This window comes from Aotus nancymaae, unplaced genomic scaffold (assembly GCF_030222135.1).
Source record: "Aotus nancymaae isolate 86718 unplaced genomic scaffold, 86718_ANA_hifiasm-v0.15.2.pri h1tg000029l, whole genome shotgun sequence".
NCBI lineage: Eukaryota > Metazoa > Chordata > Mammalia > Primates > Aotidae > Aotus > Aotus nancymaae.
Genome location: NW_026988442.1, coordinates 9841026 through 9972603, shown reverse-complemented (window position 1 = coordinate 9972603; position 131578 = coordinate 9841026). Strand labels below are relative to the sequence as shown.

At 43.1% G+C, this 131578-nt stretch overlaps 2 protein-coding genes and 1 pseudogene across 7 annotated transcripts; 1 reads left to right on the top strand and 2 right to left on the bottom strand.

The window, feature by feature from the left end:
• Positions 1-30990: 30990 nt before the first annotated feature.
• On the bottom strand, positions 30991-46945 carry LOC105719296 (signal-regulatory protein beta-1-like). 4 transcript variants are annotated; one of them, XM_064382290.1, is made up of 7 exons: positions 46708-46945; positions 45928-46281; positions 38617-38934; positions 37674-38012; positions 36618-36798; positions 32953-33067; positions 30991-32196 (listed from the first exon to the last, which is right to left on the bottom strand). In XM_064382290.1, exons 1-7 carry the CDS (start codon positions 46781-46783, stop codon positions 32149-32151), a joined length of 1431 nt encoding a protein of 476 aa, XP_064238360.1. In that variant the 5' UTR covers positions 46784-46945; the 3' UTR covers positions 30991-32148. The 4 variants fall into 4 exon arrangements, with proteins under 4 accessions (XP_064238360.1, XP_064238361.1, XP_064238363.1 ...); XM_064382291.1 differs by having other exon boundaries at positions 30991-32329; positions 46708-46944; XM_064382293.1 differs by lacking the exon at positions 36618-36798 and having other exon boundaries at positions 46708-46941.
• A 13128-nt stretch (positions 46946-60073) lies between these two features.
• On the top strand, positions 60074-60657 carry LOC105719295 (small ribosomal subunit protein eS7-like; annotated as a pseudogene).
• A 17329-nt stretch (positions 60658-77986) lies between these two features.
• Positions 77987-123139, bottom strand: LOC105719297 (signal-regulatory protein beta-1-like). 3 transcript variants are annotated; one of them, XR_010344516.1, is made up of 9 exons: positions 122580-123139; positions 100700-100824; positions 98271-98594; positions 97153-97473; positions 92002-92316; positions 87684-88010; positions 86524-86633; positions 85507-85911; positions 77987-78257 (listed from the first exon to the last, which is right to left on the bottom strand). XR_010344516.1 is itself a non-coding variant. In XM_021665814.2 (8 exons), the coding sequence occupies exons 2-7, from the start codon at positions 100761-100763 to the stop codon at positions 86527-86529; spliced, it is 1458 nt and encodes a 485-aa protein (XP_021521489.2). In that variant the 5' UTR covers positions 100764-100824; positions 122580-123139; the 3' UTR covers positions 84904-85911; positions 86524-86526. The 3 variants fall into 3 exon arrangements, 2 of the variants coding, with proteins under 2 accessions (XP_021521489.2, XP_012310719.2); XM_021665814.2 differs by lacking the exon at positions 77987-78257 and having other exon boundaries at positions 84904-85911; XM_012455296.2 differs by lacking the exons at positions 77987-78257; positions 92002-92316 and having other exon boundaries at positions 84904-85911.
• Between the last annotated feature and the right edge of the window lie 8439 nt (positions 123140-131578).

Genomic DNA, 131578 nt, shown 5'->3' with positions numbered 1-131578 from the left:
TTCAGGGATAGAAGGAAGAGTGGGTCAGATTCTTGGACTTAGGTGGTGTGTGCCGGGCAGTGGGCAAGCTGTCCACATGCCTATGCCCTGCTGCCTGCTAAGCATCTACAGAGCTTGCTCATCACTCACCTCCCATCAGCTCTTTTTTTTCTGTGTCCTCATCTTAGTGTATGAAACCCCCATTCTCCCAGTTAGTTAAGCTAGAAAACCTTGGTGTCACGTTTGATTTTGATAACTCCCCCCATCCCTCCATATCCTTTCATTTAAATACATTTTTGTCTGTTGGACTGCTATAACAGAATGCCATAGACTGGGTGGCTTATAAGCAACAGAAATTTATGTCTCACATATCTGAAGCCTGGCAAGTCTAAGATCCAGAAGCTGCAGATTTGGTGTTTGGTGAGGGCCCAGTTCCGGTTCATAGACAGCTTCTCACTGTGTTCTCACATGGTGGATGGGGCACGAGTGCTCTTTGGGGCCTGTTTTATAAGGACACTAATCCCATTCATGACTCCACCCTGATGACCGAATCACCTCCCAATAGCCTTCCTCCTAATGCCCACACATGAATTTGGAGGGGACAAAAACCTTCCGTGCATAGCAATCTTAAATCATCCTGCATCTCTCTCTCCACTATCGTCTCTGGCTTGGATAGGCTACCAATTTGCCCCCCTTACTATTTTTTTTTTTTTTTTTTTTTTTGGAGACGGAGTTTCGTTCTTGTTACCCAGGCTGGAGTGCAATGGCGCGATCTCGGCTCACCGCAACCTCCGCCTCCTGGGTTCAGGCAATTCTCCTGCCTCAGCCTCCTCAGTAGCTGGGATTACAGGCACGCGCCACCGTGCCCAGCTAAATTTTTTGTATTTTTAGTAGAGACGGGGTTTCACCATGTTGACCAGGATGGTCTCGATCTCTTGACCTCGTGATCCACCCGCCTCGGCCTCCCAAAGTGCTGGGATTACAGGCGTGAGCCACCGCACCCGGCTGCACCCCTTACTCTTTCTCTATTTCAGTCTTTTCCTTACACTGTAGCCAGAGTGTACTTTTAGAAATTTAGAGAAATATGACTATGCTTCTCTCTGGTAGTGGCTTCCCACTGTTCTGAGGGAAAATAAAAGATTTTTCTCTTGTTCCTGACTGATTCAGCCTCAGCTGCCAGCCCTTTCACTCCCAAGATGCTGCTCTTTTTTCCCTGAACTGCAGATAAACACTCCCTTCTCCTCCTTGTAGATAAACTGAGAGTGCCCTTAGTACCTTGTAAGAATTCGTAATCAGATGTTTATGTTGGTTGTCTGCCTTACTTGCTAGAGCACAGACCTCAATGATAACAGAGGTTGGCTCAGCTCTGTTTCCCATTGAGAATGCTCAACAGGTATTTTGCACCCAAGAGGGAATGGGCAGTGGGTTCATGGTAAGTGTTCCCCGTGACCCCAGGTGTTTGGCCTCTGATCTAGCTCTCCCCAGAAGCATTAGTGCCACAGGATCCCTGCCTCTTCTGGGATGCCACAGTTGCCCTTTCTTTTTTCCCCTTTTTGGGGCTCCCCCATCCCTGGAAACCCTGGGAGCCTGACACTGATTAATTAAGCTGCTGTAGTAGCCTCACTGCTACCTCATTCTTGATCCCCATTTGGTCAGGACTGGCTCCTACCCTTAATGCTGGATGCTCCCTTGGATAGATGTTGCTGGGGGACAAAGAGGTGATATCCAGCCCTGTGAGATGAGAGTTGCCTCCTCCCTGGGTCCTCTAATCCCTTCTCTTTTCCTGAAGACCTCTTTTGCAAACACTTGATCAAGCCCCTCTTCCCCCACTCCCACATCCAAGATGGAGCCTCTCAGTGTATTCCAGGAAATTCCTAGGGAAGTAAGAGTGATGTGCCCCTCTCTTGCCTCCAGATGAACCTAGGCACCATGTATCCCTGTGGGCCCTCCTTGGAATTACTTCTTTCCTAACCTTAGCCTGCTCCCAGACCAGGCTGTGGCCACCACCTTGTCCTGCCTCCTTGAACCTCCCCTCAATTTACAGTTAGGCTGTCTTCCTACAGAATGGAGGATGGAGACTCTATCACCAACAGCACCTTGTGGCCTAGGAGGAGGGTTACAAAAGGAAGGGTGGGCAACAAGTGTCATCAGAGGGCATAAGGGAGTCCATCCTCCAGGGCCTTCACTTTCCCATCTGAGGCTCCCAGGGCCCATCTTAGACAATGGTTCCCATTGCACTGTGCCTTGCCAGCACAGATACCTAAGGCAGGAGCCCTGGTGAGCACACCTGCATCTCACACTGCTGGGCTGGGCCTTATCTAGGAAAAAGGAGGCAGCTCCAACCATTTAACTACTTTGTATTACCTTGTTAGCTCTCAACATAGTCCTATGAGACGGGTATTATTATTTTTATGTTGCCGAGAAAATCAAGGCTCAGAGATTTTAGGAACTTTCCAGGGTCACAAAATAGTGAGAATGAAACTCATGTTTGTCAAACACCATGCTCCTCCTTGCTGCCTTCTGAATCAACAAAGGGCAGGAGATCCAGACACCCGGGATGCCCAGAGCCTGGAGACTTAGTAGAACACCACCACATCAGGGCACAGAAGGATGTGTCTATACTGGGAGTAAGTGGAATGCAGATGTGTTCCTACTGGGAGAATTTCAAGGCTGTTCTGCTCAGCACCAGGAAGGATCTGGGTTCAATCAGGAAATAAAGAAAACACTAAAAAAATCTCCTGGCAAGAAACCATTAAGGTAATTCAAGGAAACATAGACTCCTTGGCTTGGCAGGAGTTTCAGATGTTACCTAGTCCTCCTATGACCTTGTACCTTAAAATTCTAGTACCTGAAATCCTGTTTGTAAATAGATGAGACCTTAAAAGAAAGTGCAGCACGTCACATATGCGATCTTTCTAGGGAGTTGCATTGGATGTACTTGATTCCTAATAGATATCTAGTTTTTGATAAATACCTATACAATTTTGGATTTTTGTGTGTGTGCATGCACTTGTGTGTGAGAGAGAAGGAGAGTGAGAGTGTGTGAGTCAGCAAGAGAAGGAGAAAGAAAGTGGGCTTTGCTTTCATAATTTAAACTTTTATAAATCTGACAAAGAACGTTTTATGGAAAGATGAAGAAGTCCCCTTAGGCCATGGAGGCCTTGCTATTGGTTATGTCTGAGAACTATTCAGGTGAACAGAGCCCTAAGATGTCATTTTTGCAGTGATCTTCTGCCATCCATCTTGTTCCACCTGGCAGGTGAGGATAGTGTCCCCTTTATGGTCACTGTTTTTCACCAGGATGGAGCTCTGCAGGCTGTACAGTCCGTCTTTGCCCTTGGTGGGGGTCAGGGTCTCATTTCTCTGGGAGACACTTCCATCCTTCAGCCAGGTCAGTTCCATGTCCTGGGGATGGAACTTCTCTGCCTGGCAGGTGACATTCATCTTGTTATTTGGGGCAGGGTGTTGAAAAATGGACACCTTGGGTGGAACTGAGATAGCACAGAACACATGCTCAGACTTCATGAAACAATCAGACCCATCTGCTTATTGCTTTGTGGCCATGTACTTAGCACCTATCTAGCATGTGGCTGTCCCTAGCACACAGTAGATATTCAGTAGCTGGAATGACCTGTTATTATTTAAGCCTATTCCCCAGAGTAAATTTGGGAAGAACTATGCTCCAAAGACATGTGAAAGCCTGGCACATGCGGTGTTACCTACCTATTATGGTCTCAGACAAATCAGCCTTCTCACGAAGAGGGTAATGCAAACTTCGGTGGTACACACTGCATGTAATATGAGAGTTTAGGTCGTCTAGAGCTAGGACTACCTCCGTGGTACTGACAATTTTGTAGGCATTGCTGTTCTTTAACCGAATCACATGGGTCTGGAGGGATGAGAGTTTCTTCTCATTTTTGAACCACTTCAGGGTGATATTTTTGGGATAGAAGCCATAGGATATGCAGCTAAAATTCAGTCTGTCCGAGCAAGGCCCTTTCCAAGGGGCCTATTACCACAGGGAGAGAGGGTGGAGCTACAAGAAGGAAGATGAATAAATAATTAGTGTTTGTAAGCCATACAGTATTCTATGTGCTTTATATAATTTTAATTCTGACAACTCCGTGATTAGGTATGATAATGTCCATTTTATAGATAAGGAAATTGAAACTGGTAGAGATAAAATACAAAATACTAGCAAGTTGCAGAGCCTGGACTGGGACACAGGTTTCTCTGATCACACAGCCTGTGATCTTGACTCAGGAGCCATATTCCTGTATCTTTCTCACTCTGGGTATTGATTACTCCTACTTACCCATTTTCACTTAATAAGGGTTAGACAAGGAATAGAAGGAAATGTTCTTAGCCTGATGCCTATCTACCAAAAATCCTGTAACAAAATATTTTTAGTGCAACTTCACAAGAATGTCCTTTAGAGTCAGCAACAACAGGATACCTACTTTCATTGTATCTATTCAGTGATGTACTGGAGATTATGGCCTAAGTGATAAACAAAAGTCATGAGTAAATAATAATTGAGAAGAAAAAATATAATGTAAACTTACAGAGAAAACTTAAGTGAATCTGCTCACTAAAAAACTGATGGATTGGAAAACCCACGTATGCATGGGAATTTGGGGATCAGTGAAAAAAGTGAGCTAGTCAACTAGATAGAGACAACTGTATTTTTATGAATAAACATTTAAAAATTATTATATTTGACTGAACACAGAAATAAATTCCAAACAGACCATTCTTAAATCTAAAATTTAATGAAACTATAAGAAGAAAAAATAAGGGAATATCTATATGTCTTTGAGGTGGGAAAGGACTTTAAGGCAAGATCCTAAAACCGCAACTCATTGAGATTTGTAAAGTTGACTTTAAGGATTTCTAAAGGTAACTACAATGAGGATCAAATTATATATGATGAGAAACATAAACAAAATGTAAAAGCAAGCAGTAAATAGGAGAGGAAAGAAAATAATACATACAAGATAACATAAATGAAACAAAAAGCAAGCATAAAATATGGAGGATCAACAAAACAAAAATGGTTTCTTCAAAAATATATAATCCTCTGGTGAAAATGAAAAGAGAGGAAATAAAATAATAAGAGAGAGAAAGAGAGAGGTACAATCACAGGTGTGCAAAAGGGACATTACTATAAATCTTGCAGACATTAAATGATAAAAATTGGATATGCTGAATAGCTTCTGCCAATATAAAACATAAAGTTTAGAAAAAGTAAAAAACTATCTGGAAAAATGTAACTTATCAAAAGTGAATAAGAAGAAATAAGAAACCTGAGCACTATGAAAATTATTAAAGAAACTGAATCGGTAATTTAAAAAATGTTCTTATAACAAAAATTCTAGATCTAAATGACTTCACTGGAAAGAGCTGCCAAACATTTATGTAATAAATAAATTTTATCTTATGTAATCTTTTCTAAAAAATAAAAAAAGAGCATACATTTCCCAACTCATTTTTTTGAAGCTGGCATAACTTCGACAACAAAATTCCAACAAGGATAATATAAAGAAAAAACATCATAGATTATTATCTTACTTCTTTTTTTTTTTTTTTTTAAATTTTTTTTATTGCATTTTAGGTTTTGGGGGATTATTATCTTACTTCTGAATAAATGTTCAAAAATTCCAGACAACCTTTAGCAAATTGAATAATATACTATCACCAGAATGGTTTCATTTCAGGAATAAAAAGTGGAATTAATATTAGAAAATCAGCCTGGGCAACATGGCAAAACCACATCTCTACAAAAAATTCAAAAATTAGCCAGGTGTGGTGGCATGGGCCTGTAGTTCAGCTATTGGGGAGACTGAGGTGAGAGGATCACTTGATCTCCGGAGGTCAAGGCTGCAGTGAGCTGAGATTGTACTGCTGCACTCAGGCCTGGGTGAAAAAGCAAGACACCATCTCAAAAAATAAAAAATAAAAAAGAATATAAAATAATGTGAAAGGCAAAACCATGAAGCTTAACTATAAGTTATGTAAGGGTATGTCTTCAGTATTTAAGGGGTTAAGGATAGATTTCTTAAGCACTGAAAGCTATAACCATGAAGGAAAAGGTTAAAATTTTGACCACATTAAAACTAAAACCTTTGTAATTGTTTTATTAAATTATTGTAGTGGATGCTTTTATTACTGGGCTTCAATCATTTTTATTTTTCTAATATAGAGATTTAAGGCTATAAATTCCAAGTACAGCAGTAACTACATGCCTCAAATTTAATGTACAGTTTATTATTTAGTTCAAAGTATTTTCTAGTATCTGTTGTAATTTCTTTTTTGATAAATAGGTTATTTAGATTATTTCCAAAATTCATAACATATGAGGATTTTCTAATTATCTTTTTGTAAATATTTATAGTTTAATTCCATTATGATCAGAAAACATACTGATATAAATTTCAATACCTCAAAATTTGTTGAGACTTGCTTCTTGACAGAGAACATGATTAATTTTAGTTAACGTTTCATATAGGCTTGAAAAGGATATGTGTTTTTCAGCTGTTGGGTGCAGTGCTCTATATATGCCAATTACATCAACTTTGTTAATCACATTGATCAAACCTTTTGTATCCTTGCTGACATTTTGTCTGCTTGTCCTCCTAGTTACTGAGAGGGGTGCTGTGGTAGGTGGCCTTTAAGATGATCTCCACCTCCTGGCATTCATACCACTATGTAATCCCCTCCCCTGGATTTAGTGACTCACTTCTAGTAAAAAAGTAAAAGTAACAGGATGTCACTTCTGAAATGAGCTTATAAAGAGACATGACTTGTATCTTCTTCTTCCCCTCTCTCCTGCTTCTGGAGGAGAAGCAGCTGCCATGTTGTGAGCTGTCCTATGGAGAAGCCCATGTAGAAGATAGCTGACGTCTTCAGCCAGTTGCCAGCAAGGATCCGAGGCCTGCCAATAGCCGTGGGAGTGAGCTCAAAGTGGATTCTTCTCCAGTTGAGACTTTGGATTATTGCATTCTTGGCAGACACCTTGACTGCAGCCTTGTAAGAGACCTTAAACCAAGGTTTACTCAGCCTAAGCCTTGTCTAGAATTCTAACCCACAGACACTGCGAGACAGTAAGTGTTTGTTGTTTGAAATCACTAAGTTTTAGGTAATTTGTTATGCAGCATCAATGACTAATACAGGTTTATTAAGAAGCTGGTAGCATAACTATGAATTTCTCTATATTTTTATTTGTGTCATTTTGCACATTTTGAGGCTTTGTTAGTAAATGGATGCACATTAGGATTGTTATAACTTCCTGATGAGTTAAATCTCTCATTCTTATGAAATGTTGCATTTTAAATTTGTATAATAATTTTTGCCTCAACGTCTATGTTTTCTGGTGTCAACATAACAACCTGAGCTTTCTTTTGCATGTTGTACCTTTTCTGTTTATTTTCTTGTCAATGATTCTGTATTACTATATTATACTGTTTTCTGAAAGTATTTGAAGTGTGCATAAATTATGTTTTATTTTGTCTAGTCTGACGATCTTTATATTTTAATGAAAGCACGTTTCCACTTGCATTTACTAGAAGTACAAAGATATTTAGGCTTAACATTATTTTGCTTGTATTTGATTTCTATTTACACTGGCCGTTCTTTATCCCTCTTTCTCTCCTGTCTTGCCCTCTGCTGAAGTTTTTAAATTACTCAAATTCTTAATTTTTTTTTATTTCAATAGGTTTTGAGGGAACAGGTGGTGTTTGGTTACATGAATAAGTTCTTTAGTGATGATTTCTGAGATATGAGTATACCCATCACCTGAGCAGTTACACTGTACCCAATGTGTGCAGTCTTTTATCCCCCGCCACCCCCCATCCTTTGCCCCAAGTTCCCAAGGTCCAATGTATCATTCTTGTGCCTTTGCATCCTCATAGCTAAGCTCCCACAAAAGCTCACTCTCACATAAGTGAGAACATATGATGTCTGGTTTTCCATTCTCGAGTTATTTCACTTAGAATAATAGTCTCCAATTCCATCCAGGTTGCTGAGAATGCCATTATTTCATTCCTTTTTGTGACTGAGTAGTATATATACACACACACACACACACACACACACACACACCCATAAAAGCCTGATCTCTTGCTTCTCTGTCCACTTATTCGTTTTGTAATTTTCCTTTGTGAGATTATTAGAACCTACCTATGATCACCGGAGCTTATTTAACAGCAGATATCCCACAGGTGGAGAAAGGCAAGGGAATGTCTCTGCATGAGGGAACATAAAGGTAGGCAGACAATTATTTCTTATAAAGTTAGCTGGAGAGAACCTCTTCATTTCTCCTTTTCCTGTACTGTTTCTGTTTCAAGGGCAGAAAAAGCTCTGCCATCCACTTGGCTCCTTCTGCACTTTTGGGACTAAGGAATCATGTGGTCCTTTTCCCATGGGTTTACATTTTACCAAAAGCTAAGTTCCCTTACTTACCTATATGCCACATTTCAGGGTAGGCACCTTAATTTTGATATTGTTTACAATTTCCTCCTAAACCGTGGGGAAGAAAGTCCAATAGGAGATCTTCATTCTGGGAACCCCAAGATAATCTTTTCACTTTAACTCATTTGCATTTAGGTCCCAGCAGCTATTGTGTTCATGAGAGGCAAATATCTCAAGAATATCAATTTAGAAGGATAGAAGCCCTTACTTAGATTTTTTTTTTTTTTTTTTTTTTTTTTTTTTTTTGCTTATAGTTAGGCTATAAATGGCCCCACATGTCCAAAGATGAAAGATCACATTCTTGAGATCTGTGAATGTCACAAGGCAAAGTTTTTGCAGATGTGATTAAAGATCTGGAGATGGTGAGGTTGTTCTGGATTATCAGGGTGGGCCCTAAGTGCAATCACATATATTTTTATGAGAGACATTTCACACACAGAGATGAGAAGGAAATGTAAATATGGAACACAAAGAGATTTAAAGATGCTGGCCTTGAATATTTAAGCAATGCTGCTGGCCAGGGGTGCTGGCAGCAACCAGAAGCCAAAAGAGAAAGGGAATGTGCTTTCTCCTAGAACCTCCAGAAGGAGCAGTTCTGCTGATACTTCGATTTGAGTCAAGAGATACTGATTTCAGACTTCTGGCCTCTAGAACTGTGAGATAATAAATTTGGTTTTTAAACAACTTTATTTAGACGTAATTCACATACCATACAATTCACACATTTAAAATGTATAATTCAATATTTGCAGATATTTATTTGTAGATATGTGCAACCATCACCACAATCATTTTGAACATTTTCACCATCTCAAAAAAAACACTCCATCCCATTCATCTAATAACCTCCATTTTCCCCATCTTTCCTCCATCCCCCAAATCATAAGAAATGTTCTGTCTCTAATTTACTTTCTATCTCTATAGATTTGCCTATTCTGGGTATGTCATATAAATGGAATTATTTAAAAAGGCAATTTTTAAAAATTATACTTTAAGTTTTGGGTTACATGTGCAGAACATGCAAGTTTGTTACATAGTTATACATATTTTATGATGGCTTGGTGCACCCATCAACCCATCATCTACATTAGGTATTTCTCCTAATGCTGTCCCTCCCTTAGCCCCCCATCTCTTGACAGGCCCCAGTATTGATGTTTCCCTCCCTGTGCCCATATATTCTCATTTTTCAACTCCCACTTATTAGTGAGAACATGCGGTGTTTGGTTTTCTGTTCCTGTGTTAGTTTGCTGAGAATGATGGTTTCCAGCTTCATCCATGTCCCTGCACAGGACATAAACTCATTCTTTTTTATGGTCATATGGTATTCCATGGTGTAATATGTGCCACATTTTCTTTATTCAGTCTATCATTGATGGGCATTTGGGTTGGTTCCAAGTCTTTGCTATTGTGAATTGTGTTGCAATAAACAACATGTGTGCATGTGTCTTTATCGTAGAATGATTTATAATCCTTTGGGTATATACCCAGTAATGGGATTGCTAGGTCAAATGGTATTTCTGGTTCTAGATCCTTGAGGAATTGCCACACCATCTTCCACAATTATTGAACTAATTTACACTCCCATGAACAGTGTAAAAGCATTTCTATTTCTCCACATCCTCTCCAGCATCTGTTGTTTCCAGACTTTTTAATGATTGCCATTCTAACTGGCATGAGATGGTATCTCATTGTGATTTTGATTTGCATTTCTCTAATGACCAGTGATGATGAGCTTTTTTTCATATGTTTGTTGACTGCATAAATGTCTTCTTTTGAGAAGTGTCTGTTCATATCTTTTGCCCACTTTTTGATTGGGTGGCGTTTTTTTCTTGCAAATTTAAGTTCCTTGTAGATTCTGGATATTGGACCTTTGTCAGATGCATAGATTGCAAAAATTTTCTCCCATTTTGTAGGTTGCCTGCTCACTCTGATGCTAGTTTCTTTTGCTGTGCAGAAGCTCTTTAGTTTGATTAAGTCCCATTGGTCAATTTTGGCTCTTGTTGCAATTACTTTTAGTGTTTTAGTCATAAAGTCTTTGCCCATGCCTATGTCCTGAGTGGTACTGCCTAGGTTTTCTTCTGTGTTTGTTATAATTTAAGATTTTGTGTTTAAATCTTTAATTCATATTGAGTTAATTTTTGTATACAGTGTACAGAAGGTGTCCAGTTTCAGTTTCCTGCATATGGCTAACCAGTTTTCCCAACACCATTTATTAAATAGGGAATACTTTCCCCATTGCTTGTTTTCGTCAGGTTTGACAAAGATCAGACGGTTGTAGATGTGTGGTGTTATTTCTGAGGCCTCTTTTCTGTTCCATTGGTCACTATATTTGTTTAGGTACCAGTACCATGCTGTTTTGGTTACTGTAGCCCTCTAGTATAGTTTGAAGTCAGGTAGCATGATGCCTCCAGCTTTGTTCTTTTTGCTTAGGATTGTCTTGGCTATACGGGCTGTTTTTTGGTTCCATATTTAAAGTCGTTTTTCTAATTCTGTGAAAAAAGTTAATGGTAGCTTGATGGGAATAGCATTGAATCTGTAAATCACTTTGGGCAGTATGGCCATTTTCACAATATTCATTCTTCCTATCCATGAGCATGGAATGGTTTTCTATTTGTTTGTGTCTTCTATTATTTCCTTGAGTAGTGGTTTCTAGTTCTCCTTGAAGAGGTCCTTCACATCCCTTGTATGTTGTATTCCTAGGTATTTTATTCTCATTGTAGCAATTGTGAATGGGATTCACTCATGATTTGGCTCTCTGATTGTCTATTATTGGTGTATAGGAATGCTTGTGATTTTTGCACATTGATTTTGTATCCCAAGACTTTGCTGAAGTTGCTTATCAGCTGAAGGAGTTTTTGGGCTGAGATGATGGGGTTTTCTAAATACACAATCATGTCATCTACAAATAGAGACAATTTAACTTCCTCTCTTCCTATTTGAATACCCTTTATTGCCTTCTCTTGCCTGATTGCCCTGGCCAGAACTTCCAGTACTATTTTGAATAGAAGTGGTGAGAAAGTGCATCCTTGTCTTATTCTGGTTTTCAAAGGTAATGCTTCCAGCTTTTGCCCATTCAGTATGATATTGGCTGTGGGTTTGTCAAAAATAGCTCTTACTATTTTGAGATACAGTCCACTAATACCTAGTTTATTGAGTGTTTTTAGCATGAAAGAGTATTGAATTGTATCAAAGGCCTTTTCTGCATCCATTGAGATAATCATGTTGTTTTTGTCATTGGTTCCGTTTATGTGATGGATTACACTTATTGATTTGCATATGTTGAACCCATAACCCAAGGATGAAGCCGACTTGATCATGGTGGATAAACATTTTAATGTGCTGCTGCATTCATTCCTTTTCATTATTTTTTCTCTCATCTTGTCTTCATGCTTTATTTCATTAAGTTGATCTTCAGTCTCTAATACCCCTTCTTCCATTGGAGTGGTTTGGCTACTGATACTTGTGTATGTTTCACAAAGTTCTCTGCTGTGTTTTTCAGCTCTTATCAGGTCATTTATGTTCTTCTCCAAACTGGTTATTCCAGTTAGCAGTTCCTATAACCTTTTATCAAGGTTCTTAGCTTTCTTGAATTGGGTTAGAAAATGATCCTTTAGCTCAGAAGAGTTTGTTATTACCCACCTTCTGAAGCCTGCTTCTGTCAATTAGTTAAACTCATTCTGTCCAGTTTTGTTCCCTTGCTGGTGAGGAGTTGTGATTCTTTGGAGGAGAAGAGGCATTCTGGTTTTGGAATTTTCAGCCTTTTTGTGCTGATTTTTCCTCATCTTTGTGGATTTATCTACCTTTGGTCTTTGATGTTGGTGACCTTTGGATGGGATTTTTGTGTGGTCATCCTTTTTATTGATGTTGATGCTGTTGCTTTCCATTTCTTAGTTTTCATTCTAACAGGCCCCTCTTCTGCAGGTCTGCTGGGGTTTTCTGGAGGTCCACTCCAGACCTGATTTGCCTGGGTATCACCAGCAGAGGCTGCAGAACAGCAAAGATTGCTGCCTGCTTCTTCCTCTGGAAGCTTTGTCCCAGAGGGGCATCTGCCAGATGCCAGCCAGAGCTTTCCTGTCTGAAGTGTCTGTCAGCCCCTCCTGGGAGTTGTTTTCCTGTCAGTAGGTACAGAGGTCAGTGACCCACTTGAGGAGGCCGTATGTCCCTCAGCGGAGCTCAGCTACTGTGCTGGGAGAGCTGCTGCTCTCTTCAGAGCCTGCAGGCAAGAAGGTTTAAGTTTGCTAAAGCTGTACCCACAGCTGCCCCAGTGCTCTGTCACAGTGAGATGGGAGTTTTATCCATAAGTCCTTGACTGGGGCTGCCTTTCTTTCAGAGATGCCCTGCCCAGAGAGGAGGTATTTAGGAGAACAAGTGATCTTTTGTGATGATATTCTTTAATTTAGCATATGCTTTCAAGGTTTATCCATGTTGTTGCATATATTAGCATGTCATTCCTCTTTGTAGCTTAATAATATTCCACTGTATGTATATATCATATATTGCTTTTATATTTATCAGTTAATAGATGTTCGAATTGTTTCCACCTTTCAGATAGTGTAAATGCTGTTATAAACGTTTGTGCACAAATTTTTATGTGAATATATGTTTCCATTTCTCTTGAGTAAATACCTAGGAGTGGAATTGCTGTGTCGTATGATAACTTATGTTTGACTATTTGAGGAACTGCCTGTTTTCCAAAGTGGTTTTACCATTTTGCATTCCCACCTGGAGTGTATGAGGTCTACAATTCCTCTACATTCTTATAAACATTTGTTATGATCTGATTTTCGATTCTAGCTATTTTTATGGGTGCAAAGTGGTATCTCATTATAGTTTTGATTTGCATTTCCCTGATGATTAATCATGCTGAGCATCCTTTGATGTGTTCGTTGGCAATTTGTATATCTGCTTTGGAGAAATTCTTTATATAGTCTAAATTCAAGGCCCTTATCAGATACATAATTTGCAAATGTTTTTCCCATTCTATGGGTTATCTTTTCACTTTCTCGATAGTGTCCTTTGAAGCATAAAAGGTTTTAATTTTTATGAAGTCCAATATATCTATTTTTTCTTTGTTTCTTGTGCTTTTGATATTATACTTAAGAAGCCAATGCCAGATCTGATGTCATTAAGATTTATCCCCGTGTTTTAATGCAAGAGCTTTATAGGTATTTTTAGGCATTTGAACCATTTTTAGTTAATTTTTGCATATGGTGTGAAGAAAGGGTTCAACTTCATTGTTTTTTGTGTGTGGCTATTCAGTTGTTTTGGCATCATTTGTTGAAAAGATGCTTCTTTCCTCATTGTCACATTTGTTTAAAATCAGTTGACCACAGTTACATGGGTTTGTCTCTGTCTCTTCCATTGGTTTGTAGGTCTATCCTGTGTCAGCACCACATTATCTTGATTGCTGTGGGTGTGTAGTAAGCTTTTATTTTTATTTTATTTATTTATTTTTAGAGATGGGATTTCACCATGTTGGCCAGAATGGCCTCAAACTCCTGACCTCAAGCAATCTTTCCATCTCAGCCTCCCAAAGTACTGGGATTTCAGGCGCGAGCCATCATGCCCAGCCTGTATTAAGTTTTGAAAGAGAAAAGTGTGTTATCCTAGTTTATTTTTCAGGATTGTTTTGGCTATTCTGGGTCATTTGTATTTCCACATGAATGTTAAGATCAGCTTGTTAATTTCTACAAAAAAGTAGATTGGGATTCTGATAAGGATTGTGTCAAATCTGTAAACCAGTTTGGGGGAATAGTGCCATCTTAACAATGTTAAATCTTCCAGTCCACAAAAACGGAAAATTTTTCCATTTAGTTAGATCTTCTCTCATTTCTTTCAACATTTTTTGATAGTTTTCAAAGTTTAAATTTGCACTTATTTTGTTAAAATTGATTTTTGTTTTTAGTGTTTATTCCAAGTGTGTGGAAATGTAATAGTTTTTTTTATATTAACCTGTATTTTCAAGCTTGCTGAATTTGCTCAGTAGTTTGAATAGTTTTCTAGTGGATTCCTTAGGATTTTATATATACCAGAACATGCCATTTGTGACTAGATACAGTTTTACTTCATCCTTTCCAATTTGGATTTTTTTTATTGCTTAATTGTCCTGACTGAAAATTTTAGTACCATGTTGAATAGAAGTGGTGACAGCAGACATCTATCTTTGTCTTATTCTTGATCTAATGGGGACACCATCTAGCCATCCTCATTAATTATGATGTTGGCTGTGGATTTTGCTAAATATGGCATTAGCTGTGGTTTTTGCATCCATGTCCTTTAACAGGTTGATAAAGTTCCCTACTATTCCTATATTTTTGAGTACTTTTTTAAATAAAAGAATTTTAGATTTTATCAAATTCTTTTTCTTTTTTTCTTTGAGACTGACTGGTGACTCTGTCACCCAGGCTAGAGTGTAATGGTGCAATCTCAGCTCACTACAACCTCTGCCTCCTGGGTTCAAGCAATTCTCCTGCCTCAGCCTCCTGAGTAGTTGGGATTACAGGCACGTGCCACCATGTCTGGCTAATTTTTTGTCTTTTTAGTAAAGATGGAGTTTCACCATGTTGACCAGACTGTTCTCAAACTCTTGACCTCAGGTGACCCACCCGCCTCGGCCTCCCAAAGTGCTAGGATTACATGCGTGAGCCACCATGACCAGCTACCAAATTCTTTTTGGTATTATGTGGTTTTCTTTTTTATTTTATTGATATTGTGTTGTATTAAATTAATTGACATTCAGATGCTAAACCAACCTTGAATTCATGGAATAAATCCCACTTGGTCAACGTGAATAATGCTTTTTATATGTTGCTGGTTTCAGTATGCTAGTATTTTCTTAAGGGATTTTTGTGTCCATATACATAAGATATATTTGGTCTGTGTTATTTTTCTTGTGATGCCTTTGGTTTTGATATCAGGGTAATTTTTTTTATTACTAACTTAATCTATTTAGTTGTTTTAGATGTCTTGAAATGCTGTATTATTTTTGGATCAGTTTTGGTAATTTTTGTGTCTTTTAGGAATTTGTCTTTTTCATCTAAGTTACCTAGCTTATAGGCACACTTTTAAAATAGTATTCTTTTATATTCCTTTTTATTTCTATAAGGTTAATAGTAATGTTTCTTCTTTCATTTCTGATTCTAGTAATTTGAGTTTTCTTTTTCAATCTTCAGTCCAGCTGAATAAACAAACTTGGGAAGTTTTCAGCTATTCTTTCTTTGAATATTTTTTCTTCTGTTTTCTCTTTCTCCTCTCTTTCTGCTACCCCTGTTACATGTATGTGGTATGCTTAATGATGATCTACATTTCTCTGAGGTTCTGTTCATTTTTTAAATGTGATTTTCATTTTATTTTTCTCTGTTCTTCAGATTGTGTAATTTATATTATTCTATTTTTAAATTTGCTAAATCTGCTTCTTCAAAATCTACTGTTAATCTCTCTATAGGACAATTTTTCTTTCAATTGTTATACTTATGAATGAAAAAATTTCCATTTTGTTCTTTTAAATCATTTATATCTCTTTATTGATATGCTCTATTTGATGCAACATTATCATCTTACTTTCATGTACTTATTTAATCGTGGTTAGTTTAATTATGTTCCTTTGAACATATTTGTGATGGTTACATCAAAGGCATTGCCTGTTAAGTTTGACATCTGGTGTTCATAACAAGTAGTTTCTGATACCTTTTTGTTTTGGTTTGTTTTTGGTATATGTATCATACTTTTCTGTTCTATTGCACGTCTCACTTTTTTTTGAAACTGGACATTTTAGATAATATATTGTAGAAACTCTGGATATTGGTCTCCCTCACAACCACCAAGGCTTGTTATTGTCATCTTCTTGTTCAGTTGTTGAGTGACTGGGTGGATTATTTTGGTGCAGTTGATTCCTCTTCTTTGCCATGGGATATAACCTTGGACAGGGAAAAGGGGTGGTTTGGTTCAAATAACAGACTTTTACTTTTTTCCCCCAGTTTTAGTAGTTTAAAAATTATTTTTCATTTATGATATGCCCTTACTACTCTTTCCAGATAGTCTAAATGTTTTTTTAATAATTTTCACCAGTTTCCATGGAGTGGACACTTGGAACTCCTTGTACTGTTATGTCACCCATAATGGTCTATTTCTGTTGTTTTAAACAAGCAAATTTGTGTCAGTTACACAAACTATGAGAAACTAATACATAGCTCAGTATTTAAAAAAATTATGTATATATTTTTATTTATTTAGAAATGGCATAAATTTGGTACATTTCTGACTCAGAACATTTGAATGTTAATAAAGATATCGAACTCCTTCGCAGTATTCTCCCAGTATTCTCTCTCTAAACAGCTGTCATGCATTCCTACACCTCCACTGTAACTAGAGACTTCTTATTAAGAAAGAGGTCAAACCATAAACCCAAAGAATTCTGAGAAGAGTCTCTCTGGGTTCCAGTATCCATAACCTGGAAGACAAGCCCATTAACCTCTCAGAGGCTCAATCTCCTCATCTGATAAGGTAGGGTGTGGACCATGTGGTGGATGAACATACTTTGATTTCTACCTGCTTAGTATTTGTTCCATTGGGTTGATTGCTATCTCCTATAGCACCTCCTCTTCCTAGCAACAATGAATAAAATGTTGAGAACATGGAATAGGAAAGGCTAACAGGGCTAGTTCTCTAGAACTCATTCGTGAAGGTTGGTAGGAAATAAGAAGCTCTCTTTCCACCTTAGTTGCTAAGATGGGGAATGAATATCAACACTTTCTGCATTTATCTTCCCTACCATATAGTGAAGGTCTATATGCAGCAGGAAAGAACAAAGCCATGAAGAGTTGAGAGAATTTCAGTGAGTGACAGTCTTGGTAACACTAAGCCCTAATTCAATTCTTTAATTTCTGGTTCCTAAAGTTCTGCCTTGAATACTGTGAGGAATCCAGAATCCTCTGTAGCTACAGAATCAGTCAACTCATATTTTTGGTTTAAATTAATTCATTTGATCTTATCTCTTGTGAGTAAATGTTCTGCACTAATATAGAGCATACTGGACTGGGCCCAGACAAACCTTACCTCTCTATTCCCTACTATGTAGATTTCCAACTCCTGAATCTCCCTGAGCTAGTTTCCTCATCCGTACAGTGAGTACAAGCATCCAGCAATTCAAATGCTGCTGTGTAGATAGTATAGATAAAGTGTTTGGAATATAGTAGATGCCCAATAAATGTTAGCCTTATTGTATCACCAATTTAATAATTTCTCAGGCTGGACATTGTTCAAAGTTCTTAGGGCACCACAAGAAGCAAAACACCAAGAAAAAGGCTTTGGATGCAGAAAACATTGATTTGTACTTGCAATTCAACACATTGTGTAATGTGTGACCTTTATCATTCTGGTAGCTCTTAAGACATTGTTGACTTAAGGAAATTGGCTTAGCAAGGAGATGTTTTCTTTCACATTATTGGAAGTCCAAAGGTGAGATTAGAAAGAGGAGCAGTACGGTTGTGCATATTGTCAACGCACACTTGTTACATATCTGCACTCATGTAGACTTTTTCTTGTCTTGATTCCACTCATGGTCATAAGATGTCTGCCTAAATCACCTGGAGAAACACAATTGCTTGTTTTCAGCCAACAAGGGGAATAATTACTTTAGATACCCAGATTTCTCTGCAAGCCTGTCTTTTTCTCTTATAGACCCAAACTTGCCAAGTTCACCCCATATTTGAGTAAACCTCTAGCAGGGGACATGGAATTATCCTAGCTGGCTTAGGTTAGTCATTGAGGGTGGATTAAATATTGAGAAATCAACCAAAATAGCTTTCATCACTCAACCCTTTTTTTTCTTCCTGTAAAATATCTAACTCATAGCTTGCTGAGAGAATTAAAAAGATCAAATGTGTGTTGTACCTTCGATAATATTTGGCACATAGAAATTATTGAATGAAAAGTAGACATAACTGCTGAGATGATTTCATACACCAGGGGGCATGGGGTATAGGAGACATACTCACCAGTAACAAACACCTGAGTGCCCTGACCTGATTGGTACTCCTTGATAGGTTTCCCTTTTACGAACTTCACGCAGTAATAGGTGCCAGCATCTGCAAGAGAGATTTCATGGATGCGGATGGAAAAGTCTGTGTTGCCAGGCCTGGTGGTGTCTCCAATCTCGTTTACTCTGGGAAAGTGACCTTGTTTGACATTGTAGATTAGTTTCCGGTCTGGCCCTGTTCCCTTGAACCACAAGACAGGTACATCTGGTAAGGTATCTGGTATGCTGCAACTCAAGGCGATTGACTCCCCAGTTAATGCAGTCTGTGATATCTCAGCTTGTTGCACGTGAAACACACGTGTAGCTCCTGGAAATTGAAAATCATTTCTCATTTCCCCTGCTGTGGCTTAGGCATGAGTACAGGTCATGGTTGGGGCTCATTCATTAATTCTTTTAGTGGCATGTACAAATGCCCATTCACTGAGTAAAGAGAGGCCTTTGCACATGGAGGCAGCTTCTCCCCAGAGTGCTGAAGGAGGGGAGTCAGTCCAGAAGACCAGATGTATTCCTTCTCAGTTCCATTTCTCAGCCCTCAACCATGGTAAGAGGACAGGGAGGGAGAAGGTGGGAATTATCCATGGGTAATGCCCATGGAGAAAGACTAGTCCCCCTATCCGACTAATTGCCTGGAGTCACTTGATACATTTGGAACTGGGTTCCAGTCCTGTCCTCCCACCCTACATCTGAGTTTGGGATTGGCCTTCCTCTCTCCTCTGAAGGGTGATCACCCTGTGATTTTGTGGAGAAATTCATGCTGAGGGATGTGGAGAAGTAGAAATTAAGAGATAAAACAATTAAAGAATGAGGTGGTCATGGCAACAGCATATGGTTCCACTGCTTATCTCTTCAAGAGGAGAGAGAGAAGGGAGAGTTTCTTCTCCTCAACAAAAAGAGATTAGAACTTCAAGGACGCTCTACAATTTTGGAGAGCCTCACTGACCCCCCTTTACTCTCCTACACAGTCATCATCCCTACCCTACAATGTGTCAGGTCCTGGTAATAATCTCTCCTATTAAACTTGGTCGTCAAAACCAGACTACCTAAAGAGCAGGTTAGAGAGAAAGGGAACTCCTGGCTGGCAAGGCCAGAAGGTAGTGGTAGGAAGGCAGCTTGCACTGACATTATGTAACTTAAGGGAAACCTGTAGATTTTCCATAGCCATTTGGGCACTATGGAATGTGTCTGGATTCAAGGGAAACATTACTGGGAAGGTCAGTTCTCCAGGAAGAACAGGAGGGACACCTAATATCACTGTATTTCATGAAGTTAATTCAGAGGGTGGTGAGGAGAAGGAAATACTGGTTATCCTGGGAATAAAAATACTGGGAATAAAGGAGCAGTGGGGCCGGGCATGGAAGGCTCAGGGCAGAACTGGGAAAGCTCAAGTGTCAGGGAATGACTCAACTCTCCTGGGAAGGCTTTCTGCACTTGATCTTAGCCAAAAGGCCGAGAAGTGATGGGAAGACTTTCTGCAAACAAGGATTTGGAGAGAGTGTTACATAAGATCCCTCCTTCTGGTCTCAGAATTCCCCAACAGCAGTGCCAGGCCATGGTAGGAGATCACATCCACTCACTGATTCGTGTGGGGAATGGGAATGTGATCTCAGACTGTACTGTGGTGACCACTTAGGTACTTGCTATCGGGCCCCAATCACATTCCAGTTGGTAATGGGAGGGTGAGCGGGATCATGGAGGCATGTAGAGATTCTGCCTGCCTGAGGAGCCCTTTGTTTTGGCCCAGGAGATACTGGGCACTCGAGGGCAAACATCACCTATGTTGAGATTCTGTCAGAAGCTAAGATGTGGCTGTAAGCATCTGTGACTGGAAGTTTAGGGTCATGAAATAAGTCATGATACACACAATGTTTATGCCTGGGCCCAGGTTTCTTCCTAAAAACTTAGAAGTCAGTCGTCAGCCTTCTAGGGCCCAGTTTTCTTACCATTTGGACCATACAGTGCATATGGGTAGTTGCATCATGCATACCCAGTATCTTTTTATTTGTGTCTCCTATGTCATTGGGTTCTGGTGGGGTTGGCATCAGAGAAGGATGTGGCTTGTCAACATTGCTTGATTGAATATTTGGCACAGGTTTTAAAGTTTCATCTTCACAAACCCAGGGAATAAAGTGCATCAGATTGTGCTCACCGTTCACATACACGATGGTGCCTGGGCCAGAGAAAAATTCCATGTCAGGGTGTCCTATCCTTAACTTCACACGGTAGTAGGTGCCAACATCCTCTGGCAACACGTCACTGTTGTGAATGGAATAGTCAGTTTGATCGACTGTTGTGTTTTCCACTGGAGTTACTCTGGGAAGTGGCTTCCATTGAAACTATAGATTAATTGTTGTTCTGGCCCAGTGTTCTTGAACCACAAGATAGGCCCTGATGGGGACAGAGCAGACATGCTGCAGGCCAGAGTTAGGACAGCTCCAGGGTTGACTGACACTAAAGTCTGAGGTTGGTTCACCTGGAACTCTTCATCTGAAGTTCCTGGAAAGAAACTTGGAATCATCTCTCATGTTCTCTGTCTGGCTCAAGATGCTCTGAGGGTCTGGTTGTAGGTTAAGGTGGGATCTCAATATGATAGCTTAATTTCAGCATCATGTGATGGCACCAGTCATATAAAAATTACAGTGCTGGGTGCCATGTGAGATGAAGGGAAACGGACCAGTGTACAAATAGGAGAATGGTACTTTCCTTCTGTATCAGGATATGAGGATGGCCTGCAATATATGAGGCACTATATAAACATATTTTAAATGAATATATGAATATATTTTTATTAAGTGAGAAAATGCAAAATAGAATTTGGGTCATATTTTTTTTAATTGTCTCAGTATCAGGGATACAGCCCCAAGCGAAAGACAGTGTGTTGATAACCAACATACTAAGTTCAGAGAGTGACTTGCATATGGAGGCAGGCAGCTCCCTCCTATACCAGGCCTTCTATGTGTGAAAGGTCACTCATTCACCTCTCTAGAGTAAACACTGAGGCCTGCATGCTCAATGAAGTGGCTATTTTCCATAAAAGGTGACAATTGCTTTTTGGAGTGTAGGCATATCTTAGCTATTACAATGATTTATTTATCAATGCTTAATCTTATCCAACAAAACCTTATTCCTTAGTACTTAATTGCTCTTGTCATGTGTCCATGGGTATCACACAAACTGCACTGACATTGAGTTCATGGCAGAGACACAAACTGTCTACAAGATAAGTTCTCCAAAATTGCAGTGTTATTCATGATAGCCAAAATAGAGAAACAACAGAAGTGTCCATCAATGTACAAATTAATAAAACTGTGATTACACACACACACACACACACACACACACACACATACACACACACACACAGGAATACTACTTAGCTTTTAAAAAGCAGAAAATTCTGCCATTTATGACACCACGAATATTATAGTGTGAAATAAGCCAGGCACAGAAAGACAAACACTGCAAATTATATGTGGAATCCAAAAAAGTCTACCTCAAAGAAGTGAGGAATAGAATGTGGTTACCAGGGTCTGGGGTGGTGGGGAGTTGGACAAGGAAATGGGAGATGCTGGTCAAAGCCTATAGCGTTGTAGTTAGACACGAGGGATAGGTTCTGGTGATCTATTGCACAGAATGGTGACTATAGTCAATGTACACTTCAAAATTGCTAAAAGAGTAGATTTTAAATGTTCTTACCACAAACAGGGGATAAGTATATGAGACGATAGATATATTCATTAGCCTGATTAAAAAACAAGTGAAAAGTATGTGAGGTGATGGATATATTAATTAGCCTGATCATTTCACTGTATATACTTGTATAAGGACATCACACTATACCACATAAATATATACAATTACTATTTGTCAATTAAAACTAAAATAAAATGTGAAAAAACCACCAAGTTGTATACCTTATAAACAAATAAGTTCTACAAAACAATGGAGGACTTTACTTTGAATGGTTTTGCAATCTTACTCAATGTATTCATTTTCTATCACTGAATAAAAAATGACCACAAACTTGGTGGCTGAAAACAACACATATTAATTATTTCACAGTTTCCGTCAATCAGTACTTCAGGTATAGCTTAGCTGGGTTCTCTGCTTCAGGGTCTCACCAAGCTCCACTCAAGGTGCCAGCTACACTGTGTTCTTATCTGGGGGGTTGACTGGAGAAGTGTTTATTCTAAGTTCACTCAGGTTGTTGGCAGAATTCGGGTCTTTGTGGTTGTACGACTACGACTCTCAACTTCTAGGGGCTTCCCTCAGTTCCTTGCCATGTGGGCCTTCTCACAGGCAGTATGCAACATGGCTCCTTGCTTCTTTAAGTTCAGAAGCAAGAAAAACTCTAGCGTGATGGATCTTATACAACCTAACTCACTCAAGGTGATGACAGTGCATCACTTTAGCCATATTCTATCAGATAGAAGCATGTCACACACAACTGAGTTACGTAAGGGTGGGACAGTTGGGAGTCATCTTACAGTCTGTGTACCATACCCAATAAGTACAGTTAAAAATTCAAGTAATTTTGACTAGCTTTAAGTGTCTTAAGTTAGCTTTTACCTAAGCAGTTTTATTTAGTCATCCTTAACTCTGCACTGAATAAAAAGAACAAGTTTTATACATACCCTCCCTATGTATAAAGTGCAGACAGAGATAAATGCAGTACATAAACCAACATAGAATATATCTAGGTTATTAAATTTCATGTAGAGGCTATCATGAGTTCAATTGTATGTCTCTAAAATATATGTTGAAGTCATAACCCCAAGTAGCTCAGAATGTGACCTTATTTGAAAATAGAGTTGCTACAGACAAAATCAAGTTAAAATGAGGTCATTGAGGTGGGTGCTAATCCAATATGATGTTTGTTTTTATAAGGAGTGGAAATTTGAATACAGAGACAGACATACACAGGGATAAGATGATGTGAGGATACAGGGAGGATGCCACCTGCCATCCAACAAATGTTTGAGGTGACCACTGCCAGAAGCTTGGAGAGAGACGTGGAACAGACTCAGCCTCATGGTCCTCAGAAGGAATCAACCCTGCCCACACCTTGATTTTGAATGTCTAGTCTCCAGACCTGTGAAAAAATTAACTTCTGTCATTTGAACCACCCACTTTGCAGTACTTTTTTAGAGTAGCCACAGGAATCTATACAGAGGAAACAGAGAAATAAGAAATTGAGTTTCACAGAAAGTGTAAAAACTGCCAGGGGCCAGGCGCAGTGGCTCATGCCTATAATCCCAGCACTTCGGGAGGCTAAGGCAGGTGGAATTCTTGAGCTTAGGGGTTTGAGACTAGCCTGGGCAGCATAGTGAAACTCATCTCTACAACAAAGACAAAAATTAGCCAGGCATGGTGGCGTGTGCCTGTAGTCCCAGGTGCTTGGGAGACAGAGGCAAGAGAATAACTTGAGCCCAGGAGGAGGAGGTTACAGTGAGCCAAGATTGCGCCACTGTATTCCAGCCTGGGTGACAGAGTGAGACCCTATCTCGAAAAAATATATAAATAAAAATAAAATAAAATAAATGACAGATCCTTTGATTCCAGAGGCTGGAGGGTGAGAGCCGTGATGGGCGCTGTGCCCAGCCCTGTGACAATAGGTGTGAGCCCTTTACCTGAACAAAGAGATGTGCAACAGACATGGCCACTGGGAGATTTTTTCAGAATTGGGGGACATCCCATGTAGTCTTCTGAATTCTGCCTGCTCTGAGATAAGATGGAGAAAATTCTCCCAAAAGAAATTCTATGGGAACTGGTGAGGGAGAGTTACACTAAACAGGTAGGGAGGAGACCTGACTATACACACACCTGAATTACTGCTGCAACTCACCTCTCCCACTCACCCGCCAGTTTGAGCAGCAGGGACAGCAGTAAGGAAGGCAGAGGTGAGTGGAGTGGAGGCGGGGATGGGCATTGTGGTGAAACCTGGAACTTGCTCTGACTGAATCTGTCCTGGAGAGGCCCTGGACTCAGTGCTCTGAGCAGAGAGGACAGTTCTTGCCTCTGTGATGTCAGAGGAAGGGGCTTGTGATGAGAGGAAGGGCCAGGGGACTGGGACACTTTTTCCTTTGTGATTATAAAACTGAACAGACAAGGTTGCTTCAAGCTAAGAAGTTACTGCTGGAAATGTTTAGCATTGCTGGGGCTGGGAGGCTTGACACCCACAGGCTTGTACTCCTTCCTGAGTTTCATCCCATCTCACAGATTCTCGCCAACTTAATGAACTTTGCCTGTCTAGGAGCCTTAGACACACACATAGGCTGGACCAAGCCCACAACCTCATGACAGGCAGATGTGGGTCTTGCTCCTGCATGAGCTCAACGTCTGGGCCTCTCTGAGCTGCACAGCTTAACAAAGAGGCAAGATGTCTATAGCCTCACCCTCTTGATGATGAGAGTCGGACTTTACAATGGATGCCCTTTCTTCCATTCCAGAGTTGTTAGAGGTAAAGAAAAAAAAGCCCTGGTGCAATATCGGCTGTCTGTGCTGAGCTTTTCTGTGGGGCCCTCCATACAATACTAGGAACTGCTTCCTTTTTCCTTTCTGCAGAGGAATCAGGTGTGGCTGAAGAAAATATTTGAGTTGTCAGGTGGTGATGATTTGTGCTTTAGAGGATGGAGCGGGCCTGCAGGGAAGGCAGAGCTGTGGGAACACTCTCCAGGAGGGAGAGTAACATGCCTACAGACACCTGGGAAGGTGAGGGCTACTTCTCCTGCTTGGACTGGACCTGGGACCAGCTCTCGGGGATGGGATTGGAGGGGTAAAAGAAATGCTCCCAGAAAGAGGGAGGAAGCAGCATGTTGGCATCATTCTTTCTCAGCTCTGGAATGAGTTCTCCCTAAGCACAAAGGTTATGTTCAGAGACTCTCAGCCCACACTCAGCTGGTGACCCTTTAATGTCCAAGCGTCTATAGGCAGGCACTGGCTGCCATGGTTATTTCTCCATTGCCTCCTCATGACTTGTGCCTTCTCCACAGGGACCGCTTAGACGTCAGGGCCAGGAGAGGTGTTAGACCCTCTAGGAAAAGAAAGCAGAACCAGGCTGGCACATTCTCTCTGAGATGTCGAGACTCCCCGTCTCCTTGTGATGTCATCATCCTATGCCATTGTTCTGAAATGATGAATTCCACAAAGGAATTCCCATCCATAGCCCTGCTTGGAACTAGGCAGGAACATTCCTCCAGCCTCCATCATTCTCCCCTTCCCCTACTTTAGGGAATCTTTTCACTTTTCATTAGACTCTAAGTTCCTTGGAGGGTCTTGTACTCATGGGTCGATGCCCAAGAGTGCCAGCTTTGACACCAGATATAATCTAGGTTAAAATCCTGAATCCACCTCCTAGGAACTGAGTAATCTTGGGCTCATGATGCAGACCTGTATATCCTGCAATCATCTTGAGATCTTCATTTGTATACTTTTTAAATTTTCTTCTTTGAAATGGAGTTTTGCTCTTGTTGCCTGGGCTGGAGTGCAATGGCATGACCTCAGCTCACTGCAACCTCTGCCTCTGGATTCAAGCGATTCTCCTGCCTTAGCCTCCTGAGTAGCTGGGACTACAGGTGCCCACCACCACGCCAAGTTAATTTTTGCATTTTTAGTAGAGACAGGGTTTCACCATGTTGATCAGGCTGGTCTCGAACTCCTGACCTCAGGTGATCCACCCACCTCCCAAAGTGTTGGGATTACAGGTGTGAGCCACTGTGCCTGGCCCATTAGTATACCTTAAATATTCAAGTTTGAATTCCAGATCTGCACTCATAAACCTTATCTTCTCCCACAGCATGACTGTTTGTTATTTGGTACCATCATCTTCGCGTTTGTCAAACCAGGAAGGGACTCATGTTTTTTACCAGTTGTTACCGAGTAAAAGGGGCTAGCTGCCCAATGTGCTAGAAGCCAATAGTGTGACACCAGGCATTTGAGAAAAGAAAAGCTTTTTTATTGCAAGTTGACTAACAGCAAGACAGGAGTCCAGCTCAAACCTAGCTGGATTCAAGGGGGCAGTTTTATTAGAAAAAGTTTAGGGGGTGGATTCTGGGATTAGTATATGATCGGTGGGAGGAAAGAGGAGGCTTAGAAAGTCCTTGGGCATTTACAGTTATCTCTCCATGCCTCTTCATGGCTCCCATGTGCAAAACTCTGGGACGTTCTTATGAAATGTGTGGTAGAAATTCAGGCTGTGACCTTGTGACCTCAGCAAGCTGATTCTGAACAAAGTCCAGTTGGCCATATTGGTTCCAACGATTTTAGTCAGTTTTGTCATCTTACAAATGGAAGAAGTTTCTGCATTTTAGCAAGTTGTTTTTTTCTTACCTGCTATCCTGTAAACTCAAGAATTTCTGTTAGTAACTGGTTTCTCTAACTATTTGGGGGCATAGTTTCACACTCATATCTTGCCCTAGCAGCCCCTATTGGATTTACCTCCTAAATCCTTTCTGAATTAATCTCTTTCTTCTTCTCTATCATCATCTCTTGCCTGAATTAAAACAATTGCCTTCTTACTAGGCTACCCTCATTTTTATTTGCCCCCTGTAGTCTCTTTTTCCTTCTTCAGCCAGACTGGTCTTTTTACAACATTGATTTAATTATGTCCCTCTCCTGAATAAATATTTTTGTGGATTCTCATTAATCTGGAAGTAATATAAACAAGGCCTTCTTCCATGAGTGACTTGCTCCCTTAGAGACAAAGAGATCGCCACCTTTCCGATATGTAGCACAGCCTCGCTGTCCCGGGTTGGACTCCCTGGGAGACAGACTCTGGGGTGAAGATGAACAAACAGGTTATTTTTCAGGGAGTACTTTTAGGATCAACACTTGTAGAAGGGAGGAGAGGGAAGCAGGATTGGGTAGAAGAAGAAGTTGGGCTGCAATGAAGTCCCAGTGAAGACCTCAGCTGACCTTGCATGGAGCCTGGTACTAGGATGTTTCTCCAGAGTTGCTCTAAGTTAGGATAAGAGAGCTGGGCCTTTATACCATCAGGTTGATGAGTCCAATGAGATGTGGTCTGTTTCCAGACATGACCTAGGCAAGGGCACTCCCTTCAGCTGAGACAATCCCAAATAGGGCTGATGCTGAGGACCATCTTCGCAACCAAGTGCCTCTCAGCATCCATTACCCTCCTCCTGGGAACAACTTGTTCCTGTAAAGCCTTGGGCTCAGGATATTATTCACTCACTCATAGTCAGATCCTGAAAGCTAGCATAACCCAAAGTTCTCTGATCCCACAGTTTTAGATTTACAGAAAAATTGAGAAGACAATACAGAGAGGCTGGATATATTTGTGCACTGATTCCCCTATCATTGGCATCTTACATTAGTATAATACATTAGTATAATCAATGAACCAATATTGATACATTACGATTAACCAAAGTTCATCGTTTATTTAGATCTTTACTTTTTACCTAATGTCCTTTTTCTGTTCCAGCATCCCGTCCCAGCATACCTGTTACATTTTCTTGTCATATCCCCTCAGGCCTCTCTTGACTGTGACAGGTTTTTAGACTTTTCTTGATTTTGATGACCTTGACAGTTTTGAGGAGTACTGGGCCCAAAATTGCGGGATGCCTCTTCATTGAAATTTGATGTTTCTCTCATGATTAGATTGGGGTTGTGAGTTTTTGGGGGAAGGTAGCAGAGGAAAAGTGTCATTTTCATCACATCATATTAAAGGTATATATCAGTGACATGATTTATGATTATTGATGTTGATTTATAATTGTTGATGAACTCTTGATCACCTGGCCGAAACAGTATTTGTCAGGTTTTTCCACTGTAAAGTTATTTTTTCTCCTTTTTTCCCTGCTGCACTCTTTGAAAAGAAGTCACTCTGCACAGCCCACACTTCAGGAGTGGAAGTTACGTTCCATCTCCTTTAGGGTGGAGTGTATAAATAAATTATCTGGGACTCTTCTGCACTGGAGAATCTTCTCTTCTCTCCCATTAATTTATTCAATCATTTATTTATATCAGTATGGACTCAGATATTTATTTTATACTTTGGATTATAACTCATTACTACTTTACTTATTTTTTTGCTGAAATTGTTCCAGCTTTAGCCTTTGGGAGCTCTTTCAGTTGGCTCCTGAACCCCTTTGATGTACTCCTGTCACTGTGGGTTTTGGTTTTGGGGCTGACTTTTTTTTTTCTTTTTAGCATTTTCTTACTTTCTAGAGGATGTTGAATTTTTGATGGAATGTTTTAAACAGAAAGAAGGGAGAGTAGTTTTTAAAGAAAGAGCTGGAGAATATAGCACACAAGCCAAGGGATCAAATGAAGAAAAGTTTTCTTTTGAAATCTAACACCTAGTAGAAACCAATGGCCTCAATGATGTATTCACTCATTTAAAAACATTGACAGCCTATCATATGGCAAACACAGTTTTGGCAACTGAGGATACAGATAATCTCCCCCAACCCCCTGATAGAACTGACATTCTATTTGAGTAAGACAGACAAATACAGGCAGTTCTCACTTTGGTGCTGACATGCATGCATTTAACTTACCATAGTTTCGTTAAGTAATATCAGTCCCACAACACAAGTCTCAAAATTTAGGTGCCATAGTAAATTTACTGTAATTTGCATAGAGTACAAACTTCTGGGCTAGCTCTTCGGTCCACAAATCACCATGGAAATAACAAAAGCTCATCATCATCAGTAACCAGTTATGTTGCTTCTTTCAAAGTCTGTTGGTGATTGGTTCCTATGAATCTCCTACTCAAACAGCAAAGCCTTAGTTGGGTTGCCTTCTTGTCTCCCAGTGACATGAGCCCACGTGACATTTTACAGTAATGAATAATTGAAAGAGGAATTTGGCAACCAAGATGAAGGTGCCATGAAGAAATGAGAAGTGAAAATGCCACCCGAGAAGTTCAAATTAAATGTGAGTGGAATTCTAGAAGTACAAATAGTTGACCATGGCAATGTAGACCCTGATACAGGAACTTCAGAGAGGCAGCCAGAGGGATGTAGTAAAGGCAAACTGCCACAAATGGGAGAGGGGTGGTAATAAAAGGGCTGAAGATGTCCCGAAGGTTGAAACACCAGCAAAAAACTTCACATGAGAGGATCTTCTGGAGTGATTTCATAACATTGAAAGTGCAAGAGATGAGATGTTGGAAGCTAGTTCAAACTTAGAAAGATGGCAAAACACCAAAGTATAATAGAAATGGTGCTTGATGGCTGGGCGCAGTGGCTCACGCCTGTAATTCCAGCACTTTGGGAGGCTGAGGCAGGCAGATCACTTGAGGGTGGGAATTCGAGACCAGCCTGACCAACATGGTGAAACCTCGTCGCTGCTAAAAATACAAAATTAGCTGTGCGTGGTGGTGCATACCTGTAATCCCAGCTACTCGGGAGGCTGAGGCAGGAGAATCACTTGAACCTGGGAGGTGGAGTTTGCAGTGAGACAAGATTGTGACATTGCACTCCATCCTGGGCAACAAGAGCAAAACTCTATCTCAAAAAAAAAAAAAAAGAAAGAAAAAAGAAAAAGAAATGATGCTTGCTTCATGTATTGGCCCATTCTCACACTGCTATAAAGAACTACCTGAGGCCGGGCGCGGTGGCTCAAGCCTGTAATCCCAGCACTTTGGGAGGCCGAGGCGGGTGGATCACGAGGTCAAGAGATCGAGACCATCCTGGTCAACATGGTGAAACCCCGTCTCTACTAATACAAAAAATTAGCTGGGCACGGTGGCGCGTGCCTGTAATCCCAGCTACTCAGGAGGCTGAGGCAGGAGAATTGCCTGAACCCAGGAGGCGGAGATTGCGGTGAGCCGAAATCGCGCCATTGCGCTCCAGCCTGGGTATCAAGAGCGAAACTCCGTCTCAAAAAAAAAAAAAAAAAAAAAAAAAAAAAGAACTACCTGAGACTGCATAATTTATGAAGAAAAGAGGTTTAATTGACTCACAGTTCCACAGGCTTAACAGGAAGCATGACTGGGAGGCCTCAGGAAACTTACAATCATGATGGAAGGAGAAAAGGAAACAGGAACTTTTTTCACATGGTGGTAGGAGAGAGAGAGAAAGAGAGAGAGAGAGAGAGAGAGAGAGAGAGAGAGAGAGAACGAAGGGGGAAATGCCACACACTTTCAAAAATCCAGATCTCATGAGAACTTACTGAGATCTCACAAGAACTCACTATCACAAGAACAGCAAGGGGGAAGTCCACCCCCATGACTCAATCACCTCCTACCAGGCCCCTTCCCCCAACATGTACAGATTACAATTCGAGATGAGATTTGGTTGGGGACACAGAGCCGAACCATATCATTCCATGTCAGAAATATACAGGAAGAAGGCAAGCACTCTTTCAACTACCTTGATGCATTCTTACTAAGAAACAACACTTGAACTCTCAATGTTTCTAGTAGTTTGAATTACAGTGCACAAATAAATATTTATTTCATTATATTTTCATTGTCCTCTACATTTGTAACTGAGAGTGTAAGATTTTCTAATATTTTGACAAAAAAAGTTAAAGGTCACAGAATGATCATTTTTTTTTATTGAATATGGAGATTGCTTTCTTGGGTTTCAGGTTGCACAGTCGTTTTTGCAATACTGCACTGCCATGAAAAGCGAGGGCTGCCTGTATTCAGTTAATACTTATGGAAATAAGGGCTAAAGAAAAATTAACTAGGATAAGAGAAATTAGAATGCTGGGATAGAGAAAAGAAATAATATTTTATACAGGGTAGTTTACAGAAGGTGCCTTTAATAAAGTGACATTGAGCAGAGACTTGAAGGAGGGAGAGAGGGAGCCGTGCAGCTGTGTTGGGGAAGAAGCAAAGAAGTGATATGATTTGACTTTTCCAAAGAATCGCTTGGCTGAAAAATGAAAGCCAGAGGAGTGGTCCCAAAAGAGATGATGCTGGCTGAGACAGGGAGGGGTGGTGGAAGTGAGAAGTGGCAGATTATGGATGTAACTCAGGGGGTCCTGCAGCAGGCTTGGACTGGCCCCTGAAAACCAATTGTTGAATTACAGGAATTCTGCAATCTGGTTAACTGTTGGTAGCTTGAAACTGGCCATGTTGGGAGTTATTACACTACAGAGATTGGCAAGCATGACAAATAGCTTTTGATTTTTCCCTTTCAGAAAGTCCACTGTTAAACATTTACCATCTCACATAAGTGGATATAAACATTTTGGAGGCAGAATTGAATACGGGGTGTAAAGGGAAGTCAAGGAGGACTCCAGGATGTTAGGCTGTGGCAGCATTTCTACCACGAGCAGCAGGGCTTGGAAGGCTGCAGGATGCTTGGAGAACTAGTGTCCCCATCACAGAGACAGAAGGGAGAGCTTCTTTCTTTCTGCATGTGAGGGGTAGGACACTTGGACAAAGAGCAAGGAGAATCATTTTTTCTTAAAATTGTTACAGGGGTTCATGTGTATTCAGGAGGCAATAGAGAACCTCAACAAGGCTGGGGAGTTGGGGTAGGCAGTAATCCAGAAGACAACATAACTCTTGAGAGGCTGGAGAGAGTCTGTGGTGTAAAGTCAGTCCCAAGGCGATGGATGGGAGGAGTCCTGATGTGTTCAGATTTGGCGTGTTTCTCACATTCTAGGGAGGTGCCATGAGTGAGTGCCCCGGGCCCAATCCCATGTCCCCTGCTCAGGACCAAGAATGAAGATCCTGCTCTGGAGCATCAAGGTCTTGTGAAGGAGCAACAGGAGTCTGTGGGCAGGCAGATGTCCTGGGAAGGGAGGCATTTGGAGCTCAGTCTGGGGAATCTTCTCACCAGCTCCTTCTCTCAGGCTGAGCCTCTCAAGAAAGGAAGGAGGCAGTAGAGACTGAGGGTCTCACATGGCAGGGAAGGAGTGAAGGAACTGTGGGCAAACACATCCACATGTAGTCATCTGCCCATCATTCAAGAAATGTTTCCTAAGAGCCTGATATGTCCCTGGTGCCAGTCTCCTCTTGGGATGCCTGTTTCTCAGGCAGGTCTGAGATAGGACTCTGCCAGCTCAGCCGTCCTCCCAAGTCCTGATGCCCCTTCCTCCCTCCATTCCACTCAGGCACACAGAGGGTCAGAGTAGTAACAGCCCTCAGAGCAGCCCATCTGGGGATTCTCAACATTACTCTACAGTGGGGATTCCTTTGACCCCATGGAGTCCCAGCAGTGGCCTGCAGGGGACCACCCACTCAGTTGTCCCTCATTTAGCCCCCTCTGTCCACCTCTTCCATGGGACTCCTAGGGCACTGGGGACACCATTGAACTTCCTTGAAGTATCCCACCTCCTGTAACACCCTAGAGGCATCCCACCTCCTGCACACTTCCTGGGGGTTGAGAGTCTCAGGGTTCCCTGAGACTCCTGAATATCCCGAGGGAGCCCTGTCACCTTCTGTAAGCTCCACTGACCCTGAAGCTGCATGGCATGTGAGCTGGGCCCTCCTGCTGGCCTTGCCCATCTGGGGCAGCCTTGGTCAGTTCTCCCTCTCCCACACTTACAGTCAGGCCTTCTGTTTCCAGCAGATGTAGATGGCAAAGACACCAACCACCAGTAGTACCTTGGGGGCCAGGAGGAGAGCTACAAGGAGCAGAGCAGTAGGAGCCAGTGCCGGGCCTGGAAATCAGGGAAGAAGAGGAGCCATGAGAGGGGCCACCAGGGGCCTCCACTTACCCCATCTGAGGCTGCCTGTGCCCATCAATGCTCCAAAACTTTTGAGCTTGCATCCTGCTCTGGCTTCCCTGACTCCAGCCAAAAGCAAAGGCTAGGGAAAGTGGCTCCTCGTTCTCACTCATCCTGTCCCAGGCTGCCAGCTTATCCTCCTGGAGGGAAAAGGTCGGGAGAGCGTGTACTCAGGTATTCATATATGTGACAACTGGGTTCCTCACTTGATCCACACAAGCCTGTGGGGCAGGGATTATTATTCCATTCTGATGGGGAAACTGAGGCCAGAGAGTTTAGGGAGCATCAGGCGATTAGTAAGATCCAAACCTAGGGAAGCCCATGACTATGTCAAGAGGGGTGACTCCTGAGTCCAAGACAAGTCCAAACCCCCCGGGTCATAGGAATGAGTAGGAAAGGGTAGGCAGGTGGTGTGAGAATGGATTCAGAGTGAGAGAGTTGCATGCTGCCCTTCTTAGCCCCAGGGGTAGGGGCTTGACCCCATATTCTTATGATCTCAGGGAGCCCTCCAGGTATAAGACCTAATGGAACTTACTGGCTGGAAAATACCTTGGTGAGTCAGAGAATGGGCCTCATGCTCAGAAAGGCCTCAGACATCATCTATCCCACCTCAACCCCAGTGCAGATGTCATCTGAAATCTTTCTGTTGGATGCAGGGAGTCAGATCTACAGAAGCACATGTTTAGACTCTGCATTTTTTAAATAAGGGGTTTGGGATATTAAAAGTAACAAAAGTATTAATTTTTTAAAATAAATAAAATAGTGCTGGTGGGTCCTTAAGGAAGGAATGGAGACCTCAGCATCTGTGGCTACTGGTGTGTGGGAGGCCAGCAGTTCTCAGCTGGGTGGCTCTCTGGGGCTTTCTCTCCCTTAAGGACAGCTGCACTGCCCAAGCTTACTCCTTCTAGGGGGCGGCCCACATGAAAGACTGACAGCATTGGGAGTATGAAAGGCCAGCCCCTCCCCTTAATTTAAAACAACTCTACAGAACCCTACAGCCCTTGGCCTCTCTGCAGGAGCAGCAGGTCTTTGTCCTGCCTGCACTGTGGCTCAGCACCTCCCTCCTCCTACAGTCCTGCCTCCTCATTTGCTGAGGCCTGTTGACCCTGATGGCATTCTAGGATGCTTCCTGCATTCCTGTATCCATCCCCAGTTGGCCTCCCAGAGAAACTGACCTTGAAAAGTGGTCTGGAAAGCAAACTCTAAAATATGAGTTTGGAATCTGATTCCTCATCAGCTGGCAATGAGGACCTCAGGGGTGGTGGTGAGTGGAGCTGGACAAGCCCTGACTTGCTGTTGTGGTGCAATTGATAAAACTTTCACCGGCAGTAAACTGGGATAGCGTAACCACAGGAAGAAACTTCCTTGGCATCAGGCTTTTGAAAACAGATTGGGAAATGGTAGTCATAAGAACTAAGGTTTTAGCTGTTGCTGGGCATCAACCCTTGGGAGAAAGACAATGAGAAGCTAAGAGTGATTGATCATGAGTTAAGGTTCCGTGAGAAGCTAAGAGTGATTGATGATGAGTTAAGGTTCAGTGTGGAAGCCAGAGGACTTCTTGGCAGCACTGTAGATTCGTATTTCTTGGAGCCACAAGGCAGAAAGAATAGAGGACTGGTTCCTAGGCATCACAGAAGAGTAGCAGAATCACAGAGGAGAATGAATCTGAGTTTCAATGGCTGCTATGCTGGGATACAACCCTGATGGGGAAGCTGTGGGACCCTGAGATATGCGAGAAGACATTTAGGTCAAAGCACTCAAAGACTGTCAGTTGACTTTGGAATTGCTGGGGACAATTGCAGTAGCATAGCTACTTGTCTCTATAAATATCCTCCCCAAACCAAAAGAAGGAACAAAAGAGGTAAAGGAAATTCTATACAATCCAGGCTCTAAATGCTACTTGAAGAGAGAATGTCAAACTGCAAAATGACTATGAGTCGAAAGGGAACACTCACCTAACCCTAGTGCACAGTCTGTCACTAGCCTCCCACGCCACTGATGCAACACATCACAGAAGACAACCTACAAGCATTTCCAGACTTAGCACGTGAGCCAGGATGCTATGTCAGGCACACTGAAAGCACCCAAAAATGGCAGCCCTGGTCTGAGCCCCAGTGAGTGGATGGAAGTCTAAAAAGCAAATGCAACTTCAGACAGATGGTAGAGATTCATCTCTTCCCGCTCCTCCTTGAGAAATACAACTAAGAACTCTAGAAATATCGTGAGAAGCAGGCATAGGAGGACTTCCAAGGTGAAAAAGGAAGGCAGACTGACCAGGGACCTGAGGACTGAGGAACAACCCTGAGGGTCAGGCACCTGGGACACCCCCCACCCCCGCAAATATGAGCTCCCAGCCATAGAATGTGACAAAAAAAAAAAAAAAAAGACATAGAAAAAAGAAAAAGTCTGAATTCAATAATATAAACCCCCACTTCAGGAAACTGCAAGGAGTAGAGCAAAATAAATCTGAAGCAAGCCAAAGATAGGAATTTTAAAAAGAGAAGAGAGTAGAAATAAATGACATTAAAACATAAAAAAATACAAAAAGCATTTGAAACAGTTGTTCCTTTGAAAGGAACAATAAAACAGAAAAAAATTATAGCAAGCCTGATGAAGAAGAAAGCAGAAATGGCAAGTTTTAAATATCAGGATGAAACAAGAGCTATCACTACAGACCCTGCAGACACCAAAAGGATTATAAGGGATATCGTGAACAACTCCACACACACAAATATGACAACATAGATAAATGAACCAAAACCTGTTTGAAAAGCACAGGTTACCAGAAATCACCTAATATGAAATGAATAATGTGAATAGCCCTAAACTACCGAGGAAAATAAATTCATAAATTTTTTTTTTTTTGAGATGGAGTCTCACTCTGTTGCCCAGGCTAGAGTGCAATGGCACGATCTCGGCTCACTGCGACCTCCGCCTCCCAGGTTCAAGCAATTCTACCTCAGTCTCCCTAGTAACTGGGATTACAGGTGCCCACCAATGTGCCTGGCTAATTTTTCTATTTTTAGTAGAGATGGGGTTTCACCATGTTGGCCAGGCTGGTCTTGAACTCCTGACTTCATGATCCACCTGGATCAGCCTCCCAAAGTTCTGGGATTACAGGCGTGAGCCATCGTACCTGGCTGTCAATTCATAATTTTAATACACCCTAAAATATTCCTGAAGTACAGATGTTTCATAGGAAAATACTACCAAACATTTAGAGAGAAATTAAAACCAAATTTGGTGCACAGAATAATGGTTACAAAAGGAATTTGAGGAAATTGGAAGGTATGCTCCGTTTTAGATGATGTGAGAGAATTATTTTAACAATTAATTTAATCGTATAAAAATTTTAAATTTTATTGTTTATAATGATATTGGTTTTGTAAAAAATGTCCTCAATTATCAGATCACCCAACTGTGGACTCCTCTTGAAATTGCATGTGCAGGCATGACTGAGTGAGCAGTGGACATGACTATGCACCTTCTGTACATCTCTGATGACAGGGGACCTTGTTTGTTTTCCACTTCCTGTCTTCCCTCTTCAGCAGGCAGAGACATGGACAAATCATGATCCAGCATGGACCCAGCAGATAAAGCCAATGCCACAGGGCATGTGGGAAGGAACCTGGACCTTCTAAAAGTCTTCTGGAATAGAGATCCCCCTGGTGTTACATGAGAGAGAAATAAGATATATTTTGTTCCTATTGAGGGGAACCCTGGTCAAATTCACATCCTCAGTACAATGCCCAGCAGAAAGAGAACATTTCCCAGATTAGCATAAACTTGCATTATAGGCTGGTAGTGACCCCGTCCTCAGGACCTCAGACTTACCTTGATTAAATTAGACCAGTCATCTGGTCTAATGCCTTGATCTAATTGTCTTCAACAATATCCCCCATTGTTTCCCATGTCCTAGTTTCCCCTTCTGCAAAACTCCAGACACACTGGGTGGTTGAAGCAGGAAAGGAGATCATAGAAGAACAGAAATTTGCGTAAAATAGACCTGCAGAGAGCCGTTGTGATTGTTATTGGTCAAAGATCACCATCAGGACTCAAAGGAGGCCCATGCTTTGACCACTCATGGTCACCTGGGGGCCTGGTCCAGGCTTAAACTCCACTTGTCTTTCTGAAATTCATACAGTAGATGCCAGAGTCTGCTGGGGACAGGTCACAGATATTAATGGAAAAGTTTAGGAAGGAACAGACAAGGCACAGGTCAGAAGGAGTAGGGAGGAGGCAGGGTGGGCTGATGAGAAACAGGAGTGTAACAACTGTCAGAGGAAAAAGTCAAAAGCAGGATGCGATGAACAGATGATACCCTTGCCTCCTTCCTTCCTCATTTGATACATATTTATGTCAAATAATCTATCAGATTGTACCTCAAACTCTTGCTAGTGATGACTCTTGGAGTGTGAGATTTGGGAGAATGATGCTGACTTTAAAATTCTACTTTATAGAGTTCTAGCTTAATTTATGATAAGCATGAATATTGCTTTTAACATTAAAGAAAAAGATAAAGTTTAAAAAAGGTAAGTACCAGCACCATGGGTGACATCTAAGCCCTGCTCCTTCCTGTGGACTGAGACCTCCAGGCGAAGGCTTTTGCTGACCGCTGGCTGCCCATCATGCTCCACCTGGCAGGTGAGCACCACACCATCCCTGTGGGCAGATGAGTTCACCAGGAGCCAGCTTGCCCAGTTGTAGGCGCCATCCTTGTTCTCTATGAGGGTTGAAGCTGTTTCTGTCCTGGACACATTTCCGTTCTCCAACCAGGTCAGCTGTAGGCTCTGGGGGTAGAACTTCTTCACGTGGCAGGTGACGTTCACCTGGTTCTCTGCCCTCATGGGCTGATGAGTAACCTCCAAGGTGGGTGGAACTGAAACAGCACAGGGCAGAAACTCTGACCTTGTGGCACAGACAGGTCACAGGGAGGGCTCCGCAACTTAGCTCCCACCACCACGGTGAGGGCTTCACCAGGACAGTGCTAGGGAGTCAGCGGGTGCTCAGACATTGAGGGTACTCTCTGCATATGAGTGAAATTACTAAGCACAATACCTCACAAACAGCAGGTGCCCAAGGACTGATAGCTCCTACTAGACTAAGAATTAGTGAAATCTACAAGTACAACCCCTGGCATACAGTTAGAATGTAAGAACTGTAGCAAAATCAGTGAAATCACCAAGCACATAGGGATTTGGCTCCTAGGAGGTGCTCACTAATTGTAGTTGCTCTTGGTGAAATAAATGAAACTCTCTAGCACAGAGCTTGGCACATGGTTGCTGGTCCCCGGACAGCTGCCATTAAAATGATGATAAGTGACCAGCACACCTAGGTGCATGGCAGGTGGGCAGCACAGTTAGAGATTTAGGTTCCAGGCCTTTCAAGCCCTGGAGCAGAAGGGGAGCTGGATGGGCAGACGGGAGTGGGCAGTGGGCTTGGCAGCCAGGTGTGGGCTTGGGCTGGGAGTGAGGGTCCTCTACCTTGGATGGCCTCAGACAAGTTGGCAGTCCCACGAAGAGGGTCCCCCTGCAAGGTGATGTGGGCCACCTCGCAGATGACCTGAGAGCGAACGTCCCCACGGGTCAGTCCCACCCTGGCTGTGCTGCGGATGCTGTAGGACACGCTCTCTCCTGCGGGGTCCACGGTGGTCTGGAGGGCTGAGAGCTCATTCCCATTTTTGAACCATTTCAGGGTGATGTCTCTGGGAGAGAAGCCGTGGGACTCGCAGGTGAAGCTCACTGTGTCCTCAGGTGTGACCCTCGTCGCAGGGCCTGACACCACGGGGGCAGAGGGTTTGGCTACAAAAGGAGCATCGACAAACAGCAGACATGACTGAGATGACCATCACTAACGACGAGTGTGTGACATGCTAAGAACCTTCATGGACATTAATTTTAATCCTTCTAATAATGTGGAGAGGATGGTTCTTATTCTCATTTTACAGAGCAGGATGCAAAAGTTGGAAGAGGACCAGCCCCAGATCAGACCATGAGTAGGGGCAGGCCCAGAGGGAAGTCCAGGCCTGAGTTCAAACTCCTCTCCACACAGGGTGACTTCCACCAATCTGGGCATAGGAACAAAATTAATGATTAGTGTCCCTCCGTGTTATTAACTGGCTCTATCCGGCCTTCGCCAAAATCTCAGCAACCTCAGAGAGGGCGTTTCTAGAAGCCAATGCGGAGAACAATAGCAAAGTGGTATCACTGTGAGAGCTGTAACCAGGCTGCTCAGCCCAGGATAGGCGTGGCCTGGCATACCCAGCTCCTCATCTGTAAAATAGGAGGACAGCATTTCTACTTCCTGGGATGTAGCCAGGATTAAATGGGGGCAATGGAAGCAGTTTGCTCTGGATCTAACACTAGAACATGCTTCTCAAAAATAAACACAGATCTATCTTTAACCCAGCCTTTACAAATACAGAGGTCTCTCTTTGGTTATTATAAAAATATGAATTATTCCTTATTTTTATTCTTTTCACAAATATTTCAGTCTGTCAAAAAGGCATTAATTAAGGCTAAAGCTTTAACGTGGAGCCAAGTGTTTGTGAGAGCATTGCACTCACAGCTGCTGAAGGTCGAGCCACAGGATGCTGCTCTAGACCTGGATAACAAGTGAAGCCAGGGTCCGTGGGTGTTGCTCTCTCTCATCCTGGAGTACTTTAATTAAATCACCAATGAGAACAGGTTTACAGTTTAGGCTTTTTGACCAGCCAATGAACTGTTTCCAAAAACAACCTCTGTGAAAGTCCCCTGTAAGAAACCTCTCCTGCAGTGCCATATGGGACACTATTTAGGGTTTCACCGACTCTGTACCCAAATTGCAACTCTTTATTTTTCAAATAAATGCTATTTCCTTTGGTCTTTCTAACAATCGTGTTTTTAGTTAGCAGGCCTAATCTGCTGCAAGGCCTAAATTTGAAAAGAGGACATTTTGTTAGGGGAATCTGGATCTTCAGTTAGGTCAAGATTGGGTCATAAACAACCATCACGGAGTACTAAGAAAGCCAGAGGTGGTTAATTTTTTCATCATTAATTAATGACAAGAGACAAAGACCCAGGCCATCCCAAAAGGCAGAAACATATTCTCGGTCCTGAAAGCAAACAAACTGGAGAATCAGAACAACGAGGGTGGTCTCTCCCTGTAGATGAGCTTTAAGGGTGTCTGCAAATTGCTAATTGTTACCTTGAACCTTCTACTGTTGTTCCAGAAAGCAGGTATTATATGTTTACCTTTGCAAATATTAACTTGCTTTCTAACACACGTGAAATATTTTGAGGGCAAGTAAGGAGGGTGTCACTTGAGATGTCAAGTCTTTGAGACAGCAGCAGCATGGGTGTCCCTAGAGGGCTGAGATGCTGTCTTCAGTTCCGATTTATGGCAGCCTGACGTTGGCTGCTCTCTCTGTACCTCTCAGCTCTTTAATCCTCCCTCTAGTTCTTAGAGGGGGTCCTCGTGTGAGCCCTTTTGTAGCATGAGACTCTGAAAGGATGCTTGCTGGCCAAGGTCCAAAAGTAGATAAAAACCCCACCCTGGTAAGATGAGTGAGGGTAAGTTCAAGTGCATAGCCTGGCATGTAGTAGGTGCTTAATAAATAACCCCCGCAACGGTAATTATGAGGTTTGGTCGTTGCTGTTCCTGAAGCTTCATAGCTATTCTTTAGGCAACAGAACAAAGAGGAGCAGAAACACCAAGGAAAGGCTCAAACCCTGCTTGCTGCTGCTGCCAGAAAAAAACACACATGATAAAAGGAGCAGCAACCACCACCTTTGGTAATCTGGCTTTCAAATGAGATCACAGGTGAAGCTGGAAGCATTTTGGAAGACAGACGGAAAAGATACCTCAGTGACATCTGGGAGTGCTGAGGCAGGGAGACTTCTGGAGCTGAGCAGTGAGGATTTGCTGGGACTCCAGCACGTGTTAGATACAAACATTTTCAAGACAGAAGGTTCCCCAGCACTGAGGCTGGATCTGAGCGAAGCTTTGTCCAAGTCTCCTGTCTTGGACCCCGAGGCCGGTAGCACGGGAGGGTCCCATCCAGGCTTATGGGGCCTTCTGATATGTTCCCAGTGTGTCTGTTTTGAAGCACCCATGCTCCCAAAAGCTGTTCTCAAAGCCCCCAAACCTGGGGCACCACTTTTGTTAGGTGGCTATGTATGAGTATCTTCTGGAGTCATTAAGAACTTTAGATGTCCAGGCCCATGTTAGACCAATTAAACTGGCATTTTAGGGAGGAATCCTGGGTCCAGGTTTGTAAACTTTTTGTTTTGAAAGTTTCCCCAGTGATTCTAGTTTCTTTGCATTGGGTTAGAACATGTTCTTTTAGCTCACAAAAGTTTCTTATTATCCACTTTCTGAAAGCTGATTCTGTCATTTCATCACACTCATTCTCCATCCAGTCTTGTTCCCTTGCTGGTGGGGAGTTGTGCTCCCTTGTAGGAGGAGAAGTGTTCTGATTTTTGGTGTTTTCTTCCTTTTTGTGCTGGTTTCTTCCCATCTTTGTGGATTTATCCGCCTATCGACTTTGTAGTTGCTGTCTTTCTGATTTTGGTAATTTTAAGTCTGCAGCAGCAGAACTCATAAACCCCCTTTTTCTTCCCTCCCGGTGTTCTGTCCCAGGGAGTTAGGGCTTTATGATTTTCTGCTGTCTTGCTGTTGCTTTCCCTGCCCACAAGGTGGCAGCCTAGTCGCACTCAGCCTGCAGAGGCTTCGCTGAGCTGCTGTGGGCTCCGCCCAGCTTCCTTGTGAACTTCCCTGAAGTCCTGTTTATATGGGTGTAGTTAGAACTGCTTCTGCTATGTTGGCCTGCCCCTGTAGTGACAGAGTCTCTGTAGTGGCGGGTTGCCTTGGTTATGGCAAATTGCCCTGGGAACTGCAGGGTGTGTCCTAATGGAGGACGCCCCTCCCCCACAGAGCTGGACTGACCCGGGTTCAGTTGTGTTTCCTGTGGCGCTTTCTTTGCCCAGGAATCTCCTGGCTTGACTCCCTGTTTCAGCTCCCCTTGCTGGCTTACAGGGGACTCGGTCTCACTAACTCTGCAGGAGGAGCCACTGCCCCTGCCTCAGGGCACAGGCTGAGCGGCTGCGCCAGTCAAACCAGTGGCGCTGGCGACCCGTGGGGCTCTTCTGCCTGTGAATCTCCTGGTCTGTGGGCAGTAAAAATCCGCTGCCCTGTGAGCCGTTGCGTCAGCTGAAGCGGTGGCTCTGAGATTCGTGGCACGTTTTTGCCTGGGGGATCTCCTGGCTTGACTCCCTGTTTCAGCTCCCCTTGCTGGCTTACAGGGGACTCAGTTGCACTCACTCTGCAGAAGGAGCTGCTGCTCCCTGCCTCAGGGCACAGGCCTAGCAGCCGCGCCACTCAAACCAGCAGCACTGGCAACCTGTGGTGCTCTTCTGCCTGTGAATCTCCTGGTCTGTGGGCAGTAAAAATCCGTCTGGAAATGCAGCGTCCACTCACCCTCTGCGCTTTCTCTTGGAGCTGCAATCCCGAGTTCCTCCTAATCGGCCATCTTGGATCTCTCCTCCCCCAGTGATTCTAATGAGCAGCCAAGGTTGAAGGCCACTGGACCCCAATCCTAACCCCATTTATACCTGCGGCCTAGAGATGCTGACCTATCCGAGGTCACACAGCTTCACCCTAACACAGCTCACATTTATTGAGCATTTACTGGGTGCTAGGTGATGCCTTAAGTATTTTACATGATTTAACTCCTTCGGACTCTGCCCAGTCTGTGAGGTCAGTGTTACCATCAACAGGTGAGGACATCGAGGCCTATGGTGGTGAAGTGCCTTGTCCCAGGTCACAGAGCCAGGAAGTGGCAGAGCCCAGAAGTGGCCCAGGCAGCTGGGATCCTGCCCGTGCTCTCCAAACCACTGTTTTGCAGAAGCTCAGTAATGAGCCAAACAACACCACCATTAGGAGCTCTGTGCACATCCCCTCCAATCCTCACAGAACCCAGAGTGAGGCCATGATAATCAGTGTTGCACAGATGGGGAAACTGAGGACTCAAGGGAAGGCAAGACTGGCCCAAGATCACACGATCTTGAAATAACCCCTCACTTTGGGGGTGCCTACAGTGAGCTAGGTGATTTACAGAGAGAGCCTTAAATGCTTTCCACTTTCCTAAAGGAATCCATGATTTGTCCATTCTACAGATGAGGAAACTGAGGCTGAGCAAAATGAAGGCCCTGTCTCCTCATCCCCCATGTGTCCCAGTGGGCATTTCCTATGTCCCACCAAGCACTTATGTCCATTAACAGGGAAAGTGTTTTAACTTCTCGAGCCCCAACACTGACCGCCACCTCAATTGTCCCTTTGAGAATCTAGACTTCATGCAATTTTAGGGTGAAGCCTCCCTCCTGGGTGCCCAGGCCTGGTTACCTTGTCGCCATAAACCAAAGATAGTGGGCTCCTGACAGCCAGAGGGGAGAATCTAAACTTGTTCACATGGGCCTCAAACACTCTCTAGGAAATGCCTCATCTCCTCATCCTTAGGCCTCAGCACCGTGAGCGGGCAGGCACATGCTCTGCTGGGCTGCAGGAGACTCCACTCTGCTCCATAGATGCTGCTGAGTGAAGGAGAAACAGCACAGCAATGGTGGGGAGGGAGAGCCCTAAAGACTTCATGTGTGCTGAGACCCGTCCTTTAGGAACAGGCTTGATACATCATGAGACATGTGCAGGACCTTTCTGATGGGAGTGTAAAGCCAGCGCCTCCCACCCCCACAGTGCTTCTTGTTTTGTTTTTAATGCTTTTTGCTGTAGAAGTGAACAATACAAGAGTTTAGAAAGAGAAGGTTGGAGCATTTCTCCGCACTTGAAAAACCACAGCTGAGTGTTGCAGGGACAAGGGCTATGAGTCAGGCTGGAGGATTCAAGCCTTGGCTGTCTGACCTGCTCCCAAATCAGGTCTCTTCTCTGAGCCTCAGTGTCCTCATCTTTAAAGGAGGTAGCAAATGGCTCCTCCCTCGTAGCACTGGATATAAGGAGACCCTGGCACAGCTGCTGTTCCCTGGCCGCCTTCCCCATCTCCCTCTTTTCTCACCCAGCTCATCATTTAGGCTGAGAGCATGGCAAAGAGGAGTGAGCACTTTACTAGGAGTTAGCAGATCTGAGTCACACCTGAGCCACCACTGGCTGTGACTGCCTGGGCCGGGGAGGCACCGTCTGGAAACTTCAGTGTTTTTGCCTATATGATCTGCACAGTCAGGATAAAGCCACCTTCCCTGTCTAAGTTCAAGTGTTGTGGGGAGCCCTCATTGCTACATCATCTAGGACGGAAATTAGGCAACATTCTCAAATATGAAAACACACTATCCTCTGACCTGGAAATGCCAGTTCCAGTGGGCATCTCCCACCAGAGTAGGCTGACACACATACAAGGCCATCTACTGCAGGATTGTTTTAGTAACTCAAGGTTGGGAGTAACTTACATGTCCATCAACAGAAGGTTGTGAAATAAATTTTGATATTTCCATAAATGGTTTTTTCAACTGTAAAAAAAAATGGAGTAGCTCTCTATGTCCGGATGTGGAATCTCGATACAGAATGACAGGACTTACATGTGGGAGAAGTTTTCCAATCACCAACAGGCTTTCGTGTTTGAATATGAGGAGCATTCCGAACCTTTGGGAAAGTGATGAAAAAAAGAAATGCTGGCTCTCTGACCCGTGGTACTGTTTGAGGAGCTTTTATTTAGCATCTATGATGCACCAGGCCCTTCTATGGAGACAGTGTCTAACAAACACTGGGGAAGGAAGGAGACTGCCTCGATTCAGATATGGATGCTGGTTCCAATTCTGTCAATAACTGGCCCTGTGACCATGGACAAGGACCCTGTCACCTCCTCGCTTCAGTCTCCCATGTGTAAAGAGGGTTGGGCTGGATGGTCTGAAGGTCCTTCCCGTGCTGACATTCCAGAACTCAGGAGTTAGGACAAGGCTCTTGGGTCTCTGGCAGGAAACCCCAAATAAATATCATTGTTGCCTTATATGGGGAATCCCTAAGTCACCCACATGTGGGACCTCTTTCCTGAGGGGAGGGACATTCTGAGATGACACAGCTCTGCTCAGAGCCCATGGGAACTGTGTGACTCAGTCCCCGAATCACACAAGGGTTTCCCAAATGGACCCACAGCAAATGCCAAACTTATGGGCATCTATTCCCACCAGGCCATCAGATTAAACAGTGAATCTGTGCCTCCCAGGAATGTTCCCCGTGTGATGTTTCTGAAGATTAAATAAAGAAAACATGATTTACCCTCTCCATGCCCTGGATGGATTTCCCCTCTTTACAAGAGAAGAGAATGTAAGCTTGGTGGGGGAAGAGCTATTGGCGGTTTCATTCACTGCTGTTTGCACAGCATCCAGGCAGATCCTGCACACAGTGGGTTCTCAGTGAGTGCCTGGTGCACAAAGAGGAGACTTGGCCACCCTGAGGGGCAAGCATTCCCTGGAGGCAGAAGGCAAAGTCCAGCCCTGTGCCTGGGCAAGTCACTCAACTTGTCAGTTCCCTCATCTATGGAACCAAAGGGCTGGGTCAGATTTGGAAAGACTAGAGCTGTAGAGTCACAGACTAGGGACACAGTCATTCCTGTCATTTACAAGATGGGGAGGCTCGAGCGGCTACCATGACATCTCCAAGCCTCAGCTCGTGTGATCTGTAGACGAGGCTGACATCAGATCATAAAAATGAGCACCCACCACCACACCTGATTGTTGCTCTAAGAATGGATAATGTAATTATTGGCTTATTGTCACACACCAGGGGACAAAGGAGGCCCACACTGTACTCACCACGCACAGACAGCTCAGTGCCTGGTCCAGACTTCAACTCCGTATCAGGGCTCCCTTTCCGGAACTTCACACAGTAGTAGGTGCCGGCATCTGCTGGGGTGATGTTACTGATGCGGATGGAATGGTCCATGTTGTTTCTCTTTGTCTGGTCTGCAACAGTTGTTACCCGGGGGAAGTGACCTTCTTTTAGAGTGTAGATTAATTCCCGGCCTGGTCCAGCTCCTCTGAACCACCGGATGGGCCCCACAGGGACCAGGGAGGTCACAGTGCAGTGCAGAGTGGCCGTCTCTCCAGCTGCAACCGACACGGACTTCTCAGGCTGCATCACCTGCAGTTCCTCCTCACCTGCCACTCCTGAAAGGAGCACAAAACAGTCATGTATTTATCCTGACTTGATCTCATATGTTTCCCCATGTTTATCAAAGGCTTAAATTGGGTGCACATAAGGAGCAGTCTTGAGCTCAGCATACTACATGTATTATCTCATTTAACTCTCCCAACCTGGCCTGTAACGTAAGATTGTATTTTTTTTAAATTATAGTTTAAGTTCTGGGGTACATAGGCAGATCATGCAGGTTTGTTACATAGTTATACACATGCCATGATGGTTTGCTGCATCCATCCCCCCTGTCATCCACATTAGGCATTTCTCCTAATGTTATCCCTCCCCAGTCTCCACACTCCCTACTATCCCTCCCCTACCCCCCCAACCCCTCAACAGGCCCCATTGTGTGATATTCCCCTCCCTGTGTCCATGTGTTCTCACTGTTCAACACCCACTTATGAGTGAGAACACGGGGTCTTTGGTTTTCTGTTCCTGTGTCAGTTTGCTGAGAATGATGGTTTCCTGCTTCATCTATGGCCCTGCAAAGGACATGAACTCATCTTTTTTTGTGGCTGCATAGTATTCCATGGTGTAAATGTGCCACATTTTCTTTATCCAGTCTATCATTGATGGGCATTTGGGTTGGTTCCAAGTCTTTGCTATTGTTGACAGTGCCATAGCTTTCACCTCCCAGCCTGCAACGCTTTGTTATGGAAGCCCTAGGAAAGGAATATGGACCCAGTAAGCAGCAAATGCAGCACTGCTTAAAGAAGAGGAGGCCACAGAGAAATGGGTGGTAAGAATCGGGTCACAGGGGAGGGAGGAGCACGGAGGGACACAGGACAAAGTAAGGAGCACCCTTAAGGAGGACAGTGACCAAACATCCCCAGGAAACACTGCACCCCTGCCCTACTCAAGCAGGCGCCATTTCAGACTTCACTTCCTCTGGGTGGTGGTTACAGAAGGCTGGGCCTGGAGCCACACAGCCCTCTCAGCCTGTCTCTGAGCTCGCTCTGTCCTTGGGTAGGTTGTTTGGCCCCAGAGTCTCAAGACTGGTAAAGATTTAAGTAATGACTGTCCTGTGTTTGTCAAATGAAATATTATCAAAATGTAAGTAATTGTGGTAGTGACTCCATGCCTCTAGTAGCCGGCTGCTGATCCACAGAGAAAGCGCTCAGCTACCCGATTTCCTGCTCTTAGACCCCATCTTTTGCCTTCCCTGGCAGCACTTGTGGTTGTTTGGAATTCCCGGAAGTCCAGGGGCAGAGCATGGCCCTGCAGGCCAAGGGAAAGGGTTCTAGCTCAAGGCAATGCTCACCTGTGAGTTCCAACAGTAAAGTCAGCAGCAGGAGAGGACCAGGAGGGTGGAGCCAGGAGGCTGGGTTAGGCATCCTGGAGACCTCAGGAGCCTGCTCTGTTCAAACGTCTGTGCTGGGGAGATGCCAGGCTCTGCTCTGAAGAGAGAAGACAAGCCCTGCCTCCCCTGATTCAAGAGGAAGTGGCTATGATGGTGGGGGATATCACAATCTTGCTTCTAGATTGTGACATACAAATCAGGCACAGCAGGCAGCTACAAAGCACGGTTACTCATGCTCCATTTTCAGGAGAATCAGACAGGCTTATCTGAAATAATGCTTCCTCCTCAACTGAGGCCTGAGTTGTCTCCACATGGTGCCCCTCCCCATTTCAGGTATTCTTGGTGATTTGCCAGTTGGGGATCTTGTGCCAAGAAGATCTTTGGTTGTGAGCTGTGCCCTAAACGCTCCACCTCAAGACCCTAGGATGTGGTTGGCTTGTGGCTTTGTTCTGTACCAGCCTCAACCAAGTGCTACTCAGCAGGGGGCAGGAGGAGGGATCACAGGACCCTCTTGATGTTGAAGAGGAAACAGGTCTGCTCTTGAAATGATTCCTTATTCTAACCTTTTATTGATATGACTGGTGAAATGTAGCCCAAATTCAGTCTAATCTGGACTTTGGCACTTTCATGTGCCTGCATCCGGCAGAGGGAATCATTTCCCAAATTCTTCCAGGAAAGGGAGTAGTTTTAGTTTAGTGAGCATGCATTTCGTGGGGTGAATGGAGTGAAGTGAGGAATGTGGTTTTTAAAAACAGGATAGGTTTACAATTTGGGAGAATATGGCGGACAGGTTTCTGAGGCCATCACATCAACTTTAATACTCTTTGTTCTGCATGGAGGACCTACTTCACTCACTGTGTTCAGATGGGAAATGCGGGGAGAGTAAGTATAAATGCCCTGACCAAGAGGGTGTGCTAAGGAGTTGGGGAAGTCACTGGGGCCACCTATGCTCAGTTTGCTCTCTAAACTGGGGGTTATAATTGTTTCATTGCACTGTTATCGTGGAGATTAAAGACAATAATGACTGTACCATGCCTGAAACCCAGTGGGTCATTACTGAAACTCATGGTGCCAGGTGAAGATGGGAAACTCAAATGATGCTTTTGAATGGATCCCTACTGATGGCATGGTTTTCTCCCAGCAACCCAGGCCTCCTGAGACCCAGATTATACGGTGTACTTGGACTACCCCTGCCACACGGAGATCAATTGCTTTCACTTGGATTCTCTGCATCCTGCTCCATATAATCCACAGATTAATTTGTTCTCTCACAATTTCCAGCTGTGTGACTTTCAAGAAGACACTTGACTTCTCTGAGTTTTATTTTGATTGAGTGTAAATAGAGGTTATAACATGCACCAACATATACCTTGTAGAGATGTGGTAGAAACAATGTAAACCGTAATGAATGCTTGACTCATAATTAATTTTAACCAAAAAATGTGACTACAGTTTTTTTTTTATATATATATGGGAAGGGTTCACTGCTTTCCTGCCACAGTTGTGATTTAGAACAGCCACCTTGTTAGGAGAAATGGTTTCTCTTGTATCATCTATGTCAAAGAAAGACCTGTCTGGAAGCCTCTCTGTCACATGCTGGGTTTTAGATCCTTCATCTGATATCAGTAATTGTCAATTGAAATTGTAAAGGTTATCATATTTTCATTCAAAGTTCTGTTCAATGTGGCAAATGTGCACAGGGAGAAATCTTCCCCTCCTTCGCACCCACAAAAATGAAAATGAAAAAGTATAAAATTATATTAATCCATGTCAAATTACACTTAAAAACAAGACAATACTCTCTATGTAACATGAAGGAATAGTAGCACCTATCAATTATTGGAGATCCTGTGCCCCAGATATGGTGTCAAGCATTTTATGTCACTTATCTCCTTAACTCATCATTCTGACTCTATCAGGTAAGCACTGCCACTAACCTACCTCCTTTTACAGGTGAGAAAATCGGAGTCTCACAGAGAGTAATGGATTTGCTCAAGATCACTCAGCTTTTAGAACTAGACCATAGGTTGCCACACTCCACAGACTTTACTTTCGATGTTTGCACTATGAAATCTCTCATAGGAAAAAAGAGACATCCCTTAGGAAGAAGCAGAAAAGAAGCCATAGCCTCAATTAGGAACAGAGCCCACAGTGAGGCTGTGGCAGGTGCCATGCTCCATGAGGTCCTGACAACACATGATTATGAGGGGTGGGACATTATTCCTGGCAAGACGGCAGTGCAGACAGGAATAGCTAAAGATCTGGGGAAAAGCAGATCCATAAGACATACCTAACCAATCCAAGAACAACAATATGTCAAAAAACAGCAATTAAAAAACTTCACAACTGAGGACATATGACAAAATAAAATACAAAAAGGTCTTTAAAATTAGTATTTGTAGTAACTTTATAAAGATAGCAAAAGGGAAGTAAATCCATAAAAATACATCAGGGATGTATGAAACAGAAATAGGCAGGCATGAAGTAACAGGTATATTGGAAAAATAACAAAAAAAAAAAGATACTTTGCAAATGAAAACATAATTAGAGGACAGTATTAAAAAATGTAATAGGTTGACTAGGTGACTATATACACATAAGTAGTAAGTTAGTGAGTTGGGGGATCATGTGGGGCAGTTACTTAGGATCCAGCACAGAGACACACCCAACAGAGTTATGTAAATAGGTATAAATACAGGAATAGCATAGGATATCTCACAAAACATGTCGAAAAAAAAAGTTGCCAGAAACAGGTGAGGAGCTACAGGCATGCAGAGAGGTGGCAGTGCCCAGGGCTGGCTCTGCAGACACAGTGATGATGACACTGCAGATATTTCACCGTTTGATTTAGAAGGGGAGACAACTAATAGACCAATGTTATCCAAAATCAGACAGCCAGTGGTGCCACTTTTCCTTTAATTCTTTGGAGTCAGTGCAATCGCCATCTATCTTCTCTGTGAACTGTCTAGCAATAGCTTTCTTGCCTGTGTGGTGACAATGACCTCATTGTCAGGTGACTTTTGGGCAGTGAAGAATGTCACTGGTAGAGAAATGATTGGACTATGTTGGTGGAATCACACTAATGAAGATAGAAAGAGCCATTAGGAATTTGAGTCCAGGGAGGCATCCTGTCAAGAAAGTAAAACTGTCTTACAGGCTGAAGAATCTTCTGGTTGGGACTTGTTGCTCCGTCAAGTGCTGTGAATGATATTTGCCTTTAATGCCTGGTTTGATTGGGCTCTGTGTCCCCACACAAATCTCATCTCGAATTATAATCCCCATTTGTCAAGGGAAGGACCTTGTGGGAGGTGATTGGATCACGGGAGTGGTTCCCCCATGTTCTAGTGGTAGTGAGTGAGTTATCACAAAATTTGATGGTGTAAAAGTGTTTGGCATTTCATCCTTGCTCCTTCTCTCTCCTGCCGCCATGTGAAATGTTCCCTCCTTCCCCTTCCTCTTCCACCATGATTGTAAGTTTCCTCAGGGCTCTCAAGCCATGCAGAACTGTGAGTCAATTACGCCTCTTTTCTTTATAAATTACCCAGTCTCAGGTAGTTTTTTTTTGTTTGTTTTGCTTTGGGATGGACTCTCACTTTGTCACCCAGGCTGGAGTTCAAGGGCACAATCTTGGCCCACTGCAACCTCTGCCTCCTGGGTTCAAGCAATTCTCTCACCTCAGCCTCCTGAGTAGCTGGGATTATAGGCACCCACCTTCATGCCCAGGTAATTTTCATATTTTAGTAGAGATGGGATTTCCCCATGTTGGCCAGGCTGGTCTTGAACTCCTGACCTCAGATGCTCTGCCCACCTCAGCCTCCCAAAGTGCTGGGATTACAAGACTGAGCCACTGCACCCAGCCTCAGGTAGTTCTTTATAGCAGTGTGAGAACAGACTAATACAGAACAGACTAATCACGTCCAGTGTTCAACCACTTTACTCTGAAGGAGAGTGGTTGAACTTCTCTTTCAGAATAAAGTGGTTGAACACTGGACGTGCTGAGACTTCCCAAATAGAGGGAGGAAGTTTATATGTTTTATTATGTTGGGGAACAACCTAAGAGATTCTTGATTCTGAAACTTTTAGATCTCAGTTTATATTGCAACAAAAAGTATTGGCTTTTCTTTCCCACTTAATTTTATTTAAAACAAAGAAAATACTTTTCATATTAAGTTTTTATTTTCTTTCCAGCACTTGAGGCTCAAAACTGTCTTGTCACTACAAATGTCAACATTTGTTTAATGGTATACAGAGGTATGCACATGGTCATGTAATATCAATATATCCCAAATTAACCAAAGCATGTTTCTTGATATATGTAATGAAGGCCTTTGCAATTTGATCCATAGAACATAGGATGTTCTTAGTCCATCTCAAAGCTCTAGGTATTTACAGATTATTTCTTTAGATTATTTTCAGAAGCAAGTTTGGTTTCCATGGTATGAGTGAGCACTTTGGCTTATGGGTAAGTTAGAAATAATTGTTAATTTTTAATACGTACTTCATGGTAAAATTTCTTAGAAATACACAAACAAGTAAAAACCAAGTTTAGGCCATTGGTATTATCTAGTTTCTAAAATTTTGTTTATTTTCATTTCTAAGAAGTCATTTACTTAAGGTTCAATTAATATAAATGAAATCATCATAGTTTATGTTTCAGGAATACCAAGAGATTGGTGCTGTTCTATTTATTGTGTAAAAGGCTAACCAGATTTTTCTTTGGAACCTCCTGGAGCTCTTCAATGCTCTTTGACCTAAGAAAATCTATGTTTTATCACTAAAAATGAATTATTCTTATGTTTCAATGAGAAGAATCATTTTCATACTTCACATAATGGCTAAAGACACTTTGTTTTATAAATCTATATTTTTTCTTACTATAATAAGAATGTTATATATCATTCATTTGCATGAATGGTATTTCTTAAAGCAATAGATGTTATTATAAATTAAATCGACGTACAAACTATTGTAGGCATCTGTAAATTGTGTTGTAGGTATAAACTTGGTGGAGTCTCTTAATCAGCAGATTATGTTGTGAATACATTTGTACATTGTTAAAATATATTTAAGATATTTTGCTGATTTTAATAAGCTTCTTTATTGAATGATAACTTTGAAGGTGCAAAATGTTATATTTACCTACATATTTATATAAAAGTGTACTGTTTACAAAGCAAAAAAAAAAAAAAGAAATATTAATAGCTGAAGAAATATAATTCAAAGTAAAACACACCAGTGGTTGAAAGAGGAATATTTCTTCTCATGAAAATAGCAATTGGCTTGGAAGGTGTGAGCCATAACGTTTCATGCCTCCAAAACATCATAGTTTGGAATACAGGACCCAAAAACAGATGCAGTCGTGTCAGGAAGATGGCAGGTCTGTGCTTGGAGCAGCAAGATGCCTTCCCAAGGAAGAAACTGTCAAGGCGTTCTCAAGGAACTCCAATCTTTCAATGAAGATCTGCTAAAACATAGATGCTTTTTGAGTAAAAATTGTTTGTGGCAATCACGAGAAGAATTCAGTTTCAACTTAGGTTGACTTGGTGCAGCATGGATAAAATCTGAGGGCCTCAGAATGCTTCTACTCACAGTGGACAGTGAGGTGGAGCTGGCATAACATAGGAGACAGGAAAGAAGAGAAAGAGAGGAGGGAGCGCCTAGACGCTTTTAAACAATCAGAACTTATGGGTACTAATAGACCAAGATAGCACAAAGTCATTCATGATGACTCCACCCCATGACCCAAACACCTCCCACCTGACCCCACCTCCAACATAGAGGATGAAATTTGACATTGAGATTTGGTAGGGGAAAAATATCCAAACTACATCATTGGCTTAAACAAAGAGGAAGGAACTTTTTTTTATTTATTTATTTTTTTTGCTTAAAACCAGGATTGGGGTTAATTTGTATTCAGGAGGCAATAGCAAATCTCAAGAAGGCTGGGGGATTGGGTAGGCAGGAACCCAGAAGGCAGACTAACTCTGGAGAATCTGGACTGGAGTTTGTGGCTTATGGACATTCCAAGACAATGGAGGAGAGGTTTCCTGATGTGTTTAGATTTGGCGGGTTTCCCACATCCTAGGGAGGTGTCATGAGCCACTCCCCAGTGCCCCATCCCATGGCCTCTGTTCAGGACCATGAATGAAGACTCTGCTCTAGAGCATCGAGGACTCTGCAAAGGAGCAACTGGAGCTTGTGGGCAGGGAGATGTCCCGGGAGGGGAGGCATTTGGAGCTGAGTCTGGGGAGGCTTCTTACCAGCACCTTCTCATGGGATCCCTTTAAGGAAGGAAAGAGGCAGCAGAGACTGGGGGTCCCATGTGGCAGGGGAGGAGGGAAGGAGCTGTGGGTAACATGTCCATATTTAATCATCTGCTCATCATTTAAGAAATATTTCCTGGGAGTCTGGTGTATTTGCAGTGGTGGTCTCCTTCTGGGATGCCTGTTGCAAGTGGACAGGCAGTTCTGAGATAGGACTCTGCCAGCTCAGCCCTCCTTCTGAGTCCTGATGCCCCTTCCCTCATTGCTTCCACTCAGGCACACAGAGGATCAGAATGGGTACAGCCCTAGGAGCTGCCCACCTGCGGTTTCTCAACATGACTCTACAGTGGGGATTCCTTTGGGTCCGTGGAGCTCAGCATCAAATAATCTAGAGATGGCCTGCAAGGGACCACCCACTCAGTTGCCCATGATTCAGGCCGCTCGTCCTGCCTCCTCATGGAACCCCTGGGGTACTGTAAAAACCTGTGAATGCCCTTGCTATAGCTCACCTCCTTAAGCATTCACACACTTCCTGGGGTTGGGTCCTTCTTAGAGGGTTCTCTGAGACTCCTGAGGATGCTGAGGGAGCTCTGTCACCTTCTCTAAACTCCACTGACCCTGATGCTGCGTATGTTGGCTGGGTTCTTCTTTTGGCCTTGCCCTTCCAGGACAGCCCTTGCTCAGGCCTGCATCCCCCACATTTACAGTCAGGCCTTCTGCTTCCAGTGGACATAGATGACAGAGACACAAACCACCAGCAGCACCTCGGGGCCCAGGAGGAGTGCTATGAGGAGTGGAGCAGTAGGAGCCAGTGCCAGGCCTGGAAATCAGGAGACAGGAAAAGTTATGAGGGGGCTACCCAGGAGGCCATTCCATAGACTCCCACTTACCCCATCTGAGGCTACCTGGGACTGTCAATGCTCTAAAGCTTTTGAAACTGCATCCTGCCCGGGCTGCCCTAGCTCCCACCCGAGGCAGAAGCCAGGGAAAGAGGTTCCTCATTCCATTACTCTGTCCCAGGCTGCCAGGTTGTCCTCCTGGAGGGAAGAGGTGGAGAGAATATGTACCAGGTATTTATACGTGTGGCACCTGCGTTCCTCACTTAATCTTCACAAGGCAGTGGGGCAGGGATTATTATTCCATTCTGAAGGGGAAATTGAGGCTCAGAGAATTTAGGGAGGGTCACAAGGTTACTCGTATCCAAACCTAGGGAAGCCCATCATTATGTCCATTAGGATGATTCCTGAGACTGTATCTGTTTTGAACAAGGAACAATTATGAAAGGGCAAGCAGGTGGCACGACAATGAGTACCCCCAGTTTGCTGAGAGGTAGTTGATTTTCTCTTTTTTTCTTTCCCCTTTCCCCCCTGCTCCTAGTTTCCTACTTAGCCCTTCAGAAATGCAAATACAACTTTCACCTTTCCCTCACCAGACATTCCCTGCAGGGCAACTTTTTCTGTGTGCTCCAAGACAGATCTCTCCTGGAGGGGTGACACATCAAAGCATACCCACCCACCATGGAAATGTCACCTCCGCGGGTATCCTCCAGACTTTGATCCACCAGGAGGGCATATGGAAAGCATGCCCGCTTGGCCACTTTTACAACTTATTTCTGCATAGGATGGTGCCAACTAAACTGTCTGGTAGCTAAGTCACCAGGCTAGCAGGGGGACACCTTCCCTTGCTCCTGTCCCCATTACCTTATAAAAGCATCTGCTCTCTGCTTCAAAGGGGAAGCGGCACATTTAAAGGCAGGACACTCTGTGCCCCTTCCCCAAGCAGGCTTCGGAATAAATTCACTTTCTTTGTATCAGACCTGGTTCCCATTGATTGGATTCTACATGCAGCAAGCAACTAGCGTGCTTTTCAGTTACTTGAGGATAGCTTCAGAGAGAGTTGCAGGCCGCCCTGCTTAACCCCAGGGTTGGGGGATAATGCCATGTTCTCAAGACCTGGGGAAGCCCTGGAGGGGCTGGACTTAATGAACTGTGCTGGCTAGAAAACACCCTGGCATGACTCTCATGCTTGGGAGGGCCTCAGACATCAAGCTCACCTCAACCCCAGAGCAGGTGCCATCTGAAATCTCTCTGTTGGACAGACAGTCCGATCTGAGGAAGCACACATTTGGATTCTTTGCATTTTTACTATGAGATTTTTTTTTTTTTTTTTTTTTTTTTTTTTTGCTGTTTAAAGCAAACAAATGAAGATATGGTTACTTTTGTTTTCATATATGTTTTCTGGGAAATAAAATGGTGCTGATGGGTCCTTAAGGAAGGTATGGAGATCTCAGCATCTGTGGCTGGAATGGTGGAGGCCAGCAGTCCCCAGCTGGGTGGCTCTCTGGGACTTTGTCTCCCTTCAGGAGAGTTACATTCTCCAAGTTCACTCCTCCTTCTAGGGGGCAGACCATAAGAAAGATTGGCTGAATTGAAAATAGAAAGTCCATGCCTGTCTCCTCAATTAAAAAAACTCTAAGGGACCCTCTTAGCCTTTGGCTTCTGTGTAGAAGCAGCTGGGTCTTTGTCCTGTCTGCACTGTGGCTCAGCACATTCAACGTCCTGCATTTGTGCCTCCTTCCCTCAGGCATGTCGACCCTGACAACACTCTAGGATGCTTCCTGCATTTCTGTATCCACCTCCAGTTGTCCTCCTAGCAAAACTGACAATGGAAATGGTCTGAAAAGCAGACTCTAAAATGCAAGTTTGGAACCTGACCACTCACTTGTCAGCTGACAATGAAGACCCCGGGGCTGGTAGTGAATGGAGCTGGGGAGGCCCTGAGTTGCAGCTATGGTGCAACTAGTAAAACTTTCACTAGCAGTGAAGTGGGAAGGAAATTCTTTGGCATCAGCCATTTGAAACTGAATTGGGAAATGGTAGCTATGAGGACTGAGGTGTTTGATGGTTGTTGCTGGGCATCAGTTCTTTGGGGAAAGACAATGAGAAGCTAAGAGTAACTGATCATGAGTTAAGGCTCAGTGTGAAAACCAGAGGACTTCTTGGCAGTAGTATAGATTGTTACCTCAAGGAGCCAGAGGGCAGAAAGAATAGAAGACTGGGCTAGGGATCAGTATAAGAGAAGCAGAAGCACAGAGGTGGATGAATCTCAGCTTCAAAGGACTGCTATGCTAGGCTAGCTCCCTGATGGGGAAGTTGTGGGACCCTGAGATGTGGGAGGGAACGTTTGGGTCAAAGCAGTTACAAATCATCAGTCATCTTCTGGGTTTCTGCGGACAGCTGCAGCAGCATAGCTGATTATCTCTATTGTGAGGTTTGTTCTTGGGTTCTTGCTGAGTTTAAAAGGAAGAAACTGAGGCCAACACAAGAAGATCCAATATGAAGGAATTTATTCTGGCTTCCGGGCGAGATTCTACGGCACTACGGGGGCCGGAGAAGTCACATGGACTCCTCTCAGACGTGGGGTTTTGTAGGGAGTGAAGGAGCTCAATTGGTTGTGGGAGAGCAGGACTACTATTCGGTAAGGTTACAAGCCTTTGTTTGCATACAGGACTTGGCTGCTATTGGTTAGAATTACTCGGCTGCTATTGGCTAGAATCACAAGACCCCGCTTGCATACTGGGTTCTTTAAGGGAAAGCCAGGCTGTGTGAGAAGGGGAGAAGGGAACATCCCGAGCATGTCTGAGGTTTCGGAAAAAAGGCGGGGGTGTGTGTGTCCGAGCTCCCAGTGAGGCAATCAGCCTTACATCTGTAACTAACCTTTCAAACCAAAAGACAAAGTAAAAAAGAAAAAGTAAATTTTGCTCAAACCTGGCTCTGAGTATTACTTGAACAAAGAATGCCAAACTGCAAAATGACTGTGGGTCAAATGACAATAATCACCACACCCTGGTGCGTAGTCTCACTAGGCTGCCACGCTGCTGGTGCAGCACATCACATAAGGCGTCTTGCATATTGCCTACCAGCCTAGACAACCTAAATTGCATTTCCAGCCATAGCACATGAGCAAGAATGTTATGTCCAGCACACTGGAAGCACCCAAAAATGGGAGGTAGACATATCTGTTATAGTCAGCAGGATTCAGAGGGACTTCCCAACCCTGAACACACTGCCTTCCCTCTTGGGCTCAGCATTAATGCACTGTGTTCCTCAGACTCCAGAGGTTTCACAGGGTTCAAAAGGGTGAGTCCTGAATTCAGACCTCCCTTTCTTTTTTGCCTTTATTTGGGCTGTTCTCTCCAACCATCTTTTTTTAGAATGGAGATATGACTAACCTACTGAATGGAGATTTTGATTCTGGTTTCAGGAATAAAACAAAAGGTAACTGTCTCCAACTGTGACCACCTATTTCACAGCAGGTGGTCCAGGTCACAGCATTGGCAGTCTAGTATAAGTAGTTTCATTTTTTTTTTTGGCCTAAAATTACATAACATGCGTTAAAATTGTAGCTGCTTCCTACTGCATGTAATTCAGACTTGTACTTTCATTTGTGACCAACTCCTGTTTGTTCAATACCAAAAAGAACATGAGGATGAGTTCAATCCTGCCAAAGAAAATTGCATGAACAGTTGTTACATGCAAGAGAGGGATTCACGACTCACTGGTGACACTTTGTGGATTGATGCTCACAAAGCAACACATTTTGACCTGAAATTCTAAAATTGGGGAAACTGCTGGACAAAACTGAGCTTTCCTTTAAGGAGCAACTATCCTTAGAAAGACCAGCTGTCTATGTATAATATATATTGTATTAGTCTGTTCTCATACTGCTATAAAAAATACCTGAGACCGGGTAATTTACAAAAAAAAGAGGTTTAGTCAGCTGGGGGTGGTGGCTCACATCTGTAATCCCGGCACTTTGGGAGGCTGAGGCAGGTGGATCACCTGAGATCAGGAGTTCCAGACCAGCCTGACCAACATGGTGAAACCTTGTCTCTACTAAAAATCCAAAATTAGCCAGGTGTGGTGTGGTGGCAGGCACCTGTAATCCCAGGTACATGGGAGGCTGAGGCAGGAGAATTTCTTGAACTTGAGAGGTGGAGGCTGCAGTGAGCCAAGATTGTGTCATTGCACTCCAGCCTGGGCGAAAAGAGCAAAACTCCAAAAAAAAAAAAATAAAAGAAAAGAAAGAAAGAAAAAGAAAAAGAAAGAAAGAGAGAAAGAAAGAAAAGGAAGAAATATTTGAAATAATAATGGGTAATAAAATAATAATGGATAATAAAATAATAATGGATAAGAATTTTTCCCCAAGTTATTGTCAGACACCGAACCACAGATCCAGGAGGCTCAGAGAACACAAAGCAGGATAAATACCAAAAACAAACAAATAAACAAAAACACACACACACATACATTGTGGCCGAGTGCGGTGGCTCACGCCTGTAATCCCAGCACTTTGGGAGGCCGAGGTGGGCGGATCACGAGGTCAAGAGATCAAGACCATCCTGACCAACATGGTGAAACCCCATCTCTACTAAATACACAAAAATTAACTGGGCTTGGTGGCACGCGCCTGTGGTCCCAGCTACTCCGGAGGCTGAGACGGAAGAATCACTTGAACCCAGTCATCTCAAAAAAAAAAAAAAAAAAAAGCACATTATAGTCAAACTTCAGAAAATTTAAGCTAAAGAAAAAAAAATCTTCAAAGATAAAAAATTCATATCATTTCTTCTCAGAAACCATGCAAACAAAAAGAGAATGATGTGAAATAGTGTGAAAGAAAAAAGCCATCGGCCTCAAGTTCTGTATCTCAAGAAATTATCCTTAAAAAGTGAAGGAGAAACAAAGACTTTCTCAGAAAATGAGGGAATTACCAGTAAACTTGCCTTGCAAGAAATGTTTAAAGAAGTTCTTTAGTCTGGGGATGGTGACTCATGCTTGTAATCCCAGTGCTTTGAAAGTCCAAGGTAGTAGAATTGCTTGAGGTTTGAGGCCAGGAACTGATACCAACCTGGGAAATATAGTAAGACTCTGTTCTCTACAAAAATAAAATAAAATAAAAAACAAAATAGCTGTGGTGGTGGCACATGCCTGTAGTCCTAGCTACTCGATAAGCTGAGGAGAGGGAGCTTGAGCCCAGGAGTTTGAAGTTACAGTGAACTGTGATCTGCACTCCAGCCTGAATGATAGAGTGAGACTTTATCTCTAAGGAATACAAGTTAAGAAAAGAAGAAGTACAGGATTTTGACGTGTTCTCGTGAGATTTGGGTCTTTTCCTAAGTCGGCGCTCATCAAGGAGAAAGCCATGTTCAGTTCGAGCACCAAAATCGTGAAGCCCAATGGCGAGAAGCCAGACGAGTTCCAGTCCGGCATCTCCCAGGCTCTTCTGGAGCTGCAGATGAATTCGGACCTCAAGGCTCAGCTCAGGGAGATGAATATTATGGCAGCCAAGCAAATTGAAGTTGGTGGTGGCCGGAAAGCTATCATAATCTTTGTTCCTGTTACTCAACTAAAATCTTTCCAGAAAAACCAAGTGGCTAGTACACGAATTGGAGGAAAAGTTCAGTGTGAAGCATGTTGTCTTTATTGCTTAGAGGAGAATTCTGCCTAAGCCAACTTGAAAAAGCTGTACAAAAAATAAGCAAAAGTGTCCCAGGAGCCATACACTGACAGCTGTGCACGATGCAATCCTTGAGGACCTGGCCTTCCCGAGCAAAATTGTGGACAAGAGAATCCATGTGAAACTGGATTGTGCCGGCTCATAAAGTTTCATTTGGACAAAGCACAGCAGAACAATGTGGAACACAAGGTTGAAACTTTTTCTGGTGTCTATAAGAAGCTCACGAGGGCAAGGATGTTAATTTTGAATTCCCAGAGTTTCAATTGTAAACAGAATGACTAAATAAAAAATATATTCACAGTAAAAAAAAAAAAAAAAAGGAAAGAAGTACTTCATGGAGAAGGAAAATAATACAGATCAGAAGCTCAAATCTACAGGAAGAACACTGGAGAATAAGTGAAGCTAAAATTAAAAATTTTAATTTATCTAACAGAAAGCAGTTTGTTTAAAGTAATAGTAAAAATGCATTCAATTATATATACACACAAATATGTATTTTGTGTGTGTATATATATATGCTTATATATAAGTGAAATGAATGAAGGCAATTATATAAGAGATGGGGAGAGGATTGGGAATATTTTATTATAAGCCACTTTACTACCCATGAAATGGCATAGTGTTATTTGAAAGTGAACTTGCATTAGTTGTAAATGAATGTTGCAAACTCCAGGGCAACTACTTAAAAAGCTTTTTTAAAAAGTATAATTTATAGGCTAAGAAAGGAGAAAAATGAAAACTACAAAAGACTCAACTGAAACCATAAATGACAGAAATAGGATAGAAGGCAAAGGTAGAAATAAATAACAAAGGCAAAAAACAAAACAGTAACAAATGTGGTAGATATTAATCAAACTAAGTCAATAATCATCTTAAAACCTCAATTGCCTAAATATTTCAATTAAAAGACATAGATTTGAATAGTGGATCATAAAACAAGACCTAACTTTCTGTTGTTTACAAGAAACCCACTTTAATTATAGAGGCACATATAGATTGAAAGTAAAGGGATGGAGTAAAACATACTATGTTAAAACTAATCAAAAAGAAATCAGGAGGAATAATGTTAATTTCAGACAGAGCGGACTTCAGAGTAAGGAGAAAGAGACATTATATCATGATAAAAGAGTCGGTTCTCCAGGAAGACATAACAATCCTTAACATGCATGCACCTGACAACAGAGCATCAAAATACATGAGGCAAAAATATATAGAACTGCCGAAGAAATAGATTAATCCAATATTATAGTTGGAGACTTTAGCACCCATCTATCAGAAAAAGATGGCTTCAGCAAGCAGAAAATCTGTAAGAACATAGTTAAATTCAGCAGCACTGTTAATCAATTGGATATAACTGACACCTATGGAGTACTGCATTCAGCAACAGCAGAATACACATTCTTCTTGATTTTGCATGAAATATTCACCAAGATAGACCATATTTGTATAAAATAAATTTATGCAAATATATATCTCTATAAAAACACATTTATATAAATGTACAAATTTATATTTATATTCTTATAAATATGTAAATTTATATTTATATAAAAACAAAAATATTTTCAACTAAACACAAGAAATCTAGAGAAAATTCACAAAACCAAAAGTTGGTTCTTTGAAAAAAAATCAATAAAATTGATAAGCCCATAGGTGGGCTAAGAGAAAAAGAAAACATGAATTACTAATATTAGAAATGAAAGAGGTGATATCACTATAAAGTTCATGAACAATAAAAGTATAAGAAAGGAACGTTATGTACACCCTATGTCTACAAAATTGATAATAGACCAATTCTTTGAAAGACACAATCTACCAAAACTCACATAAGAAGAAATAGACAATTTGAATAAGCCTCTTTCTATTAAAGAAATTAAATCAATAATTAATGACCTCCCACAACAGAAAGCATCAGGCCTAGATGGGTTTACTAGTGAATTCTACCAAATATTTAATGAAGAAATCATGCCAATTATTTACACTCACTTTGAGCACACAGAAGCAGAGGAAATGCTTCCTAACTCATTTAATGAGGCCATTATTAACCTAATACAAAAACCAGACAGATATTGCAAGAAATGGTAATTATAGGCCCATATCTCTTAGGAGCATAGATGCAAAAATTGTCAAAAAATATTAGCAAATTGAATCCAACAATGTATATGAAGAATTATACATGATGACCAGTTGAGATTTATCCCAGGCATTCAAGGCTGGTTCAACATTTAAAAATCAAAAAGCTAAAGAAAAATTATATAACCATATTCAAAAGATGCAGAAAAAAATCTGACAAAACATAACACACATTCCTGATACAAACTCTCAGCAAACTAGAAATAGAGATCAACTTCCTCAACTTGATAAAGAACAACACTTACGAAAAAAACTACAGCTAACATCATATTTAATAGAACACTGATTGAAGCTTTCTTCTAGGATCATAAACAAGGCAAAGATGGCTCCTTTCATCATTCCTTTTCAAAATTATACTGGAAGTCCAAGCTAATTCAATGAGGCAAGAAAAAGAAATTAAAGGAATACATATTGGGAAGGAGGAAAAAATAAAACTGTCTTTGTTCACAAAGGACATGATTGTCTATGTAAAAAATCTAAAATGATTGACAACAACAACAAAAACTCCTAGAAATATTAAGTAATTGTAGTAAGGTTGCAGTCTACAAAGTTAATATACAAAAGTCAATCCCTTTCCTATAAACCTGCAATGACTGAACAAGTGGAATTTGAAATTAAAAATACGTTACTATTTACATTAGCATACCCCAAAATGAAATCCTTAAGTATAAATCTAATGAAATATGTGCATGATCTATTTGTGGAAAACCAAAACATTTTGATGAAATATATTTAAAAATAACTAAATAAATGAAGAGATATTTCCTATTCATAGATAAGAAAACTCAATATTGTCAAGATGTCAGTTCTCCCAACTTCATCTATAGAGTCAGCACAATCCCAGTCAAAATTCAAGGAGGTTATTTTGTGGATAACACTATATGATTTCAAAATTGAGGTGAAAAGGCAAAAGGCACAGAATGGTCAACTCAGTAATGAAGGAGAAGAAAAAGGACTGACACTACCAACTTCAAGACTTACTGTAAAGCAACAGTAATTAAGACAGTGTGGTATTAGTGAAGAAATAGACAAATAGATCAAGGAAACAGAATAGACAGCCCAGAAATAGACCCACATAAATACAGTCAGCTGATCTTTGACAAAGAAGCAAAGGCAATACAAGGGAGAAAAGGTAGACTTTTCAAAAATGATGCTGGGGTAACTGAACATTCTCATGCAAAAAAAATGAATTTAGATACAGATCCTTCACTAAAATGGATCATATTCCTAACTATAACACACAAAACTATAAAATTCCTAGAAGATAGCATTTGAGAAAACCTGGATGACCCTAAGTGTGGCAATGACTTTTTAGATACAATACCAAAGGCACAATCCATGAAAGTAAAACTTAGTAAGATGAATTTATTACAATTAAAGACTGCTCTGCAAAAGATGATGTCAAGATAATGAAAAGATAAGCCACAGACTGGGAGGAAATATTTGCAAAAGACATACATGATTAAAAAAACTGTTTTTCTAAAATATACAAAAAATCTCTTTAAAAAGAAAAAAAAACCTGTAAAAATATATGACAACAAACAACCTGATTGAAAAATGGGCAAAAGATCTGAAGAGACAACTTACCCGAGAAGACAGTATGCAGGTTGTCAAGTAAGCACATAAAAAGATGTTCAATATCGTAAGTCACTGGAGAACTGCAAGTTAAAACAACAGTGAGATACTGTTACACATCTATTAGAATGGCCAAAGTTCAAAACGTTGACAACAGCAAATGCTGGTGAGGATGTGGAGCAACAGGAATTCTCATTCTTTGCTCATGGGAATGCAAAATAGAACATCCACTTTGAAAGGTAGTTTGGCAGTTTCTTACAAAACCAAACACACTGTGACCATACAATCCAGCAGTTGTGTTCCTTGCTATTTATCCAGATGAGTTGTAGGCTTATTTCTACATAAAAACCTTCACATGGATGTTTATAGCAGCTTTATTCATCATTTCCAAAACTTGGAAGCGATCAAGATGTCCTCCAGTAGGTGAGTGGATAAACGTGCTTCATCCAGACAATGGAATGTTATACGGCACTAAAAAATGAGCTATCTAGACATGGAAAGACATAGGGGAAGCTTAAATGCATATTACTGAATTAAAGAAGCCTATCTGAAAGGGCTAAATACTGATGATGTCAACTATATGACATTCTAGGAAAGGCAAACCTATGGAGACAGGAAAAAGATGAATTGTTGCCAAGGGTTGGAAGAAAAGAGGCTGGACTAGGTGGAGCACAGGGATTTTTAGGATGGTGAAACTATTCTGTCTAATACAGCAATGATGGATGCATGTCATTATACATCCGTAGAGAATACAACACCAGAGGGTATATGGGAACTCCCTGTACTTTCTGTTCAATTTTACTATGAACCTAAAACTTCTCTAAAAAGCAGTTTAGTAGTTTTGTTTCTTTTTTTAAGTCCTTCTAGTAATCAGGCATGATGGCACGCACCTGTAGTCCCAGCTACTAGGGAGGCTGAGGTGGGAGGATCACTTGCGCTCAGGAGTTCGAGGACAGTATGGGCGATACAGCGAGACCTTTGAAAAAACAAAGTCTTGGCACTTCCAGAGCCCGGTGTCGCCCAACACAAGAGGTGAGTGCCAGGTGGGAAGACCTCTGTTCAGCGCCCAGGTCCCACGATGTCTCCCACCCAGGAGGAGGCGGCTTCTCGGTTTCTCAAGGCCCCTGGGAGGCTGAGCCTGGGCAGGAGGCTGGCAGCAGAATGGGGATCCGGAGGGCAGGGGTGGTCTGTGGGGCAGCCCTGGGACTCCCTGCATCCCCCGCTGTGGCTGCTCTGGGATGTGGGGACCAGGGATGTGGGTCACTGCTGGGAGATGTGGCCCTGTGTGGTCCATCCAGCCACAGAGGAAAGGCCAGACCCAGGCCATTACCTTATTGAGCACCTATTATGCGCAGTGCTATTCTGGGTTCCTGGGATGCCACTGAGTGAGACAGGCACACAAACTCTCATCCCAGGGGGGAAAGTCAATATTAATCAGGTCTGATCCTCTCTCTGCCAGGCGCCTAATAACCTCATTGTTTCCAGATGAAAGACCAAAAACGTTCTTCCCATGCAGGAGGCCTGGCATGGCCTGGCACCTTGCAGCACACTCCCCTCAGCCCTGCTACAGCCTCTTTGGCCTTTACTTCTCTAACGTGTGGCTTCTTGGGTAAAGATGCCCTCTTTGGCCTGGTTAATTCCTCTCCTTATGATTTCTTCAATTAGGGCAATCCTTGCTGGTTTCCGTGGTACAATTTACCTCTCCATGGGTTTTTTGGACTACCACATACTCGCTCCTAGCACTTAGCACAGGTGTAATCTTGCAGCCATTTGAATGCAAATTACATGAGAACAAGGACTTTCCCCCCAATTTCTAGTACCAACCACACTGGTTGGCACAGAGTATGGTTCAATAAACATTTGCTGGCTGAGAGGCAAATGTGTTTGTAATTATCATGTGACATACCTGATGTAAGAAAAGGGAATAGCTACCTGGCAGATGTGACTTAATTTGCATCCTCCAGGCTATGGCTTTTAAGATGTCAATCTTCAGGGTGAGCAAAGCAGAAGAATCCCTTGAAGGCAGAAGCTCAAGCCCAGTCTAGGCAAAAGAGTGAGACTTTGTTTCTCCAAAAACATATAAAATTTAGCAGGGCATGCTGGCATGCACCTGTAGTCCCAGCTACCTGGGAGGCTGAGGTGGGAGGATCCTTGAGCCTAGGAGTGTGAGGCTGTAGTGAGGTATGATCATGCCACTGCATTCCAGCCTAGAAGACAGAATGAGACCTGACATATATGTGTACATATATGATTTTTACACAGCTGGAGACTGAAATGTAATCTGTAATCAGTTTTTCATTTACTGCATTTGAATATTTGCCTTTGTTGCAAAATATTCCACAATATAGTTCTTAATGTTTAGCTTATTTTTTCCAATTTATACCAAATTGTTGGATATAAAGTTTGCATCATTTTGATATTAGAAATAACTCTGCAGTGAATGTTTATAAGCTGAAATCTCAGATAAACTCAAGTTGAGATTTTTAAAAATTGGTTTTAAAATTTGGATACTTAAACAGTGTATATGTACATGATAAGAAAAAGAATTACCTAAAATTGCATGGTTAAAAAAAATCTCCCTTGGCTGGGTGCAGTGGCTCACGCCTGTAATCCTAACACTTTGGGAGGTTGAGGCAGTCAGGAGTTTGAGACAAGCCTGGCCAACATGGTGAAACCCCGTCTCTACTAAAAATACAAAAATTAGCCGGGGATGGTGGCACACACCTGTAATCCCAGCTGCTCAAGAGGCTGAGTCAGGAGAATTGTTTGAACCTGGGAGGTGGAGTCTGCAGTGAGCCAAGATCACATCACTACACTCCAGCCTGGGCAACAGTGAGACTCTGTCTCAAAAAAATAAAATAAATAAAATCTTTCTCTCTACTTAGACCCTCAGCCCCAGTCTCCAGAGGTGACCAGTGGTAAATTTTCTAAATGAGAGCAAATCATATGCGCTGTTCTGAACCTGGCATCTGATACTTAACAGTACAGATAGAAACATTCTTAGGTATTTTCCTGAAGGAAAAGTCACAGCAGTTTACACTCCCACCAGCAGATGATGGGAATCTGGTTCCCTGTACTTTCTCCTGCTTGAGGCATTATCACTTTTTAAGTTCTCAATTTGCTGGGTAGAAAATTACATTTTATTGTTTTAATTCGCCATTATTTACTAGAGACTAAGAAGCTTTTTATACGCTTATTGGTTCTTGATGGGTGAATTGATTACTTGCTATGGTTTGGTGTCCACCATAAACCTCATGTTGAAATTTGATCCCTGATATGCTTTGGCTGTGTCCCCACCCAAATCTCACCTCGAATTGTAACAACCTCCACATGTCAAGGGTGGGGCCAGGTGAAGGTAATTGAATCATAAGGCCAGTTTCCCCATACTGTTCTTGTGGTAGTGAAGAAGTTTCATGAGACCTGATTGTTTTATAAATGAGAGTTCCCCATGCACAGCTCTTGCCTGCCGCCCTGTAAGACATGATTTTGTGCCTCCTTTGCCTTCTGCCATGATTGTGAGGCCTCCCACTCATGAGGAACTGTGAGTCCATTAAACCTCCTTTCCTTTATAAATTTCCCAGTCTTGGGTATGTCTTTATTAGCAGTGTGAGAACAGACTAATACAATCCCCAATATTGGAGATAGAGCCTAACGGAAGGTGTTTGGATTATGAGGGCAGAACCCTCATGAATATCTTAATACTGGGTGGACATAGTGAGTGATTTCTTACTTTTTCAGCTCCTAAGAGAGCTGGTGGTTAAAAATAGCCTGGCATCTCCCCTGTTCTCTCTCTTGCTTCCTCTCTTGCCATGTGATCTCTGCACACACCAGCTCCCCTTCACCTTCTGCCATGAGTGGAAGCAGCCTGGGGCCCTCACCAGATACAGAGGCCTAGCCTTGAACTTTCCAGCCATTAGTCATGCGCAAAATAAACCTTTTTTTCTTTTTAAATTAAAAAAAAAAGAAAAAACAAAGCCTCTCTAGTGATATAAAGTGACAAAACATAAAATTGAATCAAATGCAAAGTGTGTTGTGGACCCCTGATGTTTTGGCCAGTAGAGGAAATGGATTTAGTTAAACAAGGATGTGGTTTTGGAGGGGTCGTTTGGAAAGAGAGGGGAAATGACGGGAGGAGAAAACGATGATCAGATCTCTGTAGGAGGGACAGTCACACAGATTTTAACGCCTTTAACACGGGAGGTCGCCATTCCCATCTACTCCTGATGTAGGCAGAGAAATGAGGAGAGGCAGAGGAGAGATGCCCGGAACAGGAGGGAGTGGCCAGGAGTTGGGCAAGTCAGTTGGCCCCCCCTGGGCTCAGTTCTATCCCCTGTAAACCAGAAGTAGCAATATTAAGTAAGATAAAGTGTTTGTCATGCAATGATACTGAATAAATAGTACTAATTGTCATACCTGATGCTTGGCAAACAACAGGAAATTGCTAAGTGCTGAATGAATCTCACTTTATGTTGTCAGTCACTGACCTCTCTCTCTGGCTTTTCCAGGTGCTGTGGACCTACTGACACTTTTTCTTTTCTGGTATTGTAGAACTTGTCTTGCCTCTCCAAGGCCAACCCCTCCCTCTGGGATTCCTTTGGTCCCTCCCACTTGTCAATCCACAGAGCTGGCATCCTTATCAACAGCTATGGATAAGCCTATGCCTTGGTTTCACTGGTACAGTCTCAGGTTGTACCTGTTGTCCTCACGTTTTGTTTGTTTGGGTATTTGTCCTTTGTGTTGTTGTTTTAACAAAGCATTATTGTCAATAGCTGTGTTAAATCAAGCTGGGATGGATGTGATGAACCTCCACTTTGTACCTACGGCTTCTGTCGTGTTCTCACCTTACGGGTTGTGAGATATATACGTAGTGAGCAAAGTGCTTTTTTTAGCACTTGATCACAGTGTAACTATCCCCTCCTTTTCGAGAACAGCATGAGGAGCACTCAGTCATAAAGTGCAGTCTCATGCCAGCGGCCTAGAAGAAGCTTGATTAGATGGAAATCAGAAGACACAGATTGCCAATCACAAGAAGCATCAGCATCTACTTCAAAAGTTAATAGCTACATTAAGAAGATGGTGCTAAAAGATAATTATTAAAATGAAGGCTACAAAAGGTGAGCCTACATATTACTCTGTGAAGCATGACTTCATTTAGATCAAAAGACTGTTCTTCTAAGTTAATTATACTCATTACTTTCTCCAAGTTTTTTTATGCACACATGAAAAGTGAAGCAATGATTGTTAATGTGTTGGCTCCATTACGAGACGTCAACAGTTAAATGATGCCATCACAAAATTCAAATAGAAAATCATGATTTAATTTTTTCCATTTAATTCATGAAATCAAAAGTCTTTTGGAAATTCACTTACTTGTAGTTGAAGCATTTGACATTATTGTGATTAATATTGAATTCAGTTGACAAGTACAACGCCGAAGGTAAAATTACTTATGTTGGTAAAAATAATGTTCTTACTAAATTAAGAAATCTGTGACTAGAAACGCACTTGGACATGGTTGTTGTGTGTGCCTAATTCATAATTGCGTCCAAATAAGATACACCACCCCACCATTTGAAATAGAAGGTGCAGTTGTCATAACTTACAAAGATTTTATACAGATAGATTAACCGAACTAAAAAAGTTTATGACAAAGCTGAACACAAAAGGATATTTCCTAATGACAAACATGTTCTTTGTCCCCTTTTCCAATTACGAAACAACTTCACATTTTATGTTACAAAATATAGTCGTTTGTTGAAAACATTAAGCCTAAGGGAATAGGTATTTTGATACAAACTCTGAACAAAACGCCACCCCTGCTACTTCCCTGCACAATGATTATGTTTAATGAATAGCTTATCATCCTGTACACAAGGCTTTTTATTCATGAGAACTGATGCTGCTTAAAAACATTGATTACTTCCAAATTCCCCAGAAGAGGTCTTACATATAGGCAATGTATAGGATACTTATTAAATTGGTGAAGTATACACTTAAAATTATATCCAAGAAAAGAAGTTTGAGAAAGAGAAATTAAAATGTGCTTGTGCATTTTTTTCTTGCAACTAGTGTTAAATTCAGCTTTCTTTACCGATAGAATGCAAAACAAGACACCCAAGAAGAACCCCACTGTTGTTAAGTTACAAACTGCTGTACGTAAGAAACCATTTCTTTGAAGGAAAATGCACTTAGTTTTAACTTAGTGTCACACCATGTATAACCTAAAGTTAGAAAAGTCACTTATTTGAAGGCACAATTCTGTTCCAGAAATACATACATATACAAATCAAAATCATATACAAATCAAAATCTTACAGACCTCACCTGGCAAGAAAAATGAGTTCACCGGTCTATCCTGTGGTTCCAGAGCCTCTGTCACAGTCACAGCCAGGCCTCCATGAGCAGTGTCCAGTTCTACAAGACAGAATGTTCTACTTCTTTCTTTCCTCTTGCTTTCTCTTTCTCTCTTCTTTTTCTCTTTGTCTTTCTCTTTCCTTTTCTTCTCTTTCCTTCTTTCTTTTTCCCTCCCTCCCTCCCTTCCTTTTTCTTTCTTTCTCTTTTTCTCTTTTTTTTCCCTCCCTCCTTCCCTCCCTCTCTCCCTCCCTTTCTTCCTTTCTTTTCTTCCTCTTTCTCTCTTGTTCTTTTCCTCCCTCCCTCCCTCCCTTCCTTCCTGTTATATTCACCATGGGAAAAGATTCTGCAGCCTCCGCAGGGCTTTCTTCATTTTATCTGAAAGGGCAAATGACTTCCCTTTCTGAAGTAGCATCAGCAACCACTCTTTTGTGGTAGGAGAAACAGGAATTGAAGACCCAGCAGAAAGCAGAAGTCAGCTGCTGCAGACGGCCTTGACATCGCTTAGGCTAAAGGCTTTGAACAAGAATGAAACAAAACACATGTCAGAAGGAGATAGATTTCTAAAAAAAAAAACGGGCAACTTTCCTTTCATCTGCTTAAGGAAAAAAAAAAAAAAAAAAAACAGTGGTGGGGCAGTGACTGGCTTCCTCAAGCCAGTAAAACACAAGGAAGGTACATAAAATACTCCATGGTATTACTTTACTTCAAAATAGTAGTTTTCCTCGGGCCACTGAAAAATGTTTGATAGTAACCTATAAATGTATACATTAAAAAAAAAAAGTCTAGATCTAAGGTAATTACTAATCTCTGAGTGTGTGCCTATAAAGAGAAACAATTATTATGACAAAAGAAGATGTTAGAGAAGGAAAATGGAAAAACTTGAGTGGAAATGAACCCACAGCTGCTCCCCATTCTGGTCTCATGCTTCTAAACAGCCTTTTCCCTGAAAGCCTTCCAAATTAGTTTTGCTTGGGCTAGATATATGTCTCCTAATTTTTTTTTCTTTTATCAATCATCAAGAACATAATGTTGAGTTCAAATGATAATCCAACCTTGAATCTGATTAGCTTTTATTCCATTCTTACCTGCAAAAATCATGAACTAAGCTTTATTTCCCCCTTCACTGGAATATTTGTAACGACATGGATCAGACTGCTTGAAGTGACTGGGATGTAGCCAGACCTCATAAAAAGTTGTGTTGGCTGATGGAGACTGTCAGTATTTATAGGAAGGTCGTGTGCAATGATATAGAACTTCTACAAATGAATTGTCTCACCACTGGAGGAAGTGCAGCAGCCCCCAGTGCAGCCCTGCCTCTTTCTTTGCTCCGCTGCCTTCAGCCATTGGAGCTACAGCTTCTAGTACAAGGCCTTCTACCCTTCCAAATGCTTGGCGTAAGTGTCAAGATCTCTGAAGTGTTGTCTGAACGTTCTCTTGCTTGGCTTCAGGTGCTTCCCCCTCACTCCTGACCCTGAGGATGGGGGCGGGGGGGAATTGCTACAGCCCCTAATGACTCCTTCCAAAGATCTTTCCTTTCCCTGCTTCTCTGTACTTTTCAACTACTTATGTAGGCAGGAGGTGGGTGGTTGCTAACACAGGCGTGACTTGTTTTTGCAGCCTCCTCCCATGTTCTGCTTAGGTGGTCTAGGGTCCTGGAGGTAATTGCCATGGGCTCTACTGTCCTTGACCTTCTCAACATGTGAAGACGATAGAAATACTTTCTTCTAACAAAATTTCATTATTCGCATAGAAACTTACCTTCTTGAGGAAATATTCAAGAAACCAGACTCCTGTCCTTAGAAATATGTGTGCCACCTTCATGTATGCATGTCTGAAGGTCCTCATTATTCTTACCTCTTGAGATGGGGAAGACCTTTATTATTCATTCACAATCCTGTGGGAAGTGCAGGGAGCCTTTCCTTTAGAAAATATGCTATTTATCTAAAGGTGGAGGTTTGAAGAACAGAGAAGATTTTTAAGCATCACACTTAGAAACATAAGTGTTATGAGAGATAATGGAGTTTCCAATTACAGCCCTAAAACTCAACATATTCAGAATGAAACTTCAGATCTCCCCATCCACAGGTGCTCCATGTGCTGATTTTTCTAACACACTTGATGGCAATGTATTATTCCAGTCTCTTAGGCCCCAAATCTTGAAGACATCATGACTTCTCTTTCTCTCTCTCTCTCTCACTCTACAGATTAGCAAATCCTATGAGCTCTACATTAAAAATATATACAGGGAAATTCAGCTTCTGCTTAGGGTGATAAAATTCAGAAAGAGTGTCATCTTCGCTCTGATTACAAAAATGGATATACAGGAATATACAAGGAATTCAAACAACTTAACAACCAAAAACAAATAACCCAGTTTTAAAGTGGGCAAATAATCTTGTAAGGCCGGTTGCCTTGCTGTGAGCTCAGACGCACATCCCCCTCCCCGTTTTTTCTGAAAGCTCAGACATGATTTGGTTGTTCCCTTTTCCCCTTCTCGCACAGCCTGGCTTTTCCTTAACCCAGTATGCAAGCGGGGTCTTGTGATTCTAGCCAATAAGCAGCCAAGTCTCTCTAGCCAATAGCAGCCCAGTCTCTCTAGCCAATAGCAACTGAGTCTTTCTAGCCAATAGCAACTGAGTAATTCTAACCAATAGCAGCCAAGTCCTGTATGCAAACAAAGGCTTGTAACCTTACCCAATAGTAGTTCTGCTCTCCCACAACCAATCGAGCTCTTCCACTCCCTATAAAACCCCATGTCTGAGAGGAGTCTGTGCGACATCTCCGGCCTCTGTTGGACCTCAGAACCTCACCCGGGGGCCTGAATAAATTCCTTTATATTGGATCTTCTTGTGTTGGCCTCAGTTTCTTCCTTTTAAACTCAGCAAGAACAAGCCTTACAAATCTAATTAGACATTTCTCAAAAGAAGACATACAAATAAATAGCCAACAAATATATGGAAAAAATTCAACATCACTAATCAAAACTACAGTGAGACATCTCATCCCAGTTGAGATTGGCTATTATCAAAAAGACAAAAAATAACAAATTCTGGTAAGGATGTGAAGAAAGGGAAATTCTTATACAGTGTTAGTGGGAATGTAAACTAGTACAGCCATTATTTAAGGCAGTATAAAGATTTCTCTAAAAACTAAAAATAGAACTACCATACAATCCAGCAATTCTTCTACTGCGTATTTATCCAAAGGAAAGGAAATCAGAATCTCAAAGGGATGCTTATGTTTATTGCAGCACTATTCACTATTGTAAAGGTATGGAATCAGCATAAATATTCATCAACAGGTGAATGAATAAAGAAAATATGGTATATGTGCACAATAGAATACTACTCAGCCATTTAAAAAAAATAATGAATTCCTGTCATTTTCAGCAACATGGATGAGACTGGAGGACATTGTTAAGTAAAATAAGTCAGGCACAGAAAGACAAATACCACATATTCTTACTTATAGTGGGAACCATTAAAAAAAAAAATGTAGCCCATAGAAGTAGAGAGTTACGGTTATCAGAGGCTGGGAATGGTAGCGGGTAGGGAGGATACCGAGAAGTTGGTGAATGGATACAAATTTCAGCTAGATATGAGAAACGAGTTCTGATGTTTCACAGCACTGTAGGGTGCATATGGTAAACTATATGTTACTGCATTATTTAAAAAGCTAGAAGAAAGAATTTTGAATGTTCCTAACACAAAGAAATGATAAATGTTAATATCCTAATTACCCTGATTTGATCATTATACTTTGCATGCATGTTTCAAAATATCACTCTGTGCACCATAAATATGTATAATTATTATGTGTCAACTAAAAACAACAAAAAAGAACATCTACAAAAACAAAATGCTACAGCTAACATACTTAATGGTGAAAGATTGAAGCCTTTCTCTCATGATAGGGATAGAGACAAGAATGTTTTCTCTCACCACTCTTTTTTTAAAAGCAGGAATAAACAAAAAGTTAATGGTTGTTTAAAGGATAATACTTAAATATTCAGAAAGTTAAAATTTAAAATATCTTGACTAGGGTTTTCTATGTAGTATATCACCATGATGACGCTGATTTTCCCTTTCCTAGAGCAGTTGCTCAGGAGGAAGGTAACACAACTGATAACAGTCTCTGGGGCTTGCATTCCCTTCTCAGGCCCGTTGTCCCCTGGCAGATCAAAGCACTGAAATGAAGCAGCAGCATCCTCTCCTCACCCCTCTCTCTTGCCCTTTTTGTTTTTACTTTGAGTATTTCTGAATAACAAATGCAAAATTAGGTTTGAATATATACAGATGACCACCCCAATTCAAGATTGCATTTCATTCAAGGAGACTTAGCACAGAAAGGATTACCCTTCATCTCAGGGATACTGTGACAGAAGTCACAGATCAGACATAAATGTCATTTGCAGTCTCTGAGCAAAGACAAAGCTAGTATAAATTCATCTGTAAAATGAGGAGATTTGAACCAGGTGGTCCCACCTAGCCTGGCAAGCCAGCGTGAAAACTCAGATCTTTCACCCTGAAAGGACTTGCTCTCTCTGCTAAGGTGGATGCAGAAAGGAAAGACCATCATACTGTGGCACTAACCTTCTAATATAAAAAAAGAATTGTGTTGGGGTTAAACTATATCAACAAAGTACAAATTTTTATCATATTTACAGGATAAATTAATTCTTGATATTTTAAAATTTATGTACGTTGCAAAACTGTGGCAAACTACAAGTCTTAAACATGGACACCAAAGACTTTCCTGTGAGTATATAACATCTGAGTAAGCCAAGTGAATTACTTTAAATCTGAGAGTCCATACATAATCTTCTGTATCTATTATGCCTCTCTATTATGCATTCCCTTCCAGGTCCCTTCAACAAGGGTGTTTCGTATCTAAGAGGTTCTAAAACGATTTTTTTAAAAAAAGCTTCCAGAAATTATGATTCAAGGATTTGAAACCCTAATGTTACAGGCAAAATCTCATTTTTATAAAATATAAAATGCTATGTTTCTTTCATTCCTAATAGTTCATCAACAGAAGTCACTACTAAATTGCATTTCTACGGCCTTTCCAGGTAGTGGGATACTGCGTGTTTGAGCTCCATCCAACACCCAACAGGAGTGAGAAGTTTCATATCTTGCAATTCTGCCACTCCATTTATTCCAGGGTTGGAGCGATCTGCAATTTGGCACCAGGATGATTATCCTGTTATGCCTTCATTATTTGGAGTGTTGCTGTAACCTGTTCCTTTGTTTGTTTGTTTGTTTTTGGAGAAACATAAGACTTTCCAGATTCCATCTTCTTGGCCAACTCTTCTGCTGATGTCATATCAGTCTTAGCAACTAAAAAGCCAGAGGTAATTCCTTCCATGGTTTTGTTTGCGTCTTGCAAAAATTAAAAACAACTTCCCGCAGCACTTGTGTTGGTATCGTTCCATTTTTAACGGCCCTTTCATAGAGCCCAATAGCATCACAGGTGCCTTTGCTTGCTAACAGCTTTGCTTTGTAGAACCAGAATTTAGCAGTTCTTTGGCCTCAGGAACACTGGACAATATGGCAGATATTTCATTAAAAACCATGCCCCTTTCAATGAGCTGCACACATGCTGTCAGAGTGTTGTTAGTTTGACGGAGCAGTTGAAGCTGTGCTTTCTTTTCTTCCTCTTTTCAATGCTCTTCCAGAATATTTATTTTCTCTATTATTTTTCTTTTATGTGTCATAGGAGGCCACTTATAGATTTTCCCCTTAGATTTCTGTCATTCTTCCAGTTATTTCCTTTGATCCTCTGCTATTATCTTCGTTTCGATATTGTATTCATTGGGTTCCTTTTGAGACTCCTTTTCCATTCATGATTGTGTCACCAGCTTGAGTTTTGGGAGCTCTCTTGTTGAGAAAATGGAAGAGCCTTTTTCAGCTTGGAGTCCAGTGCCTGTGCTTTGTGTTGTAAGCTGTTATGGCATTTGTCCCCATTAGTTCCATTTGCTCTTATGCCAGGAGTGCTGGGAACAACTGAATTTAAGCTGCCAACTGTCAAACTAGGCCTCTGGCTTATGGCTTTTGATTTTTGCAGTGCACATGACCAAGGCCCAAAACAAGGTTGAATGGACTGCTGATCCTGCTTAATGTTTAGATGTCTGCTCTTATATCCTCCCTGATATAACAAACTGGAGTATGTCCTGGTTTTGGTATATTTACTTTCCGTTCACTAACTTATACATGCTCTTTAGCAATTAACCCTATTAACCTTTACACCCTCGACCACTAATTTTTATTTGATTCTTGAGTCCTGCTAAGGGTCTGAACAAAGAGAGAGAGAGGGACTGTCTTGGGGGCTTTTCTCCCGGTCTTGCAAGATCCCCTTGAGAGAGTTGCTATGACTTTACTGATAGAAGCTTGACTTGTGTTTTGCTAACAAATTGCTTATTAACTCTGTCCTTCAAGGCAGCATTAGTCACTGAATATCTGCCCAAGGCTTGTTTAGGAACCAAATTGCTCTTAGTTCAATTATGAGAGTTATTCTTTAACTTCTTTATGGTACATTATTGAGAATCTGGCTTTCTTTCAGGGTCTGACAAGGTTTGAGGCAAATTCTCTTCATTAATCTGTTTTAGAAAGCTAACCAAAGATTAATTTTCAACACGAGTATTTCCTACAGAGTCTGTACACTTAGCTTCCTTGATGTGTTTGTTAACTGCTGCTTTGTAGTCTTCAAATCTGTGCATTAAGTGACCCCCTGGGTTTTCTTGACAGTTCTCCCGTGGTAAATGATCCAGCTTTATGCTCCTGTCAGATACCGCTGGAGGCTTACAGTTTGGGTTAGAAAAACACATCCTGACCGGGCGCGGTGGCTCAGGCCTGTAATCCCAGCACTTTGGGAGGCCGAGGCGGGTGGATCACGAGGTCAAGAGATCGAGACCATCCTGGTCAACATGGTGAAACCCCGTCTCTACTAAAAATACAAAAAATTAGCTGGGCATGGTGGCGCGCGCCTGTAATCCCAGCTACTCAGGAGGCTGAGGCAGGATAATTGCCTGAACCCAGGAGGCGGAGGTTGCGGTGAGCCGAGATCGCGCCATTGCACTCCAGCCTGGGTAACAAGAGCGAAACTCCGTCTCAAAAAAAAAAAAAAACACATCCTGTGTCCATGTGTTCCCATTGTTCAACACCCGTCTATGAGTGAGAACATGCGATGTTTGATTTTACAGGGAGGTGGGCACTATACGCTGGGGTCTGTTGAGGGGCAGTGGTGGGGGGGGGGAACAGCGGGGGCTGGGGAGTTGGGGAGAGAGAGCATGGGGAGAAATGCCACATACAGGTGAAGGGGAGGAAGGCAGCAAATCACACTGCCACGTATGCACCTATGCAACAATCTTGCATATTTTTCACATGTACCCCAAAACCTAAAATGCAATTAAAAAAAAAAGAAAAAGAAAAACACATCCTGAAATCGGCCTTTTGTCCAGTTTTAGTAGCTTCAACTTTGGCTCCTGGGACCTTGTTATATTGGCTGGTCTGGCCTGGAGTTTAATACTGCTGGGCATTATGCCTTTATCAGGCAAAACAGCATGATTGATAACATTCTGTTGGGTAGATCCGGGCAATTATTTTAGGCTTCTAGATAAGGCCAGTGTTTGGCACTTGAAGTTCCTTTTGACTTCTAGGCTCTCCTGGAGCCTTTTTCTCCGTTGTTCTGTGGCAGCAGTGGGGGTGACAGGTCCTGGCCTCACCATGACTTCTCAGTGACAGTGTTTCTTCCTCTCTCACCATTTCTCTTCACGAAAGTGTTGGAAGTCCTAGCCAGGGCAATAAGGCTAGGAAAGGAAATAAAAGGCATACATATCAGAAAGAAAGAAATAAAACTGTCTCTATTTGTAGATGACATAATAGTCTTTGTGGGAAATTCCACAGAATCTACAGAAGAGACTCTTAGAACTGATATGTGAGTTCAGAATGGTGACAGTCTACATGATCACCATGCAAAAAGTTATCTTTAATTCTGTATAGTAGCAATAAAGTCATGAAAACCAAAATTTAAAATATAGTATTTAAATTGCTCAAAAATTAAGTAGGTATAAATTTAACAAAACATATATAAGACTTGTATGCTGAAAATTGCAAACACTGATGAAAGAAATCAAAGAAGATTCAAATAAAGAGGAGACTATTAGCATCTCCAGAGAAACAGAACCAACAGGATATATATATCAATAGAAGGATGAGACGAAATTTACTATGGGAATTGACTCATGTGATCATGGAGGCTGAGAAGTCCCATGATATGCTGTCTGCAAGCTTGAGAACCAGAGAAGCTGATGGAGTGGCTCAGTCCACATTTGAAGGCCTGAGAACCAGCAGGGGCTGCTGGCATATCTGTCAGTCGGAGGCTAAAGGCCTAAGACCCTAGAGAGGTAGAGATTGGGACTAGGGAATCTCATAGCATCGGTATAAGTCTTGGAGTCCAGTGGCCAGATAACCTGGAGTTCTGATATCCAAGGGTGGGAGAAACTGGTGTCCCAGCTCCAGAAGAAAGAGCGAACGCACCTTTCCTCTGCCTTTTTGATCTATCCCAGCTAACCGATTGAATGGTGCTCATCCTCATTAGATGAGGACAGATCATCCTACTCAGTCCACCAATTCAAATGCCAGTCTCTTCCAGAAACACCCTCAGAGACACATCCAGATATAATGTTTTACTAGCTATGTGGCTATCCCTTAACCCAGTCAAGTTGACACCTAAAATTAACCATCACAGGGAGACACGCTGTATCCATGGGCTGGGAACCTCAGCATAATAAAAATGTCAATTCTATCCAAACTGATATGTAGGTTTAACACAATTTCAATCAGCATTCTAGACATATTTTTGTAAATATACATAAGACCATTTTAAAATTTATATAGACAAAGGAAAAAAGAGAACTAAAAGAGTCAAAACAATAAAGTGGAAGGAACCAATACGCCTGATTTTAAGATATGATAAAGATGCAGTAATCAAAACTTCGTGATATTGGCAGAGGAATGTAGACACATAGATCAATGGTACAAAATAGAAAAACTGGAAACAGCCCCATACAAGTACAGACAGTTGATTTTTTGAAGTGGCAAAAGTGATTCAATAAAGGAAGACTTGATTCCTTAAATGAAAAAATCTTTTCAACGAAAGTTGCTGGATATCCATAAATAAAAGTGAACCTCAGCCTAAACCTCACACCATGCCTCATAAAAATTATCCCAAAGTAGATTATAGCTTCACAGATAAAATATAAAACTATAAAACGTTTAGGAGAAAATTTTCAGGCTCTAGGGCTTGATGACGGATTCTTAGACCTGACATAAAAAATGATCAATTTAAAAAATTGATAAATTGGATTTCAACAAAATTTAAAACTTTTGCTCTTCAAAATACCATGTTAAGGATTGAAAACAAAGTTACTGACTGGGAGAAAATATTTGCAAACCACGCATCTGACAAAGGGCTCAAAACTAGGATATCTCTCTCAAAAATCAACAGTTAAAAACAACAAAACAAGATGAAAAATTCCATTACAAGTGGGTAAATGTGGGAAAACTCAAGCTATTTTTCCTCTGCACTCATACAGCAACAATCAACACAGAAGACTTCTGTGACCAAATGTTGGTGATTTCTTCCCATCAACAAGCAAGCAATCAATTCTGCAGCAGACACTCGGCTGGGTATCCTCAAGCCAATTCTAATCTGATGCCGTCTATTTTGAAGGTAACATCAGATACCACGGGAGTGAGCACTGAGTCTCATGAGATTTCTCCCCACTTCCAATGCCAACTGCAAGGAATATGTTTCTGACTGACTGGCTATAAATCACAGATCTCATGACCTCCTCCTTGGGTTTAAGTAATCTGCTAGAGTGGCCCACAGAACTCAGGGAAACACTCGCTAAGTTTACCAGTTTATTATAAAGGATATAGATGAAGAGATGCATAGGGAGAGGAATGGGGAAGGGACCCTGAGCTTCCGTGACCTCCGCAAGTGCAGCACTTTTCAGGAACTTCCATGAGTTCAGCTACCCAGAAGCTCTCTGAACCCAGTCCTTTTGGGTTTTTACAGAAGCGTCATTATGTAGGCATGATTGATTAAATCATTCAATCAACTTAATCTTCAGGTCCCCTGATTGTCTTGGTCTTTCTGGTGACCAGTCCCTATCCCAAAGCTACGTAGGGGCTCCCAACCATCAGTCAATTCATTAGGATACAAAAAGAGATCTCTTTGGAGAGTCTAAGGACTTTAGGAGTTATTTGGCAGGAAACAGAGTTGAAGACCAAATATATATTACACAATATCACGATAGGCGAAAGACATAAAGAGACATTTTACCAACAAGGACATACAGGTAGCAAATAAACACGTGAAACGATGCTTCCATCACTAACCATCAGGAAAATGCAAATTAAGATCCCAGTGAGATATTATTACTATGTACCTAACAGAACAGTTACAGTAAAACATAATGACAATACCAAATGCTGGCTAGGATGTGGAGAAACTGCATATCTAATACATTGCAAGTGGGAATGTAAAATGATAGAGCCACTCTACAAAATAGGTTGGCAACTTCTTTAAAAGAACTAAGTATACACTTACTATACTACATGATCCAGCAATTGCACTTCCATGCGTTTGTCCCAGAAAAATGAAAACTTATGTACACACAAACACCTGTGCACAAATATTTATAGCGGATTTATTTGTAACAGCAAAACACTGGAAACAACCAATGTAAGACAAACTTGTCTTACAAGTGAATGGTTAAACAAACCGTGTGCATCTACACAATGAAATACCACTCAGCAATAAAATAATTTTTTTTTATATATGCAACGACTTGTAAGGTTCTCAAAGGCATTATGTTGAGTGAAAAAGTCAAACCCAAATGTTACATACTGTTCGATTCTATTTATATAACACTGTCAAAATTACGGCGATATAGAAGAGATTAGCATTTGCCAGAGACTTAGTATGGTGAGGGTGTATGTCAGTATAAAGAGGTAGCACTAGGGAGACGTTTATGATTATGGAATTGTCTGTATTTTGACTATAGTGGTGATTACACAAACATACACAGGAGAGGCTCAACATAGGCAAAAGCTGAGAATATCACCAGACTCCACTAGAAATAATGTTCAGCCGGGCACAATGTTCATGTCTGTAATCCTAGCACTTTGGGAGGCAGAGGTGGGTGGATCACTTGAGGTCAGGAGTCTGAGACCAAACTGGCCAACATGGTGAAACCCCATCTCTACTAAAAATACAAAAATTAACCAGGCATGGTGGCACACACCTGTAATCCCAGCTACTCAGGAGGCTGAGGCAGGAGAATTGCTTGAATCCAGGGGGTGGAGGTTGTAGTGAGCCAAGATCATGCCATTGCACTCCAGCCTGGGTGACAGAGTGAGGCTCCATCTCAAAAAAAAAAAAAAAAAAAAAAAAAAAAAAATAGAAAAGAAAAGAAAGAAATGATATTCAAACACTTATTACAATATAGACATTCATTCTTAATTTATCCAAAATTATAATATAATCATATTAAGGTGATGGGGAATAGAAGGTGTTCATGTGTGACATTAAGTCAGCAGTGACAGAGTGTTATATTCCCATCTGCAATCGTGGGAAGTCAAAAATAATGCCTAATACCAAAAAATGAAGAAGTGGCAATATAAAGCATGTTATATGAGATATGGCAGTAAGATCTAAGATCATCCATTAAAAGTTGAAAATAGTTGCTTCTGGGAGGTAGAATATGATTGGATGTTAGGGAGACTCCACTTTTCATATGTAGAACTTATTTAACTATTTGACTCTTAAATAATGTGTACATGTAACTTTGATAAACACTAATTTAGATCATTAGATGAATATTATAAGAGTTACACGTAAAGGCCAGGTTCAGTGGCTCACACCTGTAATCCCAGCACTTTGGGAGGCCGAGGAGGTGGATCACTGAAGGTCAGGAGTTCAAGACCAGCCTGGCAAACATGGTGGAACTCTGTCTCTACAAAAAATATAGAAATTAGCTGGCCGTGGTGGCATGCACCTGTAATCCCAGCTACTCGGAGGCTGAGACAGGAGAATCACTTGAACTCTGGAGGCAGGAGTTGCAGTGAGCTGAGATCATGCCACTGCACTCCAGCCTGGGTGACAGAGCAAGACTCTGTCTCGAAAAAAAAAAAAAGTTATACATAAAAGGAATATCCATACTATTAGCACTAGTAAAAGAATTTCATAAGCTTTCCAGCTGTAAGATTGATGTTCAAAACTCAATTTCAATCCTATTCTGTAGTCAAAAACCACTGAAAAAAATAATAAATTTTTAAGATTCCATAAACTAGAAAACATTAAGGGCAGCTCTAACTGACGATGCATACAACCATTATGGAGAAAAAAAAAACTGCAAAGTTGTAAGCTGAACTTCATAAAATAAAACCTAAATAAATAGAGGTATACCACGCCCATAAATGGAAGACTCAACACTGAAAAAAATTCAAATTTATCCAAAATAATATGTGAATTCCATGGAATCAAATAATAAATCTAAAAGTATTTTTCATGAAACTTGACAAAGTGAGTCTAACATTCATTTGGGTCAAGAATAGTTACAACAATTTTGGATAAGAAACGATGAGACGACTTGACCAAAAGCTATCAAAACATACGGCAGAGCTATGCTAAGACAGGTACAAGCATACTTCGGTGGTATTGCAGGGGAATGTGGTGGCTAGTTTGATCATCTATTGAGAGCACTAAAGCTTTCTCCACGTCAGCAATAAGACTGTGTTGCTTTCTTACCATTCATGTGCTCACTGGAGAAGTATTTTTAATTTCCTTCAAAAACTTTTCCATTGCATTCACAACTGGCTGAGTGTTTGGTGCAAGAGGGCTAGCTTTCAGCCTGTCTCAGCTTTGGGCAAACCCTTTTTTACTAAGCTTCATGTTCTAGATGTGATTTAAAGTGAGAGATTTGCAACTTTCGCTTTCACTTGAGCACTAAGAGGCCATTGCAGGGTTATTAATTGGCCTAGTGTCAGGTCTCAGGGAAAACAGGGAGGCCTGAGGAGAGGGAGCAATATGGGGAAACGGCCAGTAGGTGGAGCAGTCAGAACACGCAAGACATTTTTCCAAGTGTGCTGTTTCATATGGGCATGGTTCATGGATCCCCAAAACCAATACAATAATATCATCAGAGATCACTAATCACGGATCACCGTAACAGATATAGAATTTGAAATATTGCAAGAATTACCAAAATGTGACAGAGACACGGAGTGGGCATATGCTATTGGGAACAGGGCACCAACAGACTTGCTCCACGCAGGGTTGCCACAAACCGTCAATTTGTGAAAAACGCAGTATCTGTGAGGTGCAGCAAAGTGAAGCACAGTTTAATTTGCCTGTATTGACAGAGAGCTAGACAAGCAGATCAGCGGAACAAAGAGCTCATCAAAGCAACCACTGATTTATAGACACTCGCTATTCGGCAAAGGTGGCGTGCATATCAGGGAGTGCTGGATAATTGATCCTTCTAGAAAAAAGATAAGATTCCCACCACCTATTAAAAAAATATATAAGATTCCTACCATCTATAATGCATACACACACGTACGCACACACACCATCAGGAAAATATAGTGAGATGTGGTGGTGAGCACCTGTAATCCCAGCTCCTTGGGAGGCTGAGGGAGGAGACTTGCTAGAACCCAGGAGGTGGAGGTTGCAGTGAGCCAAGATCGCGCCACTGCACTCCAGCCTGGGCGATGGTGTGAGACTCCGTCTTGGGAGAGCTTTTTCCAAGTTTTCTTCTTTTTATAGTTCCAAATCTTACATTTAAGTCTTAAAAAGATAAATTTAATAAAAATGCACAAGGTTTATAAAGCTGTTTGTAAATGACATAAAAGACAACATGAAAAAAATATAAAAGTATACAGCGATCCTGAAAAAGAAGTGCCGACATTGATACCGCTGTATGTATGGTACAGGAACACTCCGGCAGTGGACATCCAATTCCCTCTCCCAACCTTGGTGCCGTTGTTCCATGTATTGTATGATATTGATACATTATTATCATAACACCCACACTGCATTATTATTTTTAGCTTTAAACGTTCACTTACCATTTACAGAGTTTCATTTAAATGTCTTTTAAATTTATGCATCTATTTACTTTTTCTTCATTCTTTTGTATGGATCCAGATTTATACCTGGTGTCGTTTTCTTTGTGCCTGAAGGGTGTCTGCTAATATTTCTTATAATTCAAGTCTGCTGGTGATTATTTCTTTTGATTTTGTTTGATTTTAAAATATGTTAATATTGGAATAGAAGGAAGGAAAACTCCTTAACTCTTTAACTTACTAAAAGGTAACTATTTAAAAAAATGCAATAAACATTCAAAAAATTATATGTATATAGTGAGATGAAAGGCATAAATGGAAAGAGTAAAACTTGAGCAACAATTTGAAACTTGTTTTTATATAACAAAAGCTCCCAAACCATACCAGTACTGCAGCTTTGTGCGCCAAGCTAGAGGAACAAGATGACGTCTCCCACACATGCCCAAGGAAACAAATATAAGAATGTTTGTGCAAAGTTGTACTAGCAAGACACTGAATGAAGCTTCAACATCATGAGAAGAATCGATAAATTGTAGCATAGTCTTACAATAGAAGACCACAGAACAGTGGAAAATTAATAAAACGTGACTTCATATATCAACAGGAATAAACCTCGCAAACTGTGTTAAGCATAAAAAATAAAGTTCTAGAATGCTGTGTACAGTATCATAGCATTCATATAATGTTAAAAATATGAAAACTAATCCTATACATTGCTTAAGGATTTACACATATGTTATAAAGGTATAAAATCATGCTTGAGAATGATAAACACCAAATTCAGAACAGTGTTTTTTTTTTTTTAAAGAAAAGAACTGAAGAACATGATGGCAAAATGTTAATATTTTGCAAAGTAGGTCCATGCGTATTGTTTGTATTTTTTTGTACATTTCAGAAGAGAAAAATGCTTATGCAACTTACCAGTGATTTCAAAATACATGTGTGTTCAAATGAAATCATACTTTCAAAAGCCCTGCTCAAAAGTAAAAACTGCTCTGAAAATTAATGATTGTTCCTGACCAGGGGCAGAATGGAAACTTCTTTTCTTGATCAGTTTGATTCTCTTGGGTAGAAGCAGGGCCAATCTGAAGCTCAGTATATCAGAATCAAGACATCCCTGGAGTCCCCATGAAGAAAATCCATCCCTGACTCAGCTCCAAAGGTCTGAGGGAAGGAACACCGGGAGGGTGTGCAGAAGGGAGCGTGTCCATGATGGGGGTGGCAGAGACAAACTGAAGGGTCTTTAGTTACCTATAAGTCCCTGCAGCTTCTCCCCACTTGAAGCCCTTGGAGAGGGCTGGAGGTTAATGTTTCTGCATGCAAGAGCTGTAGAGAAAAATAATCGTTCATTCACATTTGTTTATTCATGTATTAATTTCAGAAATATTTATTGAGTACCTACTATATGGAAGGTATTCTGCTTGGTCTGGATTCATGGCACAGATCAGAAATAAAGCCCCTACTCATTACACCCCAACACCACTTTTTGGGTTCTAAACTCTCTCCCATAACCACATTCATCTTTGCCACTAGTCAGAATCTCCAAGTCCCGTGAATAGGTTCTATACATTGATTTTAGCAATACTTTCCTTATGCGTCCCCAAAGTATATCATATGAAAACAGAAACATATTAACAGTGTATTAGGGGACTCTGGAATTTGGGTCTCAACAGTCATACCACTCCCACACCTTGGACTCCCCTGTCTCCATCTCCAGGGTCCCAGAAAATGGAATTTGAAACCCTTCCACCTCCAGGGCACTACACCATGCACAGAGCTGAAAGACTCTGGGAATTCCAAAAAACATTTGGAGAAAATAAAGGGTGTTCCCAACCTTCCCTTGAGGCTTGAGGGCAGCTGTGACTTTGTGGGCTTGCCCTATAGGCCTCTTGCCAACCTGTCACCCAGTCCCAAAGACTAAGGCCATCCTATGTTCACCTGTCACAGGTTCCACCTCCTGCAGATGTAGGTCACTGTGAAACTCATCACCAGCAGCACCTTGAGGCCCAGGAGGAAAACCACAAAGATAACGGCAGGCATCTCTGGACCTAAATGCCACGGGGTAGAAGGAGCCATCACATGGGGGCTCTGTGAGTTTAAATGCCCTCTCTGAGGTCATGTAGCCAAGAAGTTCCAGAGCCTGCAGGTTGCATTGGATTCTGATTCCAAATCCATATCTTTTCTCTACATTTAGTTCATCTTGGAAATAAGAGATGACCTTGATCTGAAAGCCTCACCTTGAATTTGGCTCAACAAATGCTGATTTGAATATCTGACACATACGAGCCACTGTGCAAAGCTTCAGAGGTGCAATCCCAAGTATCATATAATCACCTCCATGTCCCAAAGGCCTGTGGTCATTTAACATAACTTTGCCGCAATCTTAAGAGTTTGGTATCATTAACACCATTTTCTAGATGAGTAAACTGAGGTTATGGGAAGATAATTAACTTAGCTGCCTAAGTTTACAAAGCCATAACTACTGGAAACTAAATTTTACAACAATCTTACCTGAATTCAAATAGTAGTATCAATAGTTGACATTTATTATAGACCATATGTAACGTTTACATGTGTTAATTCATTTAATCTTCATAAAGACCATGAATTAGGAAACTTTATTAGACACTATCCACAGATGAGCAGACTGAAGCACACAGAGGTGCAGTGTCTGTGTAAGAATTAAGTGGAAGAGCCTATTCTATCCCCAGAGCAGACATCATGCAAGCAAGTTTTATGTACAGGCAAGCTCGCCTCCATATAACTGCAACAAATATTTTAAACAAGAGAGCCTTGCTGACAGCCATCTCAGAAGCACCAGTAGTAAGTGAGTGCACTAAGCTGAACTCTCTCTTGGGAATTTTGAAGGAGATTGAGCCAGGCGATCACTCTTTCCACAGAAATTAAAGAACGTTTAGGATGGACAGATTTAAAGGAATCCACTGGCCAGAAACCATTCTGGTTATTTAAGGAATCGCACTCTCAAGTGGGATAAGATCTCATTGATTATCAAGCTCCCCCTCCTTCCAGTACCTTCTGAAATCCACTCAGGATACAGAAGTGACCCCAGGAACTCATAGAAGAAGAGGTGAACTTACCTGTGCTCCCAATGAGCTTACATGTGGTGTGGGCTGCTGTGGACAGTATGAGGTTGGCCCGTTTGGGAAGCTGTCCCTCATGTTCCACAATGCAAGTGAGCACCCGCTCAAGCCCCTGCTCTGATGCATTCACCAGCAGCACGTTTTCCAGGGTGTAGGACCCATCATCATTCTTCTTGGATGTGGGTTGCTCAGTGCCTTTGAGTCTACGGCAGTCCTCTAGCCAGGTGAGGTGCACGTTTTGTGGATAGAATCTCTGCACGAGGCAAGTAACAGCCACCAAGCTGGAGGAGGTGGAAGACTGGGACACTGTCACCGCAGGGGGAACTGATAAAGCCAAGAGAAAGCAAACAATTATTGTGGGAAGCCATCTGTAGGTGCCTGGGAGCTCCTTCATGATGGAGTCATCTGCCTAGGGCATAACCAGAGCCTGCCACAGAGGAATACTGAGGTATTGGTTAACAAATGCACACATAAAGAAATGCATGATTGAATGACAGCACAAATTCATGAGTGAATGCATGCTTGGATGAATGGATGGATGCATGGATGGATGGATGGATGGATGGATGGATGGATGGATGGATGAACGGGGTTGATGAAAATCATCTGATCTTTCTTTTCTTTTTCACTTTGGCCATTAAAGATGAAACGATGAGGTATGAATGCCAGTGAAGAAGCTACAAATCATTTAACTCACTCTATGACTAGATAATTTAAAGATCTGAAGATTCATAGACTCTAAGTCTTAGAATCCAAGATATTAAGATTTTCCATAGGAAGGAATTTCAGATTAGAGAGGTCAAGTAACTTGCCCAAGGTCACAAGTAGCAAAGTTGGGATTACACCAGAGACAGTAGGTTTTACCTTTATGCTATTCTAACACCCAAACTATAAGGCTATAAGCATTTATGATTCTAGGCTTCCAAAATTATGATCTAATGACTGACTTCTAGAATATTTTTCAGCCAGATATTCAGCTATGCAATAGAATGTATTCACAATAAGGAAAATTGGACAAATTTGAAATCCTACAAAACACTAAATTATTTAGTAGACTTCTTATGAACACACAACATGGTGCAGCTCTAACACTAAACTGAGGGCTGGGAGATCTGGATTCTGGTCCTTGCTCTGATACCACAATCAAGTGCAAGATCTGATGCAAGCCACTTTCCCCGTTTCTAAGGCTCTAAAACTATGAAAGTCTCTGAGGTCAGATCAGCTCTCATGGGTCTAGTTAAGAGAGATTTCAGCTCTTGGTCTAGGGTAGAGGAAGCAACTCTTTCAGTAGTGCAATGTGAAGGAGTTACAAGAATCCAACTCCCAAATATTCTTTTCTCACCCTCAAAGTGCCCCGACTTGTAAAATTCTATCAATGATGTTGCTAATGGCAGCTGAGGCTGACACCCTCCATGAGCTTATTGCCTGCACTTAGTCTTTCTTCTTCAGCACACAGGGAGAGCACAGGGATCTCACCACGCAAAGAGCAAGGCCTGAGAATGGAGGACTCCAGGTGCTGAAGGCCTGGCAACTGGGGTGGTGCCCATGGAGAACAGGGCAGGGTAAGGTGCCCCCAAGCAATTGTCATGGGTTCTAGGTGGCAAGGACAAAAAATGACAAATAAAAAGGATAAGAGGCTGAGATGGCCCATTTCACCCACCAGTGAGTTTTCCTGGCTATGTGGCGTCGGGGCCAGTGTTGGGAGGACAAAGGCCTGAGCACAGCTGATGACAACTGCTCCCATCCACCGAATGTCAATGTTTGAGGCGGTGTGCGTGCATTTTCTCATTTAATTCTCACAAAACCAAATAAGGCAAACGCTGAAGCTTCTTGGTATCAAAAAAAAAAAAAGTGCCACTTAGAAGAAGCCTATACAAAATCAGCCCTCAATTTCACAGAGATTGTAAAAAAGGAATTGGTTGGAACTTCATCTTGAAAAGCATTTATATTTAAAAAATAATTTTACTTAATTTATATTTGTATACAAATATAGAATATAATTGTAGAGAGGCACCAACTCTTAGAAGAATAAGTGTTGGGAGTGGACAGAAGCTGGCATCGTTTTTCCCTGAGAATTTATACTATAGTACCAACAAATTCTTCATTTCAAATCTCACATTTATAGCACAATCATTAAAACATAATTTTGAAAAATTATTTGAAATTATTTGAGTGTTCTATCAATTTTCATAGGGGCCTCTTTTAATCAATGTGCTCTCTTTTGAAGTGCCCACAGTATTATTATCATCATGAATTTTTTCTTATTATTATAATTCCATTTTTAACACTCAAAGGCTTTGCCTGTGATCCCTGCAGCTCCCCAATATCATCGGCCTCAACTCCCTGTAATACAACTTTTTGCAAGATCTCAGATTGTACTTTGCAATGGATGTGGATTCTATTTGCACAAGATGGTGTGAGGTTGGCCACACTTCAACCAAGGCAAGATCAGTCTCCTATAGCAGAGGGTCTCTGGGCTCCACGCCTCCTCGCCCAGCTGCCTGACCTCAGGGCAGTGGTGCAAGGCAGTACCACTCACACCGAGTCCCACCTTGGGCTTCTTTCCTCTTCTCTGCCTCAGATTTCTCTATAAACATGGAATGCCACCTGCCCAATGCAGGCACATCCCCACCTCTCCTCCTTCATGAGACAACTCTCAGACATAGTCTACCCAGTTCTTCAGAGAGTCTCCAGTGACATTGGGTGCCAGTTGTCCACAGGGGCACCCAGCTCCATAACTCACTCTCTCGGTTGCCCTCCTGCAGGGCTAGTGTCTTTCTCCCTCCTCCCCATCCCAGCCTCTCAGCATCACCCCCAAACCACCTGCCTCCAAGTCCTGGGTTCAGGCTCTGCTTTCAGGGAAACCCAAATAAAGACACTCACAAAGATGTTTCCATGAGAGGAAGCACAGCCCTGAGATGCACGCAGTGTTGAGTAGGGAGGGGCCTGGAGTGGGAGCTAATTTTACATGTAATCAATCTGTTTTTGAAAAATTGTATTTCCTATGACTTTTGCTTCTCAACACAATGGTCCTACCTCCAGAGAATGACATAATAAATACTCAGAGAAGGAAGATTCCCTGCGCTATCATTTCTCTATTTTACAGACAAAGATACTGAGGACAGGATAACATAAGCAACTTGCAGGAGACCCCACAACTGGTAAATAGAGCAGAGTTGGAAGCTGGAATTCATGCCAAAGTTTCCCGCTCGCCCACTTTACAGCCTTAAGCAGCCTTCACTTCCTGGAGCCTCAGCTTCCTACTGTAAGCCACAAACGGGACAAACGGTATAGGGCAGTTCTACACGTCCAGGTCCATTCCCGTGAGTGTGCTGTACTGTCTGTGTGCTGTAAATGTTCGAAACACTACTACCAACAGTTTCCTCCATGTAACATGATGTGTTTACTTCGTGATGAAAGCACACTTCTCCCCCTATTTTGTGGATGAGAAAATGAAGAGAGACATATTCTGTAGATTCTAAAGTCCAAAATACATTCAAGGAATTAATGTTACTGCTGTGCAACCTTGGACCACTCACTTGCCTTCTCTGGCTTTTACCGTTGTCAGAACAATGGGATGATCAGTAAGATTCCTTCTCGGCATGACATGATTTCTTCTAGGCATGATCTCATGGAACTCACAGATCTGCCAAGCATTGGTTCGACCCACCTAAAGACATCATAGGCCCTAGAAGTTAGTTTCCCAAGCCCTTCAAATCTTCTCAAAATATAATAATAATAATAATAAAATTGAATTCCCAGAAGATACCTGTCTCCAAAGATATATACGCATGTATGTATCTTTGTAATAGAATGATTTCTATTTCTTTGGGTATACGCCCAGTAATGGGATTGCTGGATCAAATGGTATTTCTGGTTCTAGATCCTTGAGGAATCGCAACACTGTCTTCCACAATGGTTGTACTAATTTACACTCCCACCAACAGTGTAAAAGCGTTCCTATTTCTGCACAGGATCACTAGCATCTGTCATCAATCTGGAAGATGTCCAGATTCCAGGAAGGTATCTGTCACTGGTCTACAGATGAAAGAAGTGAGTTCTGAGAAGTGCTGTGAATAATAATAATAATAATTAACAACAGTGGCCACTTCTGAGCAGTTAGTATGAGCAAGGCTCGGTGTTAAGTAAGCACTTTACAGGTGTTATTTCACGACATTCTTGCCTCAATCAAATGAGGGATGTGCTTGCTTATCATTGGGGGTTCTTCCTCATTTTTCATTGAGGAAACTGAGGCTCAGTGAAGTCCCCACCCCAACTCTGCACTACCTCAGTTTAGCAGAGAGAAAGATCTTACCCCGGAGGTACTGGTCCAGGTCAATGGTTTTCTGGAAAAACAGCATCAACTTGTGCTCGACATAGCAAATGACTTGGGAGAGCACATCATCATCTGTTAGTGGGACGAGCACACTGCTGGTCACATTGTAGGTGTGTCCACTGCGGCGGATGCTGGTCTGGGGCTTTGGGAGCTCATGTTTGTTTTTAAACCAGGTCACAGTAACCTGGTTTGTCGAGAAGCCAGAGGATGTGTAGGTCAATCGGATCCTTGTGCCAGGTTCAGATCGCTGAAGGGGGCCTTGCAACTTGTGAGGATGAGGCTGGGCACTCCTGCCTGCAAGGATAGACCCCTCCCATGAGAGGGCACAGAGGTGCCTGAATCCCATCATAAACAAATCCACAGCATCTGCCAAGAAGCCCATTGCTTCCTCTTTCTTTCTTTCTTTCTTTTTTTTTTTGCTTCCTCTTTCATAAGATTGAAAGGTTATGTTCTGATAGGAACCAGTTTCTGATTCTGATATCAGAGGACAGATGATGAACCTGTAGCAATGGGCAACAGCAGTTTCAACTCCTACGGACAATGCATAGTGAACACCCACATGGCATTCACCCTGCCTACAGGCTCTTCCCTAATTCACGGAGTTCTCACAGCAGCCCTTAGAAGTGGGAGCTGTTACGATCCCCATTTCACAGATGAGGAAACTGAGGCCCAGGCAGGATAAATAATTTGTTGAAGATCCACTAGTCAGTGGCAGAGCTAGGGATCTTACAGGCAGTCAGGCTCCACGGTCTGTGCACCTGACTGTCACCCAGCCCTACCCTCAGTGTTTGAAAATGGAAGAGAACCTCCCTTCTCAGAGGTCGGGCCATGGAGAAGAGGTTAGAACCATAGGGAAGAGATTAGGAGCATAGACTTTGGGATCTCACTCAACCCAAGTTTACATTTCCAACTCTCCACTGGAGCCCAAGCAACTTAACTCTCTAAGCCTCAGTTTTCTCATCTGTAAAATGGGAATGATTTTTTTATAGAAAAATGGTTTAAATTTTATAATAATTGTTCATCCCATTTTTATATCTGGAGTATAATTAAATTCAGACTTCCCTTGTTTATTTAGCCATTAGGTTTGATGAAGTACATTTTTCTTTTCTTTTTTTATTTTATTTTACTTTAAGTTCTGGGATACATGCGCAGAACGTGCAGGTTTGTTACATAGGTAAACGTGTGCCATAGTGGTTTACTGCACCTGTCAAACCGTCACCTAGGTAGTAAGCCCTGCATGCATTCCTGTTGGTCCTGATGCTCTCCTTCCCCTCGCATGCCGCAACAGGCCTTGGTGTGCGTTGTTCTCCTCCCTGTGTCCGTGTGTTCTTATTGTGTGGCTCCCACTTGTGAGTGAGAACAGGTTTGATTTTCTCTTCCTGCATTAGCTGCTGAGGATAATGGCTTCCAGCATTATCCATGTCCCTGCAAAGGACACAGTCTCATTCCTTTTTATAGCTGCATAGTATTCCATGGTGTATATGTACCACATTTTATCTATCTAGTATATTCATGATGGGCATTTGTGTTGATTCCATGCCAAAGAATTAATTTTGCTGCTTTGCTATTGAGAGTAGTGCTGCAATGAACATACCCATGTGTGTATCTTTGTAATAGAACGATTTCTATTCCTTTGGGTATGTACCCAGTAATGGGATTGCTGGGTCAAATGATATTTTTAGTTCTAGATCCTTGAGGAACTGCCACACTGTTTTCCACAATGGTTGAGCGAATTTACATTCCCACCAACAATGTGAACGCGTTCCTATTTCTCCACAGCCTTGCCAGCCTCTTTAATGTATTGCCTTTTTGATACTCGCCATGCTGACTGGTGTGAGGTGGTATCTCACTGTGGTTTTGATTTGCATTTCTTTCAGAGTTAGTTCATAAATTAAGGGGGTAACTAGTGTAGATGTGTGGCACACAGTAATCACCATATAAATGGTAACTATCAGCATCACATGCTCACAATGACCTTCCAAGGAATTATTCTTAATCATATTTTTAATATTGATACATTAAAAAAAAGGCTCAGAGAGGGTTACTGACTCATCCAAGGGCCTCACAGTGAACAGAACTGACACTGTGACCCAGGAGTTCTGACTCCAAGTCAAGGCCTTTTCCTGTCACATCACAGCTGCCTCTCCTTCTGCACAGCTGGCTCTATATTAATCAGTGACCTTCAATATTGTCCTACTTGCAGCTCAGCTCTGGACTAGGCACTATGGAGACTGCATGTAGTCATTGCAGAGAACTTGCATTGTCCAGATGCCAGGCAGGAGTCAAGGAAAGGAATCCTAAGCAGGGCTCTTTGAGGTGGGTGTAACAATTGTCATTGCGCCGATGGGGAACTTGACCCAGAAAAAGAGTTGCAGCTGGGCACAGTGGCTCACGTCTGTAATCCCAGCACTTTGGGAAGCTGAGGCAGGTGGATCACCTGAAGTCAGGAGTTCGAGACCAGACGGACCAACATGGTGAAAACCCGTCTCTACTAAAAATGCAAAATTAGCTGGGAGTGGTGGTACCTGCCTGTAATCCCAGCTACTTGGGAGGCTGAGGCAGGAGAATCACTTGAACCTGGGAGGCAGAGATTGCAGTGGGCTAAAATCACACCACTGCACTCCAGCCTGGGCAACAAGAGCAAAACTCCGTGTCAGAAAAAGAAAAGGAGTTGTTTTGTCTCAGGTCACATGGCTGGGGACACTGATCTGTTTGACTCCAAAGTTTGGCCACCTTGAAACATAAGAGCCAGTCCCTGCTTCAAGGATGTGAGTGTCTAATTGTAGAAGACTGGTGTAAATGGAATAAAACCCCAGGTCGAGGGATTCTCAGAATGCCCTTGTGGTTTAAGTACCAGTTGTGAGAACTAAATGGTATGGCCAGATAAGACTACACAATCCAGGAAGAAATAAATATCAAGAATAGAGCATTTAAAATTGAGATTTGAGCAGTGACTTGAGATAACACTAAGCTTTGCATTCTCAGGCAGGATAGGAAAGAAAAATGCAGAAAAACACATTGAATTTTTGAACAGACATGCCTGCATTTTAACCCCAGCTCTGCTGTTTGGGACCTCTGAGAGCTGGCTCCCTGTGCTAGCTCCGGGCTCTGTTGTAGGATCAGATAACATATCTGAGGATGCCTAGTGTGCAGTATATGCTCAGTGGGTGTCAGCCAGTAGGAATGGAGACACAGCGTGGGGAGTGCAGAAGAGCTGGAGTTGCTGATGAAGGCTTTTATGGGCCAGGTTAGGGAAGGATAGCTGCACCGCTTTGTTAACACCAAATAGAAAGGGGCCTAAATGCCAGAAAAGGAAGGGGCTGCCCTTCCCCCTGCAGATATGGGCCCCCACAAAGCTACATAAGGGAGCTGTGTAATCGAAGGGATGCTCCCGGGGGTTAATCTTGCAGCAGTGGGCCAGATAAACAGTGTGCAGGCAAAAGCGGACAGTCAGAGAAGAAAACCTCAGCACGAGTCAATAAAGAAATATTGTAACTTGCTTCTGATCAGAAAGGACCAGTTTGGAGTTTTTCAGCCAGACCTGTACATCCTGCTGGGTGAGTGTTTTTCTTATTTCTGCTGGACAACAGAAATACAAAAAAAAAAAAAAGCATGGGGAAATTGAAAGCTGAATGGGATCATTCCCCTTGAGAATTCTTACAGCAGCCAGATAGAGGCCAGTTGTGTCAGGGAGAGAGAGAATGGGGGCTGGAGCGCCCTGGTGTGAATGCAGATGGGCTGTTGTTGCGGGTCCGGCACTCGTGCACCCTTGCACCCTTGCTCTGGCAGGGGCCTGTGTGTAACACTCCTGCACGGAGGCATACATCCTCACTGCCCACACGGGACTGTCCTTCCCCGCTTCATGTGGATCTGGAGAGCTGTGAGTCTATATGCTGGCTTACCCCTAGCTCGCCAGGCCCGGCCAATCCTAGTAACCCCCACCCACCCTCTCGGACCCTGTCCGCCCCCAGCACCCAGCTGGCCCCCTCTGGGCCAGTAACTCATTCTCCCAAGCTGATCCAATCTGGGCCAAAGGAAAGCAGACCACGCTCCTCTCTGGGTCTGAACTGCAGGCAGACAGCTCCCTCTTGTGGAGAAAATCGTTTGAGGACACACACACACACACACACACACACACACAGTGATTCCAGAAGGCAAGGCCAGCCAAAGAAACTCAGTAGAGCCAACAGACAACCCACAAAATGGGAGAAAATATTCACAAACTATGCATCCGACAAAGGGCTAAGATCCAGAATCTGTAAGGAACTTGAATAAATTAACAAGCAAAAAAACAAACAACACCATAATGAGTCCCCTCCCACACCAGCCAGAACAGCCATTATTAAAAAGTCAAAAAATTACAGAGGCTGCACACCAAACTCCCCCAACACACAATTAACCCATATGAAAATCTGCACATGGACCCCTGAACTTAAATCAGGTCAAAAAAAAGATAATATAAAAAGACTCAAAAAAGGGAGAAAGTGAAGAGGACAAGGAAAAAGAAGAGGGCAGGAGAAGGAAAGCAAGGAGGAAAAGGAGGGGCAGAGGAGGAGAAGGATCTGTCTTGACTCCATGTAAGAGCCTGCATTGACCCTAGGGAAGGGTCTGTCTGACCCCGTGTAAGCGCCTGTCTGACCCCGTGTAAGCGCCTGTCTGACCCTGTGTTAAGCGCCTGTCTGACCCTGTGTAAGGGCCTGTCCAGACCTTATGTAAGGCCTTGCACGGACCCTTTTCCAGCTGAGTCCAGAATTCTGGCCTCTCTTTAAAGCTACCATCCAGAAAGTTCCAGCTGCACCAGTCTTGATTAATAGCCTTTCTAGAAGGGACTTTCGTGCTCAACAGCCCTTAATCTTTGCCATTTCTTGCAGTCAAGTGTTAAGGTGGAGAACTTTCAACATCAAAATGCATGGAATTAGGGAAGGGGAGACTCACTCCTTCTTTTTGGGGAGGGTATGGAGGAAGGAGTGAGGAGTGGAGTTTGGGGACAAATGGGTGAGAGTTTTGTCACCAGCGAAGGTATCCTTTCTTCCTTCACCTTCATCCAATGCCACCCTGAGTCTCTGCCCCTCCCCAGCCGTGCTGCCCACAGGGGATGCCCAGAGGGGCTGGGCCAGAGGCTGCACCCACCTTTCCCCTGCCTGTGCTCCTGGGCTTGCAGGGTGATGTTGGTCTTGAGCGGGGGCTGCTCATCGTGGACCACCCAGCAAGCAAACTCATGCTCATCCGGCGTGACCTCTGCCTGCCACATGTGCTCCAGAGAGTATGTCCCATCTGGATTTCTGGTGGCCTGAGGGGACACCAGGGTCTGGATCATGCGCCTGTTCTGCATCCAGGTGAGTTGCAGGTGTCGGGGATAGAAGTGACGGACGTGGCAGGTGAGATTCACTCTGTCTTGCGCACGTATACTGGTCCCAGAGTGTTCGATGGTGATCTTCAGGGTGGGGACAACTAGACAGAGGAATAGGAAGTAGCATCTGGTGAGATCGGCCCCTTCCTTCTCCCAGGGACCAGCCTCAAGTTCCCTTGCCTTTTTTTAAAGAAAATTTTTTCTTGTATGTGTGATATAAAGTAAAAAGGGCTAAATGTTAATATTCATTAAATATGGGTAAGGGTCCATCGGTCTCTGCTTTATTCTGTATTTTTGAAATATTTCATATCATAAAATATAACTTTGAGAATTAGTAAAAGGCGATGCCCATGAGGACAGGGACTTCATTTTGCTTGTTGCTGTATCCCCAGCACCGAGCACCGTGTCCGGCATACAGTGGATATTCATTATTATTAAATGAGTAATAAACATTTTAAATTTAAAAAACCATAACAATGACATTAATAGAACAAAGATGTTTAGAAAGAGAGTCTGGGACCAGATAATAACAAGATCACACATTCGTAAGTAAGTTACTGCATGCCAGGCACTGATATGCATGTTTTACAAGGAATAACTCATTTAATCTTCACAGGACACCTAGGAAATAGGTCTTCATTTTATTCCCATTATATAAAGAAACTGGCACCAAATAGTCAAGTAACTTGCAAGATCCCGCAAGTTGTAAAGTGGCACAGCTAGGATTAAACCCAGCCAGCCAGTGAGTCCCTGGAACCTGCATTTATAACCACTATACACATGATCGGAAATCAATGAGGAATTTTATTTCCCCATTCATGAAATGGGGCTTTGGGCAAAACCCCTGAAAGCTGATGCTCCCAAGGCGAATGTCCACCCCACCCGACTGCCTGTTCACCTCGGAGTACTTGGGAGAGCTTCATGGTCGTTTGCAGGGGCTGTGCCAGGGCCCTGTGGGTGACTTTGCAGGTGATCTCCGATGAGACATCCTGTCGGGCCAGTGTCACCCATGCCTTGCTGGTGATGAAGTCATTGCCTTCATTGTCAGGCACCAGGCGCTGGGCTGAGGCTGGATGTTCATCACTGTCCTTCAACCAGGTAACATGGAAGTCCCGGGAGAAGTGCTGGGAGTTGAAGGGGCCGGCAGTACAGTTGAAAGGCACTGAGTCTCCAGGGGTTGTCCTCTGAGATGGACCAGTCAGAGAGATGAAGGGCTGGCCAGCTAAGGAAAGAGAGAACCTGTGACTGCACACTGAGGGTGGGACACACGCAGCACCAGAGGTGTGTCAGACCCTGGGGACCTACTATTTGCCATTTCTGGGTCTGTCCTCAGGCAGTATATAGGCACGTGATCACAAGAAAACAAGCAAATGCAACTGTGATTACTGCTGGGTCCAATGCCCTCACCCGAGGAGTGCACAGATGAAGAACATGGAGAGGACTCATTCTAGAAGGGCAGCTGGGGAAGAATTCCTTGAGGGGGTGATCACTGAGCTGAAACAGGAATGAATAGGAGCCGGCTGTGGGAAGGAACAGAGGAAGCACATTCCAGACAGTGGGGACAGCAGGAGAGAAGGCCCTCGGGCAGGAAGAGCTTGGTGGGCTTGAGAACCCGAGAAGTCTGTAGGACCCTCGTGTCATGGCAAAAAGGTCCAGACTGAGAAGAGCCTGTGGGCCACGGTGATGATCTTGATTCTATTCTAAGAGTGACGGGAAGCCAGTGGAGACTTTAACAGAGTTGCAAAGTGGTCTGATGTCCATTTTTTAGAGGATAACTGGGGTCGCTGTGTGAAGAATGGAAAGTGGGGGTGGCAGGAATGGAGGCAGGGAGACCAGAGGGGAAGCTGGTCCAGGCCTGCAGGCCAAGGTGATGGTGGCCTGGACTAGGGTGACTCGAGACACATTTGGAAGCTACAACCCCCATGACTCAGTGATGGACAGGATTGGGGGTGAGGTGCAGAATGAATTATTGATCAACAATTCCCAGGTTTGCTCTAGAGCAGCTGTGTGGGTGGTAGCTCTACTTTCTGAGACGGGAAGAACTGGAGAAAGAGTGAGTTGGGATAGGAAGGGAATGGTGATGATTCAGGATTTCCTCTGTGGATATAAGTTTATCAGGACTTGAGTGTGAAGTTAAGAAGCACCCCAACAGGGATGGTAGCCCCTCCTACTTGGGTCCCTCCCATCAACAGCTCGCTAGACACCCGGCATCTGCTTGCTTACCTCCAGTGACAGGGAGCTCTCTCCACAAGAAGCAGCTCCATTCATCCTCATGTGAAGCTAGGACTATGACAAAATATTTCCTGCTTCTGGGATATAACCTGAGATCTGCCTCCCAGAATTTTCCCAGGAAAACTGCAGGATGAGACTCACCCCTTCTCCTAAGGACAGCCCTGCAGAGCTCTGGGGCAGGAACCTCTCAAGTCTTCACAGCATTCCCTGAGCCCCTGCCCTGTGCCAGGTCAAGAGTTGGGTGCTGAGGCCACAGAGACAGGTCAGACAGGACCCCTACCCTCGAGAAGCATCTGGTCAGGTCGCGGAGGAAGAAGGCAAATAACCAACCAATGACAAGCAGGATGACAGGTGGCAGAGGGCAGCGCAGAGGCCATGGGAACTTGTCCCCTTAGCACACAGCCCTGGTACCTTCTGACTGCTCTGCCTTCATCACCCCACCAACACACAGCACTGTGTGGGCCCAAAAACACTTTCAGCTGTGTGTGCTCCTTTTCCTCCACATCCCAACTGTGGGAGGCTGGTATTATGGTCCTCACTTTCCAGAAGAGGAAACAGAGACTCAGAAAGGTTTTGTGACTTGTTCAAGGTCACACAGCCTATCAGTGGCTAAGGAGGGAGGGTGAGGAGACCTTCTGACTTTGGGTCTAGAAGTCTTTCATGCCTCCAATGCCGGAGGCTCCATCACTTCCTCTCTCTCTCTTTCCTTCTCTCTCTCTCTTTCCCTCTCTCTCTCTCTCTCCCTCTCTCTCTCTCTCTCGTCTTTCTCACCCTTACATCCTCTCTGACCTAGAACAGGTAGACACCCAGACTAGAGCTGATGTCAGGAAAGCTGGGAGGTGGGCTCCTTCCTCTTTTACCCCCTGACCTCCCCGAGCCCCTCACCCTTAGGTCACTTCCTCCTCTGATCCCCAAGCTCCCACCAACTCCCTTTGCCCCCAAGATCTACATTGAAGGAAAGATGAAAACCAGCACCTGTCTGACAGGAAAACAGCCTCAGTCTCCCTTCAGGAAGACACAGTGGCTGGATTTGGTCATTCCTAGGGATCTCCATGCCTGCCCTGAGGGTCTCTCTGGGCAGGAATAAGGACTTACCTGTGAATCCTAGCAGAAGGGTAGGCAGGAGGGAGCGCAGGGCCCACCCAGGTGTGGTAGCCATGGTGAGAGATTCACTCACAATGCTCCTGGTCTGTTCCTGGTGACAACCACTGGATACGGCCCTGAAAGAACCCAGGAGCCACTGGCTAGCCTCTGGAGCAGGCCTTATACTTCCCAGCTGATCAACCCACCCCATTCCCTGCCGTGTCTGGAGCAGGGGTTTGAGCCACAGTGAGAGAAGTGGTCGCTGTGGTCAAGGGCTCCTTCCAAGCCCCAAACCTTCAGGCCTGAGTTCTCCAGCCAGAGAGGTATCTGGGGCCTTTGACTGAGTTCCGACTGTCTCTGGTTCCCCATGAGCAAGACTGGGAAGTGGCTGAGCTCTGCCTGAAGCTTCAAGCCACAGAGCTGGCCTGTGATATGCTGAGCCTTGATGTCCCTTCGCCTGGAGGCTCCTCCATGCTGAACAAGCAGCATCAAGAGCCTGCCGTGTCCTTGGTCACTAGTGTAACCAAGTCTTCAGTCGCCAGACACAGCTTCTGGGAATACAGAATGGATCAGACATGGGCCCAGAGGGTTGAGAAGTGAGCCTTGACATACGCAACCACGTGCAACCAACAAAGAGCCTAGACTTTGAAACCCAGCCCTTGCCTTAACTAGGCTTGCACGATGTCAGTGTGGATTTCCCATGGCCCAGAATCGTCTGCTAGGCTCCATGTTGGGGAAAGGTGAATTTGAAACGCAGCCACCAGTTTCCGTGACCTCCTTGTGCAAACAGCCTCTCCCTTTGGTCTCTCCATTTCCTTACCCTGCTTTACTTGGCTTTCCAAAGGTTAGCCCTGATGGATACTTAGTTGTTTTTATCCGTTTCCCTCATGAAAAGCGGTTTCCCCTGAAGACTACTGCCGTTTATTCATGGCTGTTAGCAGTAGCCACACAGGGCTGGGCACAGAATAGACACTCGATAATAACAAATGGACCTTTGGGGCCAGGCATGTTCTCAAGACTGATTACAAAGCAGCCAAGCCCAGCCTGCTCCCCAGCCGTACCATCTCTTTGGGGTCTATACGCTCCGCTAACGTGGAGGGAGAGGTTTGAGAGGAGTTGTCAGCCTCAGAGAGACTGTTATGGAAACTCCCCCTGACCTCACAACGCCCCACCGCCACCCAGCCAAGCAAGGCACTCCAAAATGACTCCTAGAGACTGGGTGCCTGCAGGAGGAGGCTGGCTCCTTTTCCAGTGTCTGCTGAAGCAAGAGTGGATTTGCCGATCCACTTTGATGTTGTCCTGAGCCAGAGGAAAAGGAGCTGAAAAGAGATGGCAGGGCAGAGTGACGGGGTGGCAGGGCAGCAGCTCAAGCTTACTCCATACAGAGTGGCAAGGGGGTGAGGTGCATGGAGAGACCCCCATTGAAGGGGGGAGCCAAGCTTAGAGCATCCCACTCAAGAGAGATGACGATTGGCAAGAGGACCTAGGAGGAAGAGCCTGCAGCATGGACTCTGTGGGGAAGCTATGAACCTGGATCAGACTGTGCATAAGACAGACCATGCAGCGGGCTGTGTATCCCCACCGCATGCACACACATGGGCACACACACATTGCACACCACACACGCACATGCATGCACACAGTCAGGATCCTCCCAGGAATCCACACCTGTGCCCTGCGAGGAAGCTATGAACCTGGATCAGACTGTGCATAAGAGAGACCGTGCAGCGGACTGTGTATCCCCACCGCATGCACACACATGGGCACACACACATTGCACACCACACACGCACATGCATGCACACAGTCAGGATCCTCCCGGGAATCCACACCTGTGCCCTGCGAGGAAGCTGGCTTCCAGATTCCAGCCATAGTGAACAGAGGATTGTTGGGTAAAAGAGGTCCCTCTTTTTCCATCTCCCCTCCTAGGCCCTAACACATCAGATGATATACAGACCCAATTCAGGGAAAGGAGGAGGAACAAAAAAAATGCCTCACCTCCATCCCTTCCAGATCCCTCAGCAGGGACTTGGGGGCAGCACCCGGCTGGGGTGAGGGGAGGAGGTGGATGCTGAACTAGACATAACGTTGGCATTTTCGACCAGACTAGTTTGGACCTAGCCTTAACAGGGCCTGACATAGAATAGTTATTTTATAAAGTTTGATACAATTATCCATCCAGCCTCAGTTCCTTGGTGACGCTAGCCACATTTCAGGTGCTTGATTGTCACATGCAGCTGCTGGCTACCATAGGGGACAGTGAGGTCTTAGGTGAAGCATTCCTTCATCAGGGAAGTCTTTCCTACCATAACGTCTCCTCGTGGGTTCAAATACTTCTCTTGCAGAGCATTCATCACAGTTATAATTAAATTGTTAACTCGAAACTGTTGCATAATAAGTATTTCCTTTATTAGACTGTAAGCTCTGGAGGACAGGGACCATGTCCTTGGTCACTAGTGTAAATAGGTGCTGGCTGAATGTTTATTGGATGGGTGGAAGGATGGGTGGATGGATCCATGGGTAAACAAACTAAGAAGAGGGTATGTGCTACAGGGTAAGGGAAGAAGGAAGCACTCCCACTGAGAAAGTAGAGAAGCCTTCCTGGAGGAAGTGGGCTTCCTTCAGGGCTCCTGCATCTGCCCTTCAGCTCTGACCAGACAATCTGCACAGAAGGAGAAGACTGGTGACACCAGGGCTCAGCTGCAGTGGGAGCGCAGCCATGGGATTGGCCTGCCTGCCTTATGAGGCTGGAAGGCTAAAGGGGAAGTGGGGAAGATGGGGTTTTATTGGCGAGACCAGCTCCCAATACATCAACATGGGTTTAAGATCTCTCAAAGTGATTGAGTGGTTGGTGAAAAAGAAAGAGAGACAAAGAAGTTTTCCTTAAAGCTTGGCCCGGGGAGACACCACATGCTGCTCCATGGATGTCTGACATTCCTCTGAAAACCTCAGTTTTCCATTGCGCTCTTTCAATAGGGGAGGGGGAGTGAGGTTACCCAAAGTTTCAGTTATAATAATACAAAAAGAATACATTTGCAAAAACTAGTGCACAAAAATCACAACGTGGTATTATAAAAGCAGAACAATGTAAAGATAACTTTCTGTGTGTCAGCATAGAAATCACACACGTTAGCAAGACTGTAGGTTAAACACAAACTTACGATCATCAACAAGAACATATTGGGCTCACAGCTACAGGGGGAACAGGCTCTGACACAGGACAACCAGCCTGACCACGAAATCTGCAAGAGGAGAGGCCTCCATGCAGGCCTGGAGGAGCAGTGGGAGAAGAAGGACTTTAACATCCTTAACTCAACCACAGAGACAGGCGCCCCTCACGTGTCCGTTTATAGGCTCTCCATAAGGGTCGCATTCCCTTTCCAGGGCCATAATCAATATGCCTTTCCTGGGAAAGAAATCTGGGTAATGAGCCTCTCCATTACACGGCCATCTATAGGCTCTTTGCAACAAGAAGCCTATTACATGCTGTCATCTCTCTGACATCCGCATCAAGTTATGCGGTTAGTCCCTTTTACAGAGTTCCTGTTTCTACCAGGACAGTTCAGCAGAGCCAAAGTTACAAGTCGCAGCTTAGCATTTCACATCATTCTTCATTTTCTCAAATATAATTGATACAGTAAGTAACAAGCATCACAAAGCAAATAACTCATTTTGGGGAAACCAAATTCTAAGAGAATTTATAGGTTAAGTATCAACAACAATTTCAGATAGCTTGGGTTTTGCCAATTCTTCCAGAAGCTTGAGGTTGCTCAGTCACCACAAAGGGGTCCAGAGTATTCCCAGCAGGATTTTCCAAGGGGTGGTCTGAGGAATGCCAAGGTACCCACAGGGCTCACCCAGGTGGGGCCATGAGTCAACTGGGTAAGGCTCGACTTCCTCTGAGTAGAGTCACGTCAGTCTTCTTCCTTATTCTACACCAACAAGAACTGGCTCTCACCTACTCTATAAGTACGACCTTTTATGGGAGCTGGGGCCTCAAGAGGCCTCATCATGCGTATGGGCCCCTGTGCTGGCCTAACAGGCTGAGGGACCAGAGAAGACACAGAGCTGCTAGCTCTTCATAAAAGGGACATTGATGCCCCTTAAAATCCAATTCCTTGCTGCAAGGACCCATGGATCTTTTACCCTCACCCTGTCTTCTTAGACTCAGCCTCGACAAGCTGCACATGTCACTCTGAGCCTCCTGCAAACACAGGTCCAGGACTTCCCAAGACAACGATCAGCCTCCTTGAGGACAGGAACCCTTCGTTGTCCACTTGCTCCGTGTCTGAGACCCCAGTGCCTCGCACAGCCCCTGACACTGACTAGCCCCTGAACATGCATGTGTTAAATAAATTTGTTTCATCGTTGACTTACTCATTCCTACAACAATTCTTTATAGAGTGCCAATTATGTAGCAGGCATCATTCGGGGCATGGAGCAAGTGAGCAGTGAGCAAGGTAGTAAATATAAAGGAATAAATATGCGGCATAACTCCAGGGAGGTTAACTGGTATGAAGATAAATAAAGAAGGCAGGGGATAGAGAGTGGCGGGGTGTATTTTGGACAGTGTGCACAGGAAGCCTTCTCTGGAGAGGGGCCTGTGAGCTGAAACCTGAATGAAGGAAGTGGACGTCATAGGGAGTTCTAGGAGAAGAATGTTCCAGAGAGAGGAATGCACATGCAGAGCAGGCATGAGCTGGGCACATGTGAGCCATAGCAAGGTCACTGTGGTGGCAGCGGAGTGAGAGGACAGATGGTCATGACAGAAACTGCAGGACCCGATCTTGGAGACTGTGCTGGTGAGGCTGGAGTGTAATCTGTGTGCAATGCCTTGGGCTGAGAGCAGTCCTGGAGCAGGATCCAGGTCGCAGATTGGAAATTCACACCCTGGTGGCTGTGTGCATGTGTGTGCTGGAGGAGGAACAGGCTGGAGGGGTGAGGGAGGAAGCAGGGGAGAAGAGGAGCAAGAGGCCACTGCAATTGGGAATGGCCGGACACAGGACTCTGGAGCTGGGGGAGAGACAGGTGATGAAGATGGGGGATAGACATTTGCAAGCTGTCAGCATGTGGATGGTTTTAAATGGACATTGCATAGGATGAGACCACCTCAGGAAAGAAGAGATGGGGGAGAGCAAGAGGGGGAAGGAGGGCCCCAGGGCTGGGACTCCGATCTGGCTCTGCCACCAATTTGCTGGGTGAGCTTGGGCCTTCTCTCTGGGCTTTGGATTCTACAACTGGACATGGAGGGAACTGAGCCAGGTGATCTCTAAGGATCCTTCTTCCTTGAGTATTCACAGGCCTGGTTTCATTTCCTGTATCCTGGAGTCTCAGCCTGGGCCAGGGCTCCACTCACCCCACTGCTGAGCCTGCTGGCTGTCTGACCCCTGCATTGCACAGGGCCCAACTCTCAGAGGGATCCGCACTTGATTAACTGCTTTGCTGTTACTGTTCTGAAACATTTAATTATTCTGGGACATGTTCTGCTGATTATGTGGCCAGTGTTGCCACATGCCCTTGATCTTCTGCTGTGAGGTGAGGCAGCAGCATGACATGGCTGGTGGGAGGTCCCCCATGTTGTTGGGTGCCAGGACCAAGGGCCCTTGCTGGGACCCTCTGAGGACTCCCAGTCCCTGCTATCACCAACACCACCCCCTCAATGCCTCCCCAGACTCTGCAATCCCAGAAAGACAACGTTGGCATTCCTGAACTTCCTTTTCCTCTTTCTTTCAGAAGCTGAACAAATAGTCAAGGGTAAATGCCAAAGCCATGGAATTCTGACATAGGCCAGGATTTCCAAAGATATGAGCCATGAACTGACATGCAGATCACAGCCCACCCCAGATGTAGAATCCTACAGAGGTCCTAAAATCTGCAGTTAAATAAACTAAACAAAACAGCATTCTGACTGAGTTAAAACTTGAGAACTACTGATTTAAGCTAGGGACCCAGCTGAGTTCAGGAAGATGACTTGATGAGGGCATCAATGCTGCCTGGATTGGGGGTTGGGGAGAAGGAGGCAAGCCAGGGAGAGATTAACTACTCAGCCATAGGCTCCTTGTCCTTCAGGTCTCAGCTCAAATGTCTGCCCCCAGGAAGCCTTCCCTGAGTCCAGCGTACAATGAGCTGAGAACCTGCTCCAAGCTCTCTCAACTCCTGACCTTAGCAGAGCACCTATCACACCTTCCTATCCTTGGTGATTGTCATTACTGCTAGACTGTACGTACCATGGAAGCCAGGAATGGGGACTCCCTTGGTCTCCGTGGTATCTGCAACACCTAGCACAAGACGTAGCACAAAGAAGAGGCTCAACAAATATTTGTTCAATGAATGAATGCAGAAAGAGAGAGTTTGGATATATAGAGCCAAGGGAATCTTTCGGTCCTAAGAATCTGACACTTAACCTTAGAGTGAAGGCTGGTTACTGCCTCTTGCCTGAGGAGACCCTATAGAGGGACTCCTCTTGCCTGAGAACTAGAACTCCCCTCCCCTGGCTGATCTTAGAGTGATGGAAAAAAGACTGGCAGGGGAAAATTTAGGTGTTAAAGGCTAACATACTCTTTCACCCTTCAATAGTGGTTTTGATTTCCAAAATGCTATTTGCTAACCCCACTGAGCATCTCACTGAGAAGATCCAAGCAGTTGAGGAAAGGAAATGAGCAAAGAGATTTAAGGGTTAAAGAAAGCCTCTTTGATATTTCACATAGTCCCAACAAACTTCTCTGCTGCAGGAGCTGAAGATTTCAGCCACTACAGGTAGACTGAGTCCAGTGACCCCTGGCTCCATGAGAGCAAACAGACATAACACTGGGAGATGATAGCAGAATATCAATGCCTTAACCCCAAAGAATGGCTTTAAAAAATGTCTCAGCACTAAAAGTGGGTCACATCTGTGGGAAGAGGGGAAGAAAGGGAAACCCAATGATATGAGGTGACTTGCTTGACAACTTACAGACAGAGAGACCAGCAAGACAGACAGGAACAACTAGGACCAAGGAGGAAGTTACAAGAGGCTCATTTCTGCTTAAGAGAAGGAAGGACTTTCTAACAATAAATACTGTCCAGCAATGAAACTGTTTATCTTTGGGGGTGGGGGAACTTCCTTCCATCAGGGGAGTGTAAGAACTCCTGTTAGAGATGCTGGAGAAGAGATCTAGTTGGACTAGATAAATGATTTTCAAACCGTAGGTCACAACACCTTCATGGGTCATTAAATCAATTTAGTGGACCTAAACCAGCATTTTTTAAATGGAAAAAATAGGGCCAGGCACGGTGGCTCACACCTGTAATTCTAGCACTTTGGAAGGCTGAGGCAGGCAGATCATGAGATCAGGAGTTCGAGACTATTCTGGCTAACACAGTGAAACCCTGTCTCTCCTAAAAATAAAAAATTAGCCAGACATGGTGGCACATGCCTGTAGTCCCAGCTACTTAAGAGACTGAGGCAGGAGAATTGCTTGAACCCGGGAAGTGGAGGTTGCAGTGAGCCAAGATCGTGCCACTCCACCCCAGCCTACATGACAGAATGAGACTCTGTCTCAAAAAAAAAAAAAAAAAAAAAAGATAGGAGAGGAAAGAAAAGAAAGAAAGGAGGAGAAGGGAAAAGTTAGAAGATAGAAGAGGAGGTGAGGGAGGGAAAGAGAAAAGAAAAGGAATTATGTGGGTTTCTCCCTCATAAGAAGGACAAGAACTGTTTATTGAAACTTTCAATGTGTGTGTGTATGTGTGTATGTGCATGCACACGTGTGTGCACGCACACTGGGTGACAATATAAGGTATATTACTAACTATGGGTGATAGTCAAAAAGATTGAACGCCTCTCTAGGAAGTCGATCTCAAAGATCCTTCAAACTTTTCAGTTATATGACATGAGGTCCTTAAGTTTTAGGTATCAAATTATGAGAATAGGATTCTAAGAGTCATTCATTTCTTTTTTTATTCCTTTACTCCACATTTATTTAATACTTATTCTAAGCCATGCTGGGTGCTGGGGGCAAAGAGATACATCAGAATCAATTCCTACCCTCAACTCAAGAGATGGAGATGAACATTTACACAGATTATTGTAATACAGTGTAGTACATGCTTCAGCAAGCATTTGGCTAAGATTTACGCATCTTTCACCCAGCCCGCTGTGCGAGCTGCTTTTCTTATTTCCATTTTACAGATGGGAAAATCGAAGCTCAAATGGTCATGCAAAGGGTGAAACAAGGTCCACCCAGAAGAACCAGGATTTGAACCTAAGACCACCAGGAGAATCTGTATTTTTAACTGCTGGGCTCCACTGGGGTGTGCAGGGCAGGTGGGTGGGATATGGAGGCTCAGAAAAGGAAGGCTGACTGAGGCAGCTGGGGGAAAGTGGGGAAGAGGCCAGGGAAGGCTTTATAGCCAAGGGATCCTCGAGCTATGTCTCGAAGGAAGAAGAGTTGGATGGCTTGACAAGGGGGCAAAGGTGTCCCCTTCCAGACAGCCAGCAGAAGCCGCACAGAGAATAGCAAAGAGTGTGGGATGCAGAGCAGGCAGACCTGGTGTGAATTTTAGTCCCAGCTTTTATTACCTGTGTGACCCTGGATAAGTTGCCTAACCCCTCTAACCTCCATTTCTTCATGCATTAGATGGGGGTTACTATGAAATGAGAGATTATGAACCTAATGCATCTAACATTATCAGAGGCAAATAATAGAAGCCTCATGCTAGTTATAGCCTATTTATGACAGTTTGCTGCTCACCAGCTGAGTAATCTTGCTAACATCTCTGTGCCTCACTTCCCTCATCTTTAAAATGGGAATCATAATAGCACCTACCACATAAGGTTATGAAAGTAAAATTAATACACGTGACATGCTCAGAAGAGTATGAGGCAAAAACCAGGTGGATGATAGAGGTAGGTCACTGTTAATACTTCTGTGTGCTACACACCATGAAGAGAGTTTTATCATTTTATTTACTAATTAGGTTAACAAATGACTGTTGAGGGTTTGCTATGTTCTAGGCAATATTCAAGGTGCAGCAGAGAATATGAAGTAGGCTAGGACAAGGCTGGAGCCCTGGGCAGAATTTGTTTGGTGGGGAGTGGGAGGGAGAATAGGATTTGGGTGGGAGGTGAGATAAGTGGTGAGAAATGAGGCTGGAGAGATGGAAAGGGTCAGATCATAAAAATTGTTTTATGTCATGTCATCCTATAAACAGTGGTGAGTCCATGGAGATTTTCAATCTGGGGGATTTTTATTCTTAGAATTTATGATTCTCCAGTTGTAAAACTCTATGACTCTACGTGCCAAAGTCTTTATGATTCCAAGATTATAGTCCTATGATATTGTGACTCTTAATATTTCTTACTTGCTGTAGTAGATTGATATTAAAAAGTGGCCACAGTGGGGACTTTTGTTTTCAACTCTAACATGTAAAGCTCTTGGAAGTCGGCCGGACATGGTGGCTTATGCCTGTAATCCCAGCACTTTGGGATTACAAGGTCAGGAGTTCGAGACCAGCCTGGCCAATATGGTGAAACCTCATCTCTACTAAAAATACAAAAATTAGCCAGGCATAGTGGTGGGCACCTGTAGTCCTAGCTACTCGGGAGGCTGAGGCAGGAGAATCACTTAAACCCGGGAGGCAGAGGTTGCAGAGGCAGAGGTGCAGAGCCAAGATCGTGCCACTGCACTACAGCCTGGGCAACAGAGCAAGACTCCATCTCAAAACAAAACAAAACAAAACAAAAAACTTGGAAGTCATTAATCCTGATATTACGAGAAAAGGACATGCTGGACATGCTGAAAATCAGTGACTTTCCTTGAACCCATTAGAAAACTGACATCACAGAGAAAACTACCATCTAAAAATCTGGAGAGTCAGATGCGTCCAGAAAGATATGACCCCCAAGTTCTGCTTCCCTGGAGCAATGCCAAAGTTGGTCAGTGGGAATGCTTACATAGTAATTCTGATGAATTGTCAAGGCTACATGCAGACTAGCATGAGAGGGAGAAGCTTGAGAGGGAAGACCTCACACTCTCGCAGGTTTTTCCTCCAGGAAGCTCACCAAGTTCCAATGAGAAAGCTCCCCTTGTGGTCCCAGCAGGGAGAGGCAAAGAAAGCTATGGTGAAGCCCTCCCAGGCCCTCTTCCCTCATCTCCAGAGGGAAGGATGTTAGTAGAGGGCACTTCTGAAACTCTACCCTAGCTAGGCTAAAGGAGCTCTGCATCACACCAGGCCTCTCCAGACTTCCTGCGCCACCTAGGGAGGAAAAACGTGGTGGCAGGGGAGGGACCTCTACCCCTGCAGGAAGGAGAGCAACACTTCTAAAGTCCACACTCCTGAAGCAAGAGGCCCACCAAAGATTGAGAATTAATTAGAGGATTAGGGACTGACTTCCCTCCCCCACACTCTAGTACACACCAGTAAGGCTCCAGTGGAGCATAGTGACTTACAGCTGCAAGACATAGGCTCTCTGAGGAGCTATACTAAGGAAAGCTCCAGAGCCAAGAGAGGAGGAGAGAACAAGGATATTAAAGGAATTGGAAGTCCCTGGTGCCTAGAGCTACAATAAGCATTAAATGCGGCCCGGCTCCCAGCCAGATTAACATCAATCCTCACACTAAAGGTCTATTTACCTCAGTGTTTATTTTCTTATTCAACATCTCCAGTTTTCAGCAAAACTTTACAAAGCAAGCTGTAGAGGCTGAGCATCCCTAATCTGAAAATCTGAAATTCAAAATGCTCCAAAATCTGAAACTTTTTGAGGGCCAACATGACAATACAAGTGGGAAATTCTATATCTGACCTCACGGGATGGGCTGCAGGCAAAACACAGTCAAAACTTTGTTTCATGTACAAAATTTTTAAAATATTGTATAGCTGGTCACATTGGCATGCACCTGTAGTCCCAGCTACTTAAGAGGCTGGGGCAGGAGAATTACTTGAGCCCAGCAGTTTAAGGTCAGCCTGGGCAACATAGCAACACTCCATCTCTAAAATATATATATTTTATACACACACACAGTATATGTGTGCATTTTATACACATTGTATGCAATTATACACAGATATAATTTTATATGCATAGTACATAGTATTAGTCTGTTTTCATGCTGCTAATAAAGACATACCCAAGACTGGGCAATTTACAAAAGAAAGAGGTTTAATTGGACTCACAGTTCCACATGGCTAGGGAAGGCTCCAGAATCATAGTGGAACGTAAGGAGAAGCAAGTCACATCTTACATGAATGGCAGCAGGCAGAGAGAGCTTGTACAGGGAAATTCCCCTTGTGAAAACCACCAGATGGCATGAGACTTATTCACTATCATGAGAACAGCATGGGAAAGACCTGCCCCCATAATTCAATTACCTCCTACCAGGCCCCTCCCACAACACATGAGAATTCAAGATGAGATTTGGGTGGGGACACAGCCAAACCATATTACATAGTATAAAATTATCTTCAGGCTACGTGTATAAGGTATATATGAAACATGAATGAATTTTGTGTTTAGACTTGGGTCCCACCTCCAAGATATCTTATTATGTATATGCAGACATGCCCAAATTTAAAAAAAAAAAAAGAAATCCAGAACAATTCTGGTCCTAAATATTTTCAGTAAGATATACTCAATCTGTATTAGTTCCCCAAGACGGCTACAACAAATTACCACAAGCTGGGTGGCTAAACGCAACAGAATTTTATCCTCTTAATGTTCTGGAGGCCAGAAATCCAAAATCAGAATCATTGGGCTGATACCAAGGTGTCAGCAGGGCTGTGCTCCCTCTGAAGGCTCTACAGGGGAGAATCCCTTCCTCGCCTCTCTCTGCTTCCAGTAGCTGCTGGCATTCCTCGGTTTGTGGCCAAATCACTCCAATCTCTTCCTCTCTGGTCATGTCACCTCCTCCTCTTCTGTGTATCAAATCTCCCACTGCCTCCCTCTTGTAAGGAGACGTGTAAAAAGAAGTACAATGTAGGAGGACTCACACTCTCAATTTCAAAACTTATGATAAAGCTATAGTAATTAACACAGTACGATATTGGCATAAGGTTATATAAACCAATATATAGACATATAGACCAGTGCAATAGAATTGAAAGTCCAGAAACAAACCCAGAAAATATATGGCCAATTGTTTTTTGATCAGGGTGTTAAGCCCAGTCAGTGTGGAAAGAATAGTCTCTTCAACAAGTTGTTCTGCAACAACAAGATTTTCACATACAAAAAAATGAAGTTGGGTTCCTACGTCACTCCATATGTAAAAATTAGCTCAAAATAAATCAGAGTCTGAATCTAAAAGCTAAAATCATAAAAGTATTAGAAGAAAGCATAGGTGTAAACCTTCACAACCTTGGATTTGGAAGTGCTTGCAAAAGCATGAGCAATAAAAGAAAAAATAAATTAATGAAAATTGAAAACTTTTGTGCATCCAATGTTATTATCAAGAGAGTGAAAAGACAACCTATGCAATGGGAGAAAGTATTTCCAAATTATATATCTAATAATGTAGTATTAGAATATATTAAGAGCTCCTACAACTCAACAACGAAAAAGACAACCGAATTAAAAAATGGGGAGAGGACTTGAATAAACACTTTCCTAGAGAAGATACACAAATGGCCAATAAGCACAAGAAAATATCCTCAACTTTATTAGTTATTCAGGAAATGCAAAATCAAAACTACTTCATGCCTACAAGGATGGCTATTTACAAATCACAACTAAAAAAAAAAAAAACAAGCAAGTGTTGGCAATGGTGTGGAGAGACTGGAACCCTTGTTCATTGATGGTGAGAATGTAAGAGTGTAGCCACTGTAGAAAAGCTTTCCAGTTTCTCAAAAAGCCAAACATAGAGTTGCCGTATGATCCAGCAATTCCACTCCTGGCTTTACAGTGTAAAGAACTAAAAACAGGGACTCAGATGCTTGCATGCCAATGCTCATTGCAATATTCTTCACAATAGCCAAAAGATGGAACACAAATCAAGTGTCCATCAAGAGATAAGTGACTAAATGAAATGTGGTATGTACATGGAATAGAATATTATTCGGCCACAGAAAACAAAGTTCTGATACATGCTGCAAAAGAATAAGTCTTGTAAATATTATTATGCTAAGTGAAATAAGGCCTATCCAAAGGACAAAAGGTGTATGAGTCCACTTACGTGGAATCCGCAGTGTGCATCTGGTTTGTTAAACAGTGTGGTGATTCTTTGAAATGCTAAATATAGAGTTACCATATGACTCAGCAATTCCACTTTAGGTATTTACCTAAGGGGTTTGAAAACATATATCCACACAAAAAGTCATACATCAATGTCCACAGCAGCCTTGTTCATCAGAACCAAAAGATGAAGACAACCCTAATGTCCATCAATAAATAAACAAACAATAAATAAATAAACCCTCATGTCCATAGGATAAACAAAATGGGATGGTGCAATAAAATACGACATCATACAACGGAATATTATCCAATCACAAAAAGGAATGAAGTAGTGATACATGGCCACAGTGGCATGCACCTGTAGTCCCAGTTGCTTAGGAGGCTGGGGCAGGAGGACTGCTTGGATGAACATAAAAACATTAACTAAGTGAAAAAAGCCAGACACAATATAGAATCACATTGTATGATTCCATTTATATGACATGTCCAGAACAAGAAAATTCATAGAGACAGAAAGTAGATTGGTGGTTGCCAGGGTCTCTGGAAAGGGGGAATGGGAAGTAATTGCTAATGGGTACGGGTTTCTTTGTGGGGTAATTATAAGTTTCTGGAATTGGTGTTGATAATTTCACATCTTTTTTTTTCTTTTTTGAGATGGAGTCTTGCTCTGTTGCCCAGGCTGGAGTGCAGTGGCACGATCTCAGCTCACTGCAACCCCTGCCTCCCAGGTTCAAGCAATTGATTCTCTTGCCTCAGCTTCCCGAGTAGCTGGGATTACAGGTGCCCACCACCACACCTGGCTAATTTTTATATTTTCAGTAGAGACAGGGTTTCACCATATTGATCAGGCTGGTCTCAAACTCCTGACCTCAAGTGATCTGCCCACTTTGGCCTCCCAAAGTGCTGGGATTACAGGCATGAGCCACCGTGCCCAGCGATAATTTCACATCTCTGTGAATATACTAATAAGCACAGAACTGTACACTTGGAAAGGATGAATTTTATTATATGCGAACCATAGCTCAATTTTTTAAGTAAGCGAATAGAGGAAGATGCACCATACTCACATTAATCAAAAGGATACTGGAGTAGCTATTAATATATTCATCTTAGACAAAGCAGACTTTAGAATAAAAAAGTGTATCAGGGCTAACGAGGGACATTCTATAATTATAAAGGAGTCAGTTCTCCAAGAAGTCATAATCATCTTAAGCTCCTAAAAATAAAGTGTCAAAATTCATCACATAAAACAGACAGAACTGAAAAGAGAAATAGACAAATCCACAATTGCAGTTGGAGACTTCAAGACCCCTCTTTCAGTAATTAATAGATCGAACAGGCAGAAAATCAGTAAGGATAGAGATGACCTGTAAAGCACTATTAATTAACTTGATCTAATTTACAATTATAGAACATTTCATCCAGTAACAGCGGAATGCACATTCTCCTCAAACACTCGTGGGATGTTCACCAGCACAGACCACATTCAGAATCATCACATACACCTTCACAAATTGAAAAGAATAGAAATCACAGAAATTGTGTTCTCAGATCACAAAGGAATTAAACTAGAAATCAAAAACAGAAAGACAGCTGACTATAGTTGGAAATTAATCAGTGCACTTTTAAATAAACCATGGGTCAAAAAAGAAGTCTCAAGAGAAATTAGAAAATACTTTGAACTAAATGAAAATAAAAATTATCAAAGTTGGTGTTAGTTAATGTAGTGCATAGAAGAAAATTTATAGCGTCAATGTGTGTTAGCAAAGAAGAAATTCCAAAATCAGTAGTCTAAACTTCTATCTTAGTAAACTAAATAAAGAACAGAAAGTTAAATTTAAGACAATAGGAAAAAGAAAATAATAAAAATTAGAGCAGAAATCAGTGAAATTAAAAACAGAAAAACAATAGAGAAAATCAATAAAAGCCAAAAGCTAGTTCTTTGAAACGATGAATAAAATTGATAAGCCCCTAACCAAACTAACCAAGGAAAAGCAAGGGAAAAGACGCAAATTACTAACTTGGATCATTACCATTGATCCCACAGAAACTGAAAAGATGATGAGGGAATACTGTGGACAACTCTATTCCCATAAATTTGATAATTTAGCTCAAAGGAACCAATTCCTTGAAAGACTCAAACTACCAAAACTTCCTTAAGGAGAACCAGATAGCTTAGATTGTTCTACGCCTATTAAACCAATTTATTTAGTAGTTAAAATTCATCTATAAAAGGAAATGCCAGAACAATATGGTTTCATTGATAAAATCTGCCAAACATTTAAGGAAGAAGTAATACCAATTTCATGTAATGTCTTCCAGAAAATAAAAGAGAAAAGAACATTTCCCAACTCATTTTATGAGCTAGAATTACTCTAATGCCAAAATCAGATAAAGATATTAAAAGAAAAAAGAGCTACAAATATCTCTCATAAACATAACTGTAAAAATCCTTAATAAAATATCAGCAAATTGAATCCAGCAATATTTAAAAGGGTAACGATACATCATAATTAAATGGGGTTCATTCCAGGAAGAGAAGGCTGGTTCAATATTTATAAATCAATCAACATAATACATCATATCAATAAACTGAATAAGAAAAGCATATGATCGCATCAGTATATACAGAAAAAGCATTTGACAAAGTGCATTGCTCATTCAAGATTTTAAAACTCTAAAAATATTAAGAATATAACAAAAATTTCTTAATAAGGATATATACAAGAAACCAATATGTAGCATCATACCTAATGTAAAAGAATGAATATTTTCCCAATAAAATTGGAAAAAAAAAAAGGATGCCCTTCCACACCATTCCTCTTCACTATCATACTGGAAGTGTCCTAGATAAGGCAAAGAAATGAAATAAATAGTCCGCAGTTTGAAAGGAAGGAAAAAAACTGTCTTTATTCATGTATGATATGGCTGTCTACACACAGAAAATCTCAAAAGATCTACCAAACAAACAAAAGAAAAACTTCTGGAACAAATAAGTGAATTTAACAAGGTCATAGGACACAAGATTAATATACGAAAGTTAATTACCTTCTTAAACACCAGCAATAAACAAATAGCATTGTAAATTTAATAAACTAAATACCTTTTGAAATAGCATCCCCACAAGATGAAGTACTGAGGTATAAATCAAGCAAAATATATAGAGCATCTGTATGTAGAGAACTAAAAAACAGAGACAAAAGAAATCAACGATCTAAATCATGGAGAGAATGAAGACACAACTATGGAATGGAAGAAAAACCTGCATTTATAAACCATACATCTCATAAAGGGTTAATATTCAAAATGTATAAGAAACTCATACAACTAAATAGCCTCGCCAACATGGCAAAACCCCATCTCTATGAAAAATACCCCAAAATTAGCCAGGCATGGTGGCACAGGCCTGTAATCCCAGCTACTTGGGAAGCTGACCCATGAGAATCGTCTGAAGCCTGCAGGTGGAGGTTGAAGTGGGCAGAGATCGTGCCGCTGCACTCCAGTCTGGGCAACAGAGCGAGACTCTGTCTCAAAACAAAAAAACAAAACAATTTTTTTTTTTACATGGGATGGCAAAGTATGGAACAGCCAACAATATTCTGAAAAACAACCAAGTTGGAGGACTCACACTGCCCAATGTTAAGACTTACTATAAAACTACAGTAATCAAAGATAGCGTGGTCAAAAAAACAGACACATAGATCAATGGAACAGAATAGAAAGCCCAGAAAGATATCCACACAAATACAGTCAAGTGATTTTTGACAAAGATGCTGGAACAATTAGATGTTTATAGGCAAAAAAAAAAAAAAAAAGTCCTTGATATAGGCCTTATACCTTACATGAAAATTAATATGAAGTCAAAATAGATCATAGACTTAATGTAAAACACAACACAATAAAACTCCTAGAAGAAAGCATAAGAGAAATCTACTTGACTTTGGGTTTGGTAACAAGTTTTTAGATACAATACCAAAAACATAGTTTAAAAAAATGGATAGTTGGACCTTATTAAACTTTTGCTCTATAAGAGTTACTGTTGGCCATGTGTGGTGGCTCAGGCCTATACTCCCAGCACTTTGAGAGGCTGGGGCATGAACATGATCACTTGAGGTCAGGAGATCGAGACCAGCCTGGCCAACATGGTAAAACCCCAACTCTACTAAAAAAATACAAAAATTGGCCGGGTGTGGTAGCATGTGCCTGTAGACCCAGCTACTCAGGAGGCTGAGGCAGGAGAATCACTTGCACCCAGGAGGTGGAGGCTACAGTGAGCCAAGATCGTACCATTGCACTCCAGCCTGGGTTGCAGAGTGAGACTCCATCTTAAGAAAAAAAAAGGCACTGTTAAGAGGATGAAAAGAGCAGCCAGGCATTGGCACAGTGCCTCATGCCTATAATCCCAGTGCTTTTGGAGGCTGAGGTGGAAGGACTGCTTCCACCTCAGGTGTTCAAGACCAGCCTGGGCAACAGAGCAAGATTCCATCTCTACTAAAAAATAAAAATAAAAAATTAGCTGGGCATTGTAGAATACCTGTCATCCCAGCTACTCGGGAGGCTGTGGTAGGAGAGTTGTTTGAGCCCAGAGTTTGAGGCTACAGTGAGCTATGGTTATGCCACTGCATTCCAGCCGGGTGACAGAATGAGACCCTGTCGCTAAAAAGAAAAAAAAAAGAGGATGAAAAGATAAGACACAGGATGGGAGTAAATATTTGCAAATCACCTAGCTGATGAAAGATTGTATTAGTCAAAGTTTCCCAGAGAGTCCGAACTTTTAATTCCAGAGGCCAGGGGTCTGAGGGGAGGGTACCAGCTATTATAGGACCCAGAGTTTGAAGAGCCAAGAACCAGAGAACTGTGATGTTGAAGAAAAAATGGATGCTCAAGCTCAAGGAGAGAAAATCTGCACTCTCTCTGCCTTTCTGATCTATTCAGACCCTCAATGGATTAGATAATGTCCATCTACATTGCTGAGGGCAACGTTCTTTACTTAGGGTACTGATTCCAATGCCAATCTCATCTGGAAACAACCTCACAGACACACCAAGAAATAGTTTTACCAGATATCTGGGCATCCCTTGTGATAGCCCAGAGATGTTGATATATAAAATTAACCATCCCAAAGTTCATATCCAGAATATGCAAACAATGTCTAAAACTCAACAATAAGAAAACAAAAATCCGAATTTAAAAAATGGGCAAAAGATATGAACAGACATCTGAACAAAGAAGGCATACAAATGGCAAATAAGCATATGAAAAAATCATCATCATTTGTCATTACAGAAATGCAAATTAAAACAGCTACTACATACCTATTAAAATAGCTAAATTGCAACCAACTGGCAATACCAGTGCTGATGTGCAGAGAAACAGAAACTGTCACTCATTGCTAGTGGGAATGAAAAATGGTACTTTGGAAGTACAGTTTGGAAGTTTGGCAGTTTCTTATAAAGTTAAACACAAATTTACCATACAACCTAGAAATTATGCCCCTACGTATTTACTCAACTGATTGGAAATCTTATGTCTACACAAAAACCTGCACACAATGTTTATAGCAGCTTTATTCATAGTAAAGCTGGATGCAACTAAGATGTCCTTTAACAGGTGGATGGGTAAACAAACAGTGGAACAGTCATACTATGGAACATTATTCTGAGATAAAAGGAACAAACTAGTAATTCACACAATATGGATGAATCTTGAGTACATATTGCTAAATGAAAGAAGCCAGTTTCAAAATGTTATATATATATACACACACACACACACACACACACATATATATACACACATATATATATATATGATGATTCCATTTATAAGATTTCTTTAAAAAGGCAAATGATAGAGGTGGGAAATAGATCAGTGGTTGCCAGAGAACTGAGAAGAAGGGGACAGGTGGCTAAGTGAAGCACAGTAGATGTTTTAGAGCCATGATACTATTCTGTGTGATATTGTAGTGATTGATATATCCGCTAAGGGCTTGATATCCAGAACATATAAAGAGCTCCTACACTATCCATTTGTCACTATGCATTTGTCAAAACCATAGAATTTTACAGCACAAAAAGTAAACCTTCCTGTATGCCAATTTTTAAAAATCTACCAGGAGGATGGGTAATCACAGGATAAAATGCAAATGATGACAAAAGAATCTAATTGCATTACAAATGTGTGAGAGATCTCATTGAAGGGCATGGAGACTAGAGGTGCCGACCTAAACAACTTTGGAAATGACTGGAAACAAGAAGGCTAAAGACCAAACAAGCTGTCCATAAGCACTGCCCTCCAGTTGGTAGAGCTGTTTCTCACAGGGGTATGGGTTGACAATTCTGAAACCCAAGTACATGTATGCTAACATTCAACAATTAAGTAAATGGATGGCAGATGGAAGAAGCCAGGCTTTTCACTGCTGAAGTGGGAGGTTACAGATAAGCAAAGGGAGAAGGATAGAATGAACTGTATGAATGTGTTAGAGTCAGAGACGGTAGCATGAACTCGCATGAATTCATGTTTAACTTAATATAGATACCGATGATATACTGATGATAGATACAGAATCATTACAGTTATGTGTATACACAAGCTAGGGTACCTACATGTATTTCCTAGCTCTGCCCCCTGATAGTGGGTCCCCAGCAGCAATATGCAAACTCACTATCCAGATCTGTTTCTAATAGCATTCTCCAGTGAAAGGAACCAGGCTCCTTGGAGAAATGGCTGATTCTAAGGCTAAGCAGAAAATGTACAAGATGAGTCTGGAGTAGCTTTAGTGCCAGAAAGTAAGGAAGGGCTCAAAAAACCAAAACAAAAAAGTATGTCAAAGGGACACAGGAGCCAATAGAAAGATCTCCCAGGTGCCAAAACTGGAACAATTTAAGCAACAATATAAATAACATAGTTTTGGATTATAATGAAAAGCACAAAATAAATATCCATGAGTGCACCTGGATGTAATAAATGACTGAATAAACAAATAGCAGAATTCCAAATAGCTTATTACAGACTGCCCCCTCAAGGAAGTGAAGTGTAACTCCCCAAGCCTTAAGTGGAGGCTGTTGAGGAAAACCACAGAAGTAGTGCATTCTCAACAAGTTATATCAGGAGAATACTATCAATATCAAAATCAATATCAATATCATTTAATGTTAACCTTAATCACCTGGTTAATTATTAGATCAGTCTTCTGTTGATAAGCTTTGAGGCTCTGGTAATGTCTGTGAAGTAAGGGCAAAGGTAATGTTTATCAGGTTTCTTCACCATAATGCTAACTATAACATTATAGATATATTTTTAAATGGCCACAATAGTTAAGGGCCCTTGTATCATACTCTGCAAAGTGACTTTGCTGCTCCTCCCTGGGAGAAGTGATTTCTATTTCCCCACCTCTTGAATCTGGGCTGGCTTGTAACATGCTTGGGCCAATTAGAATGTCATGGATGTAAATTCACACGAGTTATAGAGTCTCAGGAGGCACTGCATGTTGCTAGATGTGGAGGGACACATGGCCTGAACGTCCCTCTAACCCTAGCTGATAGCTAGCCCACTACCAGACATGTGATTTAAACCAGCCTAAATAAACCCGCCCCAGCAGACCCCCCCTCTCTGACCCCAGAAACAAGGAGCCAATGCAAAGTTAGCTGAGCTTGGCCCAGATGGGCAGGGTTGCCCAGCTGACCCACAAGGGCAATACCAAAAGCTTTCTGTTTAAAGCCACTGAGTTTTGGAATGGTTTGTTATACCGCAATAGCTCTGTGCTCCACTGGCACCGAGGCATAACAAGGCATATAGGAAGTTATTTGTTGTAACACACTGTGATTACAAAAGATTAGGAGCAGCCTCAAGGCTCATCAGTTGAACACTGATCAAATAATTACAGGAGAGCCAAACAATGGAATATTATGCAGCTGTTCAAAAGAATGAGGCAGCCCTATTGTGAATCAACACGGAACGAATTCCATGATGCATTTTTAAGCGAAGCAGCAAGAGTCAGAAGAGTATATAGAGCAAGCAACTACTGATCCTGTAAAATATTTGTATTTGCATAGACTGTCTCTGAGAGGGTACACAGAAACACATAACAATGGCTGCCTCTAGGAAGGGGAACTGGGTGCCTGGGGAACAGTGGAAGCGAGACTTCCTTTTCACACTATCCTCTTTTTTATCTTTTGAATCGTATAAATGTGTTATCTATTCAAAAATAAATAAAAGCAGACTGTACAAACTCCTGTGCCTTTCAAATTCAAAGAGTCTTATTATTCTCTTTCCAAGACTCCCAAGATCCACCGGGACCGCAAAACAGCAGTCGGAGAACCAGTCTGATGTTCTCTGCTCTCTCCGACAGCCCCCACCCGCGCAGGGTGAAGCTGGTTTCTCTGTTAAACCCTCGTGAGCTTCGCCCGGGCGACACTACCTCGCCGGCCACTGGAGGGCAGCGCGAGGCTTCCTTCCCAGGGAGGAATTGCAGAGACACCGTGGCTGGCTGGCTCCTACATAAATGACTCTGGCTTTCCGTTTTTGTTTGCATGTTTGTTTTCTTTCTTCTTCTATTTCTTTTTTCTTAAAAAAGAAAAGAAAAAGAAAAAAGGTCTCGACCCAAGATGCCCCCTCCCCCCAAAAAAAGGTCTCGATCCAAGAATCCCATTCCAGGCAGTAGGTTCGCCAGCCATTGCCCTCCCAGTCCTGGGCCTGTGCGCCTTCGCGGAGAGAGGGGGAGATGCCCAGGCTCTCCTTGCCGCTTACCTCCACCTGCCCGGCTGGATACAACCATGTGGGGAACTTGCCCTTCAGGCTGCTGAAGACTTGCTGCTTCACAAATCTTACGATCCGGGAGACCCAGAGAGTTTGCCTTTGACCCCGCCTGTGACCTTAAGAAAACCCCTTTCCACCTGCGCCTGTCCCACAGCTGTAAGTGATAACTGTAAGAATGAACTAAGCACTTTCTGGACAGTGTTATGCCCCATTTTACAGATGAGGAAGCTGAGCGCTCCAGAGGCTAAGTAACTTGCTCGTGGTTACACAGCTAGTCAGTGGCTGGCAGGATTTGAATCCAGGGTTCCCGGTTCCTAAACCTCTGCTTTTACCACTTATCCTGCCTCCGAGGGCTGCTGCGGAAAAGGAGGGTTTCAGAGAAGCTGCTAAGGAAAAGCTTTGGAAAGGGCCAACGGAGACGATATTCACTGAGCTCCTCTGCGCGCCGCGCTTCCCCCAACAGAGAGATGTGACATTCTTGCGCCCCGGTGGAACCGGCGAAGAGACCGAGGCCCAGAGTGGCTCAGGGCGAGCCCCGAGGCTGCGCCCCAGACCTGGAGCAGCCACAGCCGTCGCTCCTTCCGCTCCACCGCGGTCCGCACGCAGGCGCCGGCTCCCCGAGGTCCCGGGCGCCCTGGCCGCACGCCTGGGTAAAAAGGTCCTGATGAGTCTGCAGAAGCGCGCCCACGCCCGAGACGGCCGTTTCCGCCGGCTTGGGAAGGGGTAGAGAAGGGGACCGCTAGGGCCACAGCGTTCTGGTCCCCGCCCGCCGAGCCGGGTTTAGGGCCAGTCCCCGCATCCCGCTTCTTCCCCTCCTGGAGAGGGGGGCGCAGCTGTGGGGCACTGGAGCGCACGATGCACCTCGCCAACGGGTCCTTTCGGCAAACGGAGTTCCTGTTTTCATGCAGATGTCTTTGTTAGCGCACCGGGAACCAGAAGGACGGAACCGCAGCTGACGCGGGCTGCGTGCCGCTTTTCCGCCTTCGCTTGATTCGGCCTGAACGACTTTAACGCACTGGGAACAAAAACGCCGGCGCCGCGGAAACCCGCAGGAGCAGCACGAGGAGCGTGGCTCGGTTGGAGTCCGCGAAAGGCTGTGCACGCTGCGGCGCACGTGGCGGGGCTGGTGCCTACAGGCCTTCACACCGCATCCCAAGGGCGAGGAACCTCCAACTCTGCCTCAGTTTCTCCACCTGCACTGGAAGTCCTATATAAGGGATCCGTCCAGAGCCCGCTCCTTGCTGTAATTATTTTGTCCAAACGCTGTGGGAGGCAGCGTTGAGGAGGCTGCTGTGGGGAGTTTGCCTGTCAGAGAGAAGGGAGAAATAAGAAACATACAGACAAAATAATTTCACATAGCAACAAGTGTTAATATCATAGCAAACACCAATGCAACGCTTGTGCCAGGCTCTGCTCTATGCTATATGTCCATTAACTCATGTAATCCTCACTCCCTTGAACAGATACGAAAATGCAGGTTGAATCATCTATTCAAGGGAAATAGGAAGTTGAACAATATGTGGGGAAACAGGTTGAACAATAGTCTCAAGTGCCCAGTAGGTAGGCTGGGTTTCCACCCAACCAGTCCAGCCCCAAGTGGAAGCTTTTGCACACTCCATTACACCACTTCTGGCTGTACTAGGAAGGACGTAAAATGGTGACATGCTCAAGAGAGAGTTGGGACTAGACAGAACCTGATCCTAAAAGGATGTCAGTGGACATCTCTATGCAACGGAGTGTCTAAGCTGAGACCTGCACAATGAGAGGAACTAGCGGTGCAAAGAACTGAGCATGTCCAGCAGAGAGAACCTCAGCAAGGGCAAAGGCCTTGAGGTGGGAGAGTAGATGCGGGGATCCGTGAACATAAGGATGGAACTCAGCAGCAGTAAGGAGGAGACTGGAGATGGTCAGGAGCTGGGGGTAGCAGGCTTTGCAGGTCTCGGCAAGGAGCTGGACTTTTACCTAGGTGTGATGGGAAGTTGTATTGTTATGACCACTGAAGGAATTGCGTGGATGGAGTTGGACTAGATGGTGGATGCCCTTCCTGCCCTGTCAGCCTTGGATTCAAAGAGGAAACTGAGTGCTCAGGCCTTAAGCATGCCCCTCCTCATCTGACCTCCTGGCTTCTAAGAGATTCCTAAGGACCTTCATCAAGACTCAACATTCGCCCTTGGTCACCAACACAGACTTGGAGGTGTCAGATCAGGTAAGCCCTCATCTTACACATAGGGCTGAGACTGAGGCCCCAGCTTTAGAGATGTGTCTTCACCTTTGAGTAGGAGGAGCAGGGGTGATATCTGCTTCATTTACTCATGTACCTGCAGCACCTAGCACAGGCTGACCCGCCCATCCTTGGACCCAGGCAAGTGGGGCTCTGCCCTGGCCAGCCTCCAGCTGCATACATCCCCACAGGGTAGAGAGTCTGTAGTGCCAAGAGGATATACCCATCCAACTCTTTGCTACAGATTCCTAGGATCCCTGAGCTCCCTGCCTAAAGGTCCCAAGCCCACTGCCAGGCCTCTTCCTGGTCTATTGTGTGGAGGCAGAACGCTAAACCCAGGGTGTAGCCAAGGGGCACTGTGGAACATGGGGCCTGGATAGAGCTTGGACCTGCCACCTGGGATGTCTATACACATGCATGTGAGGTGTGCACGAAACAGGATGGAGCTGCGGATGAGAAGGGAAGGTGGCAGTTTGTGGGCTGGGAGATAAGTGACCAGGGGATGGGGCTGGCTCTCCCCAGCACCACCACATTTCAGTGTAAGTAAGAAATCTGTTTCCAAATCAATCCTGGCCTTTTTGGCTGCTGTGAAGTTATACTTATTGAGGAGAAGGATAGAACATTTAAGAGAAGGTATTGGTTTGATTTATAACTTAAATATTTAGATTTAAGACTTAGTGGACACCAGCCTCCACCAGTACCAGGAGTGGGTTTGACCTAGACCATAGGAGATATTCAATATTTATCAAATAGATGGATTAATCTCATTTAATTTAATCCTCACACAGACTCAATGGAGGGAAATCACATTGTCTGTATTTTATTGATGAGGAAACTAAGGCTTGGAGAGATTGAATGACTGGCCCAATTTGTCAAGTTAGAAATTTGTCTAGCAATGCTGAGAGCCTCAAGCCCTAACGTGTCTGATTCCAAAATCCATTGCAATTGGTTCATGACAAGTTCACACCCATTATGACCACATTAAATATATTATAACTGTTTGAGCATGTCACTCACTGATCTTTGGGGACATAAGCACTGTTTATATTACATGAAAAAGGCCTTCTCTTTTTCATTCTTACTCTATCCTCTCAGGCACCTTTGGAAAGTAGTAAGACAGGAGTTAATGCTCCATTTAACAAATGGAAAACTGAGGACTGAGCAATAGCCCAAGGTGTCAACAAGGCTTAAACAAATAGGGATTTTTTTTTTTTCATGTAGCAAGAAATCTGGAGGTAGCTGGGCAAGGGCTGGTATAATTGCTGCATCATTTTCAGCAAACAAATTCTACCTCTTGGTCTGTTCTGGCTATTTATTTTTGCAGCATAACAAACTGCCCCAAAACAACAACCATTGCATTTTCTACAGTTTTGTGAGTGAGAAATTTGGGCAGGGCTCAGCTGGGTGATCCTTCAGTGATCCATGGAGCAGTGACTGGAGTCACTCAGTGGTATTCAGCTGCCAACTGGGCTAGCCTGGAGAATCAAGATGGTTTCACTTACATGTCTGGTGCTTTCATGGGGATGGCTGGAACACTGAGCTCAGCTAGGTCCCTGTCCCTCTCCATAGAATCCCAGGGCTTCTCCAGGTGGTCTCTCCAGCTGGGTAGTTTGATCTTTTTTTCTGGCAGCTCATGGCTCCCAGAGGCCATAGCAGAAACTGCCAGTCCTCCTCAAGGTTAGGCCTGGAATTGGCATGGCATCATTTCGATCATACTCTATTGGTCAAAGAAGTCACAGGTCAGCCCAGATTTAAGTACAGGGGAAATTGACTCCTTCCCTCCAAGGGAGGATCAAAGAATCCACAGCCATCTTTAACTCATCACATGGTCCAAGCTACTTGAGATGTAGTCATCGTGTCTCAAATTCCAGAAAGTGTGGAGGAAGGTGTTTACCCTCCCTTTTAAGACATTTTTCTAGAACATTTCCCATTGGCCAGAACTTATATGGCCACACCTAGGATATGGAAGGGAAGCTGGAAACTGTAATGTGTATTGCAGGAGGCATGCAATGTACTGCGATGAGAATTGGGGATTTTGTTGCCTAAGGAAGAAGCGGAGCGTGGGTATTGAGGACCAACTAAAATCTGTCCCACAGTTAGGTGTTTTTGTGGTGGTGGTGGTTGTTTTTGCTGCCAACAGCCAAACCCCGGTCCTAGCAGAGATGTTTCAGTACCAATCTTCTCCTTCCTAATACATCCTCCACTCTGTCCTCAGAATAATCTTTCCTTGTTTTTACTTTTTATGTTCCTATACAATATATCTTTTAATCATTCCTATGCCAACAGCAAGTGTCCAAATTGTTTTGTGTTTTGTGAAACAACACACCAGGCACTGTGCCAAGCACTAAACGATCATCTCTTACTTGATCTCCACAGTATCCCACTGAGGGAGGACTGCAGATGAGGAAGCAGAAACCCAGGGAGTTTAAATGACTTGCTCCGGGCCACACAATGAGTAGGTGCAAGGCTGAGATTCAAACCCTCGGCTGCCAGATTCCAGAATTGTGCTGTGAAACCCACACATGTGAAGCTCAGGGACTGTTTACTGATGACAGCCCCGGAGCATGGGCAAGACTTGGGCCTGGTGTATGAAGGTACAGGTGACAAATGTGAGCCAAGAGCCTGCAGATGCTCCCTTCCGCCTGTGATCCTTCATCAGAGAAGCCTGTGTGAAGCCCCAGGGCCATGGTGACATCGTTCATGAACTGAAACTGGCACCAGGAACTCATAGGATTCTATTTCCTTTACACCCTGACTGAACCCCAAGTCTGGGCAGAACTGGCTGCATTGCTAAGGAGGGCATAGGCCCAGTTAAATGAGGCACCTTTCTGCTCCAGCTCCAAGCTTCTCTCTTCTGACCCCAGTCTTTCTTGCGTTTCCTTCACCCCTGTTCGAGGACATGCAGTGACTCCCTGTTCCCCTCAAGCTCAGTTTTGCCTTTCTCCAAATGCCCTGGTAAGGACTGGGGAGAAGACCGTTCCATCCTTTGGGTGAATCTCAGTTTCTGCATCTGACAAATGGGAGGAAATAATCCCTGCTCTGCTAAGTAATTGAAATGTTGAGGATCACATAGGACAAGGAATGGGAATGGCTTTTGCAGGCCAGAGCAGGTGAGGGGCATCGGCCCCACTGGAGCAGAGTGGTATTTAGAAGACGAGGCATTATCTCCTTGGAAGGCAGAGAGAGCTGGGTTCGTGGGTGGGGTTGAGAGGGATCAGGGAGTGCCCTGCACCTTCTGGGGGGGCTCCCGCCCACAGCCTTGCAGAGGAAGTAGCCCAAGGTGAGCGTTTACATATAGATGCCCCATTGTGGGGGCACCGTGAGACCACCGGTTTTGGAGCCAGACAAACCTGTGTCTGAGTGTCCTAGCTTCATCTCATATAGCTGAAAGACCTTTGGATAAGTCACATCACTTCTGCCTCCACTTACACAGTTATAAGGTAGGGCTGAGAAAAGAACCTATATCATTGGGATTTTATAAGGAATCAAATGAGAATGTGCACCTTTAAAGCACCTAATTTAGCACAGAAGAACTGTTCAACCAGTAGTAATGATAAGAGTGACTGGTATTTTTTGAGCCCTGATTAAATCACATGCCATAAGGGTTTTCTTGATTAGTTTATATACTCCTCACCACAATGCTAAGATGTAGTTAACTTTATTATTTCCCACTTGGAGATGTAGAGATGGGGACGCAGTTAGGCTGGACAACCTGCCCAAGGTCATGGTAAGTGGTGGAGGCTGGGCTTGAACTGGAACCCAGTCTGTCTGATGCAGTCTACCTTAATAGCCATACTGTTGTTATTCATGTTGACATTACTATTGTTGACCTTGAATGCTGTACCCAGTATCTCCACACTTCCACAACACCTGGTGGAGGCAGGAAGAGTCACCTGACCCAAAGACTCCCAAAATATAGGCCGAGCAGCCAATGAGACAGCCTGGGGCAGAAGCTCCACCCAGGGGGACTGAGCCCAGCTAACTTAACTCATCAGCAGCAATGGTGGCTGCCAGTTTGAATGGGACCGCAAAGAGTTGGGATAATGCCTACAAGCTGAAAGACCCTAGAAGATGAGATAATTCCAACGAATGTGAAGGCACAGGGGCAGTGAGTAAGCTAAAACCGTAAGACAGACAAGGGGGAGGAGAAGTTCGACAAACCTCTGCTCCTGAGACTACCATGAACGAACTGAGTCCCGGAGCGGCGGGTCCTGAATGGTGTTCCAGCGGCTAAATTGTATTCTGCGATGTGTGGTCCAAATCCCTGCCTTCCAGGCCCTGCCTGGAGCTTTACAACAACCCCGTGGCTCAAGTTAGGAGAGAGGCTTTGCTCTTTTCAACCAAAATTAGGCTAGCTCAGCCCTCCCATTGATCTTTAGGGTCAATGCTAGGAATTGGAAGTGGTGAATGGAGAGGGAGGCAGCATCAGGATATCTGTCCATCAACCCCAGGTGAGGAGGCCCAGAAGATACGGCCTGGCCCCATTCCTGTTATATCAGAACCTTAGTCCACATCTCACCATCTACAATCACACCTTTAGTGACCTCACTTACCATTTGGGGTGACTCTGGGCAGGGTCTCCCCTGCACTCCAGCCTCATGCCCAGCTGCCCACTCCACAGCTCCATCTGTGTTACACAGGAACGTCAAATCTCACCTGTCCAAAATGGAACTCCTGATCACGCCTCCAAAACCCACCCCTTCTGCAGGATTTTCATATCAGGAAATGCCAACTCTACAATTCTAGTTGCTTCGATCAAATACCTTGGAGTCAGCCCTGACTGTCCTGAGTCATATTCCAACATTCCTGCAGTCCACAGATTCCATTGGCGCTTCCTTCTAAACGTATCCATGACCCACCACCACCAAATTTCTGACCATGCCCTCCATGACCACCCTAGTCTGACCCACTACCGTCTGTCACCTGGAGTGACACAACAGCCTCCTCTGAGCTCAGCAGCCAGAGGTGTCCTGTTAAAACTTAAGCTAGAGCGTGCGGTCCTCTTGCTGAAAACCCACCCATCACTGCCCTTCTCACTCAGAGGAGAAACAAAGACATCCTGAGTCACACAGTCTGACCTCCTCTGTTTCCCCGACAGACCTGCCTCCCTGACCTCCCCTTCCAGTACTCTCCCCGGCCCTTCCTCTATTCCAGCCACTCAAGGGTGCTTACTGCTCCTGGAAGGAGAACTCCCACCCATGGGCCTTTGCATTGCTGTGCCCTCTGCCTGGAGTGCCCTCCAGCATGGCTCCCTCTCTCACTTGTGCAGATCTGCAGATTGCCACCCGCTCAGCAGTCCCTCCCCAGCCTCCTTCCCTGCTTTCACTGTCTCTGTAGCACTTTGTAGCACTCTGTAATACCATCTATTGACATGCAGTAGATTTTACTAACTGTTTCTTGTCGTCTCTCACACTGGGATGTAAGTTACACCTGGAGAAGCATCTTCTTCCATCAGGTGAATCCTCCTTACCTAGAACACAACGTCTGGCGTGTAGTAGGTGCTCAGCAAAACCTTGTCAAATGAACAAAGAAGCACACATAAGAGGACTTCCTGGAGCCACTCCTACCCAGTTCTCACGCCCCCAGCGGTCACCTCTGGGTGTTCCAGGCCCTCAGCTGGTCCCCTCACTTCTTTGATCCTATTCAGGGAAATCAGTCTCAGGCCCTGTCCGAAAACAGGAGAACCAAGGAGAAGCTAGTCATGGAGGAATTAGTCCAAATAGGTGGGGATTTCTTTTTAATGAGAACTTTTTTCCCCGCCTTAATACAAAAGGACTTGTGTCCCAGTTGCTGGCTCTCCTGTCAAAGCTTGTCCCAGGCTGAAAGCTGGGGCTCTGTGTTCCCACCAAGGATCAACTGTCAGAATCACTGGGGAGTGGCGTGGGCTCCACAGAAGGAAGGTTCTGGGGCAGTGGGGGCACATGGCCTCCCTGGGACAGGCACATACCTGGAAACCTCAGCAATGGGAAGGACTCCACGTGGGGGACGGTGAGGCTGGTGACAGGCATGTGGGGTCACTGTACTGTGCTCTCCACTTTCTGTAATTTGAGAGTTTTCTTTAGAGAGAGAGGAAAAAAAAGGAGTGTTTTTCCCTGAAGTTCTCTTTTCCTGACACAAGCCCAGAGAATTTCCTGCAGCCCTCCCTCCCCACCATATCCCACCCACAACTTCTTTTTTCTGCTCCCTCTGATTTCAGGAGAGAGCAGTTCTGCTCTGCTTACTAGGTGCCTGTTTGCATCTGGGGACACTTACAAACCTTTGATGCCTGGTTGTTCCCCCACTTGCAAAGATTTGGGTCCAAACGGCCTGGTGAGGGGCTGCAGGGTGCTGATGGGTGCTAAATGCTCCCTGGGTGATCCTGGCACTTGCTAGAGTTGAGCAACATCCTTGTTACCCCAGACCCAGCCCTGACTCTTTGCCCCACTCAGGGTCTCCTGTTAATAGGGTCCAGCCTCCTTAGAAGACAGTTTAGCAACATATTTTGTTACCTGAGCCCATCCCTGGGGTCCACCACAGCTGCCTAAGTGGCTTGAGGAGATATTTCTTCCCAACCCAGATAAAGAGCCTCATTCACCACCAGCACTCCTGGTGGATGGCATCCTCCTGTTACCTTATGCAACGCGGGTTCACTGTGACCATTTGGAAAGTGCAGAGCAGCACACAGGAGCTGGCCACAGCCCACTTCAAGTCCAGGAATTCGTGAACAGAAAGGAGCCATTGTCTCCAGTCACTTGAAGGGAACAGCTCAAAAACACATTCAAAGGACCCT

Excerpts from the sequence above, each read along its gene's own strand:
- LOC105719296 (XM_064382290.1), bottom strand. The coding sequence starts at position 46,783 with ATGAAGCAGGAAACCATCATTCTCAGCAAACTGACACAGGAACAGAAA. Across the intron at positions 46,282-46,707 it reads CCCCGTGTTCTCACTCATAA|GAGTGGCAGGTGAGGAGGAA; the intron begins GTGGGTGTTGAA and ends TGCTCCTTTCAG. Across the intron at positions 32,197-32,952 it reads TGGAAACAGAAGGCCTGACT|GACATCTGCCTGCCCACAGA; the intron begins GTAAGTGTGGGA and ends CTCCCTTCCCAG.
- LOC105719297 (XM_021665814.2), bottom strand. The coding sequence starts at position 100,763 with ATGGCTACCACACCTGGGTGGGCCCTGCGCTCCCTCCTGCCTACCCTT. Across the intron at positions 88,011-92,001 it reads CCTGGACCAGTACCTCCGGG|TTCCCCCTGCGGTGACAGTG; the intron begins GTAAGATCTTTC and ends TGGCTTTATCAG. Across the intron at positions 86,634-87,683 it reads TAAGCTCATTGGGAGCACAG|GTCCAGAGATGCCTGCCGTT; the intron begins GTAAGTTCACCT and ends CGTGGCATTTAG.